The 144179-nt window shown below is 37.9% G+C and overlaps 1 protein-coding gene across 1 annotated transcript; it reads right to left on the reverse strand.

The window, feature by feature from the left end:
• Positions 1-3399: 3399 nt before the first annotated feature.
• LOC132140674 (reticulon-4 receptor-like) lies at positions 3400-110216 on the reverse strand. Its single transcript, XM_059549551.1, has 2 exons — positions 109742-110216; positions 3400-5523 (listed from the first exon to the last, which is right to left on the reverse strand). The coding sequence occupies exons 1-2, from the start codon at positions 109761-109763 to the stop codon at positions 4106-4108; spliced, it is 1440 nt and encodes a 479-aa protein (XP_059405534.1). The 5' UTR covers positions 109764-110216; the 3' UTR covers positions 3400-4105.
• Positions 110217-144179: the final 33963 nt, after the last annotated feature.

The raw sequence follows: 144179 nt of genomic DNA on the forward strand, positions 1-144179 counted from the left end.
ACGCCCACGTGGGCAACGACAGTGACACCTGGAGGGGCGTGATTGGGAGGAACGGCCCCCCTGATCTGAACCCGAGCGGTGTTCAGTTATTGGACTTCTGTGCTAGTTACAGCTTGTCCATAACGAACACCATGTTCAAGCATAAGGGTGTCCATCAGTACACGTGGCACCAGGACACCCTAGGCCGTAGGACGATGATCAACTTTGTGGTCGTTTCATCCGACCTCTGGCCGTATGTCTTGGACACTCAGGTGAAGAGAGGGGCGGAGCTGTCAACTGATCACCACCTGATGGTGAGTTGGATCCGATGGCGGGGGAGGAAACTGGACAGACTCGGCAAAACCCAAACGTACTGTGAGGGTCTGCTGGGAACGTTTGGCCGAGTCTCCTGTCAGAGAGATCTTCAACTCCCACCTCCGGCAGAGCTTCGACCGGATCCCGAGGGAGGCTGGAGATATTGAGTCCGAGTGGACCATGTTCTCCACCTCCATTGTCGAAGCGGCCGCTCGGAGCTGTGGCCGTAAGGTCTCCGGTGCCTGTCGAGGCGGCAATCCCCGAACCCGGTGGTGGACACCGGAAGTAAGGGATGCCGTCAAGCTGAAAAAGGAGTCCTATCGGGCCTGGTTGGCTTGTGGGACTCCTGAGGCAGCTGACAGGTATCGGCAGGCCAAGCGGACTGCAGCCCGGGTGGTTGGGGAGGCAAAAACTCGGGCCTGGGAGGAGTTCGGTGAGGCCATGGAGAAGGACTATCGGTCCGCCTCGAAGAGATTCTGGCAAACCGTCCGGCGCCTCAGGAGAGGGAAGCAGTGCCCTACCAACGCTGTTTACAGTAGAGGTGGGGAGCTGTTGACCTCAACTGGGGATGTCGTTGGACGGTGGAAGGAATACTTCGAGGATCTCCTCAATCCCGCTGTCACGTCTTCCATTGAGGAAGCAGAGGCTGAGGGCTCAGATGTGGACTCGTTCATCACCCAAGCTGAAGTCACCGAGGAAGTCAAGAAACTCCTTGGTGGCAAGGCACCGGGGGTGGATGAGATCCGCCCTGAGTACCTCAAGTCTCTGGATGTTGTGGGGCTGTCTTGGCTGACACGCCTCTGCAGCATCGCGTGGCAGTCGGGGACGGTGCCTCTGGGATGGCAGACCGGGGTGGCGGTCCCTTTTTTTTTAAGAAGGGGGACCGGAGGGTGTGTTCCAACTACAGGGGGATCACACTTCTCAGCCTCCCTGGGAAAGTCTATGCCAGGGTACTGGAGAGGGGAATCCGGCCAATAGTAGAACCTCGGATTCAGGAGGAACCGTGTGGTTTTCGTCCAGGCCGTGGAACACTGGACCAGCTCTATACCCTCTACAGGGTGCTGGAGGGTTCATGGGAGTTTGCCCAACCAGTCCACATGTGCTTTGTGGATTTGGAGAAGGCATTCGACTGTGTCCCTCGCGGCGGCCTGTGGAGGGTGCTCCGGGAGTATGGGGTCCGGGGCCCTTTGCTAAGGGCTATCCGGTCCCTGTACGAACGGAGCAGGAGCTTGGTTCGTATTGCCAGCAGTAAGTCAGACTTGTTCCCTTAGCGTGTTGGACTCCGGCAGGGCTGCCCTTTGTCGCCGGTTCTGTTCATGATTTTTATGGACAGAATTTCTAGGCGCAGCCAGGGGCCGGAGGGGGTCAGGTTTGGTGACAACACGATTTCGTCTCTGCTCTTTGCGGATGATGTTGTCGTGTTGGCCTCATCAAGCCAGGACCTTCAGCATGCACTGGGACGGTTTGCAGCCGAGTGTGAAGCGGCTGGGATGAGAATCAGCACCTCCAAATCCGAGGCCATGGTCCTCAGTCGGAAAAGGGTGGCTTGCCCACTTAAGGTTGGTGGAGAGTTCCTGCCTCAAGTGGAGGAGTTTAAGTATCTTGGGGTCTTGTTCACGAGTGAGGGAAGGATGGAACGGGAGATTGACAGACGGATCGGTGCAGCTTCTGCAGTAATGCGGTCGATGTACCGGTCTGTCGTGGTGAAGAAAGAGCTGAGCCGCAAGGCGAAGCTCTCGATTTACCGGTCAATCTACGTTCCTACTCTCACCTATGGTCATGAGCTGTGGGTCATGACCGAAAGGACAAGATCCCGGATACAGGCGGCCGAAATGAGCTTTCTCCGCAGGGTGGTTGGGCGATCCCTTAGAGATAGGGTGAGAAGCTCAGTCACCCGGGAGGAGCTCAGAGTAGAGCCGCTGCTCCTCCACATAGAGAGGGGTCAGTTGAGGTGGCTCGGGCATCTGTTCCGGATGCCTCCTGGACGCCTTCCCGGGAAGGTGTTCCAGGCGCGTCCCACTGGGAGGAGATGCCGGGGAAGACCTAGGATACGCTGGAGAGACTATGTCTCCCGGCTGGCCTGGGAACGCCTCGGTGTCCCCCCAGAAGAGCTGGAGGAAGTGTCTAGGGAGAGGGAAGTCTGGGGTTCTCTGCTTAGACTGCTGCCCCCGCGACCCGGCCCCGGATAAGCGGAAGAAGATGGATGGATGGATGGATGGAATGCAAAACCACATACTGCAGCTATAACAACAGCATGGCTTCGTCGTAGAAGAGTCCGGGTGCTAACCTGGCCTGTCTGCAGTCCAGATCTTTCACCGATAGAGAACATTTGGCGCATCATTAAACGAAAAATACGTCAAAGACGACCACGAACTCTTCAGCAGCTGGAAATCTATATAAGGCAAGAATGGGACCAAATTCCAACAGCAAAACTCCAGCAACTCATAGCCTCAATGCCCAGACGTCTTCAAACTGTTTTGAAAAGAAAAGGAGATGCTACACCATGGTAAACATGCCCCGTCCCAACTATTTTGAGACCTGTAGCAGAAATCAAAATTGAAATGAGCTCATTTTGTGCATAAAATTGTAAACTTTCTCAGTTTAAACATTTGCTATGTTATCTATGTTCTTTTGTGAATAAAATATTGGCTCATGTGATTTGAAAGTCTTAGTTTTCATTTTATTAAAATTTAAAAAACGTCCCAACTTTTCCGGAATTCGGGTTGTAGAAAAAAACTGTACTATGAGGAGTACTCTCAATTTCAGTCAGTGTCACATTCATTACTGTGGTTATGAAATATGTCTGGTTGTTTTGGCAAGCTTCAAGTTGTGAATTTCTGAGCTTCACACATGGATGAATCATTAGTGATTATGTTAAAGTTCATTAATGAGCAGAAATGTGAGTCTTTGAAGTTTAAGTCTTAATGGAATATACACAAAATAGACATTCACTTTCTTTGGGTTTCATTTGGTCTTTGAATATTTTTTTTTCTTTTTTTTATGGATAATTACCTTTTGTTTGCAATATAACTACAATATTCTATGAAATATATGCTATATAGTACAGTGTATGCTATATTCTCCAGTCACATGAGAAGCCAACTGTAAAAAATGAGATATTTTATTTGTCATATATTTATGCTTGTACACCAGCAAAATAAAATGCAAATCTATGATTCCATCGCAATTTCAGTGAACAAATAGACAGCAATCCTTCCCAAGATGCCACCTGCAGTGTGTGTCATGATGCAAACAGAACATAGCACATATTTGGGGAGAGTCTTTACAGAAATACTTAGAAACATAAAAAAACAAAATCAAACAAACAAAAAAACGCATAGAACAAATGTATTACTTTTAAAATAAAAAAAATATATATATTGTGGAAAAAAAATAATGTCACTCCCCTTCGTTTTCTCATCGGCAACATTCCTGGGTGCTTTCGGCGCTCTGGTATAGTTTAGTCATGGTTTAAGGATTTTTTTTTTCTCTCTTTTTTGTGGTTCATCTACAATAGTCACTTTCAGATCAACTTTTTTTATTTTTTTGGAGATGATGTGGGAATAGGGAACTCTCCGCAGTGTTGCTTAAACACAGCACATTAAAAGTACATAGAACAAACATTTGGGCACCGAGTTTTATATACATTAGATCTCATGTATTCTGTAAAGGCATCCATTTCTTTTAATGCGTTTTTAGCATTACATCTTATTCTCAACCATGTTTTTTCATCATCTTTTGCCTGTCCACATAGGCTACTGCAGGTATTTTGTGTCATTGTCAAGAGCAAACTGATGGACAAGAGTATGAACTAGGACAAAGCCAGAGACAACAAGAACAAAGGGGGAAAGAGAACAGCCAATACTTGAATGGTGGATGCGTGAGCCTTTAGACAATACTGGTCTGATTTGGGCTTTTTGGAGCACTTTTTTTTCTTTCTGGTTGGCGCTGTAGAAGGTTCCAGATTGTCCAGAAGATCCGGGTTGATTTTGTCCATGGTCTGGTCAAGGTTGTTGGACACGGTTCCCAAAGGTCCGTCGTTGAGACTCTGCTTATTGCGAGTGTCGTTTTTCGTTCGCTCCACCTCCCGAAACTTGGTTTTGGAGATGTTCTCCTTCTCTTTCAGGGGATTGTTGGTGATCTGCCGGCTGTTGTAGGATGAAGGATCTGGGATGGACTTACTGGAGATAATGGAGGATTTGTCATTATCCGAAAGACAGCACCTGGGAATGCTTTCGACGAGAGGATCATCGAGTGAGTGGAACTTTCCAGCACGTGCCTTGGAGTTGAAGATACTGGTTTGAACCTGTGATGGAGAGTCCACGCAACCCTCCAAATCGTCGCTCTTCAGTCGCTTAAGGTCCTTCCCGGTTAGAGAGGTTGGAAGGTGGCACTCCAATTCGGAGCTAGACCCTTTGAAGCGTTTGAACCAGTCCCACAATGGCCTAGCTCGACAGTCACAAATCCATTGGTTTCCGTTGAGCCTCAGGTACTGAAGGGACACCAGTGGGTTCATGGCCTCTCCTGTCAACATCGTGAGGTTGTTGAAAAAGAGAAACAAGGTGGTCAGTTTGCCCAGGTCATTGAAAGCCCGCTGTTGCACGTGTATGATGCGGTTCTGGTGCAGGAGCAAACGGTCAAGGTTGATGAGACCACGCAGCATGTGGTCGGTCACCACCTTGATCTTGTTGTTATGTAAGAATAGTTGGGTGAGGTTGGCCAGGTCCAGGAAAGTATCTTCGTGCAGTGCCAGAAGGTTATTATCCTGCAGGTAGAGATACTGAAGTGAGAAGAGTCCTCGGAAAACTCCCACCGGGAGCTCGGACAGCCCGCACCTGTGCAGGTGAAGGGTGTGTAGCTTGGTCAGACCCCGAAATGCGGTGGGACTGATTATGCGAAGGTTGCTGTTGTCACCGATGTCTAATTCTTCCAGTCTCTCCAGCCCATAAAAGGCCCCCGCCTCAATATGGCTGATGTTATTCGAGTACATCCACAGGACGGTGAGGTTATGTACTGAACTGAAGCTGGTCGATCGGACCACTGTCAGTTTGTTGCTCTGAAGGAATATTCGCTGGCTATGGATGGGGATCTCAGTGGGAATGGAGAACAGACCCTGCTGTTGACAGGCCACGGTTGGCTTCGGCTCGCTGTAGCACACACACTTCACCGGGCAGCCGTTCATCAATGGCACCAGGTTAAGCCACAACACCAGGCAGAGGAGGCGACCACCTGTTGAGAAGAGACAAAAAGCCAAAGGGTCAGCTCAAGGTCAAGACAGCAGCTACTTAATTTGGCAGGAAAGACATGATTTCATGTTTGCAATTTTAAATAAGCAGGAAAATGGGAATGTGTAACTGTGATAATGTAACAACCCCCCACCCCTTGATACGTTTAATCAGCCAGGATTCATAAAATTGATTAAAAGCAACAGTAATGTATCGAAAGATTATATTTTAAAGGGAGAGTTTAACAGTCTAACTTTCTATTTATTAAAGACAAAGAATACTGCTAAAACGCATCAGTTTCACAAAAATATCAAGCAGCACAACTGTTTTCAGCACTGAAAACAAGAGCTTATCAGAACATATGTATATATATTTGATTTCTGTATTGTATTTTCTTTATATGTATATACACAGACATTTTTGAAGGATCTTGTGACGATATAACACTGAAGACTGAATTAATGGCTGATAAATACTCGCAGCCTTGATAAGCACAAGAGACTTCTTTCAAAAACATAAAAAAATAACTCCAGACTTTTGAATAGTAGTGAAACATTGTAAGTGTTTGTAAAAGTTGCTTTGAAATTATACTTATTACGAAAAATTACAATTATAATAATGTGAGTCTAGCATTGATATGGGTTAAAATGGAACAGAATAGAATGGAATAATAGAAATGAAATATTTCCATATATTTTCATAATTTGCTTTGCCTTTTGTGACAATATAAAATGCATTTTTTTCTTTGAATTATAAAATGCATTTTATTACTGAATATGAATTATGTTAACTACAGTACATTTAATATATGTTTAATAATTGACATGTTATCTTTATAATAATCACACTTCTATTACAATACTTTCAATACCTATCTGGGGGGAAAAAAGAAGCACATTGTAAAGGAAGGAAAATGTGCAGTAAATCTCTCCAGAAAATTACTTCGTCTTTAAAAAAAAATAATAATAATAAATACAAATGTAAATCTTATATAAGCCATTTCAAATGAGTTAACTAAAAACAGCATGTATTTAATTCAGACACAGCAACCAAATGTGCTCTTCTATATATTAAACAGCTCTAAAATGGCTGCCTGACTGTGAGTGCATGACCTGTCTGTACTTGTGCCTGCATGTGTGAATGCTACCGGCAAAAATTTGTGTCAAGGGATCCATTCCCATCCATCAACCAATGCAAGCAAGAAAATCCAGCCAATTGCGAGACATGATAAATACAACACTGGAGGGAGCATTGAACGAAATTAGCTAGTGCTAATAGCAATGATAGAGCTAATCGCATTCCAGCATGGTTTAAGGGTTGACATTTAGTCTGTCCAGAGGAAGATAAGTGTGCTGTGGGTGTTCAATGCGTGGTTGGGTGAGATGGGGCCAGGGGAAGGACTCAGAATGTTGGATCTGAGCCTCATGGGAGTGTAGCGAGTGTGTACATGCTTGAAGTGGTTCTGGAGTGTCAGAGATAAGATGGCCTCCTCTCATCTCTGATCTGAAGACCAGTGGTCTGTGTGTGTGGATGTGGCACAGATGTGTCTGAGGGTGGGTTTATCTGCAGGAGGCGTTCTGATAAGGAATGCTGTTTTCATTCAGCCATTCTTGACGCCAGCCATTATTTAGGAGATCAGACGATAAAGCACGACCCTATATATCACTAAAAGACTGATGCAGAGAGATATTCATCTCTGGACAATTTGGGCTTCACATGTCAACTATCCTCAACATCTCTTCTGGTCTAGAAGCAGTCTGAGAATATCAATGGTTATTCATCCAATCATCTTTTGAAATCTATCTATCTAGATGATGGACCAACTATTGAGATTAGATAGACAGATGGACGATTGGACTGACAGTAGCTCAATATCTTGTGACCATTCACCAGCTGTTTCATCAAGCATCACATTTACATAATCAGACTAATGTGAGAGATTTCCACATGCATGCACAGGAGGCAGAGGAGCCTGTGGACGCCCCTGCGCAGCTCCCTGGAATTCTTCTCTGTCCCTCAATCTTGCAGCTTGTTAAATGGAGCTTGCTTGAGGCTTGACAGCATCCCTGTGTTACACTTTCCCTCAAATATCCTCCCTCTCCCTCTGCCGCTCCTGTCATCTTCCACCAGTGAGCTGTCAGCCTTCCTCTCCATCTTTCTGCTTCACAGCGCTTCTCTTTCGCCCTCTCTGCCGACAAAAATATTCACGTTGAAACGTTAGGCTTCATGAATCTAACAGACCTCCTATTTTATCTTCTAGTCATTAGTGGACTATCCCCACCCACACAATGCACGCGGAGCCCCGCTTTCAAAGCTCCCTTTTTTTTCCATCCGTAGCCGCCCGTGCTAACCTTGTGGTTCCTCTGTGTGAGTAAAGCTACTCAAAATGTCATATGCCATCCTCCAATTATTTTGGCGCACTGTCTCGTCCCCTGGACAGTCACATAGCCGTGTCCTTTATTTCTGGGCACCCTTCACTGTAAAGGCCATTTGGCAGACACCGACTACATACGAGCACTCAATGTTTTCTACCTCGTCTCCATCAGTATGCCGGTCATGCCTCTCCTTTCTCTAATCCCAGTAAGGAGCCTAGCTTTGCCTTTTTATATTTCTCTTTTTCTCCTTTTCTGTCAAGGGGATGTCCGTATCCCGTCGTGCCATCGAAACAACAGCCCGTTTCATAAAAGGTTATTGCATTGCTGCCCACAATCTATACAGCGGCATTCTCAAACTGTTTACCTACCTATTAGTTTTGCATTACCTCTTGTATTTTTCTAAACTCAAGAGGAACCTTCATAATTGCGGCCATGCTCCAGTCGACCGCTTACTCATTTTGCAAAGAAGCCAAGCTGCATTCTCAGATGACGAGCTTATTAGCAGCACACAGTCGACGTGCTGAGGACCACCTGACAAGCCAAACAGTGTTTTCAGCTTTGCATAAAATGCACTGATTGCTGCTTGTCTCTTCACTTGTGTGAAAAGCTCTCATCCTGTTATAAAAGACGCCAAGGGAGAGCAAATAAACCATTGATAAACAGGGAGGCGAAATCAAGGATACTTCTCTGCTGTCTAATTTAATTATTTGTATGGAAAACAAAAGGAGACAGAATACTGAACAAGGACTTGAGATAATTGTGTGCACAGAGAGAGAGAGAGAGAGAGAGAGAGAGAGAGACAGAGGGGACAAGTGGCAATCCCTGACTTAGCACATTTGCATATGTCTCCGGCATATGGAGAGCATGTAACGACATTTACACCATTTTTATCTCAACCGTACAAGTGCGTTTGACAAGTGATAGCAGCCACTGTTCTGAGACAAACAGGGGTGTTTTGGACATTGAGTGGATGGATTTAAACAAACTCCTAACTGCAAATCGTACACTTTAACAGAATGTAAATTATGTTTTGAAGAATGCTGGTAACTAAGTAATTGATGGTAGCCATTATCTCCCATAGTATGGAGAAAAAAAGATAGTATGGAAATCAGCTGTTTTGCTGAGTTCTGCTTTTGTGTTCAGCAGAAGAAAGAAACTCAACTTAAAGATAAAATTAGTAGATGATGACATCATTTTCATTTCTGGGTGAACTGTTCTTTTAAATAACATTGGCTGCATTATTTGTACTACAGACATGAAAGATGCCTCAAATAATGCGACTTCAAAGTAATCATACTTTTTTTTTGGGGGGGGGGCAATGAAAATGGGTGGAAGCTGTCATGGACACATATATAGGAAACCAATTATTTTCTTAATCAGTTTTCATTAAAACAATACTTAAAACAAGACTTCAGAACTGTAAATACTAATTATAAATACTAGTAAATACTAATTATGTAAATACTAATTATAAATACTAGCTGTAATTTAGATTATTTCAATATTTGTGAGATTTTTCTTCAACAAATTTTTATATTTTAAGCTAGTTTTGTTATGATTTACACAATTTTGTTCATAAAAACACCAATGATAAAAAAAAAAACTGATTTCAAGACATATTCTCTGAAAATAAGTTTTATATCCTTTACATTTTTGCTTCTAATGCATCTTTATGGATGCTTTAATACATTTAAATGTAAAACAAGGAATAAAATACTGCGGCACAAAAGATTTATGGGTGGGTAAGTATTCACCCAAAACACCGTAGTAATGTCATGAAAAACACCCTGAACACATTAGCAACTGCATAAAAATGCTTTGGAAACCAGCGGCCCTAGGACCGCATTGAAGGGTTCTTCGGGCATTTGAGTTGCCGCCAATTCATTCCCCGTCAGCATCATTTTCTGTATTAAATGAATATACAGCATTACTCATTTCCATATAGTTGACATTAATTAGACTCATTACCTCTGAATAAACAAATGAGCGACAGTGCCAACATCTAAATATAAAAATAAATTCAGCACATTTCAAGCCTATTTTGCACCCACTGGTTCTGCTTCATTGTGAGCTTTCTGAAGGTAAATTAACCAAAGAATTAAAGCACCAGTTAATATTGAGTGCCAAGTTTAGATGTAAAGAGAGAGAAAAAGTGATTAAAATTTCATCTATTTTTGTAAACCGTTGACATGCAGTGCTAGACACTACATTTAAAGCTGCAGTCGGTAACTTTTGACGCTCTAGCGGTTAATAAACAGAACTGCTTGCGTGTTGCGGACATTGTAGCCGGAGCTACTTCTCTCTGTTTATGTCTATGAAGAATCACAAAGGTACTGGGTTACTCCGCCGCGGTACCCCTGAAGAAATCTAAAACAGTCTGAATATAAACATTTATTATAGGTGTACCCTAGTGATTCAGGACAGGCTAAAAACACGGTTTGGAAAATGGATTCATGGTGTACTCGCTTATTATATACACTTTGAACACAAAAAAAAGTTACGGACCGCAGCTCTGATTGGTTGTTTCTTACCGCTCCCGGTAAAGAAACAACCAATCAGAGCTGCGGTCTGTAACTTTTTTTTGTGTTCAAAGTATACAAAATGTATATAATAAGTGAGTACACCATGAATCCATTTTCCAAACCGTGTTTTTAGCCTGTCCTGAATCACTAGGGTACACCTATAATAAATGTTTATATTCAGACTGTTTTAGATTTCTTCAGGGGTACCGCGGCGGAGTAACCCAGTACCTTTGTGATTCTTCATAGACATAAACAGAGAGAAATAGCTCCAGCTACAATGTCCTTCCGCAACACACAAGCAGTTCTGTTTATTAACCGCTAGAGCGTCAAAAGTTACCGACTGCAGCTTTAAGTGAAATTTAGATTTTACGACTTTTATAAATTAAAAAAAAAAAAAAAACTTCTCAGTGAAGTAGTTCAAACTATTAATTTGCTAAATTGCTGCTACTTTAATTTATAACGTTGGAAAAAAATAAATACATAAATAAATAAAATAACAATCCAGGCTAATTTTTTTTCCCTGATATATATAAAGTATTGTGTAAAGTGAGGTTTACATGTTAAAACATGCACAAAATAGGAAAAATTATATTATATTATATTATATTATATTATATTATATTATATTATATTATATTATATTATTAAATAAAGACTATGAAAGTTGTCAGAAACTTGACAATTTAAGTCATGATTATGGTGTATTTTGTTTATAACTTTGGCTTTTTCGGTATACCAAATGTATTTAGGCTTCAAAAAACACCACATATCCAACTTTTGTTGGTGACAGAGCTCATTTTCTACAATAATCCAAAAGCCAATGGGTTTTTGTCCTGGGAACCACGGTGATGCTAACTTCACAGTTGGCCTAAAAAATACATCATCACTGCAGCACTCTATTAAATGTGACACGATGGGCAAAACAAACTGTTCAGATCATTTACAGAGCTTTAAGCAACACACACAGCCAGAAACAGCACTGGTCTGATGAAGTGTTCAGGAATAATAGCACATGTCCAGCTTTCTCCTCACTGTGACTGGATGGACCGGTTTCTGAACACCCGGTAGGCATTATTGACCTGTAAATACGAATGGATCCTCTACATCTGATGGAGAGCAACAGCAGTAGCAGTGTTGGTGTGGATATAGGTGTTGTAGCTGATGGCAGGCTCTTTCTCTCTTTTAGGTCCTCTAAATGTCTTTGATAATGTCACGGTTGGTAAACCGTGATCTCTGGGTTTTGCACTTTGTGGTGAAGTCTGTGTGTTTCACGTCTGCACTGATTAGTTTGTGTGCTTTCTTCTTTTTTTATTTGTTTGGCTGGATTAGTTTGTCTGCTTTCCTCTTTTCTTATTTGACTTTATTTTGTCTTTCCATTTGCACTCTTTTCTGTTCCGGTTGTGACCTCCCTGAGTGACTATTGCATGGGTCATAGCACTCATAAGTCTGGTGTAATAAAGTCACAGGGGTTAAGAATGAGCATTTTTGCATCCAGTTTTATTGCTTTTTGTTTTTGTTGTTTTTGAGTAATATAAAGAAAAGCCTAAAAAGCAGATGCTTTAACTCATATGACTACTTTGATGTAAAATGCATGATAACTGGTTCTCAAGTTAAAATTTACTTAGTTAAAAACAAAAACTACACATGAGGTTGGGATTTGAGCATAGATCCCCTTTCACACACAAAAAAAAGTTAATTCAAAAGTTTGGGGTCAGTAATGTTTCTGAAATATTTTTAAAGTCTCTTATATGTTAACAAAGGCTGCAATTCTTTGATGAGAAATACAGTAAAAACAGTAATATTGTGAAATATTAGTAAAATATCTTATAACTGCTTTCTATTTTCATATATATTAAAATTTCATTAGTATTTGTTGATGAATAGAATGTGCAAAAGAACAGCATTTATAAAAAATATATATATAAAACACGACTTTCTTTATGGAAAAAAAAAAAAAAATTAGTGAATTAAAAATAAATAAATAATCTTGAAAAAAAATCTTGGGGCACCAAGAAAGCCAAGACAGAAAAAAAATAAAATAAAATAATAATTCTATATATATATAATTCTAGATAAATATTTAGTGTCCCTAAACATCTAGACATACTGTCTTGAAGACATACATTATTTACCACACATCCTCTGGACATAAAAGATAAGGACACCAGAAAAAGATAAAGGGCAGAGGAACGAAACATTTGGAAGAGATATTGGCTGAGAGTGAAGAGGCAACAGGAAAGGTGACAGAGATGAAAGGTGTTGGGTGAAGATGGATGCTCAAGGAGAACAGATGCCAGAGCTTTCTGCAGTAACATTGAGCATGAGCTGTGGAATGCAGATGATTTTATTGAGACTGGAGCAAAGCGAAGCAGATCAGGACTTATTTGTGTCTGCCGTCTGTACCACATGCTCTAAGTTTGCCAGATGGTTCATGAATAACAGAGAATCGAGCAGGTTGCGGAAAAATAAATAAACGCACACAGACACTTTGGTTTACTACTGAAGCCAGAAAAATACTTTATGCAAGTTCACAAATGCAAACATAAATGCTTGGCCAACACATTCCCATTATACAAAAGTAGAAATATGTTTCTAAAAGCAGCTTAGACAACTACATATAAGCCATTTTAGGTTGATTTCTTTCATTTCCTGATTGAATATACAAATGTTTCTGACCAGTGGAAGCCCATAATTATTTTTGCTATTAAGTTTCATGTTTTTGTAATAAATCTCTTATATTCACCAAGGCTGCATTATATGATTAAAAGCTGCAGGAAAAACAGCTTATATTTTGTGGAACCTTGATTTTTCTATAATTCTTAGATGGATAGAAAGTTTAAGAGAACAGCATTTATTTGAAATACAAATCTTCTGTAACATTATAAATCTCTGCCATCACTTTAGAGCAATTCCATGGGTCCTTGCTGAATAAAAGTATTAATTCTATAGAATTCTGGCACATTTAAAAACCAGCTGTCATGGAATTGAGCTTAGAAGCTAGAAACATCTGCTCTCGTGCCATTGTAAGACTGTACTTTGTGTTTTAGAGCTGAGAATGCTGTATTTAAATGATGGATTTTCAATGAAGGCACTGTAAACACTGCTCAAAGTGAGTGAGTGAGGTTTCAGGTCCAAAACACTTGACCCAATCTGATTACTATATCAATTATATTAATAGTCTGAATATATATGATAACACCTTCCAACTCTCTCTCTCTCCCTTCCTCCTCCTCCCACCCCTGCAATGTACTTCTCTTGCAAGCTATTATTATTTCCCTGCCCATTTCTCACAAGCCCACATGCTCCACCTGGATTATGAGCAAAAATAAACAAAAACACAACACAAGTATAATTATATTATATTCATAACTGTTCCCAAAGCTTCATCTACAGTCAGCATAGTCATACCTAATAGTTTTAGTGCTCAGGGTCTAGTATTGCACCTAAGAGAGTCAATATTATAGGCCTATGCAATCTGCATCTCTACAGAATCAGAGCCATTAACCATTAATAGAATCCCATTACTGCTAGCAGTGTTATTATGGTATTTTTTTTATGCATGATTATAGTTTTTAGTAATATTGTGAATTAGCTTTTGTTTATACTTTTACGTTTCATTTTAATTTTAGTTAAGTTTTAATACTTAAGAAAACAAACAAACATATTATTACTTTATTTACTTAACTTTTAGTTTGAGTGTTTATTTATTCTATTTATTCTATAAAAAAGTACCTCAAAATGTTGCTTTGGCAACTAACAGAAACAAGTTTTTAATCTCTTATTTATACTTTGTTTTATTTCAGCTTTATTACAATTAACAACACTTTTTCATTGTTTTAGTTTCAGTTAACGATAATAACCCGACTAAGAAAAGGCTAAACATTTTTTAATGTTTTGTTACCTTTTATGTACACTAACATAGTGCTATTTTAGTATTATTTCTATACGATTATACTATTTATTAATATTTTGAATTAAAAATTTTCAGCTTTCATATTCATTTTAGGATGACTATGGCCCTCGCGGCATCCTATGGGGTGTGCTCCGGGAGTATGGGATCCGGGGCCCTCTGTTAAGAGCTGTCCTGTCCCTGTATGACCGAAGCAGGAGCTTGGTTCGCTTTGCCGGCAGTAAGTCAGACTTGTTCCCAGTGCATGTTGGATTCTGGCAGGGCTGCCCTTTATCAATGGTGCTATTCATTATTTTTATGGACAGGATGTCTAGGCACAGCAGGGGCTGGAGGGTGTCTGGTTTGGGGACCACATGATTTCGTCTCTGCTTTTTGCAGATGATGTTGTCATGTTGGCTTCAGGAGGCCAGGACCTTCAACGTGCACTGGGACGGTTTGCAGCCGAGTGTGAAGCAGCTGGGATGAGAATCAGCACCTCCAAGGTTCTCAGGCGGAAAAGGGTGGTTCGTCCCCTTCAAGTTGGTGGAGAGTTCCTGCCTCAAGTGGAGGAGTTCAAGTATCTTGGAGTCTTGTTCACGAGTGAGGGAAGGATGGAGCGGGAGATTGATAAGCAGATAGGTGCAGCTTCTGCAGTGATGCGGTCAATGTACCAGTCTGTCGTGGTAAAGAAGGAGCTGAGCTGCAAGGCGAAGCTCTCAATTTACTGGTCGATCTACATACCTACTCTCCATGAGCTGTGGGTCATGACCGAAAGGACAACATCCCAGATACAGGTGGCCAAAATTAGCTTTCTCTGTAGGGTGGCTGGGCGCTCCCTTAGAGATAGGGTGAGGAGCTGGCCACTCGGGAAGAGCTCAGAGTAGAGCCACTGCTCCTCCACATCGAGAGGAGCCAGCTGAGGTGTCTGGGGCATCTGTTCCGGATGCCTACTGGAAGCCATCCTGAGGAGGTTTATCCCACCGGGAGTAGGCCCTGGTGAAGACCTGGGACATGCTGCTGGGTCTATTTCTCCCGGCTGGCCTGGGAACGCCTCAGCAGCGCCGGCGCTGTGGTGGGGCATTAGAGGGCCGTGCCCCCCCCTAGCGGTCAATGATGCCCTTCGTACAGGCCATGGCGTGGCCACCAAAAAATATCCCTTTTAGTTATTATTTTAATATTAAATGTTCAAACTGTAACTTAAATTAAATAAAAGAATGGGGAAAATGCATAATTTTGGTTGTTCATGGCACGTTACTAGGCTTTGTCATGTTGAATGCTTATTGGTCGCCGAGTAAACTTGTTACATTTGATTTGCAGCGCAGGCGCAAAATACATTTCAAGTTGAAGAACAGTTTGTCCATCTATAGACAGTTGTTAGCAGCTAATTAAAAAAAAATGGATTTACGAAAATGGTTTAGATCTCCGCAGGCTCGTCAATCAGCAGACTTAGATACTCCGGCCACGACCACCAGTACCACGGTCTATGAGAGCCAAGCTGGCCCTTCTTCTGTGAAGGCTAGCTCCGGACAACTGCCAATGTCCAACTCGTTTTATGAAGAAAAAAGCCTTAAGTTTTCAAAAACATCTTTACGAAAAATCTTTGTCTGATGGGGACACTTTTTTGCCGGTTTTCAAAGCTTCAAAATGATTCAGTGTTTTATTTTTGTCGTCATAATTTGTTAATTAAGTATAAAAAATATATAGCTATTTATTGTAGGCCTATTTTATGTTTTTTTATTTAGCCTATATTATATTTATATTATTATTTTCTGTCCTGTTCTGTTGCTTAGGCTATCTATTCTGGGCCGGGTTTCCCGATAACGATGTAGCCTAGCCTATCTTAGCTCTTAAAAGCGCTCTCTACGTGCAAGGTTATGAACGTTAGCAGCAATTCCTCGCGCGTTTTCCAAAAATGTAGGCTACTGAACTCGTAAAACGTGAGAATAGGCTACTACGTGCTACTTGAGTCGCTGTTCATTCGCAAAGTGCTGAACTAGGCTATACTAACCTTATATGGAATCGTATTCTGAATGTTTAACCTAACAATCGTCATATGTTGTGTATTAGGAAACAAGACAGGTAAAAAAATAAATAAAAAATACATTATATATAGATAGATCATTGGAGCTAACATTCTAGGGTAGAATGTCATTCTATATAGATCTTTGGAGCTAACTGACTCTTGCTGTATCCGGTCGGCAAAACAGCAAATTTCAGTGCTGTCTTCTGTTCCTCTTTTAGATAAAAACCCAAGTCTAAATTGTTCATTGTCATTCTATATAGATCTTTCAGATTTAGGTCTGGATTTCCATGCTACTATGATGTTGCCAATACGTCAAAAAATATTTATCAAACGACAGTGCCCCCTCGCCAATGATCCAATGCCCCTCCAGTAGATCTGCTCTGACGCTGACTCTACGCCTCGGTATCCCCCCGGAAGAGCTGGATGAAGTTTCTAGGGAAAGGGAAGTCTGGGCGTCTCTACTTAGACTGCTGCCCACACGACCCGGCCTTGGATAAGCGGAAGAAGATGGATGACATATTCATTTTAGTTTACATAATATATTGTCATTTTTTGTTTTGTTTTTGTGTGTTCTATTTAATTATTGTTTGTTTGTTTTAGTAATTTATTACTTTAACTTATTTTACTGCAGTTAGTTGCAACATATAGGCAACATTTACATTTTTTTTTCTGTTTCCATTTATTTGATTTAATTTGTTGAACTAATATTTGAATTTTATTCATATATTTAATATTTATTTATTTTAATATTTGTTATTAACTGATAAGAAAAGACTATTTTTTATGTTTTGTTAACTTTCATATAACACTAGCACAATGTTATTTTAGTATTATTTCTACACCATTATACTAATTATTAATATTTTGAAATCACTTTTTTATGTGCTTTGTATTTTTTAGTTTTTGTTTTCTCTTTTCCTATTTATTCATTTGTTGTTTTATGTACTTTATTTAACTTTTTTTTTTTTTTACAACATTTACATTTTTTTATGCTTTCATTTATGTTTATTATTTATTTATTTATTTTAAGTACACCCGATATTTATATTTTATCAATATACAATTTTAGCCTTATTCCAAGTAATGGAAACAATTGTGAATATTCTTGTCTTGTTTTAGTTAACAATAACAACACGGCACTAGCATATCACAGCTAACATATATGGATTTTATACAGGGAATTTTTTTTTTTTTTATTAACATATTAATACATTTGTTTACTCTTTCATATATTGGTAATCTAGCACTCTTAACTCTTTTAAAACTGATTTTATCATGTCTAAATACATTATGCAGAATATATTCCTGCTCAAATCAGTAGCAGATTCTGTCTGGACCCACTCAAGTGTTTATTCTAAAGCAAAAAAGTGGGTTTTTGTGGCATATGAGGGGTTTTGATTTTAGGATTCAAATAAAATTTATTCATTTAAAACATCACGCTACATTAGTACATAAACCATAGCAGGGTGGTGAGCCATACCTTTCAGATACCTCAGATCCAGCATATTTACTTCACTACAAAGACACATTTAGTTTCAGTTTGCTAACCCTTGGACAGATCTGTCAAAATAAAAACGCTCCTCTATGCCTGCGTTTCCATGAAAAATACATTCAGCGGCGTGCCAGACGCGCAGGTTTCATCACAATGTAAACAATTTATTTTCTGTGAGTCAAGACGGTATAAATCCACCAACTTCAGCGGGACTGACAGTGGCATCTTTTAGGTGCCTAACTAATGAGATCCTGGACTGGTGGATAAACATGCTAATTCAGTTTGGGGTGGCAAAATGATTCGAAATGCAGTCGAGAGTAAAAACATCTGCAAGTTTAAATAGTTGCATGTTAGAAGCAAATTGAAAATTGGCTCGGCCCACAAAGCGCTGTCATTCATTCAGGCTTTTCTCACCCAATATATAAACACTCATATGTTCATTCTGGAACTGTATTTGCATGCCATTCATTACAATAGAAATAAATTTCAATGCAAAAGATGTCGACGCTCCTTGAAGGCAGCTTGAATCTCTGACTATTTAATCATGATTACAGATAAGTGAGGACAGGCTGTCATCTAAAGAGAGACATCAACTGGCCATTATCTTGAGTACACAAACAATACTTTCATCCAAATAAACAGCTGAAGATTGGCTCGAGCTGCAACTGGAGGACAGGACAGAGAAATTAAAATAAAGCGTTTGCTTGCTAGACTTATTTTAATAAATATATATGTAGATTTTATTCTGTAGTCAGCAATAATTCCTGTCCTCATCTCTCACATTGATGTAATTGCAGAGTATTGCTTGTTAGTGCATTTATTATGTAAGATCATAACCCACAGATCATATAGTTACAGGCACTTTGGTGTAGCTTCTACCTAGAGACCACTAAAACCTATTAAACAGGCCCTTTTCTACACTCCTATTTAATCTCCTAAATTCAATTTTTAATGAGGCAAGGTTTCTTGCAGCAAAAACAGGCATTTTTTGTGTTTTATTTATTTTTATTTTTTTTGCAAGCATTTTAACTCTTGGAATTGAACATGCCTATGGTAACATCTAAGCCTCATTATGTAAATTACAATATATCTTATTGGCTAACATTTTGCGTTCCCTCCCTTCTAACCACCTGCCATACAGATATATTATTCTCACTCCAATCAATTCCCAATTACATTTTTATTCCTCTTTGAATATCATATATATATAATTGCCGGTTTATATAAAGAGTTTGTTTCTGCTAATTGTAAGTTTGTATTAGGAATGTAAGTTATTCTGAAGTTTTCTCTGATTTTTGAGAATTTCGTGCCATTCTGACTTTTTCCCCCCCTCATACTTCTGCATGTGCATGATCAAAAATTCAGGAGAAGACGAGAGGTCAACTTAAAATTCTAAGGGAAATGTCAGAATATAGAGATATAAATGGAATTCTGAGGAAAAGAAAAGTCAGAAATGCAAGACAGAAACTCAAAATTCTGAGATAAAAGTTTGAATTGTAAGTTATTAACTCACAATTATGAAAAAAAAATCAGAAATATGAGATATACTGTAAACTCACATGAGATATAAACATTTTTTGTGAGATAAAAATTTTGCAAGATATAAAAAGTAGCAATTGTGAAAAATAAACTCGCATTTCACTTGTAAATTTGTCACTTTATGCATATAAAATGGTACAGACATTTAATTTAATATGATATCACTATCATGACAACTTCTGAACTATTGCCTACACAGTACATCAAACCCCATTAAAATTGTCCAAGCCATTACTTGGCTATATAAATATATAAAACATATTTATATAAAACATATTTCACATACTTAGCTTTTTAACCTTCTTTTCATGATGTTCTACACCATTGATGGCAGTGATACGATTTCACTCACTGCATCCACCTGTAGCAGTCAGACAAATACAAGACTCAAGGACCTCTCAAATTTCGATGAACTCTGGATTAAAATAGCTGAATGGCACCGTGGAGCTGTCAACTGTCAATATTGAGCTCCTGTGATTAAGTGTTTGAATGGGAGCGTCTCGCTGTCTCGCTCTGTGGTCAGCTGTAGGTCAGACGATACAGCTCAGATTCTTCACAGACACAACATCGAATAGATATGCAATACAAGCTAGCTTTTCTACAGTTTAGTGAAAAGCATCAGTTCTGGAGATAAACTGGAAAACACTTCTGAAATATTGTTCTTTTGTGTCTGCTTTAAAACCTGACAGTTTATTTTGTGTCCTTGGGATAAAACAATGGACTTGTCCCTTGTTCTACATACTCAAAATCAACCACGCCGTGTAAACGTGTGACCAAAGCAGTTCTATATTTCTCAGGCATTTTAAAAATAGCTTGCCTCACAGTCGCACTAAAATACACAGACAACAAAGGCTTTTCTTAAAAGCATGCTGGCATTTTATCATTCTGTCAGTTTTTAAAATGGTGCATATATTATGTAACTCATGTGAGTGGGTAATCCATATTCTGCCAGCGGAGACCCAGTTTCTCTGCTCTCTGTAGGAGGAGGTGGGGTGCATGACTTTTGCATGACTTTGCTCAGAATGACACGTCAAGTGTCACAGCTCAGCCTGTATTTCAGCTGGAAATAAAAGATAAACACTGGGAATCCAGAATGACACCTACTAGCTGATAGAAAATGATAAAGGGAGAAAATGTGGTCTTAAATGGTCTCAATGGTTTGCATTGACATCCGTTCGGAAACCATTTATACAGTATATGTGCCAATGATTTCAATGATCATAACACCTTTCATTGTATTAATGTGTACTGAAGGAACACACCTTTAACTATTCAACAGGCATTAGCTATTGACATAAAATATCCAGTAAGTCACAAGAGTGTACAGTAAGTAGAGAACATTCATCACATATCCAGTGGAATTAAGAATTAAGCGTGTATAAAAGCACATTCATTGCATATGTTCATCATTATTAAACAGCAGAAGAGTGTGTTCATCGTGTGTCTCTCAAAAGGAGATTTCAGGATTGCTTAAGACCTGCGGTTGCACACACCTGCTAAATATTTCATAGTCAGACATTGACTTGTCAGGAACTGTCTCATCAGTTTAACATTTTGCTCCCTCGTGTTGACACGCTCTGAGGATTGTAGGTGCCTTGAACTCCACATTTGCCAGCATTAAGAGTTTTTCATTCAAGATTAAAAGTACTTTGTTAATTTAAATTCTTTGTTTGGAGGTCTGTAAATGTAATGACGAGTTTGCATTGTTTTCATGCTCTATTAATAGCCTGCCTCCATAAATTATTTGCTTGTTCTGCACTATATTGCACATATCTACTGTGCCCAGTATGCATGCATTGCCCACATGACCTTCTACATTTACTAAAGTGTGCATTGTACAACACAGCATACAATGGAATGCACACAACCTGACCTTCCACTTTCAGTGTAACAAATGATCTGGAAGTAATACCATTTATTATTTTTAACTCTAGTAGGGCTCAAGCCTTGTTAGCGTCAACAATGCGCCCCTGCTGTTAGATGCTGTAACTAAAACATTACATGGGCTTAAAATCAGTTTCTTTATTTAAAAGTAAAAAAATAAAAAATAAAGAAAATGTAATGCTAGCTATATAATGCACAAACATACCAGTGCATAATACAGGTGCTGGTCATATAATTAGAATATCATCAAAAAGTTGATTTATTTCACTAATTCCATTCACCATTCAAAAAGTGAAACTTGTATATTATATTCATTCATTACACACATACTGATATATTTCAAATGTTTATTTCTTTTAATTTTGATGATAATAACTGACAACTAAGGAAAATCCCAAATTCAGTATCTCAGAAAATTAGAATATTATGAAAAGGTTCAATATTGAAGACACCTGGTGCCACACTCAAATCAGCTAATTAACTCAAAACACCTGCAAAGGCCTTTAAATGGTCTCTCAGTCTAGATCTGTAGGCTACACAATCATGGGGAAGATGTCCAAAAGTTGTCCAAAAGATGACCATTGACACCTTACACTAGGAGGGCAAGACACAAAAGCTCATGGCAAAAGAAGCTGGCTTTTCACAGAGCTCTGTGTCCAAGCACATTAACCCTCTGGAGTCTAAGGGTATTTTTGGGGCCTGGAGAAGTTTTGTCATGCCCTGACACTTGTGCTTTTTTCAGTTTCTTATAAACATCTAAATGGGTAAAGTCTAATCTCACTGTAATCAGCACAAACTGGGCTATAATAATATAAGAAATGCATGTATGTACATGATTGTGTTTTTGAGAAAAAAAATATTATGCGTGGTTAGTGAAAAACTAAAAATGTTAAAACACTTGAATAAGGCAAAAAAACACATAAAGAACAATGGTTCCCGGGATTTTTGAGAACTGGAGCTTGTAGCCTAGAATTTTTCTTTCTAAATGATGTGAAAATCATCTTGTTTACTCACTCACAGAGAACAATATATTGATTTAAATTTTCTAAGACACTTTTTGTTGGTAAAAGTCATATGCGAGTAGGCGTCAACTACCATGAATATCATTGTGATTTACACCTGAGAAGACAAAGGCCTGCATAATGAGCTGCATAATGAGCCATTCAGTCATCTGTGCCACTGAGAGGAAGGAGTTACAAGAAAGAATGCAAGAACAAAATAAATCTATATAATTTTATGTTTGTAGTTTATTTAGAATATATTTAATTATCCCACAACATAATTTAATATCCACTTGGGGGTGCAGTTAAACAGTTTATTAGAAACAATCAAAGCTGACTTTCAAACAAATTGTTTGGCATCCTTACTCCAGTCACACAATCCTTCAGAATCCTTTTAACAATCTTATTTTCTACAAAAAAAACATTTATTGTTATTATTATTAATAATAATAATAATAAATTTTATTTGTAAAGCACTTTACATTTGACACCAAATCTCAAAGTGCTACAGTAGAACATAATTAAAAACAATACAGTATCACAATAAAAACACAACATGTTAAAAGACGGGACTAAAAACAAGCTTTAGCTGTTAAAATAAGCCTGTGTAAAAAGGTGGGTTTTTAGTCCTTTTTTGAATGTGTCCACTGTCTGCGGGGCCCTGAGGTGGTCTGGGAGGGCGTTCCACAGGCAGGGAGCAGCGACTTGAAAGGCCCTGTCGCCCATTTTTTTGAGCCGTGTCCTGGGCATGACCAAACGGTGTTGTTGGCCTGACCGGGTTCTGGTTGATGAATTTGGCGTGAGCAACTCAGTGAGGTAAGTGGGGGCCGCACCGTGCAGACAGTGATGGGTATGAAGGAGGACCTTATATTCTATGCGGGACTGAATGGGGAGCCAGTGCAGCGAACGAAGGATGGGGGTGATGTGCTCATGTTTTCGCACCCTCATCAGGACCCTGGCAGCGCTGTTCTGAACATACTGGAGCTTTTGAAGGCTCCTGCCAGGAATCCCAATGAGGAGTGCATTACAGTAGTCCAGCCTGGAGGAGACAAAAGCATGGACGAGCTTCTCTGCAGCAGAAATGGAGAGGGAGGGGCGCAGTTTGGAAATATTGCGGAGGTGAAAGAATGCAGTTTTGCAGATGGAGGTGACATGACTGTCGAAGGAAAGGTGGGGGTCAAATTTTACCCCTAGGTTAGTAACAGAGGAAGAAAGGGGAGTGGTGTGTCCAAAGAGTGAAACAGTGGTGATTGGAGAGGAGCGGAGTTGATGAACAGTTCCAGTTTGAATGACCTCTGTTTTGGAGCCATTCAGCTGCAGGAAGTTTTGACTCATCCACGCCTCTATCTCCTCCAGGCAGGAGCTGAGGCGGGCAGTCGTGGTAGAGGGGGAGCTAGAGGGAGTGACTTGAAGGTAGAGTTGTGTGTCGTCAGCATAGCAATGGAAATTAACTCCATGCCTGCTGACGACACGACCCAAGGGGAGCATGTAAATGGTGAAGAGGGTTGGACCGAGTACGGAGCCCTGGGGGACCCCACAGGTGACAGTGTGGGGTCTGGATTTTACATCACCCAGAGCTACATACTCGGTTCTATCAGTGAGATAGGAGTGAAACCATTTCAGGGCAGTACCAGAAAGACCTGTGTAGTGCTGAAGTCGGTGCAGGAGAATGTGATGGTCTACAGTGTCAAACGCAGCAGAGAGGTCGAGAAAAATGAGGAGGGATGTGGAACCGGAATCAGAAGCCATCAGCAAATCGCTGGTGACTCTGATAAGAGCTCTGATATTATCATTATTATTAATGTTGAAAAGAGCTGAGAATATTATGGGTTTTTAGGGGGAATAAATTGAAAGAAAAGCATGTTTTTACATTTGTGACAGTTATCTATTTGTTACATTTATATTATTTACATCAAGCTTTTGAATGGTATAGTATTGTATATTGTTATTGAAACTTCATAATGTTTCACTTGATTACTATACATTTAGTCAGGAATTATAGTTTGGAAAAAGTATTTGGAAAAAGTCTAACTAGTAAAATGTTTACACGTTATGTGAAAACTAGTACAAGTATATAAATAAATAAAAAGAGACTTACTCATGTTTATGATCTCTGCTGAATAAAGTGCTGCATTCTTTTTTTTCTGAGGAAATCCATTTCTCAAATCCTCAACCACATGACATCTTTTTGGGGTGAATTATGTCTTATTCCTCTCATCGCGAAGCAAACAGTAAAATAAACACTTGAAGAACAGGCTCGCTGCTTTTTTTTGTTATGGGCGTATTCAAGCCGCGCGCTTCAGTTTGAATCTGAATAGCGCGTTCAGCGCGGGGGCGTGGTCACATTAGATATAATGAAGGGAGACTTGAAAAACAGACATCGCGTTGTTTTCATATGGATTACTTTATCACAGAATATCTGTTTTCGGCGGCACTTGTTTAGTTTAAAAATAGACATGTCAAGCTTTCTATAGATATCTCCCCCATGTATTTTCGTTGAGTATTCACGGAGTTACAGTTCATTTTAATGACTTGTTTGTAGAGAGGCGAAGGGAAAGAAAAGATGCGGTAGAAAAAAAGTGTAAAAGCAATAGGGATAACCACACCCTGGAGAGGATTGTGAAACAAACCCATTCAAAAATGTGGTTGAGATTCACAAAGAGTGGACTGCAAGACATGGGTTTCAGCTGTCACATTCCTTGTGTTATGCCACTCTTGAACAACAGACAGCGTCAGAAGCGTCTCGCCTGGGCTAAAGACAAAAAGGACTGGACTGCTGCTGAGTGGTCCAAAGTTATGTTCTCTGATGAAAGTATATTTTGCATTTCTTTTGGAAATCAGGGTCACAGAGTCTGGAGGAAGAGAGGAGAGGCACACGATCCACGTTGCTCGAGGTCCAGTGTAAGGTTTCCACAGTCAGCATGGCTGGACTGGCCATTGGGCATACCGGGCATTTGCCCGGTGGGCCGACGTGCTTTTTGGGCCGATATCTCATACTCATACTTTTTTTTTTTTTTTTTTAAACGGCCCATAAAATTTGTAGGCGGCCCATTCGTTTTGTTTTGTTTTGCTTAATTGGCGGCGCTGGGTTTGTGCCGGTGTAATGCATTGGTCAAAGTCAGTGTTAGTTTTTTTTTCTGACAGACCAGCCCATGAAACTTGTAGATCAGCGGCCCATTGGCTCTTTTCTTGATTGACACTGGGCTGGCCCAATCACAACTTTAAACGAGTGAACGAGCGGCAGCAGTGTCAGTGTGTATCTGTAAAAAAAGATGGAGAAGAAACGCAAGGAATGTGCAGATAAATAGCGTGAAAAAATAGAACCAGGCCCTTAAAGCAGACACTGTAAACTGTGTCAAAATATATGTTTTCTGACCTTCATCAGCTCCTGTGGCAGATGATGATAGTGAGGACGGAGGATCAGGAGAGAGATGAGAAAGTGTAGAGCCTGCGGTAAGCATAACTACTTTCAAAACACTTAGGCCATGTCATGAGTGTAGATTATTTCCACATCTGCATAGTTGACGATTACCGCAATTCACTAGAAATTTAATAAGAGGCGTTTGTAAACCATGTTTTCCGCCAAAATAAAAGCTTGATGCAGTTTGCGTCAAAATAAAAGATCATGTGCTCATCTCTTTCAAGTATAGAAATTGGTACAATTAATTAAGAAAGTTTCCTTTATTTTTTTGTGAATTTGTTTTTACAAAATATGGCTATTACTGTCATTGGATTAATATTATAACTATTATTATGTATAGGTGTAATGTAAATAGACACTGTAGCTAAAAGAGGTTTGAATTTTTCTTTGTTTAATTTGCACACTGAATATGGGTTGGAGCTTTTAATTTTGAACTCTCAAAGTGCACCAGATTAATGAATTTAACAATAAAATGCACAAAATTTTCTCACGGGTGGGGGCATGCCCCAGAACCCCCCTAGAAGGACCGAGGACACACCACCATAGTTTTAACAAAAATCCTGTAAGAAACACTGGTATTGCTATGCCAGAGCCGCTTATAGCTTGTTTTAGGATTCACCGCTGTGGAGTATAGTTCAAATGTATTAATAAATATAAAATTTTGACTTATTTCATCTGTTAACTCTCACTCGTTCCTATACTCACTCATTACATGGCATTAGTGGTTTTAATGAATAGAAGTTGGTATGCATATAATTAAGGGCGTGCAAAGATGGGTGGTGTTTATGATCATATAGTGGGCCGGTATGGGCAAAAATGCCCCGGCCGATTTTTTGTCCCAGTCCAGCCCTGACAGTCAGTGATGGTTTGGGGTGCCATGCCATCTGCTGGGGTTGGTCCACTGTGTTTTCTGAGGTCCAAGATCAACTCAGCCATATAACAGGAAGTTTTAGAGCACTTCATGCTTCCTGCTGCTGACCAACTTTATGGAGATTCAGATTTCATTTTCCAACAGGACTTGGCACCTGCACACAGTGCCAAAGCTACCAGTACCTGGTTTAAGGACCATGGTATCCCTGTTCTTAACTGGCCAGAAAACTCGCCTGACCTTGACAGGCAAAAGGAGCCCCAACTAAGTATTGAGTGCTGTACATGTTCATACTTTTCATGTTCATACTTTTCAGTTGGCCAAGATTTCTTAAAATCCTTTCTTTGTATTGGTTTTAAGTAATATTATAATTTTATGAGATACTGAATTTGGGATTTTCCTTAGTTGTCAGTTATAATCATCAAAATGTAAATAAATAAACATTTGAAATATATAAATCTGTGTGTAATGAATGAATATAACATACAAGTTCCACTTTTTAAATGCAATGAGTAAAATCAATTTTTTGACCAGCTCCTGTATATTTAGCTTTTTTTTTTACTCTTAAAACGGTATCGTATTTAGTCAGAGGAAATATTTTTTTCTATATATATTTTTATTCAGAAAAGATGCATTTGATTTAACAAAAGTGTCAGTAAAGACATTTAAAATGTTACAGAAGATTTGTACTTTAAGTAATTGCTGTTATTTTGAACTTTCTATTCATCAAAGGATCCTGAGATTTAAGACTAGAGTAATGATGCTGAAAATTCAGCTTTTAAAATTACATTTGAAAAAAAATATATATTCATATAGATTTTATTATTATTATTATTTTTTTTTTTAATTTTTTTTTACAAAATTACTGTTTCTATTGCTTTTTTAATTAAATAAATACAGTTTTGGTGAACTTAAGAGACATAAAAAGATCATGACCCCAAACATTTGAACATATAATAATTCCTCTAATGAATAACCCCTCTTCGCACAGTGCTTAGAATAAACAAAGCTGCACAAAATTATGTAAATATATAAAGAACAGTGTTTGGAATAACGCCGTTTAAAAGAACGGCGTTAGGTAACGACGTTATTTTTTCAGTAACGGGGTAATCTAACTAATTACTTTTCCCGTCGTTACAACGCCGTTAACGTTACTGAACGTTAAATGCGGTGCGTTACTATGCATTGATTTAATATGCAATCCGAACGCACCCCTGGCTCACACAGCGAGTGAGCAGGTGGGTTAATAACGAGATAAGCGATTATGATTGGCTAAGGCAGAGTCATGTGTTTCATGGTAGCCAATCAGAGCCAGTGTTTTACACACACGCGCCAGCGGCGCCAAACACACACATGCAACAGCTACACAGAGATTCGCAGCAGCAGGAGAAATGGCGAGTCAGGAGCAATCCGATGAAAAGTTGGCATTTTCAAGGTGGAGATATAAGCACTACTTTAAATTCATTGTAGTCAAAGGCAAGAACGTGCATGTAATGTGTGACACACGCATCTACAAAGCTAGTGGCCAAAAACACTTTTCTTACAAAGAGTGCAGGATAAAACTCTTGCTGTCTGTTGACGTGCAATAAATATCGAAAACAAATTATTTGACAAATAGCAACTTTTTTTTTTTTTTTTACAGTAACGCAAATAGTTACTTTCCCTGGTAACGAGTTACTTTTATTATAGAGTAATTCAGTTACTAACTCAGTTACTTTTTGGAACAAGTAGTAAGTAACTATAACTAATTACTTTTTTAAAGTAACGTTCCCAACAGTGATAAAGAATGTATATATATATTAGGGCTGTGCGATTAATTTAAATCGTAATAAAATCACAATTTGAGCGTGCACGATTTCTAAATCACTTTATAGCACGATTTTCCACGGCCCCAACCTCCCGCAGTATGTTATCCGAACAATCAGAATGCAGCGTGCCTAAGTGGAGCGTGAGAACAAAACGTATTTTTTCCGAGCCCATGTTAATGGATCAGAACGTTCACACTGCACACGGTAAAAGATGTGAACAGAAAAGGTGAGAAATAGAAAGGTGCAAAAAGATTTAATATCTAGAGCATGAGCATAGAGAGAGTTGTGAGTGCACAGGACACAGTTTGAGCGAAAAGAGACACGTTTTAAGTGCACGCACTCTCTCCCGGGCGAGAGCAGCGTGTATCTGAGCAGGCGAGTCTGGTTTTGTAACAGAGCAAAGGAAATCTGCGCGCGAGCAGAGAGATGCGCGCGCGCATTATTTTAATGTGCTTTCGTGTTACAATAATGCGCTCTAGCTGCTGCTTCTGAACCACGTACATACTGTATACACACTGCAGATGGAGTATGTGTGAACCTTGGGCAATAAATATATTTCAACACCTGAGGCACCACTACATGAGCTCTATGATCAATGCATGGCAAAAAAAGAAAAAAAAAATCCCTGGAACACAGGTTTTATTTTATTTATTATTATTATTATTTTATTTTTTATTTTTTTGCCATATGTCTAGACATTTTGTTTGAGATCTTTACTTAGTGATTATTTTGACTTAATGTCTGTTCTAGAGAAACGTTACAACTTTTTGATAAAGCTCTCATTGGTTGTCTTTTGGAAATATTTTTCAAATTTATACTGAATGCATTTATGACTGTAAAGCATGTCTGTGTGTGTCAAAATCATGATTAAAATCGAAATTGGAAGATTGGTCAAAAAAATCGTGATAGGTTTTTTTTTGTCCATATCGCACAGCCCTAATATATATAGTATTAAATATTTTACAGATTCAGGGTGCATAAAACAACAGATTTTTTAAATAAAAAAAGGGTTACCTCAGGGTTATATTGTAAACAGCCAAATTAGATCCTGGAAGTGCCCACTCTATGTCTGGAACCAGCCTACAAGTAGCGTCCCCTTTCCACAGTGCCCTTCAAATTCACAAAAATGCCAACCGCGTTCACCCAAAGCCTTTCCTTTGTGTATTCAATCTGATGGAAGGCTCTCTAAAAGATCTTCCCTTAATTGTATGGCAAACAAGCCATCACAACGCCATTAAAATTATGTTCTTTTTTCTCTAGCATTGACTAACTGTCTTCCCCCTTTTTCCCAGAGCTTTTATTAGCAATAAAATTCAATTTTGCATTTCCAGGTTGCCAGCCTAAGGGGGTAAAAATGCATTACTCCAGACTGAGGGAAAGTGGAAGCTAATGATTCAGCTGCATACAATCCAAGAGGCTTTCCATCATCGTTGCTGAGTTATTGGCCTGATGCTACATTATCATCCTGTCTTTGGAAGTGCGTGAATGCACGGATATCTGTGAAATGAGAGCACAGATGACTGAGCAGATCGAGTTCGAGTATGTGTGTCTGTGCTGTTTTCAATAAGATTAATTGGTTACCAAACAAAGTATATACAGCACAAGAGATCAACTCAAAAGCGTGTTTTTTTCTTTCTCTTGTAACATTTATTATGAATAGCAAGTTTAAGATAGTTCTTCCAATCTGAGCAGTTGAAACGTTGCCAAAACACCTCTAAGATAAGCTAAATATGCTTGGTCAGGCTGAGAAAACTTAACTAGCTAAATCAGCTAATTAACCTTAGGCTGCTTTGAGCCACTCTAATGTGCATTTGGGATCATACTGTGTGCAAATCATTTGTCCACTTGTCAACAAAAGAGAATCTTTAAGAGCTTCCTGCAATTTTTTTTTTCTGTCAAAATGTTTGCAAAGGATTTGAAAAATTAAGCAGTTAAGACAGTCATAAATATTAGTACTGTAAATTAAAAAGTTAAATTTAAAAAAACAGTTATTATTATTATATTTATTTTCTTAGATTTTTTTAGAGTGAAATATTACAAAAGTAATGTTTTATACAATTTGTTTAGTTAGCCTTTTATATTTTAATAATAATAATTATTAATAAATAAATTATTTTTATTACATTTTTTGTAATATTTTATTTATAATTTTATTATTATTGTTACAGTAAGGGTGTATGCTAACCTAGGAATAAAGCGCTCGAGGAGGGTCTTAATCAAAAAGAGGAGTTTACTGAACATCGAAGGAGATAACAGACAATATACAACACATTAACATCATTACATCACAATACCTTAACTTAATCACGGACGAAGAAGAACTAAACAGACAGGGTATTTAAGCACACAGGAGTTAATGAGGGAACTGGAGACAGGTGGGGATCAATCAATTAACAAAACAAGAAAAGGAAGATGACCAAATAAGGGAACAGAAAGTCCATGAACGTAACAGTTCGCCCCCTGCCGGAACGGTGCGTCCTCGCACCACAAGAGGAATACCAGCGGAGGGAGGGTGGGGGTTCTGGAGGCAGGCGTGGGGCGGGCAAGGGGCAGGCAAAGAGGGAGCAAGGAGCTGGGAACCAGGGTGGAGTGGATGGAGGGAGGAGCCAGGGAGGAACCCGGAGCAGGAGGAGCCAGATGGTCCTCCAGAGACCAGCCAGGATGGAGATCCATGGTGGAGTCGACGGCGGGAGGAGCCATGGTGGAGAAGGGGCCGACGACACCAGGGGGCCAACAGATGGAGACAGCACCGGTGGGTGAGGAGCCCAAGATGGAGCAGCGCAGCCGCAGAGCCAGGGTGAAGCCGAGGATCCGGAGGGCCTAGGTGGAGCAGAAGGCTCAGGCGACCAAGGCGGAGGCGGGGCCCTGGAAGACCGCTGCAGAGCCAGAGTGACTGAGGATGGAGGTGGAACCAGAGGGAAGAAGGAGCCTGACAGAGCCGGAGGGATGGAGTGACGAGGTGAAGCCAGAGGAATGGAGTCCCGAGGCGGCGGATGGTCGACGACTGACCAAGGTGGAGCCGGAGGGACGAGGGAGGCTGGTGGAGAAGATGGGATGCTAGGCCACGGTGGAGACGAGGGAGCTAAGAGCCAAGGCGGAGCCGCTGGGTCGAAGGACCGAGGAGGAGTCCAGGGCTCGGAGGCTGGAGGCGGAGACAGGGAATTCACACGCCGAGGAGGAGCTGGAGACTGGCAGTCCAGCGACGAACCATCGCGCCCAGATGGCGCGGACTGAGGGTGAGCTGCGGGACAGACTGGCACCAGCAGAGATGAGCTCAAAGAACTGGCTGGTCTAGGAGGAGATGAGAAAGGAAGGATGGGAGGAAACACAGGTGGATCAGGGCTGGACAGAGCCAGCAGAGAGAAAGGAGATACGGAGCTGGATTGAACCAGCGGAAGTGGAGCAGGGGAACTGGCAGGTCTAGGAGGAGGTGGGAGAGGGAGGCTGGGAGGGAATACAGGAGACACAGAAAACTCAGGGCTGGGCGGAACCAGCGAAGAAACAGAAAATTCAGGGCTGGGTGGAACCAGCGGAAATGGAGGAAATGACTGGAGGAAATGACTGGAGGAGGTGGGAGTGGGAGACTGAGAGGGTATACAGGGGGGATCAGGGCTGGACGGAACCAGCGGAGAAACAGGGGATTCAGGAATTACCTCCATAGACCAGTCCATAAGGTCCATAAATTGCTCCATATCATTTCCAGAAGCCGAAAACAGCTCACCCTCAGTCACAGAAGTGTGGACAGGGCTTTCCTCCGCACCCTCGATCTCCACTAAAACTCCCACGATGCACGGTGTTGCCGGCTCACACACCTGGTCAGTCGCGCTCTCGAGGTCCTGCTCCCTGTCGGTGGAAGGCTCGGGCACTGCGGCTGCGGTGGGTTCTGGCTCCGTGCGGCGTGATGGCGGCTGGCTGGTCTCTGGGTCGGGAGTGGGGCTGGAGATCCAGATGGTCCATGAAGATCCATTTTTCTCCAGCACCCACTCCACGAAAGCAGCGAAATTCCACAGAAAGTCCATGAATGTAACAATTATTATTATTATTATTATTATTATTATTATTGCATGTTTCTCTTTCATATGCTATTTTATTATAGACAGTATTACCCGGTACATTTCTTGGTTTTAAAAATACTCTACAAGAGAATATAAAAGTGAATTATCACGTCTTTATCCTTCTTTAAGAGGTTTTTACACTTCTGGCAATGCTCCGTATTGATGCAGCGAGCAGATGTTAATGGTTTGAGCATGAATAAAGTTAGGACACAAAAGGGTAAAGGAGCTGACACAATTACTCCAAATGCTTACTTGAAGGCCTATGTGGCAACGGTATTGAAAATCTATTGTCTTGATTTAGTTAGCAAACATAAACCACATTACAGACATTGTGGATTCAGCACAAACGTGTCCCCACATTTCTGAGCTTTTAATACAGGTCTCCCACACTTAACCAATGATTTCCATGATTTCTCTATGATCTTTCCAGACAAAGGTTTTTTATAAGTCTTGTTAAAGATACTGCTGGCCATTTATAGCCTACACCAGTAACAGTCGTTTGAGTAGATTTAGACGACTACACTGATTACACTTGTTAGTATACAAACATATCACTCTCTATAGCCCCTTAATGGAAAGGCCGCTATTATTACCCTCCCTGCTCTCACACAGACCAATATTTAGCCAAGTAAAAGTTTACTGTTCAAAAGTTTGGGGTTTGTAAGATTTTTATTGTTTTTGAATGAAGTCTCGTATGCTCAGGAACGTTTATTTAATACAAAATACAGTAAAATTACAGTAATATTGTGAAATATTATTAGAATTTTAAATAACTGATTTCAATTGTAATATATTTTAAAGTATAATTATTCCTGTGACACAAAGCTACATTTTCAGTATTATTACTCCGGCCTTCAGTGTCACATGATCCTACAAAATCATTCAAACATTATTATTATTAATGTCGAAAACATATTGTTGTGTAAACCATGTTACATTTTTCCAGGATTCTTTGTTGAATGTTATCACCACTTTTGAAAAAAAAAAGAAATTATAAATATATATGCATCCTTGCTGAATAAAAGTATTAATTTTGTAAAAAATAAATAACAAAATCACAATCACCCCAAACTTTTGAACAAGTCATGCACCATTCAAAGATCTAGTTTCTATTCACATACACTGTATTGTGTTGATGTTGGAGAAAGCTGTATTTATCTCTACAGGAGTTCTCTACAATGCAGTGTGCTGAGGAAGCAGACCATGCAGCAAATGTGTGTCATCTACAAACAGCTGAGTAATGCTGGCCCCTGCCCTAAAACACTCTAATGAGACGCTCTGAGTGAGAGTCTGTTGGTGTAATGAAGTGAGATCTCAGTAATAAGACAAAGGTATGTGTACGGAGGGATGGAGTGTATGTGTGTGTGTGTGTTTGTCCAGGGAAAAGCATGCATAGCCAAGTTCATGTTGGCACTATGTGACTAAACTAAATTACAGTGAAGACTGCATGGGTGTGGAAAAAAAATATTAATCAATAGTGATGTCAAAAGTAATTTAATGTTGTCAAAAGTAATTTAGTACTATTTTAGTTCCTAAATAAAACAAACAAACAAAGATAGAACTGTGATGATGCTTGTCTTTCTACATGTTTGGTAATAATGATTCATTTGAGTAACAGTCATGGTGGTCAAGTCATCTGTGATGAAAATACCTCACAGTGTGCCTATTAGGAAAATTAGAGCTCTTCATGAAGTGCATAAAAATGGCACTTAACTTTTTTTGAGTTTCCAGCAGCATACTGGAATATATATATATTTTTTGTTTGCATTTACTGTCATTTATTAGCAGCATGCAACCATAATAATCACAGGTGATTTATGTAACCTGTACCTACTTTTTTTACTTAATATGTAAAAAAAAACAAAAAAAAAACCTTCAAGCACTATTTCACTATTTACAGCGTCCTTGCTGTATAAATATATTGAACAAACAAACAAAAAAACAATTGCTGAAACCAGAGTTTTGGCACCTTTTTTGTGTGATTGGGCTAAACCAGCTAAACACCAGTTTGCCTAGGATTGGCCAGAAAAAAATGGTTTAATCTTAGATTGCTTAAATCCATTTCCAATTCAAAAACAATTTTATTTAATTCAGACGCATTATACTACATTGCAAGGAAACATGTTAAGGTTTTTTTTTTTTTTTTTTTTTTTTATTGAATACTATTTGCATTATTTTTAATTGGTATTGGGAGTTTAAGTGGGATACATTTATTAATGTTTTTATATATATATATATATTAATTTTATGTTGGTTTTTATATACAGTACAGACCAAAAGTTTGGAAACATTACTATTTTTAATGTTTTTGAAAGAAGTTTCTTCTGCTCGTCAAGCCTGCATTTATTTGATCAAAAATACAGAAAAACAGTAATATTGTGAAATATTATTACAACTTAAAGTTATAGTTTTCTATTTGAATATACTTTAAAAAAAAAAGCCTTCAGTGTCACATGTAACATCCAGTCTATCACATGATCATTTAGAAATCATTCTAATATTCTGATTCATTATGAGTGTTGGAAACAGTTCTGTTGTCTAATATATTTGATGAATAAAAGGTTAAAAAGAACTGCATTTATTCAAAATAAAAAAAAAATTATAATAATATAATTTCTTTACTATCACTTTTTTTTCAATGTAACACATCCTTGCTGAATAAAAGTATTGATTTTATTTAAAAAAAGGAAAGAAAAAAAAATCACTGACTCCAAATTACTGACCAGTAGTGTATATTGTTATTACAAAATATTTATATTTTAAAAACATAGCTTCTTCTTTTTTTTTTTTTTTTACTTTTTATTCATCAAAGTATCCTAAAAAAGTATCACATGTTGTGAAAAAATATTAAGCAGCAGAACTGTTTCCAACTTTGATAATGAATCATCATATTAGAATGATTTCTAAAGGATCATGTGATAATGATCCTAAAAATTCAGCTTTGCATCACAGAAATAAATGATAATTTAAAGTATAATACATTTAAAAACAATTATTTGAAATTTTAATAATATATCAAAATATAACATTTCTTTCTGTATTTTTGATCAAATAAATGCAGGCTTGATGAGCAGAAGAAGCTTCTTTCAAAAACATTAAAAATAGTAATGTTTCCAAACTTTTGGTCTGTACTGTGTATATATATATATATATATATATATATAAGACATGGATTCATCTGTACTGAAAAAATTCTGTGTCCAAAATATCCAAGTCCGATTCCATCCAAGTCCAAGCTCATTCACAATTGCAGTCAGAGTCCTAATACCCCAACTTTGTTAAATACTAACTTATCCTTACATAATTTCATGCAAATTAAGAAAAATATTGCACATTACAAAGGTTTAATGTATTAATGGTGCCGATCTAAAAACAGCCAATGGCCTGATCAAACCAGCGTAAACCATCTAAGCTTGGTTAAATGTGTTACTACTGCTGATTCCTGTTGCCTTTTAAATGTCCTCCACATGAGAATCCAAACTGTAGGTGGTTGACCACAAAATAAAAAAATAAAAATAGCTAAAACCCTTCTAAAACCAGCAAAATCCTGGTCTAAACATTTACAGCATCATCTCAGGTTGTGTTACCAATGCTGTTTTCTGGTGTCTTTTAAATGTTCTCTATGTTAGAATCCAAACAGTAGGTGGTTGATTCTTTCTAAAAAGCATCCATTAATAACTCTGGTTCAAATATAAACAAGCCCACACTCAAAAACAACATTCAGTCCATATGCTTCCCTTGCAATCTCCCCCTCCAGAAATAGTTCTGTTCACTTTAATTTTGAACCAGTCTTACTTTGAGGTTTTACACATCGATATGTTTGTTTGGACCAGAAGAAAAGGTCTCATATCTCAGTTATATTAGACAGACACACCAAGAAATTGACCTACATTGATAAGCCTCACTGGAAACAAGTCAGGTGGAAAAAGTAAAATCCTTAGACTTTCTGATGGTTGACTTTGTACATATGAGAAAGTCTGTTTCTAAAAGGGGTTTACAATGTTGGATCACCCAAACAAACAGCTCTGTTCTTGAATTCAAATGAAAAACATGATCTGGCATTGCTCATACTGAAATATGGTCCAGAGCAGAACTGCACACACGGCACACGACTGATTCAGATGCCCTTGAGCGGAGCATGTGTTAAGAGCCGTGTTCTCCGTAAACACATCTGGTATGAAATACAAATTTTTGCCTAAAATCTAGATTAAGTTTCCTCCTTCCAATTTGTACACATAATTATGATGAGAGGAAACATGAGCAATGCCAGAACCGCGTGACACATGGCCTCCAGTAACACCTAGACATGGTGTCAACTTTCCTATAAATCAAGCCAGAGACTCCTAATTATCATACAGGGAATTCTGGTTAGGGTTTCATTTCACAGTTATGTTTTAAGTTTCAACAACGTCTCAGATGTTTCTCCTAAAAGGCCTTTGGAGGACTAAAAATAGACACAAAACAGTTAAGTGCTAAGAAATGTATGTCGATATAGCCAAGATTAATTGATTTGGGAAGAAACTGGTGAGAAAAGCTTGATTTCATATTAAAACATCTTGGAATTGTCATGTCTGAGACATTCTGAGATCTTCTCTAAAAGGAGACACATTAGACTTCTTCAGAGGGGAAAAATCTAAAAAGATTTAAGTAAAAGTCTCCACTTGTTCTCCATTTAAGCTGACTGCCATGGGAGAAACAACTACTGTAAGAGAGAAATCATTTGAGATTTTTCTAACCAGAAGGCCCTTCAAATGTATCAAAAACCAAGATTTTCCTGTTCTTCTGTTCTTTACCCAGTGGTTTTAAAAGATAAACATCTCCAACTTGTTAAAACTGTTCAGTGGAATAATAACTATTATCTCAAATTTCGTAATTGGCATCTGTGGTTCCATGAAGAACCTTTACCATCCATGGAACATTTCCATTAGATAAAATGTTCTTTATAGAGTTATATCTTTAGATTATTATAATGTTCTTCAAACTAAGATAAAAAACTTATTTTTAAAATGTTTACTTAAAGGTTCTTTGGAGAACCCATAAGGGTTCTTCCTTGCCATCGCTGTGAAAACTTTTGGAACCATGATATCCATGTAACCAAGTAATCCACATTTGAAAATAAAGGCACACAGCATTTTTACAGAATACAGAGATAGAGTTTTGATTGATATCTTATTTCTCAGACTATATCACGCCTTATGACAGATGGGTTTGGCTAAAAAATGCTCTGATTCAGAGAAAACTGATATAAAATCAATCTAAATTCAACAAAATAGCTATTTCCCCCCTTTTATGTTGGGTTTTAACTAATTCAGGTTTGTTCAAGTCTAATCAAATAATCAAAGGCAAATCCAAAAAAAAAAAAAAAGTGAAAAGCTGCAGTGAACCAACAAAATCAAAGCTAATCAGAACAAATGTAATGTTTAAAATAAAACTGGTTGATTTTGAACCAATGACATTTCAAAGTGGGCGGGGCTCTTCCACACAGCGCAACAAAAATAGAAACAAAGTGGCCTATAAAATGTCTGAGCAAAAACTACATCAGCATGCAAGAGATTTATCACTTGTCACTTTACAGCATCACACCAGGTTAGAACAAGATGTAAGACTGCTCAAAAAAGACTTTTCTGAAACAAAAGTGCACAACTAGCAAACAAAGCGACAGTTGTGAAGCACAGCTACTCATAGAGATCTGTGTTAGTAGTCGAGATAGTGATCCCATTGTTGTGTTGTGAGGATGTTGCAATGCTGACACCAATGGACAGATAATCCAAACATTGTTATCATCCCTAGCTTCTAGCTCAGCCCTCGCTGATCTATTTCACTTTACCAGGCATAAACACCCTGGAGGCAAATTGACCTGAAAAAAAAGCAAACTCCTTTCATCTCTCTTCAGTTTTCTGCACAGGCTGCAGGGTGCATTAAGTCTAGGCTGTGCTTTTCTGCTCTATTTTGCTGCAGTTGCAGCACCCCAAGTTTGAATTGTTACGATTGGAGCCTTATTGGGTGATATTTCAAATGAATTTGTTTCCTTGCTGGGATCATTATGGTGTTTGCTAAGTCAAGACTTTGAGCCCTCAACCTTTAAACTTTGGCAAACTATTTGTGCAACAGACATGAATGACACCACAGCAGGGTTCTGAACTGGTTCAAGGAATGAAAACCAGAATTGTTTTTTTTTTTTTTTTTTTTTTTTTGACAGGAACACATTATGTTTTGCTTCTATCTGTATAACCAATGTTGCTATGGCCATATCACCCTGGCATCTCACTCGCACAGATACAACATATTTTGCGACATTGCAGCCTGTTCATTAACAAAATAAAATACAGTTAAAGAAACATAAAAAGTTGCACTGCTTTGTTGTACTATTGCGTTCAGCTTGACCAACGCCTCACTGTGCTGATATTGCAGAAGTACAAAGCCTATTACATAATAAATAATATCTTTGCATCCAGATATGTCACAAATATGGAAACGTTTGGATTCGAGGTAGGCATTGACATTTTTATAGCCTAAATGCATAGCCTTAACTTTAGAGTATTTGTTGTGGAGAGAAGGAATCTAATAACTGTGTTTATCATAACTAGTCTATATATATATACTGAACAAAAGTATAAACGCAACACTTTTGTTTTTGCCACCATTTTTCCTTAGCTGAACTCAAAGGTCTAAGACTTTTCTATGTACACAAAAGGCCTTTTTCTGTCAAATATTGTTCACAAATCTGTTTAAATCTGTGTTAGTGAGCACTTTTCCTTTGCCAAGATAATCCATCCACCTCACAGGTGTGGCATATCAAGATGCTGATTGGACAGCATGATTATTGCACAGGTGTGTCTTAGACTGGCCACAATAAAAGGCCACTCTGAAAATTGCAGTTTTATCACAAAGCACAATGCCACATATGTCGCAAGTTTTAAGGAAGCGTGCAATTGGCATGCTGACTACAGGAATGTTCATTTCTCTACAATAAGCCATCTCCAATGGCCTTTAAGAGAATTTGGCAGTACATCCAACTGGCCTCACAACAAGACCACGTGTAACCACACCAGCCCAGGACCTCTACATCCAGCATCTTCACCTCCAAGATCGTCCAAGACCAGCCACCTGGACAGCTGCTGCAACAATTAGTTTGCATAAATGCCTCAAGGTTACGTATGTAACCCTAGTTCCTTGAAGGAACGAGACGCTGAGTCTAGCGCTTTGGGGAACGTCCCTGACGAGACCGACTCTGAATATCGTGTGCAATCCGTCCATCGGAAAGGCGTGACGTCATGGGCGGGGTGACGTAGCGACCAGGAAGCTATAAAAGCACGTGCCGTGCAGCTGGCCTCAGCTTCGAGTAGGGAAGCAAGCGCCGCCAGGGGTGCCGGGAGTATGGCTTTGCGACGCAGTGTCTCGTTCCTTCAAGGAACTAGGGTAACATGCGTAACCTTGAGGCGTTCCTTTTCAGGAACTCGAGCTGCGTCTAGCGCTTTGGGGAACGATGTGCCCACGCTGCCAGACTTCCAAATCCCTGCCTAGTGTGTATCCGAAGAGCACAGCTAAGGCGAGAGAACAGAAGAGCCCGGAGTGGCTCGCATATCAAGATTGTAGAATCTGACAAATGTAGAGGGCGTGGACCACCCCGCAACGTTGCAGATGTCCAAGAGGGACACACCTGCTGAGAAGGCCTTAGAGGCCGCCATACCCCGAGTAGAGTGAGCCTTGGCCCCCAAAGGAGGGGGAAGACCAGAGGACTCATAGGAGACGTTGATAGCCTCGACTATCCAACGACTAAGGGTCTGCTTGGTGGCAGGAGAACCCTTGTTAGAGGGACCGTAGCAAACAAGTAATTGGTCGGATTTTCTCCACAGGGCAGCTCTGTGGACGTATGCGTCCAGTGCTCGCACTGGACACATACAGTTTAGCTTCTCTTGGTCTGGCTCCCAAAAGGGAGGAAGACAGAAGGCCTGCAGTACGATAGGTTGTGGTGTAACAGAGGGAACTTTGGGAACATAACCCGCTGGAGGGTGTAAGAATGCTTTGGCCATACCAGGGGCAAAGTCTAGGTAGGTAGGGGCCACCGAAAGGGCCTGGAGATCTCCAACTCTCTTTAGAGAGGTGATTGCCAGTAACAGGGCAGTTTTAATCGTCAGATGTCTGTCTGGGATGTCTTGAATTGGCTTGAATGGAGCTTTGCAAAGAGCCTCTAGAACCACAACCAAATCCCAGGGGGGAACACGGGACCGTACTGGAGGTCTTAGCCTCAGCGCACCTCGGAGGAAACGTGTAACTAGGGGGTGTCTACCCACTGACTGATCATTGAAAGGGACATGGAAAGCAGCTATGGCCGCCACGTACAGCTTTAAGGTGGAGTGGGATAACCCCGCAGAGAGCCTGGCTTGTAAAAACTCCAGAACTGTACCAACTGGGCAGTTTGCTGGGTCAAGCTGGCGGTCTCTGCACCATGAAGTGAAGAGTTTCCACTTCAGGGCGTACAGTTTCCTCGTAGAGGGAGCTCTGGATTGGAGTAGGGTCTCAACAACCTCGGTTGAGAGACCAGCTGCTAACAGTTGTGCCCCCTCAGGGGCCACACCCACAGCTTCCACAACTCCGGGCGAGGGTTAATTATCGTGCCCTGCGCCTGTGAGAGTAGGTCTGTCCTGATCGGTATCTCCCACGGAGAGCCGTCGAGGAGCGAGACTAGATCTGAGAACCATACTCGGCCCGGCCAGAACGGGGCTACTAATAAGAGATGGACCCTGTCCTGGCGTACTCTCGCCAGAACTCCCGGGAGCAGAGCGATAGGGGGAAAAGCGTACAGACGAAGCCTCGGCCAGGTCTGTACCATAGCGTCCAGTCCCAGAAGAGCTGGATGAACTAGAGAGAACCAGAGGGGACATTGCGATGTCTCCTGAGTTGCAAAGAGGTCCACCTGGGCTGTGCCAAATACTCTCCATATCTGCTTCACCACCTCGGGGTGAGGCATCCATTCCCCGGGCCTCGGCCCCTGCCTCGACAGTATGTCTGCTCCCACATTCAATCTCCCAGGAATATACACTGCTCTGATCAAGAGGAGTTTGCCCTGGGACCACAGAAGGATCTGGTGTGCCAGCTTGTACAAGGGGCGTGAACGCAGACCCCCCTGGTGATTGATATAAGAGATCAGTGATGTGTTGTCGGTGCGCACCAACACATGGTGACCTCTCAGGTCTGGGAGGAAATATTTCAATGCTCGATAGACTGCTAGCATCTCTAGGCAATTGATGTGCCATGTCAGATGGCGACCGCTCCACAGACCGCAGGCAGGGTGGCCACTCATGACCGCACCCCAACCGGTGAGGGACGCGTCTGTCGCTAGCGTTACACGGCGACAAGGAGCTCCCAGCACCGTGCCCTGATTCAAGAACCAAGGTTTCTTCCACATGTCTAAGGCACCGCCGCGTGACCTTGATAACTCGAAGTGGATTTCCCCTCGGGGAAAAGCCCTTGGACTTGAGCCACCACTGCAGGGGTCTCATGTACAGCAAGCCAAAAGGTATCACGTTGGACGCAGCTGCCATCAGCCCTAACAATCTCTGGAATTGTTTGACAGTGAGTGACTGGCCTTCTTTGACTCTCTCGACTGATGTGAGGATCGACTCGATCCGAGCAGGAGACAAACGTGCCTGCATCGTGGTCGAATTCCACACTACGCCTAGATAGGTGGTTCTCTAACTGGAGAAAGTACACTCTTCTTGGCGTTTAGTCTCAAACCCAGCTCCCCCATGTGTGCGAGAGCGACATCTCGATGTTGAACCGCCATCTGCTCTGATTAAGCTAGGATCAACCAATCGTCGATATAATTTAGAATGCGGATGCCCTGCATACGGAGGGATACCAGAGCCGCATCTACACATTTCGTGAACGTGCGGGGTGAGAGTGCGAGGCCAAAGGGAAGTACTCGATATTGATAAGCTTTGCCCCCGAAAGCGAACCTCAGAAACCTCCTGTGTTGTGGAAGGATGGATATGTGGAAGTATGCGTCTTTGAGATCTATTGTGACAAACCAGTCCTCGGATCTGATTTGAGCTACAACCTGGTTGACAGTGAGCATTTTGAACTTCAGTGGCATAACTGAGCGGTTCAAGTGACGTAAGTCTAAGATCGGACGCAACCCCCCATCCTTCTTTGGAACTATGAAATACCGGCTGTAAAATACGGATTCCCTGTCTAGAGGAGGGACCACCTCGATGGCCTCCTTCCTTAATAGGGTATTCACTTCTTGTTCCATAACCAGAGCCTGCTGGGGGCCGACCACAGTCGGTGTAACCCCGTTGAACTTCGGTGGTGGATGACCGAACTGAATGCAATAGCCTCTTTCTATTGTACGCAGGACCCACTGAGATACATTTGGCAGTAGCTTCCACGCTGCTAAATAATCTACTAAGGGAATCAGTCTCTCGAGACTTACTTCTGGTGTAAGAGGCCCCCGAAGGGGCGGCGAGCATCCCAGCTCCGCTGCGCTCACGGGCGGAAATAACTGGGAGTAGCGCTCGCTGGAGGCCGCTGCGCCCTGAAACTCTGGCAGGGTTGGCAGACCGACCTCCTGAGGGCACTGAGGTGAGGCGGGCACCGTATAATGAGGTGGACCGCGCAATACCCCAGCAGGGGCTACCCTCTGGATCCTGGCGTCGGGATCTTTTCGTCGAGGACTTCCGGGCTTCAATGACAGATCCTAAATTGGTTTTAGCCCTAGAAGCCCCCAACTCAGAGCGTCGCTGGGGCCCTCGGTCCCGTCGTGGGGGAGCACGAGCGGCGACACTCTGTTTCTGCACTTCCCGGTATGAGGAGCCGGTATGTGGCGTGGTCATCTCCCGCCCAGATGCACCACGAGAGCGACGAGGGAGGATACTCTGGAACGCCGCCGCCCGTTTGCGTGCCTCCTGGAACCTGTCGACGACAGTGTTGACTGTGTCGCCAAACAGGCCCGAGGCTTGAAGCGGGGCGTTCAGGAGGCAGACCCTGTCTCTTTCTTTTATCTCTGACAGGGTCAGCCACAAATGCCTCTCCGCGGCCACTAAGGCTGCCACACTAAGGCTGCCCAATTGCACGAGCGGTCTCTTTAGTGGCGCGGAGGGAGAGATCAGCGGTCTTTCTAAGTTCTTCTACATCTTCAGACTTAATCCCCTCCCCCTCATCGATATCTCTCAGCAGGTCAGCCTGATAAGCTTGAAGGACTGCCATAGTATGAAGGCAAGCCCCAGCCTGACCTGCTGCCACATAACCTTTGCCCATTAGCGATGATGTAACTCGAAGATGCTTAGTGGGCAATGTCGGAGCCTTTAGAGATGATGCCGAGCTGGGCGACAGATAGCCCGCGAGCGTCCGTTCGACCCGTGGCATCGCTCTATAACCCCGCTCTCCCAGCCCCATCACGTTGCCTTAATATAGTGAATCGGGGCCGAAGAGGCGGGTTGAATAAGGATGGTTCCACGATCTCGATAACTCATCGTGGAGATCGGGAAAATATGGAAGGCTCCGACGTGGAGGTGGTTGCCTCGGCCGCAGAAAGCGTTCGTCTAGTTTGCTTCTCTGCGGCTCAGTTTGTTTTTCAGCAGGCCATTCGATTTTTAATTTATCTACTGCTTGCGTAACCACCTCCAAAAGCTCCTCATACTGGGGCGACAGGGGTGGCGAATCCCCAGCAACAGTCTCCACATCGACCTCCTCGGAGGAAGAGAGGTGAAGAGTTGATTCCTCACCCTGGGGGGAAGAAACCGACGAGCGTGCTTCCGAACCCAGGGTTTGGGTGCCGGATCTGGCAGATGAGGAAGGAGATAAGGACTGGCCTGTCTCCATTCCCTCTGACAGATCCACCTGCGATCCCCACGAGTGCAGCAGCCGCTCTGCCTCGGCAGAAGCGGGGCCAGCACCGCGAGGTAACGCTGGTGAAGGCTCCCTCCTCGAAGAGAGCCCTCCGGGATCGAAGCGTCCGCATTGGCAATCGCTCGCAATGCGGACAGTCGGCCCCTCGAGAGCCGACTCAGCGTGCTTCGATCCTATGCAAGCCACGCACAGACTGTGTGTATCCCCACTCGTAATGTAGCGAGGGCAGGGAGGAATACACAATCTATAACGTGGCTTGGAATCGCCCTTTATATGTTTGGTTTTTTGCTTCACTTTTGGCATATTGAGCTGTTTTAGCGATCTTTTAATGGCTAAGGGACAGACAACAATAAATAGGACCAACGGGACAGACTTTTGACATGCACACACAGAGCGCTTGCTGACAGACGTGAAGCTGAGGCCAACTGCACGGCACATGCTTTAATAGCTTCCTGGTCGCTACGTCACCCCGCCTGTGACGTCACGCCTTTCCGATGGACGGATTGCACACGATATTCAGAGTCGGTCTCGTCAGGGACGTTCCCCAAAGCGCTAGACGCAGCTCGAGTTCCTGAAAAAAGGAACAAAGAATTTCTGCATAAACTGTCAAAACCGTCTCAGGGAAGCTCATCTGCATGCTCGTCGTCCTCATCAGGGTCTAGATCTGACTGCAGTTCGTCGTCGTAACCGACTTGAGTTGGCAAATGCTCACATTCGATGATGTCTGGCCCTTTGGAAGGCTGTCCTTTTTACGGATGAATCCCAGTTTTCACTGTACAGGGCAACTGGCAGCGTGTATGGTGGGTGAGCGGTTTGCTGATGTCAACGTTGTGGATCGAGTGGCCCAAGGTGGTGGTGGGATTATGGTATGGGCAGGCGAATGTTATGGACAATGAACTCATTTTAATTATGACATTTTAATGATGGCATTTTACTTCACATCTTCTGAACAGCTGACTAAAAACACCCACTTACCCCCATTGAAAGGCTTGAAAAAGCAAGGACAATTTTTTATGTACAGTAACTTCGATTGGATTATTCTGAAATAGGAAAGTCCCATACACCTAGGATGCGTCGAGTAGAAGATGGTCGAATTTTCATTGTCGGGTGAACTAACCTTTTAAATATATAACATATTACTGACACCTAAAGGAAGCACAGCGGGAATCATTTGTCGAATGACTCTCACTATGATCAATGATAGTATAAAATGATAGGACAGAATGAGTGTAGAGAGGACAGAAAGGATAGAAATGAGGATAAAGAGATAAATGAGCACAAAAGCCATATGATGGACAGGGAGACGGTGAGGGAGAACGAGGGGAACAGTGAGAGGAAGGGAGAAACAAATAGCCGTGTGAAAATACCCTCCTTCCTCTGTTGGAATATGGCATGGAGGCAGCAGGCAGGCTTAGAGTTCCAACACTTGAATTCAATCAGCCTGGGCCGAATCCCTTCCAAAGAGGGATGTGAGAGGCACAACCATCTGTCTCTGCTCTGATGTTTCTGCCGTCCACGCTGTAAGCCAGCAATTACAAGGCAAATCGGCAAGCTGGCCTGGGCCGACATAGGAACATGGATGAGCCGCCCCCACCCTCCTTCTCTTATCCCTTTAACAGGTCTCTCAACCATTCCATAAAGCACACTCGGAGTTAAGAAATGATGGGAAGAAAACTTTTCTCTCTGACTCAGTCTGGCATCTCTATTATTCCAATTGTGTATGCCAAGCTTAAAAAATGCAAACTATAGTTATACACTGCTGTTCAAAAGTTTGCTGTCAAAATTTTAAAAAGGTTTTTGAAAGACATCTCTTATGCTCACCAAAGCTGAATTTATTCAATCATAAAAACACTAAAAACAGTAACATTTTGAAATATATTTGTTTTCTATTTGAATGTATTATATAATATATTTGAATTTAATTTATTCCTGAGATGCAAAGCTGAATTTTCAGCATCATTACTCCAGTCTTCAGTATCACACACACACACACACACACACACAAAGAAAACCAGCATTTATTTGAAACAGAAATCGTTCATAGAAATGTTTTACTTTTTATTCTTTAATGTAACTTAACTTTTGGTGAATTTAATGATCCTTGCTTATTAAAATATGAATTTATTACAATAAATAATAAAAAAAGAATCTTTCCAATGCCAAACTTTTGAATGGTAATGTAAAAGAATATACCATTTTCACCTGGATCATTTCAGGATGTAATCAGTATTTGGGTTTGTTTTCATGAGTTTTTCAAAAGCAACCATTAAGCATTATTGGTTGTTTAAGGGACAAATCAAAGAAAAAGTTAGCGAGGTTTACACTTGAAACAAGAAAGCAATTTGTTAAATAGGTATGAAAAATGAAAGCTTTAGCCTAAGTTCTGCCAGGAAGACTCAATTACTTCGTCACTTATTACCTTCATCATTATCCAATCACGTCTTTATACTTCGGTATAAAAGATCGTACTCACACATGTTAGAGTTCGCAGATGCCGACGTGATAACAACCTCCACCCTCCCCACCACCACCAGGATGGTCCTGTCCTTACCTTCCAAGGGGGTCGGCTGCGCCCCTGCCTTCGTCTTCAGGCAGGAAATGCAGGTCCGCTACCCTCAGATTACGAACCATGGACGAGCCTTCCTCCAAAGAAATTTATAATTATGCTTGCTGAGTTGTCAATAAATGTATGCTTCGTACATCATTTTATCTCCCGAGTCTTTCTGGTAGAACTAATAGGCTACTGTAACGCAGTACAAACTTCATAATTACGGGAAGAAGGAGACGGGAACCGGCGGACAATCAAATGACACTTTAATAATAAAATAAACACAAAACAGCGCGGACGACTGCCGCGCGCAAACAAATGCAAAACACAAAATAAAGCCCAGGCCTGATCCTCTCTCATCCTTCACTTCTCTTTTATATCCTTCCGATCTCCTCCGTGGGACTTGAGACCGGTGGGTCGAGCAGGTGTCGCTCATTTCCAATCACTCCAATGGCCTCGCTCCGTTCCCACGGCTCTTGGACCCGCCCCACTCGTCACAGCTACTAACTTAATTCAAGATGCATTCTTTGAAAACAAGTCCTTACAAAATTGCATGATTTGCATCTTATGTAAATGTGTAATGTTTAAGAATTGTCAGACTGGAAAACAAGACAAAGTAAGTGATTAAGAAAATGCCAAACACTGCTGCAGATTGAAGTATGAAAGCAATCTGGCTGACCTCATGGAAGTGAACTGCTGCTACATATTTTGCATCTTATATACAATTTGCATCTTTGCTAGCTCCCAGTTAAACGTATTATAAAATAATGTATTTCTCATAGCTCTTCGTCTTCAAATAAATTACCTTCTGGGAGCAGCTCATATTCTTCAAATCTCATGCAATGTGTCTGCAAATGTTGTTCTGTGCAAACTTCTGGTTGCAAATCCACAGGGACAAATACTTGAATAACGGAGTGAAAATGGTGTCTTCTCCTCCCGAGTTGTGACCTAGCTACTTTAGTAAATAGCTGTCACTAGTCACATTGATGATGCAAAGTACCGTGGTTTGCATGCAAAAGTACAATGTGAATAGAGTCCTGTGGGGCCAAAGAGAGGAACAGAGCTCTGTTTCAGAACCAAAACAAGTGCAAAAAACAGCAAGTTGAGTAGCTGTGTTGCTTTTCTTTCTCCTCGTTTACAGCACAGCCTCATCTCATGGGATCATTTTCGTCTTTGAGATTGGACGTGTTTCTGACTGCCCAAGAAAACAAGGATGTAAATTCTCACTTTTTTAACAGGGGCACTTCAGAGAGGCTGTGTCGAGGGTGAGCACGCCTCTGCACCAAAAAAAAAATAAAATAAAAAAAGGCATATGCATTATTTACTATCTGCCTGTGTTCTTCTGCTCTTTACTTCTCAGACAAAGCTCAAAGGCCTATGTTAGAGAATTGAGTTTGATGAGATAGAGATGAGGCTTGAGCCAGGCCTCTTCTGAGCACCTGTTTCTTCCTAAAATAATTTTTGAATGGAAGTCCACTCCGCCACCATCTTGCTAGTGCCATTGCAGCTATTTTGAGTCATGCAAGTAAAGTTCCTATGCTTTTGCACAGTAGTATACATGGATATAATAAAATGATGCATAGAAAAGAAACTCATCCGAGTGAGTTTGATTCATACTATACATGGACAGGTCTTGTTGACGATGCAATGAATGACGCAGTTCATGTAAAAACAGTTTCCTCTGCATAATGCTTATTATCACAGACAAGAAAACTGATTATTTGTCAAATTCAAATGACATTTTGATATTTTTTTTTTCGGCAGCATGAGTTAGTTTATATTGAATTTTGATAGATTGCTTATCTGGTTAATGATTTAATGCACTAGCACTGCTGTAGTTCATATAAGAACACTCTTCAAAAGCAGAATGTTATTTTTTAGTGACAAGAAAACTAATCCCTATCCAAATTAAGTGGCATCTCACTTTTACAAGCATGATATAAAGCACAGAGAGTAGAGATATGCGGTGGCAAAGTCACTTGTTGTGTAAATGGGATGATAACTTTTTTAGCTGCAGTTTGTGACCAGTCTGCGTTTAGCAATTAAGCCTCGTTCAGTGAAACAGTGACTGGATGTATTTCATTTTCAATGAGAGCTATAGGGAGTTGGCGATGTGGCACTGTTTAAAGTTTAACTTTTTGCAGATGGGAGCAGCTTGTCTCAGATGATTCGTCTCCTGTGAGTCAAAGTGCAGGGAAGATGTTAATGCTACTGTTATCAACTTTACTGTTTTATTTGATTTGTCTCTGCCCAATCATCATCATTCTGGACTGACTGCATTTATAATCATTAATCTTATTCATGGTAAGATTATGAAATCTGTCTGAAATCCTGTGCTGACCAGCTAGCCCCCATCTTCACAAAGATCTTCAACAGATCGCTGGAGCTGTGCGAAGTCCCTTCATGCTTCAAACGCTCCACCATCATCCCCATCCCAAAGAAATCCAAAATTACAGGCTAAATGACTACAGGCCTGTGGCTCTAACGTCTGTGGTCATGAAGTCATTTGAAAAACTGGTGCTAGCCCACCTGAAGGACATCAATGGACCCTTGCTGGATCCTCTTCAGTTTGCCCACAGAGCAAACAGGTCTGTGGACGGTGCAGTAAACATTGGACTGGATTATGTTCTGCAACACCTAGACAGACCGGGGACTTATGTGAGGATCCTGTTTGTGGACTTCAGCTCTGCCTTTAACAAGATCATCCCAAACCTCCTCCTGCCCAAAATAACTCAGCACTCCATACCCATCTCCATCTGTCAGTGGATCAACAGCTTCCTGACAGACAGGCAGCAGCTAGTGAGGCTGGGAAAATACACATCCAGCACCCGTACAATCAGCACCGGAGCTCCCCAGGGCTGTGTTCTCTCCCCACTGCTCTTCTCCCTGCACACCAACGATTGCACATCTAAGGACCCCTCTGTCAAGCTCCTGAAGTTTGCAGATGACACCACACTCATCGGCCTCATTCAGGACGATGACGAGTCTGCTTACAGACAGGAGGTTAAAGAGCTGGCTGTCTGGTGCACTCTGAACAACCTGGAGCTTAACACACTCAAAACAGTGGAGATGATCGTGGACTTCAGGAGAAACCCCCCTGCACTCCCCCCACTCACCATCATGAACAGCACTGTGACTGCAGTGGAGTCATTCAGGTTCCTGGGCACCACTATCTATCAGGACCTGAAGTGGGACATTCACATTGACTCCATTGTGAAAAAGGCCCAGCAGAGGTTGTACTTCCTTCGCCAGCTGAGGAAGTTTAACCTGCCACAGGAGCTGCTGAAACAGTTCTACTCCACCATCATCGAATCCAGCCTCTGCACTTCAGTAACTGTCTGGTTCAGCTCAGCTTCTAAATCTGACCTCAGAAGACCACAGAGGGTAGTCCGGACTGCTGAGCGAATCATCGGTTCAACCCTACAGTCTATTCAAGAACTGTACTTATCGAGGGCTGGCAAAATCACTCTGGACCCCTTACATCCAGCATACTCCCTCTTTGAACTGTTGCCATCTGGTCGACGCTACAGAGCACTGAGCACCAGAACGACCAGACACAGGAAAAGTTTCTTCCCTCAGGCAATCCATCTAATGAACAATTGAAAAAAAACTGTGGAACACACTACACTATTTATATTTATATTTATATATACATGCACTTATTTATCTAACACACATACTTAGTGTACACTTACATTTATTGCATATAATATACCTGTACATACATAATGCTCATTGTAATATACCTGCCATACATTGTCAATTTGTATATTTTCGTTCCTTGTCTACCTATTTGTATTTTTTTACATTTTTTATTCCATTTTGTGTTTTTTGTTCTGTCACTGTCATTATGTTGCACTGCGGAGCTTCTGTCACGAAAACAAATTCCTCGTATGTGTGAACATACCTGGCAATAAAGCTCATTCTGATATGATACATTGCCTAGCTTTACAATACACACTGCTGCAATTTAACTACAAGCACTTTCCTCTGTGGAATGTTAAAGAGATTTCAATTCAAGTTCAGCTTAAATAAACAGCATGTGTTGTGTAGCATAATGCATTTGTGGCATTCAAAATTATATATATTTAGATTTTTAGGTAACACTTGAGAATAGGGAACACTTATTCATTATAAACTTCTGTCACAATTCCCTCAATAAATTGCAAATTTTCTGTTTATTAATAGTTAGTAATTTAGTTGTTGAGTTTAGGTTTTGGTTAAGATTAGGGATGTAGAATAAGGTCATGTAGAACAAGGCATTAATATGTGCTTAATTAGTACTAATAAATGGCTAGTAATATGCATGCTAATAAGCAACTAAATAAAAGGGTCATAATGCAATTAAAATTTTTCACAAAAAATGTGTAACAAGCTCTTGGTGCATAAAGAAGATATGTAAAGTTGCAAAGACTAAAGTCTCAAATCAACAGAGATATTCTTTATAAAAGTTAAGTCTCGTCCACACCACCCTAAAATGCCTCGTTCAAACACGCCCCCACTTCTCTGCATTACTATGTGGGAAGATTTGCATAACGCCGGCCTAATGTTCATGCAAAGAAAGAAGGCGTAACTTTTATTATCTCTGTTGCCGCCGCTGCCATGTCGTGGAGTCACTGTGCGTTCCGTTGTGAAAGCGAAACTACTTGTTTGGCCTTCCAAAAGAAAACATGACTATAAATATATTTCAACACTGTTCAAGAACAGTCCGACCCAAATATATTAAGATGTGTGCTGTGCATTTTATGGAGGATGAGGAATTTTTCATGAACCAGTAGTCTGCAATGTATTTGTGGCACAACGGCTGTTTCTATAAATTTGGGCAGTTTAAACGTTGCAAGGACTTGCGCTTCTGACTCACAGCCTGTAAGTACATTTTTATATTTAAATAATTTTCCACTGATGATTCAAACGCAAGTTCTGAGCAGTGTAGAGTAGGCTTGTTTGTTGTTTCTCAGATCTCAAATGCAGACATGCTTTTATGTTTAAGCAGCACGATACACCATGCAACTCATAAAAAGACCGTATAAACATTATAATCAGTAATGATTTAATCACTTTAATCTGTGTAAAACACTTAACTTTATATATTTTTCTCTATTGCTTAATTGTATTTAAATGTTCAGTTATTTTTGTTAAAAGAAAAAGTAATTTAACCTGTTATACTGTATTATGATCACTTTTTAAAACTAAATTCCAATACCGTGATAATACCGTATACCGTAATAAAAGCATTAGCAATTAATCACAACTGGAAAATTTGATACCGGCATATCCCTAGTATGCACTAATCCACAAATTACCGCTACTGACCTCACACTATGAACGACGAAGGTCACTGTGCGGTCTCTGGGCTGTGCAATGTCCCCTATGGTGGTCCAGGAGCACCAAAAGTGACTGTGTCTGGTCGATATGAGGGACGCAGACAAAGTTCGGTTTCTTAATGCCCCTGTGTCCCAGACCTGCCTCTTCGGTGACGAGGTCAAGAGCCATGCTATGTAGACCGGACACAAAGCTTCAGGACCTCAGATTAACTCAGGGGGAATGCCGTCTCTAAGCAGAAGATGGCCCATTGGATTGTGGATGCCATCACCCTGGCTTATCAGGCACACCAACACCATGGTTATTTAATCAACTTTTGGTGCTTTTGGCAGTGTGGGCAGGTGCCAAATCCTGCTGAAAAATCAAATCATCTTCAAAAAGCCAGCCATCTTCTTTTGCAATCAACGTTTGTGGCTTACCCTCCTTGCGAAGGGTGTCAATGATTGTCTTCTGGACAACTGTCAGATCAGCAGTCTTCCCCATGATTGTGTAGCCTAGTGAACCAAACTGAGAGACCATTTTGAAGGCTCAGGAAACCTTTGCAGGTGTGTTGAGTTGATTAGCTGAGTGGCATGTCACCATATTCTAATTTGTTGAGATTGTTGAGTGAATTGGTGGGTTTTTGTTAAATGTGAGTAAAATTCATCACAATTAAAAGAACCAGAGACTTAAACTACTTCAGTATGTTTGCACTGAATTTATTTAATACATGAGTTTCACAATTTGAGTTGTTCCACGACATTCTAATTAATTATGTTGCATCTGTATATTTAGTATAGTTTTAACATCTTGTGGTTAGTCTTTTCAATGTTTAAGAATTGGCTCCATATTCACTTTCATTTTAAATGCTTTATATCTCAGATTTTTGCTTTTTATGATAACAAAGAATGAAATGAAGGGATTTTTTTTGTGATAATCAACATTATGCTACAAGTGCTGTAGACTGAGCTTAACTTGTCCTATTATTTTTAGTGTTAAGAGAACAGATTCCTTGCCAAATAACTTCGAAATATTTCTATTGCTGATGCATCTCATCACTGCAGTTGCATTGCAACTGCATTGCTCCCCCCATTAATTTCTCTACCAGTGGTCAGTCTCCTCCTTGAAGTGTTGCTGATCTCTCTCCACTCTCCTCCACATGTCTATTGAATCTCCAGCTCCCTCTCAAAACAATCTCAGCTTGCACTTGTTTTTCAATCTAGTGCCCTTCTCCCAAGCATATTTCCTCCTCCCCTTCTCCTCTATCTGTCGTCCTCTATCAGTCCTCTCAATGTATCACTCACCCTTTTCTCTTAAAGGTCATATCTGTGGCACGGAAAGCTGATAAGCTGTGTGTTTATCTCAGCTGTGACAGTGAAACAGAGGTGGACGCAGATGTGCTCTCTGATAGGACCATGCGGTGAGGGATGAGTATGATCGGCTGGGGACTATGTTACGGGGGTGGCCATCAGATAAAAGTGCCACGATATGCTGGCAAGACAGATCGGTTAGGGATATAAGCATTTGGGAACCATACCGACATGCTTGACTATTTGCACAGTGTCTGTAGCATTTCCAAAGCAAGCTGTGGTAAAAAAGAAAGCCAGCCGGAAATGTGGTGCAATGGTTGGCACATGAGCTGTGGTGTTTATGCAGATACTGCAGATTCAAATTTGAACCTGATTCCATTGCTCATTCAGCATGCACTGATGTTCAAATTAGCAGGCAGATTTTCTTTTTTTAAATACTTTTATTCAGCAAGGATGCATTAAATTGTTTAAAATTAGATGTTTCCATTCACTTTTATGTGCATTTTGGAATATTGGATGGATTGAAGTTGTGCATAAATAAAAAAAAACTAAAAAAAAAACTAATGCACACATTGAGTAGGATAAACTTTTTATCCAATACGAAAAAAAAAAATTGCATAAACTATGATGGAAAAATCCAAAATATTGCAATTGTTTCATGTAATTCTCCAGTTTTGCGGTAAATTCACATATTTTGATGGGAACATGGCTATTGACAATGAATTTTCTATTCATCAAAGAATTCAGAAAAAAAAATGTATATATAATGTGGTTTAAAAAAACAACAACAAAACAGCTTGTTGTCAGGCAGCAGCAGCAATTTCATTTCATCTGAGAGCAGTGAAAACAAAGCTGAACGTGTCAATGTCTTATTAATATGCATTGCTAATTGAGTATTTATGGAACAAAGCAAGTAAACTAGACTGCTAGCGCTTCCACAGCTTTCTCACCTCTGAATTTTGTATTATTCACTTGGCAAAGTACTTGCCAGCAAAACAATATTTCACAAGGTTAAATTGCTCTATAAAAATGTACCAGGATAACTAGTTTCTGCCAAACTGAAATACATTTAAACAGTTATTATTACTTTGATAAAACTTTAACAAATAATAACAGAAGTCCAGTCTCGCAAAAACATAAATTACATGAAACACCAAAAGAATATAAGGAATATGTTTTTCAGAATAATGAAATCATTTTTTAGTGGAAAGATCTTATTGTACTGTTTATCTTTACACCACAATAAATAAAAAAACAACAATAATAATCTATGCAACAACAATAACAACAACAACAAAAATAATAATAATAATAATAATTATTATTATTATTATTATTATTATTATTATTATTATATACAATGTATTTTTATCTTTTACAGTTATGGCAAGGCATTTGCTTAATTGTCATAATGTCACCAGTGAAAGAAAGAAAGAATAAATCTTTAAATTTAATACATTTTTTAGAAGTACGTTCTTTCAATTAAAGTTCCATTAAATTAATTTAGTTGTCTACCCTTTCATTTCCTTTGTATTACAAAAAAGTCTAGTAACAATGGCTTTTTCTGTCGAAAGTATGGTTGTCATGATCATCATCCAAATACAACAAGCAACTGTTTACCTGCAAATTGTTAATAAGACTGAGGGCATGTAGACAGGACGTACTCTCACTCTGTCAGGAAAGGTTTGTTCCTTTTCTCACCTTGTCATCCTTCCATGTGTTTATACAGTACCTGTTTTGGTAATGACCCACATGACTGATGCTTTCTGCCCTAATGTCTTGCTAACGAGTAGCTCAGCCCATAAGAACAACAATCTGCCATGTTTTATCCAGCATCTCCAAGTTGTTTCCTCTCTTGGGAAAGGTGTGAGCTCTAATGTAAGGTAGGTACAGTGCTGTACATTAAAACTTCTTTTCACTAGCTAATTCTAATGAGCCTGCTGCATCATGGAATTAAACCGACATGCAAATTAGCACTAAAAAGACAGGCGTGGCCCACTTTTGCAGTTCACATTAGCATGTGCTGCTCCGTGGAGTGCTGTTAGGTGTAGTAGTGTAGCTACTAATAGCAATGAGCATCAGTGGAAAGTGCAGGCTTGGTTTGATTTATGCTAACTAATATGGATGGTTGGTCATCCCTGAATTTAATAGTGGAAAGCCAATTTGCTGCACACTCCTGACTTACACAACATATATGTTCTGTATTACAGCTCAATGACAAAGATAAATCTGTGTACTGGGGCTTTAGAGGAATCTACAGAGCAATATTCTGATATGAAGAACTCATAATATTACATTTGATCTCCAAAGAAACATAAAAACAAGACAAAAACTGCTGGAAAATCTAGTTTGATGGTCAACCAGCTACTATGCTGCAAAATGTTGCATGTAAAAAGTAGCTTAACCACTTTAAAATGATAGGACAAGTTTTTTGCCAGTCTAAGATGGATTAGCAGCTTTCACCAGAAATCTGCTTTCTTCTCAATCATCTATTTATTGCATTGCATTGCTTTTTTTATTAGCTCCACAAACAATTTGTATTTGTGTGTCTGTATATACATATACATATGTGTGTGTGTGTGTGTGTGTGTGTGTGTGTGGCTTTTCAGTGTTAAGCTACAGTATATTTATTAGTAGGGAGAAAGAGAAAAAAATGTCTCATGCTAAAGTTCATTGGTCTTTTGGTAAGACAGATTTTATAAGCTTTATTGAACTAGAATAAAAGTCTTTGGTTGAACATACCACAGACATAAATAATTTATAAACACAAAACATGTTTATATTTAATGTCAGTCTATAGTATTGTTAAAGGGATGGTTCATCAAAAAAAATAAACTTATCCTTATGTTGTTCCAAACCATTTCTTTCATTCATTACACACAATATGTGACTTTTTGAAGAATATCCTGTCTGCTCCCATCAATTAAATGATTAAAAAAATATATAAAATAAGATAAAAAAAATAATAATAATAATAAAAAAAAAACACTTACCACTTTAAAATGTATTTAGTTTTCTGCCTGTCATTCAGACCAGCTACAGTGAAAGAAACCAAGCCACAGACAAAGAGAAGGACTCCAGTTTAAATATTGGATATTATTCATAGGCAATTGAATTCAGTGATTAGTGGAAAGGTTAGGTATTTTTTATTTTTATTTTTGTATTAGGAGCAGTTCCCCAAGTCTTCTGAGCCATTAAAATGTAGTCAAGCTTCACCCTGCCTCTAATATGGGCAACTCCTGTGATTCAGTTTAATGAACCTGCGTTCAATGCTGCAGAACACTCTGTGTGATTTAATTAGGTATATTTGCTTCAAAGCTTACATTTCTTTGCACTTAAATTTTGCAATCACATCCTGCCAGGCCAGACTAACCATCTTTGCCAGAACATCCCAATCACAAAACATTTAATTATGCAGCAATTTCCAAAAAAAAAAAGGCAGCCTACTCTTGTAAGGTGAAAAATAAAATATCTAATATGCTGATTTGCTGCTGAAAAAAAAAATATTTTATTTAAAGGTTTACTTAAAGGTTTCATATGATGCGATCCAAAATGGCTCGTTCTAACACGCCCCCACATCTCAACATCACTATGTGGGAAGATTTGCATAAAGCCACCCAAATGTTCTCGCAAAGAAAGAAGGCGTACCTTTTATTCTCGCTGTTGCCACAGGCGCCATGTCGTGGAGTCGCTGTGTGTTTCCTTGTGAAAGCGAAAAACTACTTTGTTTGGTCTTCCAAAAGAAGACAAGTCGTCTAGAAAGACTAGAAATCAGTTGAGTTGAATTTCAACACGGTTCCAGAACAGTCCAACCCAAATATCCAGATGTATGAAGGCAGTGCGTCTGTGGCACAAAGGCTGTTTCTATAATGTTGGTCAGTTCAAACTTTGCAAGGACCGTCCGGCACTTCTGACTCCATAGCCTGTAAGTACATGTTTTATATTTCAATAATTTGCCAATGATTATTCAAACGCCAGTTTTGAGCAGTAGAGTAGGCTTGTTGTTTCTCAGATCACGAATGCATGCACTTGACATGGTTTTATGTTTAAGCAGCGCGATATACAACACAACGCTTAAAAAGACAGTATAAGTCATTATAATCAGTAATTATGTCCCCACTGGATGCAACAAATGCTTTGTTTGTAATGGGTTTTATTGGTTTTGTCTCGTCTGATGTCTGGATCGTGAACAAATCTTTCTATTTAACTGTATCTTCTTAGTGAACTGCTAAAAGAGAACCGATGATGGGATGTGCATGAGCAGAGCAGCTGGACTGAGTCTCGTGCTGCTGGCCTGAGAGACGGCATAGTATGTTGTGGGGCGTAACATTTCTGTCACACGCTTGAGGCAATAAGCAATTACAATGCACTGGATAGCTGGCCAATCAGAGCACACCTAGCTTTTTCAGAACGATGAGCCTTGTAAAATCAATGCATTTCAGAAGGCGGGACATAGTGGAAAAACAATAATGTACATTAAATGGAAAATAAATTTTAACCTTAAACCGCATAAACACATTGCATTAAACCAAATGCACAAAATAATGTTCTTTTTAGCAGCATCCTATGACCCCTTTAATAATCTTTGCAGAAAGGTTTTTTTTTTATTATTATTTGATGAATAAACAATTGAAAAGAATAGTATTTATTTGATCATTGCTTTATTGTCACTTTGGTCAACAATGTGTTCTTTCATGCACACACACACACACACACACACATATCTGTACAAAATGGCAATATAATATCCTTAATATTTTAATACGAGATAATGGTTGTATGAAATCAATAAGGTACAGTAGGCCATGTTATATTGTGAAAATATTTTTGAAAGGTTACATACACTTGACTGCATGTGCACAATAGCATCTTTTAAATTTATATACAGCACAAGCTTTCATACCATTGTTTATTTGCATTCCCAAAGCCCTAAGTCACAATTTGCTAACAAGCAGAGCAGTAACAAATGAGAAAAGAAATTGACTGTGACCTTTTGACCAACTATGTTCTCTATCCTCACACCTGAGCACCCCTGTGATACAAATACACTTGAATGCCTCAAACGCAAAGAATCATGGGTCATAGGTAAGATGCACAGGTGCAAGAGGAGTTCACCGGTGATGTGTGTATTTTAGTGGGCATCTTTTGCAAGTTTAATGAGTCAACTATAAGTAAGTAATTAATAGGTGTCTCAACTAGCAAAACTGCAACACTGACTAAACCAAAGAGTTTTGGATGGGAACTATTTATCCCGCCTACAGCAAAAGTGCTTGAGAAACCTGTTTAAAAACAATTGTTTTGACAAATGGCATAGAAATGACACGCTTCACCTTTAAACAGAAAGTAGAGTAGAAAAGGTCTGCTGAAGTTTTGATCAGAGCCCTGAGCTGACGTGACACATCCAAGATGAATGCAAATGAAATCAGGCAGTGCAAACACAAACCTCTCAATCAGGCTTCAACTGTCATGCATCTATAATGCAGCCAGAGGGAAATCCAAGTGACTTCTCTTGGAGCACTAGAGTTACAAACAAACTACAGAGAAAGACCCTACTGAGAACATAAGGAGCAGAGGAAGCAGAATGCAGAAAGAAGTTATGAATGTGAATCTATCACAGGTAGAGCCACAAATTAAACATGGCGCGAGGCAGAGGGCAGGACAGCCGGCGTGTGAGAGATGTTCTGTAAGTGTCTTCTCCATTTCTTTCTGCTGCTGCTCTAATGGTAAGCATTAAGCTCAAGTTTGCCCCCTAGTGTTCATGATATTCCCCAAAGGACTGCAGTTCAAATACAACTGAACCCCTTCCCCCGCAATGTAATATCCTGCAGATAACTTTCCCACCACTCAACACACCTGATCATATGATTTTGTGCCTATGAATTATGTAACACCTTTGAGTTGGTGAGTTAGTGGTTTAATATGCAGTCACTCTTTCCCTTAACACGAGCCCTTTGCTGAATCTAAGGCACTTAATGCAAAACATTGCTTGAGGAAAACTGGCTTTTATGTGTCATGACACATGGCCGAGAGTTAATATGCAAAGAATGACAAATTCAAACCAGTTCTGCTTATGTATGATTCTTACAATGTTTGACTTAATATCTCTTCCTACTTTTAACGTTTATCACACCTTAAGCACTCTGAGCCTTATAATACCATGAATAAATAAATAAGAAATACTTAAAATATTAAAAAGTTAGAACATTGAACAGTCTTTTATGGAATGTATTTAAAATGTTCATCTATAATATGACTTTGTTCATTGTTAATTAATGGCTATTAATAATAAATTAATTTACACTTAAAGGGTAAGTTCACCCAAAAATGAAAATTCTGTCATTAATCGGGTTGGGTATCGATTGTTTTTACCATACCAGTGCCATACTGATACTTTTAAAATGGTACCAGTGCCTAAACGGTGCCTGAACAGATACTAAAAAAAAAAAAGCGCCACAAAAAACTATGGGTAACATTAAAGAACATTCAAAATATTTAAAATAATTCCATAGCTTTCACACGCTCCTTGGATGCTTTCATTTCCCAGTTGTGCTTCCCTTAAGGCTAATATATGTATTCCATGATCTGGGTCACTGTTTAATACAAAACCACACATAATGTTTCTACTGTATCTCTGCCAATCACTTTGATATTTAGTTAAAATAAGTGCTGTATATCACTGTTTTTAATCAGTTCTGTGAATGACTGTATGGTCATTCTTTATAAAGTAGCAACAATGTCGTTTGTAAAGTACAGTACTGTGCAAAAGCACATTACACTTGTACATTTTTTTTTTTCAAGTAGCTTTGCAGGAAGGTTTCCTCAAACATCTTGGTGATACGACCACAGTTCTTCTGGATTTAGTTTGTCTCAGTTTCATCTGTTTCTTCGTGTAATGACATACAGATTCGATGATGGTGAGATCAGATCTCCATGTGGAGCACCGGCTGTTGTCAGACTGCTTGTGTATTCAAAAATCTCAATAGATTATTATTCAAATTAATGGTAAAATGAACGTTTGGAAATGTAAACTGATATTTTCTACTGACACACTAGCAAAAGATATAACTGGCCGAACACCATTTTGTGGGTGAAAATACTAACGTGCCTAAGGCTTTTGCACAGTAGTGTATGTATAAAGTAAGTATAATTCAATTCAGTAAATTTAAATAAGTATAATTAAAGTATGCGTTCATATGTGTTAAGGGCTAGATTTTCGCTGGAGGAAACCGCTGTGATGTGATGAGCATTGAACGGAGCGAAAACTTCACAGTAGATGGGAAACCGATTTATGACAAAGAGCTGCACAGATAATCCAACAATATGTCGATAAACACAACTTGTGTCCTCTGTTTGTGTTTGAGTCTGCTCACGCTGCTCCACCATGGTCTGCGGATTGAAGAGCGCACTGAAAGAGGAGACATAATTTTCAGTTTTGGTTGAACTATTCTTTTAATGTTAATCAACAAAACACAAAGAGAAAAATCACTCCCTGCTCTTGACTGAAGAACTTTAATACAGTTGCTTTAATAAGAAGCATTGTACAATTGATGTATAAAGTGTATAAGTATATTGTGTGTCACTTTTTATATTTGTTAATTCAATTTATTGAATATTACTGCTAAATACACTTATTGTAGCTGAAAAATAAATATTTTTTTTGTTTTATTTGTATTATGTTTATTTGCAATGTGTATCTTTGTTCTTATTTTTAATAACAAAGATAAAATAATGACAAAGACTTTTGTCTTCACCCACTTTGGCCTAAATATCTGCCATTCTTTTTTTTATTTTATACTCTGTTACCTTGAAATACTTTATTTATTTATTTATTTATTAAGGAAATGTGTTTGGCTGTACTGCTCTGACAACTTGCAAAATACTAAAACCAGCATGACAAAGAATAGGGATAAAATCATGATTCACGATAATTGTGATATTTTTGTCATATCGGCCACCCCAATGTCACATGGATTATTTTAATGATCTTCTTGCTACGTTTCTGAGCCTTGATCATGTAAAGATCCTTGATGTCTATGGGAGGGTCAAGAGCTCTTGGAATGCATAAAAAATATCTTTATTTGTGTTCTGAAGAAGGTCTTACAGGATAGGAAAGACGTGAGGGTGAGTAATTAAATGACATATTTAAAATTTTTCAGTGAACTATCCCTTTAAGCTTAATAATATATACGTATATGTAAAAATTAACATTAAGAACGATTAATAAATGTTGTCAAAGTATTGCTAATTTTTAGTTCGTTTTAAGATATTGCATAAACTATTGCTCACATTTCAAATCTTTTTGTTAAATATTAACAAAAATCTATATCGCTTAAACAAACAGAATCAAACGTCGTTGTTGCACACTTCCATGTTAAAAGTTCAGTGTGGGTAGTGTGGGTAATTTTTCTCTTGAGTTGTAGAAGTACTGCTGTGTTGAGCAGCAGGAGTTGGAAGTGGTTAGGAACTCCAGTGGATCTGTAACAAGATGGACTAGAGCTCATTAGCAGGCCCAGATGGAATCTACCACCAAAGAACTTCAAATTTTGATCAGTTATATATATAATATGTCTAAATACTTGATTCCGATTAGCTGGAATGTGTGCATTAAAACCGTATAATGCACAGGTAGTTCCAGTCAGTGTAATAACTGTTTTATACTGATGGACTTCCTTCAATTAAGAATAAACTCATATTCACACACAAACCACAAACACACAGAGAGAGAGAGAGAGAGAGAGAGAGAGAGAGAGAGAGAGAGAGACTCTCTTCAGAAGCACAGAAACATTTTCTTTCATAATACGTACATAATATTTCTCTCCAACGAGGGGGTAAAATCACTGTTTTTGAAGTAATTACTCTTGCAGCTTTATTATTAATCGAGATGCTGAACAAATGCAGATACCTTCTAAAATGCTAATTATGGCTTTTAAAAATGCTTTTCATAAATTTTAGGACTGTAACTGATGAAAACAATGGGTCAAATATTACATTGCAAACATCAGTGACAGCTGTAACTTTTCAAAGCCAACCAAATGGCCATAATATTTGAGGGATAGGGCCTAAAATGAACAGTCACCAAGCCCCAAATGTGTGTAAAAATCATCTGAAATAATCTGCCTGTCTATCTAGTATTTTTCCATGAACCGTGACTCCCCATTTATATTCAACAACAGAAGATAACCGACAGCACATCCCTCTGCAGACCTTACGTTCATATATTTAAAATGTGCTCTGTACATTTCTTGATGCAATTAGATGCAGTGTGAAAATCACACCCATCACACTTCTGACACATTATGCAGTATGAGCTGAAGCTTATGGATTTTATCTACACTTCCTCTGCTTTTCTATCGTCAAGATGGTGTCAAGGGAAGCAACATGGCCTGCAGTGGATGATGGACCCATTTTTGGTTCATCCGTCCAGCTTAATAATGACTTTTTCAGCCTGTTGCAAACCAGGAAATTTTTTACATACATATTCTCAATGCTTTGAGTGTCAGGCTCAGAGTCTAACCGGGGTATTCTAAGCTCTCAGTCCGTTTGACTGTCTGATGCATTTTGCACATAGAAATGGCAAGAACTGGACAAAAATCAATAGTTTCTATCTAACTGGCTGGTGCGATACAATGTCTGGGAGTCTGGGTGAACCAATCCACTTAGAGAAATGAAGTAATTCTAACAGTACTGTGCTGGAAGAAGATCTAATCACTGGATTTTCTCAAAGTTTACCAGGTTAGTGGCATCAAGTATTAGAAAAAAAGTTTTGTTGAGGCACTTAGTAGCAAGTAACTAGATATCCATGTGCAAAGCTATATATGAGTTGTGTCTGTGAAATATACCAATCAAAAGTTTGGAGTCTGTAAGATTTTTTTTTTAAAAAGTATCTTATGCTCACCAAGGCTGCATTTATGTGATCAAAAATACAATAAAAACCATAACAATACTATTGTGAAATATTATTGCAATTTAAAATAGCTATTTTCTATTAAATGTATGGTAACACATTACTTTATATGCACTTGCATGCATATTACTATCATTTTGGCTGTTTATTAGTACTTATGATGCACATATTAATGCCATATACTACATGATATCTTAATCCTATCCCATACCTAAACTAAACTACCAATACCTTACTAACTATTAATAAGCAGCAATTAGGAGTTTTTTTATGCAAAAGTCATAGTTAATGGTTAGTTAATAATGACAATTGAACCTTTTAATAAAGTGCCCGAATATATTTAAAATGCAATTTATTCATGTGATGTCAAAGCTGAATTTTCAGCATCATAACTCCAGTCTTCAGTGTCACATGATCCTTCAGAGATCATTCTAATATGTTGATCAAAAAACTTCTGTTAATTTTATAAATGGTAAAAACATGATTTATATTTTATTAGGATTCAAGTTCAAAAGAACAATATATATTTCAATTAGTTTTTTGCATGATACATATCTTTACTGTCAGTTTTAATCAGTTAAATGCATTATTTTGTAAATCAAAGCACAAAGTAAATAAAAAAAAAAAATTTGTTAAAAAACAAACAAACACTGAACCCAAAATTGTGAACTATAGTGAAATAATTAATATTACTTACAGACAAAATTTGTGATTATTAACATACATTTCCACCAATTTCTTTAAGGTTTTCATGTACATTTGATTGCAGACTAACCTTGCTGTCCAGTTTTGAATGAGATTACAGCCTATTAGTGTGACATTATTTCAGATGACCCCACTCCTAAATGCCTTGTAAAACCATTCTATAATTGGTTGCAATGTAAGTCAGGCAGTCTTTTCATGTCAAAACCTATGTTTCCGTGTCAACCAATAGGCTATGAGCATCTTGAATAGTCTAAAAAATATGTCTATGTGGGACTCAACTAGCGGTTGCTCGTCAAAAGAGTAATACAGCAATCCTTATGCGTAACGTGGAAGCTGCAGTCTCATTCCAGTTATGCTAATTAAACTGATGAATCCTTATCTATCACGGAGGCTTAACTGAGTCATGCCCTGTGTTATGGTTAAAAAAAAGCTTCAAAGCCCACTAATGCCCATCTCACATGCTTTAGGACCAATCTCTGTGCTGGAGGCATCTAACTAATGACTGGTGTCGTTTTTAGCAAGGAGGGCCACAGCAAGCACATCCACTCCGACCAGGGCTGACTTCCCTGGCACATTCATCATTATACCCTGCCTCTGGCTTTGATCTAGAGCTAATAAACACCTTGCTTTATGGTTTATTCATTGGAGTGAGGCCTCATGTTCCAGGACAACTTATGGGTCAGTGGTTCGGTCGGTCAGAAAGAGGTGCGTGTGCTGGAGAAAGGGTCTGGTGTTCCATGTCAGTTGTTTAGTCTGTGCTTAAAGACCTGTAACAACCTTAATCTCACCTGCCAATAAACAAACATGTAAACCAGACTCGTCTACATCAAAAGTGCCTATCTTGACCTGACAAAGTGGAGAAACAACAAAATCAATATGTCAGTAAACAAAATACGATGTGATTAATAATCACATTTCCTGAATGAATTCGGCCATGAGCAACACAATGGCTTCTTTCTGCAAACTTACATGGATTTACAATTAACTTTACACCTAATATGAAGTACCTTTCACTAAAACGAATCAAAAAATGGCTGCATTGAGTTTTACCAGGCAATTTCACTCTTCAAGCTATCAGACGTCTTGGTGATAGGGAGATGAATGTGGCTAGCTAGCTCTTGATTTACTTTGTGAATGCTTGTATCCTAATATAATAAAGGAATCCAAAAGATATGCCTCAAATGCAAATTAAATTAGTTTTATTATAAACTGTTATACATTTCTGAAGAGATATATTGGGAGTATGAGCACTTGTTTTTAATAATGTGGTTCTGAGCACTTCAGTGGAGTCGTATATCACCAGTCAATAATTCATAATTTTTTTGTGAATCAGTCCTGAAAAGCTCAATCCATACTATGAATATGAATGTCCCTGGAAAATTCTGCCCTGTAATTGTGCTTTGAACAGAGGGATGCTGTTGCTTTATCACTGACAGCTTCATCTGTTCCACTGTTGTTTTTCATAAGTGGAGAAACAGATCTGCTGTCCCTACAGAAATACACCCAGAATCCCACAAACAGGGTGGGAAAAACTCATAACACGTAATTGTCTCTAAAGTCCTTTCTGAAGAATTACAAACATATATCACATATAGTAACATTGTCATTGCACTTACACAGAAAAAGACCACCTGACCAACAAGTAAGAAAACAATTAGATTTGCTTGTATGTGTCATTTGGGTTTCCAAATCTGAAATAGATTACACTATAATGGACTGAAATAATTTTTTTTTTTTTTATATGGAAGAAAAAAAATATAGACTGTGATCAGAATTTTTGCCACTGAAAAATAATATTACTAATAATGATACAAATATATTTATAAAAATATATGTAAATGAATAAATACATGCAAAGAATGAAACTGATTACACAAGCAAAAACAATAATAAACTTTTTTTTTTACATGAAATAAAATATAGATAAATCTTATTAAATTTTTTGTCTTTCCAATAATAATAATAATAAATAAATAAAAAATAATTGATTACACAATGGGGGAAAAGGTATTATAGTAGAATTTCTGTCTCTCCATAATAATAATAATAATGATAATAATAATAATAATAATATGTGAAATACATGTAAATAAATAATGTAAAAGAATATATAAAGAAAAAAATAATAATTCAAATAAATAGTATGTTATTTCATAGAAATATCTTAGAAAACTGAACTATAGAGGTATACTCATGTATATCTTGTTTACTTGTAAACTACTGCTACAACAATAAAAAAGAAAAAAAAGTTTTCACCTATACACCTGGCACCCTTCAAATGTTCACTGTGCACTTTCTAAAACAATCAAATTGTCCAAGATGGTCTATTTATGTACTGTAGGAGATTCCAATTCACATTCTCTCTGATCATATTGTACAAAGCAAAAATTGAGGCCTTTTTCAGGTTTGAGACGCTCTCTCAGATAGCATTAGGGTTAGGTTTTTTAATTAGGCATCTTGGGAAATGCTTGCCAAACTTTGTTGTTTTTCAAACTCCTCCAGTGATTTTTGATCAGCGGTTATTAATGGGCGCTCAGCCATTGTTCTCCTTCTCTAGCCCTCGTCGTCTTCTTCTCATTATGATTCGATAAAGCATGGCAAACAAAGGCTGAGATTCTCTTCATGATACCTAAACCTATTATCTAAGCATCTCTGCCGTGACAAATTGGTTCAGCTGAAACAGGAAGGGAAAATTTTCCAGAACGGCTAAAGTGTAGGAATGAGCATCAAACAAAGCTCATCTGGTCAACAAAGCTTTAGCAAATTGGTTTACAATAATTGTTTAATTCAAAGGTTCTTAAATCTGGCGAGATCATGCAAATCACCATCAATCCGATTTGATGAACTTGAATGGCAAAATCATAGACTATTGAAAGTCACACTATAGACTTTTTTTTTTCTTTGAAGCTAAATGAATGCCATGCTACTTCGGAACACTGCCATTGATCTGAAAAAGTCTATCCTGAAAGAAGCTCTTTATTTATTTTCATACATGAAGGCTCAAGCTGCTTTCACACTAGACTTGCCATCTGTTTGTAGGGAACTAAATCCAGTTCACAGAATTAACGTGATTACCTGCTCTTTCACAGATTTCAGAAGGCCATTTAGGCTATTAGGTCAAGTAACGATTCACGTCTGAGCACAGCTAATCTGCCACAGCGCACATCAGAAATGAGAGGAGCCAACTTGATAATCCACAAAACAATTGCATGATTTGTGAAAGTGCAGCCGGGAGATAAACAGACCTATTTGTTTGCTCTGCTGCAGGTGCACGCCTGTGTGCGACAAGGGATTTGCATCATTCTGGTAGATATTGCTTGCAAACACACCGATGGACCAGAGATAGATTGAAAATACATAGAGTGATGGTTAGGGTTGCAAAATATCTCAAATTGCTCACAATATGTTCATAATGATTTGGCTAGCAAAGATAAAAATTAATCAGCATCAGCACATAAATATTGTGATGATGATCATGGAAAATTAAACCCAACTATTTATTTTATATATATATATATATATATATATATATATATATATATATATATATATATATATATATGTTTTTATTATATACCTAATTGTTGGTAATGGTTCAAATAGCAGATTATCCAATTGGGGAAAAAAGTAAAATAAATATTAAGCATTTAAATATTAAGCTATTTACTTGATATTGACAAAAGGCTAAACATACTGAGATATAATACTTTTACCTTTTATGCCCAGCCCTACTTACGTACACTCTTAGATTCGTTTTATTTTCCTCTCCCTATTTCTGTGTATTTTATGACTGTTTTAGCTGTTTGTTGGGTAACATCAGAGCTTTGGGCCAGAACAAACCCTCTTTAAATGGCTGAGATGCTATCAGAAGCTAAACCTTCCTTATCGTTGCCACCTTAAGTGTACAAATCAGCCTCTGAAGATCACAGAGAAGGAGGTGTGTGTCCAGCCTCCTCTCTGCATACCTGACAGAAAAACTACATAATAGAGAGTTCACACTGACAATGACTTGTAGCAACAAAGCAACTGGCTGTCATTCATTTTCAATGAGTGTTGAAGGAGATTCAGTGTGACATGAGCAACAATAACTGCTGGTGATGTGAAAAAATGAGCGGTACCAGTTAACTAACCATGTATTAAATTAGGAATACTTACAGTACCAGCAGCAGTACCAAGCGTGAAAATTACTAATTTCACCACACAGACTAATAGGGACAGCAAAGGGAAAATAAAACAATGTCAAATTGTACACTACAGTTTATTTATTTTTTATTTTTTTTATTTTACATAAATCAATAATTTTATTCAGCAAGGATGCATTAAATTGATTCCAAATTTGACAGTAAATATTTTTACACCGTTAACAATAAAATAAAATAAAAATTCTGATATTTCAGTTATTTCAAAAGGTGTTCATTTGGAATTTCTATACATCAAAAGTTAGAAAAGTTTAAACAGCAAATCAGCATATTTCTGAAAGATCACTGAAGACCGCAAAGAAAAAAAACAGGAATATTACAGGAATAACTTACGTTTTAAGTATTCAGTGCAGTTCTGTTACTGTATATTTTAACAAATGCAGCCTTGATGAATCACTTTTATACCTTTATATGAGAAAAAAAATGAATAAATGAATGAATTACAAAAAAATAAAAAAAACCCAGCAACAACAACAAAACATAAGTAAGTAGATAAGTAGATATTTAAGAATTTTCTTTTGCTTTTATTTATTTATTTGTTTATTTTAGAATGTTTTGTCTAATAGTAAATATCTGATTTTGAAGGAAATTTTGGTAACACTTTAGTATAGGGACCAATTCTTTCTATTAACTAGTTGCTTACTCATTATTTACAAATTGGCTGTTTATTAGTACTTATTAAGCATTTATTCTACATGACCATATTCTACATTTTTAATCCAACCCAATACCTAAACATAACAACTACCTCACTAATTATCAATAAGCAGCACATTAGGAGTTTATTGAGGCAGAAGTAGCAGTTAATGGTGTGTTAATAGCGAGAATTGAATCTTAAAATAAAGTTAAGTATACATATTTGTTTCATTTTATACAATAAATAGTTGTGCTACTATCTTAAAGCAGAATCGTATGAGACAAAATCATCTCAGCTTCTTAAAAGCAATGAAATATCCACATAGCTTGCTGTTGTTTAGTCGTCTATAGAGGAAACAGCAAAACAGACTCTGCTTCCCGGGAAGACTCGGGTCATTGCAGCCGCCTGTTAGAGATGGTATATTGGTTTGCAATAGCCGGCGTACTTTACACTTGTATAGTGCAGAGGGAGCAACACTAGTTCATTCGATTCCGAGAATCTGAACAAAGTGATAAAGGAGACCAGTTGTGTTATCAGACGTCACCTGGGCTCTCCTGAAGCAGCGGCACAGAAGATGATGCTGGTGAAATCGGAGTCCATCCTGAAAATACTCTCACCGTCTAACCCACAACGCTCATCCTGGAGGATCTTTAGCCACTGGCTTGTTCGACAACGGTGTTATAGAGAAGCACTACTGGGGAAGTTTTCTGCCGGTTGCCATCAGACGATACAGCACTTACTTATCTCCCAGTTGTGCCCGCCCTCACATTACTTTGAGCTGTCAACCAGGTCTGGGGTAACATCGCACGTGTCTCATTTATCACGCTCTGTGATGTCTTTGCGCAAGAAGGAAGACTGAGCTGTGTGTTTTGCATTTGATGTTTCTGCTATTTTGCTCTGAATTTCCCATCAGGAATCAATAATGCACATCTATTTCTTGCTGACTTTTCACACTTTCACAGAAAAAGAAGACCATTTGGCAAGGGAGGGCGCAGGGTGGCAAGATAAGACCATCCTAAGATGTGGCAAAGTCAGGGAGAGTGCAGTATGTGCCCAAAAGCTTTGATAGCGATGGATAGAGAGCAGCGCAGGGAAAGTTAGTTAGCAATTAAGGATCTCTAATTGAAGAATTATAGAAACAGCAGAGCAGCGGTTCTCCATAGGCATAAGAATATATATATATATATATATATATATATATATATATAAATTAATTTTGGTACTGGAGGGATAGTTTAAATACATTTCATATGTTAAAGCTGTCTGTAATACTTTACAGCTTCTCATTATTTCTTGTAGCTCAACTGTTAAAGCATGATGTTAGCAACACTAAAGAACATAGAAAATTATGAAATGGCTCAATTTGGAGCCACTGACATATATTAAAACATTTATCATGGCCATGAATTAAGAATTTACTCCCATGACATGCTTATTTGTGGCCATGAATTACTAATCTGTTTACTTTTTGTAGTAAATTGTGGCCATGATTTAAATATAATGAGGGAATATAAAGTAAGAAAGGCATATTCAGCTGTAGAATAAACATATACCAACAATAACATATTTGAAAGGTTAAAATTACTGCTATCAATCGATTAAAAAAAAAAATGTAATTAATTATGATCAACTGCATATTAATATATTTATGTTATCATAATTCACATTGAACCTTCAAATGAATGAAGAAATAACAAAGATGGTGTATTTTAAATATTGTTAAATGGCTTTTTTTTTTTTTACTAAGTAGCCTACTGAAGGCCAGTATCATTTATACCAGTAGTGTAACTGATATCTCTATCAAATTCATTTCCCCTCAATTTTAGCCAATAATTATAGCCTTTCAAAATTACAAAATAATTGAAAGCCATTATTTTTAACACTTAATAGACTCTGAAAAATTACAACTTTAAATTTAAGTGAACTCAAAACAGTATTTACCTATATTTATAGTATAGTAATTAACTATGAGTTGTATATTTATAAACTATAAAAGTAATATTAATTAATCTTTAATCATGCTACAAAAGTTGATTAGCTACTAGAGCAGTGGAGGGATTTCTCTTTTTTCTTTTATTCTTTGATTTACATCAATGACAAACTTCATCATCTTACACTTATGGTCATTTAGGACTCATTTAAGTGTTTACGAGGTAACGCACCATTACCGCACATTTTCACATAATTGTGTGCATCAGTGACCCTATGGGCCACCAACTGAATAGCCCTGGTATAGGGACTGATTTTCACTATTAACTATTTAATATATTTTCTGTGTATTAGTAGATAGTTATAAAGCACATATTGTGCATGACCATACTCCACATCCTTAATCCTTCCCAATACCTAAACTTAAAAACTACCTTACTAACTATCACTAAAACAGCAAAGTAGGAGTTTAGTGAGGCAAAAGTTGAAGTTAATGATTTGTTAAGAGTGAGAACTGGACCATAAAATGAGTAAACAAAGACTGTATGAAATTTAATGGATATAAACTAGCAGATATTGTGAGAATCCCATTTTTATACATAAAAAAAGTACAATCTGTTACATACACCCCCCCCCCCCCACACCAAAAAAACACAAAATGGGATGTATTTAAACAGGACATTTTAACAGTAGGCCTTATATGTGTTCTTTTGGACTCAAAATCACAACTTTGGCATTGCTAGCATCTGAGCCACTTCACATCTTACGTGAAATAAACAATACTGACACACTGTGATCCCAGGCTAGGGAATCTGTTCCTAATCATCAAGCTCCATTTACCACCAGATCATTACCTTCACATTAAACCAGCTCACCAAAGAAAGACCAGTCCACAACATCAAATCCTCACAACTCAATTAAAAACACTCAGAATTCAATCCGGTGAATTTTATGTAACAATGGAACCCATTATGACGGCGTCAGTGAAGTGCATCAGCCCAAACAGTGAGGAGATGTGCAGTCTCTGCTAATGGTAAATATCCTGAACCTTCCAGTATAGATACTATATAGATACAGAGATCTCTGACTCCTGACTTTTATGTAATGTACGGAAGCATTTTATTGTAGTAAGCTAAAACTTCAACTTTGCACTCTTTATTAAGCAAAACTGCTGCCTCTGAATTATTTCATCTTCTACAAGTATGTTTTCCCCTTTAATAATTCCGCTGCTTGATAGATAAACAATGTGTTCTGTGCTCATGCATTCAAAACATTCATTATGCAAGGACACTCTCAAGGAATTTCGTATTAATCCGGAGCTGATTACAGTTTTAACCGGGATTGTTGCATCAAGGAACAACAAATAAACTCTTTAAGCCCTGATAAAAGACTTGACTACGTGTGAATGTGTGCATGCCTCTGATAAAAGTTAATGCTGTGTTTTCAGTTGCACTTTCTCTGCATTAATGGTCCCCTTTAGTGTTACAGGCTAAATAGATCAGTAATTATCCGGAGAGCAGCTTTCTCTATATGTTTGCCGCAGTGGTGCATGATGAATGTGAGCTGTAATGGTGGTTTAGACTGCATGGTATCAATAGATGGATAAGACTTTTAAAGGTGCTGTACAGAGAGAGAGGGAGAGATAAAAGCTGAGTGTTGCATGAAGAAGTGGAACATCAATATTCAATGGGCTCTGGAGAATTCTCTTTTGAGAGTTTCTCCTCTGGACCTGAGCACACACATGTAACAAAAACATACTTACATACACACACACACACACACACACACACACACACACACATCTGCTCGTTCTCTCTCTTTCTCTGTTCCGGTCTCTCAACCATTGCAGCGTTCCTCACATAATATTTACATCTCACAAGCACTGCAAAAAGTATATGTAATGTTTTCTGTCCATTCACAAGAATAATAACAAGTTTTTCTTTGAAGTATCTTGAAATAACAAAGCTATTTTGTCAGTTGGCATGGTAAAGATCACTATATTAAATGAAAAAAAAAACTGTTTTTTTTTCTAAATCATTTACTATAGTAATAACACAGTATTATTTGTAGCAGACATGGGGACTTGTGACTTGGTGACTTGGACTCGAGTCGACTCGAGTCGCTATTTTTATGACTTGTGACTTGACTTGTCAAAAAATAAAATTCTTGAGACTTGACTCTGACTTGGAAGTTAAAGACTCGGGACGTGACTTGACTTGAGACACGATGACTTGAATGACTTGAGTGTTAATCACATCATGGTTTCAGTTTGAATATAAAATATATAAATTATTTTTAAAAATAAAGTTTATTACTCAGCTGGAGCGCAGGCTGAAAATAGCGTTGTCATGACTGGATCACGACCAAAGACAGTAAAAGAAAATCACGACACTATCATCATTCATGCCCTCTCGTACCTTACACACACCACGCCCACTTAGATCAGATATCACATCAACATGTCAGCCGGAGGGGTACCGAGGGTCATCGCTTTTTTCTTCAATAATTTTTTGCAAAATGGCAAAAGAACAGCAAGATACATACAGCGCGCTGCGCTAAACGCCTCATTCGCATCGCGAGACCTCCAGACGCGCGTAAACGCGCCTTTGCATTGACTTAACATTGAAATCATTCGCGCCAGACGCTCTATTCGCGTTTGGTGTGAACACAGCATAAACGGTCCGCTAGCAGGCCGTCAAAAAACGCGTTTCTTGCAGGGGCGGCACTACGGCTAAGCCACGAATGTTTATAGTAAAGCCCCAAATATTTTGTTACCTCGTCTTTCTCATAGAGCAAAAAAATTAATCAGAAAAACAAATGTGAATAAGCCTACAGCTGCCGCGATTACCTAATCATGAAAATGTATATTACAGTTATGATTTATGGATATACTCTCTGTGTGTGTGTGTGTGTGTGTGTGTGAGAGAGAGAGAGTGAGTGAGTGTGTGTGTGTGTGTGAGAGAGAGAGAGAGAGAGAGAGAGAGAGAGAGAGCAAGAGTGTGTGAGAGAGAGCGAGAGTGTGTGTGGGTGTGTGAGAGAGAGAGAGCGAGAGAGAGCGAGAAAGAGCGAGAGAGTGATTGTGTGTGTGAGAGAGTGAGTGTGAGAGAGAGAGAGAGAGAGTGTGTGTGTGTGTGTGTGTGTGTGTGTGAGAGAGAGAGAGAGAGAGAGAGAGAGAGCAAGAGTGTGTGAGAGAGAGCGAGAGTGTGTGTGGGTGTGTGAGAGAGAGAGAGCGAGAGAGAGCGAGAGAGTGATTGTGTGTGTGAGAGAGTGAGTGTGAGAGAGAGAGAGTGTGTGTGTGTGTGTGTGTGTGAGAGAGAGAGAGAGAGAGAGAGAGAGAGGAGAAATGTAACAAAGTTTAATGTTGTATGTAAACTGTGTTTGAGAGAGAGAGAGGGAGGTGTTCAGCGGAGTCTGTTGGATGTAAATCTGTTATTTGTTTTATGGACTCAATGTTGAAAATTTAAAACATTTCAAACACTGTTGGCAGAAGTGAAAAATAAATAATTTTATGAAGTTACAATTTTGTTTGATTCCATGATGTATTTTACTAAACATGAGTATTTACAATGCAAATCCAAATTATTTTAATTTACTGACAGTTACTTCCTGTTTTTTCATCAGATTCTGCAGGCAAAATTATAATAATAAGGTGACTTGACTTGGGCTTGACTTGCCCAATAAAAAAATACTTGGGACTTACTTGAAGGTTAAGACTTGAGACTTACTTGAGACTTGCACATGTGTGACTTGGTCCCATCTCTGATTTGTAGTACCTTGAACAACCATGTTTTTGGACCACTGAGGTATCTTGGAATAAGAAGGGTTGGTTATCTTGATAAGATCAAGATATTATTAAAAAAAATCTAAAAACAAGGTTATTTTGAACATTTAATAGCAATACAATTATTTGAAGGACCTTGAAGAACAATGTTTGCTCATCGTCCTCATCGGGGTCTTGACCTGACTACAGTTCATCACCATAACCGACTTGAGTGGGCAAATGCTCACATTCAATGGCATCTGGCACATTGGAGAGGTGTTCTCTTCATGGATGAATCCCGGTTTTTACTGTACAAGGAAGATGGCAGACAGCATGTATGGCATCTTGTGGGTGAGCAGTTTGCTGATGTCAACGTTGTGGATCGAGTGGCCCATGGTGGCAATGGGGTTATGGTATGGGCAGGCATATGTTATGGACAACGAACATAGGTGCATTTTATTGATGGCTCTTTGAATGCACAGAGATACCGTGACGAGATCCCGAGGCCCATTGTTGTGCCATTCATCCCCGACCATCACCTCATGTTGCAGCATGATAATGCACGGGCCCATGTTACAAGGATCTGACACAATTCCTGGAAGCTGAAAACATCCCAGTTCTTGCATGGCCAGCATACTCACTGGACATGTCACCCATGGAGCATGTTTGGGATGCTCTGGATCGACTTATATGACAGCATGTTTCAGTTCCTGCCAATATCCAGCAACTCTGCACCCACATTGAAAAGGAGTGGACCAACATTCCACAGGCCACAATCAACAACCTGATCAACTCTATGCGAAGGAGATGTGTTGCACTGAGTGAGGCAAATGGTGGTAACACAAGATACTGTCTGTTTCCCCCGGACCCCCCAATACAGTAAAACTGCACATTTTAGAGTGGCCTTTTCTTGTGGCCAGTCTAAGGCACACCTGTGGAATAATCATTCTGTCTAATCAGCATACTGACATGCCACACCTGTGAGGTGGATGGATTATCTCTGCAAAGGAGAAGACTAACACAGATTAAAACAGATTTATGAAAAATATTTGAGACAAATAGGCCTTTTGTATACACAGAAAAAGTCTCTGATCTTTCAGTTCAGAATATGTAAAATGGGGGCAAAAAGTGTTGCATTTATAATTTTGTTCAGTATATATATATATATCTACCGGAGGGAACCCTCTCCTGAGTACTAGCGTTCTTGGACTTCACTTCCTATAATCCCCGTTCCTGGGACTGATTGCTAGCACAGGTGTTTCCTCTTAGCTCCCCCTATTTAAACTGCTTTCAGACTCTTAACCATTGATAAGTCTTGTTTTGCCCCGTCTACATTTCTGAGCATTTCTTACTATTAGTTTGATCTCTTGTGTATGACCCTGGACAGTTTGACATCGTGTGATTTTCTGCTGCCTGCCCTTGTGACCATACTTTTGGATTCTATTCACCATTCCCTGTCTGCCGCCTGCTACAACCCTCGCTCTGTTACAGTTTGCTCTTCTGGATTGTCTCTGTTGTTAGTGACGCTAGTGATTGATTACTGCCTGTTTGATTCTGTCATAACTTTTTTAAAGCTGCAAATAGTTCTGCACGCCTCTAACCCTTCATTACAGAAGACTTTGCCATACACTGATCCAGCAGCTCTTTACCACCTCACCACTGAGGTTTCTGCCCAAGCCTCCATGTTGGCGTCTCACCAACAACAGCTGCAATGGCTCACCTCACTCACGGAGGAAATGGTGAGGATGCTACAGGCCATTTGTGTCACAATACCTGAGCCTAACATTCCACTAGCTGGGCCGTTTCAAACAATTCCAAGTCCCATAGTCACGTCTGCCAGCCCTCATCTAGCATTTCCCGGGAAATTTGACGGCTTACCAGAGAAATGTAAGGGCTTTATGTTACAATGTTCCATGTTTGTTAATAAACAATTATACCTTACAAAACATAGTCGGGTTTAATTTGTTTGCTAACTCTTGACTGGACGAGCAGGTGGAGAGGATCCTGGAGAGCAATTACTCCATCCACGACAGGGACATAGCACAGCTGCGGATTTCTACACTTTCATTCCGCATCCTCGCAGCACAATCAGGATGGGAGGATGAACCACCCAAATGACTTTACTGCAAGAGACTCACAGCCAAATTGCAGTCTGAGCTCACCTGTCGTGACGAGGTGCGAACCCTTGAACAGTTTATTGATCTCTCCATTCGCATTGACAATCTGATGCGAGCCCAACGTGCCCCTCACAACCTTCCAGTGCACCCTCGAACAACCACAATTTCCGCCGAGTCAGAACCCATGCAGATTGGTTTCACTCACCTCACTGATGAAGAAAAAAAAGAGGATGATTTGCAATCATCTTTGTATCTACTGTGGCTAGTCCGGCCATCTGAGAGCTTCCTGCCCTACTCGTTCTACCTCCCGAGTTCCAATCTCAAATCTACAAACTGCCTAGAAGTTCCAGTAACCCTTAAATGTAATGAAATATGTACTAATACTGTAGCACTGATAGATTCAGGGACTGTGGGAAATTTCATCGACATAAAAGTTGCCAATACTCATAATCTTCCTTTTCCATGTGAATCACGGGTGGCAGCCTTAGATGGATGTCCTTGAGAAGATTGAGAAATGTGAGTTCCACAAGACAGTAACATCCTTCCTTGATCATCAGTGTAGAGGGGGTAACAATGGATGATAAAAAGGTACAGTCTGTGCTCAACTGGCCTTAACCCACTACCGTAAAGGAACTACGCTTCTTGGGCTTCGCAAATTTCAACAGATGATTCATTTGTGACTTTAGCACCATCGCAGCACCTCTCAACTCCATGATAAAAGGAAACAGACATTGTCTGCTCTGGTCTTCTTCTGCTACTATGACATTCCAACAGTTGAAGGAACGTTTCATCACTGCACCACTGCATTCTTCATCATACTGACCCAGAATTAGAGTTCACTGTGGAGGTGGATGCATCCAACACCGGGATTGGTGCCATACTCTCTGAGACAAGGTAATACTCTCAAACTCTTTGTGCCTTTATTCTCGTAAACTCAATTCTGCAGAGCAAAATTATGATGTGGGAGATCGGGAACTTCTAATCATGAAGACAGCCTTAGAAGAATAGGGTCACTGGTAGGAGAGGTCCAAACTTCCCTTTGTTGTTCTCATTAGTGTTGTCACGTACCAAAATTTCAGTATTCGGTACCAGTTAAAATCCACGGTTCTCGGTACCAATTTCGGTTCCAAAGCAAAACACAAATATATGCTAATGAAAAAAAAAAAACACACTTTTTATCACTAATGAAACCAATGCTATTCTTTATACTTATTAACAACTGTGTTTTAAAGTTTTTCTACATGTAATAAAATTATGAAAGGTAAATAAAGGGGATTTGCTATTAAAATTAAAACTATATAAATATTGTGTTAGTTATTTATTTAAAAAGTTTTATAATTTTTTTCAACAGTAGTAGCAGTATCACATACATTCTACTAAATAATAATAATATTTCTAGCCTTTATAAAAAAAAATTAACTTATTTTGATTGGTTGCCATGAATACCTTTAAATTTACACTGGTTTTACTCAAATGAAATGGTAAAATGCTTGTGAAGTGACTCAGAACAGTTCTGCTGATGTTGTTTATGTATTTATGTCCTCATTGAGATGGCAGATGCTGAAATTACAGCAAGTGTCACGCACTTCATTCTATGTAGTAAACAGACCCGCACCTCTCTGCCATTCGTTCATTCACACAGACACGCGCAGAACATGCAGGATTCATATTTCAACCAACTTTTGCAGCTTAACATTTACAGATACTGGTCCATATGGAGATTTGATTTGATTAATTTATGACTGTCCATATTAAAATTTAAGTTTCATTTTCATGACTGGATTTTGAGATTACGTACGTGTTTTCTGCTTCACGGAAATCATAGCGCTGTATGCGTCAAGAACCAGTTTGACCGGGTACTCGGTACCACCGGTACTTAAAGATACCTGGTACCGTGACATTTCCATTTTTTTAAGTTCCGGGTCTTTTGACAACCCTAGTTCTAATGGATCACCGCAACCTTGAGTACCTTAGATCAGCCAAACAACCCACGACAGACAAGATGGTCTCTGTTTTTCACTTGTTTCAATTTCAAACTAATCTACCGTCCAGGCTCAATGAATGTCAAGGCAGACGCTCTCTCTAGGCAGTTCAAATCTTCTCTGATTCCTCCATCCAGTAATTCCCTCTAACCTCATTCTTGCTCCTTTCCAGTGGGATATCATGACTGAAATTGCAGAGGCTCAGATCAGAGAGAACTCTCCGCAAGAATGTCCTCCTGAATGCACCTATGTTCCGCTCAGTATCTGTTAATGTGTGATGCAATGGGTCCATAACTCTCCCAATGCCAGGCATCCAGGTATAACAGCCACCATTCAGCTCCTTTCCAACAAATTATGGTGGTCCAATCTCCAATCAGATACCATTGCCTTCTTTCGTCATCTCACCAGTGCCCAGCAGGCCTATTTCAACCACTTCCAGTTGGTCTGCAGTGATCTTCATGTAGAAACATGTCATTAAAATGAACCGTAACTCAGCAAATACTCAACGCAGAGACATGATTGATATATATATATGTTCCATCTTTCACGTCTCCCTTCATTATATCTAATGCGACCATGCCCACACCTTGAACGTGCTATAGATATTATAATGTTCCACGTGAAGCTTGCAGCTTGTAAATGCCCATACCACAGAAAACAAAACAGCGAGACTGTTATTCAGTTTTTTCATTATTATTATTATTTTGCTGTTCGCTTTGCGCTGAGAGGAATAAGACATAATTCACCCCAAGAAGATGCGCTGAGGATTACTTCAGGATTTGAGTTTTGGATGTCCTCAGAAAAAAAGAATGAAGTGCTTTATCCAGCAGAGATCATAAACATGAGTAAGTCTTTTTGTTTACTCACTGTGAGTGATTAAACAAGATGATTTTCACATAATTTTGAAGCAAATATTCTAGGCTACAAGCTCCAGGTTTTAGTTTTTCTCTAACTATGCATAAACATTGTTTTCTCAAAAACACAATCATGTACATACATGCTATTTACATATTATTGTAGCCCAGTTTGTACTGAATACAGTGTTTTCAGACTTTAGCCATGTATATGTTTATAAGCAACTGAAAAAAGCAGGGCATGTCAAGTCAAGTCAGGGCATGTCTTTTCCAGGCCCCCAAAACCCCCTTAGACCTCAGAGGTTTAAGTAGAGGAACAGGTCTTCCACTTTTATGGACTTCCTGAGGACATTGTCTCAGATCGTGGTCCTCAGTTCACTTCCTAGGTGTGGTCTACATTCTGTAGAAACCTCAATATCAATGTCACTCTTACATCAGGATATCACCCACAGTCGAATGGACAGATTGTGTTCCTACTGCCATCACAATCAGAACGACTGGAGTCATTTTCTTTTATGGGCTAAATACACACAGAATTCTCTCTGCAAACCATCCACCAGCCTTACACCATTTCAATGTGTATTTGGATTCCAACCACCCATGTTTCCCAGGTCCAGGGAACACTCAGAACTGCCATTAACGACTGGTTTCAGAGAAGTGAGGAAACTTGGAATACTGCTCGTGTGCATCTTTAATGCGCCATCTGCAGAGTAAAGGAACAAGCTGATCGTCACAGAAGTCTAAGCCCTGCTTACACCCCTGGCCAATGGGTCTGGCTCTCCACCAAGGATCTTCGCCTTCGACTCCCATGCCGGAAACTAAGTTACAGGTACGTGGGTCCATTCAAAATCATTGGAAAGATTACACCAGTATCTTACCGTTTGACTCTGCCCCACCAATTATCGTATTTCACCCACTTTTCATGTTTCTCTGCTTAAGCCCACTGCTGGTCCCAGAGGAGAGAGGGACCAGGAGGAGGCCGTGAACAAGAGTCCCTCTCCCATCACAGTGGATGGCGAGGAAGCGTACAAGGTGCAGGAATTCCTGGATTCCCGACGCCGGGGCAGGTTACTACAATACCTCATTGACTGGGAGGGGTATGGCCCCTAGGATCTTGGGTCAATGCTCAGGATTTTGGATGCTTTACTCACAGCTGAATTCCATAGAGCTCACCCTCACAAACCAGCTCCCTGCTCCCGTGGAAGACCTTGGCCTCGAATACCTCCTTGCTTCAGGAGCCGCACGCAGGCTTCTGATTACTGCCTGTTTGATTCTGTTATAACTTTATTAAAGCTGCAAATTGATCTGCATGCCTCTGACCCTTCATTACAGCTAGTCTGTAAGTTACCTATTTAAAGTCATGATATTATTTTAAAATCCTTAAAATTATGACATTTTGAACATTTACTATAGTAATACCACATTATTTGAATTACCTTGAAGAACTATGTTTTTTAAACATTAAACACAGTAACAGTATGATGTCACTTGGAGTACCTTGTTGAACATTGTTTTTGGACATTTACTATATCATGGTCTTTAAATATACTTCAAATAATACCATACTTTATTAAGTTTACCATGATAATACTATGGTGTTTCCAGGCTTCTACATCCTGGCTGTCAATGTGAACTCTACTATATATAAAATCTGAAACATCCTTTTACCATAATTACACCACTGTATTTTTGTAAGGTATTTTGAATGATAATTAGTTCTCTATTCTCTTCTATTGTGTTATTGTGTATTGTGTTATTGCTCTATTATTTATTTAATGATTTAATTATTATAATTTAAACAACTGCGATTTTTAAGATTTGGAATGGTCTTTGATATAAAAATAAATAGGCCAATTATCTCAATTAAAATCTAAATGCCAGGCCAAATGCTATACAATAGAAGTATGCTACAAGTGTACAAGACTGACGAACACAGAACACATGTACATGCACGCTAAGTCAAAGAAAGAATGAGTCAAAGGTCAAAAATAGTCTACCACAACAGCCTAACTTAAAAGAAAAGCTGTTATAAAATATAAATGTCTGTTTGAAAATGCAGGCTGTCTCTGAGTGCAGATGGTATTTGGGTTATGATGTGGCTGTTACACAACCATGTGCGGCATACACAGACTTCACTAAAATAGAATATTACTCTTCTCTAAAACACAGTCTACACTGAAAGTGAACAACATGATGAAACTAGAACACTCTCGTTATAATCAATAAACATGTCTACTTAGTATCTCTTAGTTTCAAGTAGAAATCCAGTAGTACAACGGTGTATGCTGCATACATATGCAAACTAATCATACTAAAAGAATTTCTACAAACAGTTCTGCATCTACCCCATCTACTGCAAACAAACCTCTTTTTAAAAGTGTCTTTGAAAAGATTTGACAGCACCAAATTCAGTAACTAGACAGGTCTCTCGTGCTCAAAAGCTTGAGTGAAGCTGGCAATTTTAGATTGTGCTTTCCAGTTTTTGGGCAATAGATGGCCCACTTTTGTAGCAGTCTTTTTTTTTCTTTTCTTTTCTTTTCTTTTCTTTTCTTTTCTTTTCTTAATTTTCTTCATGGTTTTATAATAATAATAATAATAATTATTATTATTATAAATACATTATTTGGAAGAATAAATTAATTCTAAATTATTGCAATGAGTCAAATCAAACAATTCTGAGATGAACCACAACAGTTATAAATTCTTTTTTGAAGCAAAAAAAGTATAAATGTTAATAAAAGTACACAATATTTCACAGAGTTAATTAATAATTTTAAAAATAAAAAGCAATACAAATCTGTCAGGCAAGAGTCATTCTATATCTTGTGTGTGTGTGTGTGTGTGTGTGTGTGTGTGTGTGTGTGTACACATACATTCCATTGATGTATGGTTTGTTAGGATAGGACAATATTTGGCTGAGATACAACTATTTGAAAATAATCTAAGGGTGCAAAAATAATAATAATAATGAGAAAATCACTTTTAAAGTTGACCAAAGGAAGAACTTAGCAATGCAAGAAAATTAACAAAATATCTGAATGGAACATTATCTTTACCTAATTTCATAAAGATTTTTGGCATAAAAGGAAAATCGATAATTTTGACCCATACAATGTATATTTAGCTATTGCTACAAATATACCCATGCTACTTATGACTGGTTTTGTGCTCCAGGGTCACATATATACTCTTGAGCTGTTTCATCTGTTGGCTACAGTTTTCTGGTTTGTGATCTTTCTCTTCAGGAATCATGGGTAGTATAATTTATCACCTGCAATTTGGCTATTTTTAAAAAAGATTTACAAAGGTTTTTTAGTGATATACCATCAACTAACATAAGAGTTCATTATAAAGAATTGCTAGTGGTTTCTACAGAATTGTTAAACACCATGGGGCCCTATCATAGTGTGTTTGCTAGTTTCAGTCCGGCGGCATTCGCATTTTCCGTCCAGAGCCACGTCGTTTAATTAGCAAATGCATTTAGCACCCATTTGTGTGCCCATGGGCATGCTGGTCTAAAAAAAAAGGTGTGTTCAGGCGTATTGCTGGCGCATTGCTATTTTAAGGAGCTGAACATAGACTGTGCTATAGACCAAATCAAACCCGGTCTAAAGTCTAAAGTCAATGGCGCAATATTTTTTGTTATTTAAAGAGCGCGTTGGTAGAAAATGCACCTCTGGGCGGGTTCACAGTGTGCATTGACTTTGCTTATTACACACAGGGCTGTGCATCACACAAACATGCCAAATATTAAAAACAAAAGGGTTACAATGTAAAAGTATATTATTGTGTAGGATACATAAATATAAAAATGTAATGATGGATAGTCATCGCGTGTATTAGAATTAGGCTACCTATTTGCAATTCAGCCTATTACTACTTATAATGATGAATGAAACTCTACTTCATCCCCTGCCTTCTTCACCTCAGGAAGCTTTGGTGGATTCCTGCTTGTCCTGTAGATGATCTGCTCGCGTCCTTTAACTTTGCGCACGAGCAGATCGGTTTCTTAACTTGAGTGTTCAGATTTTCTCTGTAAATATATGTGAAAAGGAATGAAAGGTGTATGAGTTTTACTCTAGTGTTCCCTCTAATGTTCATTTCTTTTGGAAACTGCAGTGATATGTACTTATTTGTACGTATTCCCCATCTCGCGAAAAAGTGCCCCCAGGTACGTTTTTGCCACGAGACCAGGTAAACTTTAACACTAAGTAACTCATGTGCTTTGAACTCTTAATGAACATAATCCACCCTGATCTCCATCCGGCACGGACTGCGTTCCCGCTAATACCAAATCCCACCTGCTGCTTCCACTCTGACTGTGGCGGTGTAAAAAAGCAGACCTCATTAAGAGCACGTTTGCTTCCTGTGCACCAAGGGCTGCCAACCCTCGACCTGTTTTCCTTCTCTCTCTCTCCATATAATTTTTGTCTTGTTTCACTTTCGCTGTGTTTTAATTTCAGCTGGCATCCTTGAAATAAGAGGAGAGATAAAAGGGATCCAGCGCTGTGTATATATCTCTTTGAAGATGAGTTGAGTTGGCGGTAGAATCCCTGGCTTTTCTCTTCCTGAGTGGAATATCGAATGAGGCGATCCTGCCTCGTCAGCTCCGTCAAGACGTGATCATGAATACAGTCACTCTCTCGCTCTATCCATCATGTGGGTATTCTCCTCCTTTATTTATTTACCATTGCGCTTGACTTTTTCTCTTTCTGCCTGCCTGTCTGCTTTGATTCGTCCATCTTCCCTGTCCTTGCGTGTCACTCGAGTTGGTGTGCCATGTGATGGTTTACCGTCTTAAGCCCCATTACTTCTTAATGACCATGAGATATACCCCGGAGCTAGATCTCTGCACTTCCCTGGCAAATAGGCCAACACGTACTGGACTTTAACAAGACATGCATGAATATTCAGACTGCTATGGTCTTTGATCAGCTTCCTGACATCCCGTTCTCCTCCAACCTTTCTTTCTACCCGTGTCGTTTCAAACACACAATTGCTCATTTATTCTCTTTCTGACACTCTTGATCCGTTCCAAAATTTGTGAGCTGCCTCGCTATCTGTATCCTAACTGAAAAGAAACTTCATAAGCGGTTGCTTTGGATAGCTCTAGGCATTGAATCAGCATGCCACATATATACTCCCCTCATGCAATGCCCACAAGAGACTCCACTCACATTTGAAGTTTGAAGTTGACATGCCACTAAATATCCAATGCAATTGTCTACTAAGCATTATATTAGTGTTGTCAAATTATTAATCGCGATTTATCGCATCCAAAATAAAAGTTTTTTTCTATGTAATATGTGTGTGTACTGTATATATTTATATATTTATTATGTACATATAAATAAACACACACACAATAAACCCGAAGCCATAAGTAAGAAGGATAAACAACACCAGCAACAAATGAAATGTCAGTGTGGAGCAAACAAACAGTGTCAGCGTTCAGACCTGCCGTTCACCTGTTTGGTGTGGCTTCTTCTGCTGCTAATACTTGGATCACTTGTCCTAAGGATTCCACAAAACGAGCCTGACAGTCAGCTGTGCCACACGCAGTGTTGGGGAAAGTTAATTTTAAAAGTAATGCATTACAATATTGCGTTACTCCCTAAAAAAGTAACTAATTACACTACTTAGTTACTTTTTATGGACAGTAATGCATTACAGTATGTTACTTTCGCCTTACTTTTTAAATATGAGCAGGGCTTGATTGTTTTTAATGTAATACGTTTTATTCATAGCAAATGTAAAAGCCCTTTCATACCAAAAAGCGTGATGAATAAACCTCAGGCTGAAGGAAAAGTAAATTCATGTCTGTGCAGTAGAACACAAGAGAAGAAGGTTCAACACTCTAGCAATAATATTTTTTTTTTTTTTTTCTAAAAACACTGATTTTTTTTTTTTTTAAACACTGAACCACAATTGTTAGTTTGGGATTAGATACATTTGTGTTGTAACATATTTAAATATTGCAGGTTTGCGTCATATTCTGAGTTTGTATTTCACTGTTTTAATTAATTTTGATGAATACTAAATCAGTTTTTTTGCTAGTGGAATGAATTAATTCACATTCACATTTAGTCTAGAACTACATCTTGTTCACACAGCGCACACAACGCCTCTGCACTTCCGATTTCTCCCAATATGGGGACAGGAGACTTGTCAGTCAACAAATGGGAAAACAAAGTAACTGGCATTACTTTTTTGAAAAAATAACTCAGATATTTTCTTGTAAATTAAAAAGTAATGCATTACTTTATTAGTTACTTTTAAAAAGTAATCTGATTACGTAACTCACGTTACTTGTAATGCGTTACCCCCAACACTGGCCACACTCCATACCTGAAAAACGTTGGATATGGCCATTTCACTACTATTCCCTCCTGAAGTTTGGAAACGTACGCGTAATAGGCTTGCGCACCAAAGTGGAGCTGGGTGGCAGGAAGAAAGATAATGGGCGCGCTATAATGTATCACTCCTTTCTGGTCCTGTTGGCAGGAGACATCCAGCTTAATCCCGGCCCAGACGCTGACTGTGCGATTGGCTAGCAGGCGGGAGCCTCCGCGGCGGAGCTAGTGCGTCATCTGCGACGGCCGGTGGACCCGGAGGTGGTTGGAGGATTTCCAGCGGGAGACAGCTGTGGGTGTTCTGTGCGGACTTTGCAATCACAAGCAATAATAAAGCAGAGACAATATTTATTTTTCCAGACAGTAAATCATGCGAAAATAACCTGGGATCCTACAGTTAAGCCTAAGGGTATTTTGGGAGGGCATTTAAATATTAGAAGCCTGCATCCAAAATGTGATGAAATTAGAATTTTGCTAATTGGTTCCAATCTTGATTATTTGTGCATAGGTTAAACATGGTTGCATGATAAAATTCCCACCTCAATGATAGATGTGCCTGGATATAAGTGCTATAGAAAGGACAGGGTTACTGGTAGAGGAGGACGTGTTCTGATTTACATTAAAGACTCCTTTAAGACCAAAGAAGTCCAACTAGATGAATCTCTATCAATTAAAAGTCTAAGTGTAAATGTGGCTCTATCCTCACGCATGATGTTTAACATCCTTGTAGTGTATAACCCACCATCTAGCTGCCTACAAATTTTTTATCAAAATTTGGAAGAAATTCTTAAATCTTTTAAATCGAACAGTGAGGTGCTTATTTATGGCGATACTAATGTTAATTGGTTAAATCAAAACATCAAAATATGACTTTCATCAATTTGTAAATGGACCCACTCGCTTGACAAAAACATCACAGACAGCAATAGATTTAGCTTTCTCAAATAAGCCGGAAAGAGTCTTAAAAACATACAACTGGTGTGTGGCTTATCAGATCATAACATGATATTAATTTCCAGAAAACTCTCCAAAAAACATCTAAATGAATATAAATATGACCGAAAGGCAACCAAGTTAATAATCCCCCGCAAGGATCTTATTAAATTTGAGAATGAGTTAGCAAACACTAATTGGGATGAAGTCTCACAACATAGTCAAGTGAACGAGTGTTGTGATATATTTACTTCTACAATGAGTAACATTTTAAATAAGTCCTTAAAACAATGTAAAAGGCCACAAAGAAAAGTACAGCTTCCATGGGTAAGTGATGCAGTACGACGGTTAATAAAAAAAGAGATTTTGCTTTAAAAACCTATCTTAAAACCAGATATGACACAGATCTAAAAGCAAACTATTATATGAAAATTCTAACTGAAGCTAAAGGAAATTGTAAAGTAATGTGGAAACAAATTAACAGTCTAATTAAACCTAATGCAAATACAAATAACTCATATGAACTAAAATGTGAAGAAAAAAACATATCAGACCCTGTCCAAGTTGCTAATGCTTTTAATCAATTTTTTATTAAATCACTACAAGATCTTGTTTCTAATTTTTTAGATGACGAGCCCAATAGTGTCAACTTAAACATATTGCCATCAGCAAATGAGAATTCCTTTAAAATTAGAGAAGTGGATCAGGCAGTGGTACTGAAAGCTATTTCAGACCTGAATACTAATTTATCCAAAGACAACTCTAACATAGACACAACTTTCCTCAAAAAATATTCTCAAATTATCATTCAACCTTTGACCCACATTATAAATGTCTCGATTAAAACTGGAATATTTCCAGACGCATGGAAAAAGGCACTGGTTAAACCCATCTTTAAGTCCAGGAATACCACAGACTAGTAACTATCGACAAATAAGTCTAGTTCCGGTAATGTCAAAAATACTAGAAAAAATTGTTTCAGAACAGCTAACACAATATTTAGAAATACATCAGTATATACACGCTCAACAGTATGGTTTCAGACAGAACCATTCCACTGAATCAGCCATCTGCGCATTATTGGAAAATATTGTGCAGCCGCTTTTATTTTGCCCCATGTAAATGGAATCCCTCAGGGAACCATACTGGGGCCTGTTCTCTTCAGCCTGAATGTGAACAAGCTGCCTGAAGTGTGTCCTGAAGTTGGCCTTCAGATGTATGCCGATGACACTGTGGTTTATGTGTCTGGCAAAAGCCCTGTTGTTGACCAAAAGTCTTGAGAAAGTGTCTAATTGGCTAAATAAATCATGTTTAACATGAATCTGAGGAAAACTAAATCAATGTGTTTCTCTATAAAAAGAGGATAATAAATGACCTTAACGTTAAAATGAATGGTGAACTCATCGATCAGGTAGAACAAGAAAAATATTTAGGAGTGATTTTAGATTCTCAGTTAAATTTTAAAAGTCATATTAAAAATATCTCAAGAAAAATGAAGGCCAGTATGAACTGTTTCAGAATGATCAGGAACAGTCTAACATTTGCATTTGAATGTGCTCATGTCTTTCTGAACACTATGATCATGTCCCACTTGTCGTACTGCACCACTGTTTGGTCCCATACTAGCCAAACTACTCTAAAGCCTATTGAGAGGCTTTATAACCGCGCCTTAAATATTTTAGATAAAAAGCCCATTTGATTCCATCACTGTTACATTTTAAGTAAGCATACAATCTTAAATTTTGTTAATTTTGTTAATCTTAGACACATAAAGTTGTTTTTTAAATGTTTGACTGGACTTGCACCTGAGCCACTTTGTAAATTTGTGAACAGACTGGATACCTCCAGATCAACAAGAGCAGCTACATGTGGAGACTGTAAAGTCCCGTTTTGTAAAACATCTTTTGCCCAAAATGTTTATTCTGTGAAAGGAGCCAATTTGTGGAACTGCCTTCCTACAAATATAAAGACTTTAACTAAACTGTCCACCTTTAAAAAACTAACAAAAGCCTGGTTCATAGCGCAGCAGCAGTGTGATCATGCCATATGAGATGTGTAGCTGGGTGTATGTGAGGTGTGCATCTGTGTGAGTTCGAGTGAATGTGTTTATTTATTATACTTATCTTTATTGGTGCTAACTGGTTTCTGGACATTTCATTGTATTCACTGTAATTTTTTTATTTTAATTTTTTTCCCTCATTATCTTGACTGTTAAAAGCTCTTCTAGGGACAGGTGTTGCGAATTATCCATGGCTATAAACACTGATACATGCATCAGATTGTTCTTTATGTAATAATCTATGTTTATTTTGTCTGTCCCTATTCAAATAAACAACAAATCAAAAATAAACACAGTATATATTTAGAAAATATTTACATGTATTTGCATGTTTATATTTATAGAATTTATATTATATATAAATATATTTAATATACAAATGTAACATATTTTTTTCTTAATTATATAAATTATTTGTGATTAATCGTTTGACAGAACTACATAATATTGTAAAATATTCATTTATTATTTTTATTTAATAATTAAATTAAAAAGCTATTTTATTTTTTTATTGTATTTCTTTTTTTCTTTTATTTTATTATTTAATTAATTATGAGCTTTTGTAACACTTTAGTAGTGGCCAATTTTCATTATTAACTTGTTGCTCATTAGCATGCATATTACTAGCATATTGGCTGTTTATTAGTACTTATTAAGGAACATTTTAATGCCTTATTTTGCGTGACCGTATTTAGATTCCTTCATCCTACCACATACATAAACTCAATGACTATTAATAAGCAGCAAATTAGGAGTTTACAGAGGCATAAGTCGTAGTTAACAGTTAGTGAATAGTGAGAATTTGCCCCAAACTAAGTGTGAATATTTGCATTTTGATGCAATAAGTAGAATTTGAAAAGAATAAACTGAAATTTACCTACAGGAGCAAATTCTTCAAATCTGAATATTGCACAAACCCGGAATCTGTCATTTGGAGCAGTCTTCATGTCAGCAGAATGCCTAAAAATGCAATCTAGATAAGCAGACAAGTACTTGGAAAAGAGCTTCTGTGTGCATTTACTAATCCTTTCTTATCAGATCCGCTTGTTTATCGCTGTGCCTCTGTATCTCTCCCTCCTGATGAACAGTTTGACACGAAGAGATCAGCATGAGATGAGAAACCCCAGTAGAAAACCTCAACGTGTAGGGGCACAGCATCTCAACATTCAAGAATGTGCGCCATCAATATCTAACAGTCTATTTCTAAGACATGAGATAAATCCAGCACTCCCTGGGGTTCACACATTCAATTTTACTTCTCATCACAGTGTCTTTATTTAGACTTGTTGATCACCCTGAGCGAGTGGTAATTACCATGATCACAGTATGCGTAACATTTGTGTTATAGATCGATAGAGAGAAAAAAAAAAAAAAAAAAAAACATACTAGTTGAGAGAGTAAAGTTTAGGTTGAGTAAATGATGACAAATTTTTTTTTTTTTTTTTTTTTAGGGAATAATCCCTACAAAATTCTAACTCAATTTTAGAGCTGTTTACAATGCTATGATAGCAAGACATTGCCATAAAATGTCTCCGTAATATCAAGGAAAACTGAAAAAAGTACAATTTCTCACTTGAGGGGTCAAGATTGAATCACGCACCCTATATGCCCGAAACACAAATCCAACATGCCACCAGCATGCATGTTGGTCTCAACACACACACCACACACACACCACACACACTCTCCCTGCTGGTTTCCTCTGAAGCACACTAGGCTGAGGGTGTAATAGCCAGTTAATTACTCTGCTCTTGACCTGTGAGCGAAATGAGTCGCTTTGGTGCTGCTATCTGTATAAAATGCATTAGCTTTCTTTAATGGCTTTAATTAGTCATGAAGGAAGGCCTGATCTGCTGCTAATTGATAATGATTTAAATAGAACAGCAAATGGCTGAAAAGGAATGAGATTTCCTGACACACTGGGTGAAAAACTGCAAATGACTATCTATCTATCTATCTATCTATCTATCTATCTATCTATCTATCTATCTATCTATCTATCTATAACTGTGATTTGGTTATACACTGCTTGAGAAAATGGTCACCATTTTTTTTAAACACACCTCATATGAAGATGAACAGCCAAAAAAATAAACTTCAGAGAACAGAGGGAGCCTGGAAAATAGGAAATGTTTGATGACTAAGAACATCTGAGCTTCCCAGTCGTAGGTGTTCTTGTTTGCATATACAATATCTCTCATCTCATTTTCCACTTGCATCTCTCCCTTTTTCTCTGAAGCAAGGTCTCCAGGGACAGGGAGGTGTTTGTGTGTGTGGTGTTTGTGTGTGTTAAGTGCGGCTGTGTTTAAGGTGGCCAGGTGTTCAAGGCCTCGTGTCTGTAGCCCTCAGTCTTTTAAAAATGCAGTGGGATGCGGCACTGCTCTGCTGCACCGAGCCGTTTAAACCTTGCCAAAAACACAAACCTGTCAATTAAACATCGCACTGCTATAATTAAATATTAACTTTTATTGGCAGAACCCATTTAGATAATGCTTATGAGTAAACAACGGAAAGACAGTATTTATACAATGCTACAGACGTCTGTATCTTGCTTGTTTTAACCAACAAAAACTTGTAACTTCTGTTTGTTTCTGTGTTGTATCTATTGCTGTTTGCTAGTGTTTATGGAATGCTATTTAGTTGATCTAATAACTATAATTTATTAAAATTATTAATTCATTCAAATATTAAATTTCAGCTATTTGCTAAGGCAACATTTATCATGTAATTAGGTTTAACTAAAGCTAAAAAGAAAAGTATTAAAAACTATGTCAAATGACTAATTGCGATTAATCGCATCCAACTTAAGTTTTTGTTTACATAATATATGTGTACTGTGTTTATTTATGATGTATATATAAATACAAATGCATACAGTATATATTAAAAATATTTACATGTATATAAATGTATATATTTATATTATATTTTATAATATTTATAAATATATTTAATATATAAACATCATATTGTTCTTAAATATACACATGCATGTGTTGTATTTATATATGCATAATAAATATACACAGTACACACTCATATATTATGTAAACCATCTTATTTTATTTTGGATGCGATTAATCATGATTTATCGTTTGACAGCACTAATTTAAACTGAAACTAATAAAAATAACAAAAACACAACAAAACTACAGACAATGTATAATTAATGTGAAAACAAAAAAAAAAACATAAAAATCTTATTATATTTACAAATAATATAATAGCATATCAATTACACTAATAACACTAATGCTTAAAGCAAGAAACAAAATGTTCAAATGAAGGTCACACAAAAAGTAAAAAAAAAAAAAAAAGACTGAAAAATATATATATTACCTACTTATTAAAATGTCAAATGTAATGCCATCCAAGATCCAGTCAAGACACACAGCAATCTGGCTAATGTGGCCAAGTCTAAATTAAATATACAAATCTAATCAGATAGAAATGTGATTGATCAAGATGCATGAAATGACTAAAGTGTAAACATCTCAGAAGTGACTGAAATGTTTTTCCTCATCACCACAGTTCAAAAGAAAACTCTCTTGGCCACTTATAATGCAATGTACATTCTTTAATAAACAAAAAACTTGGACATAAAGTTGTGATATTTATGATAAAGGTTTAGACTTCCAAAATGTAGCAGGTATTACAACTGGTACAACGATAAAACGATTGACTCATCTTCCTCTGGAAGGTGGCACTTTATTTGTTAGCCCAGGCTGAAGTTGTTGAATAATAATAAAAGCTGCTTGAGAAATTATACTGCTATTTAAAAAAAATATATATATATATATATATATATAAATTTATTCGACAAAGCTGTTTAGACATGACAAGAATTAAAGGGATTCCTTGTAAAATTATTTCTACTTTGATTAACAATGGCAGATTGTTTGCACACAGAAAATTAGGTGCTTGCAGTGGACATGTCTCTCGTTCTCTATTGTTGATTATTGAAATAATTATTTTTCCTTGAGACCTGAACTGACAATTAAAGAGAAAATGAAATGACAGCAGCATACCCTTCCTTTTGTTAGTACATTTAGAAGAACAGATGACCTTCAAGCTCAACAAACACACACTGAATAAACAAACATAAGCACATTGTAAAGCTCAAATCATTGGACCAACTTCTTTTTGTGATGTGTGGACAAACAATGTCATTTACTGTTGGAAAATCCATAATACTGTACCTATGCCAAGTTTTCAGAGACAGATCCATATCCTGTCCTGCTGCCACCCCTCGCCTGCCTTTCTGAGATGTGAGCGATTGGAGAAAACATTATCATTGACATTCCACCTCACATTTAATTTGCCATGTTCTGGAATATATACAACAATAATCTGCACTGGCCACACCCAAACCTGCCGATTACTGTCTTGGATATGGCCACATAAACAAACACCAGAGACCTTCAAGAATAATCTGCAACCCATACTTTTATAATGTGATGAGTGAAACAGGATATTCAATAAAATATGCAGGGCAGGAATTGATTTTTTAGAAAAGAATGGCACACAGCAGAACATTTAATATATAAATTATTTAATATTATAAGCATGCTAATAAATTAAGCAAAATATTGTTATTATTATTAAATATATATTATAAAATAGCAATATGCAATATTAAACCGCATATAAATTTTTTTACTAATACTAACAAATATGTAATTTAAGAACATTTAAGACATATATACACACATATCAAAATATGAATAGTAATATTAAAATATTTGTTTTTATATATTTCTATTTACTTGTCAAACTTTTAAGACACTAACATTTATGAGAATTATACACACACACACACACACACACACACACACTGTCACACACCTGGACTCATTTTGTGTGTTTTTGCCCCTGTGACCCAGTTTCTGTCTCTATGTGGTTTGATTAGTTCCCAGGTGTGTCTAGTCATTTCCGCATGTGTTCCATGTCCCTGTTAATTTAGTCATTCCATCCACCTGTGTTTTCCCTATTATCCCTTGTATAACAGCCTTGTCCTTTCAGTTCTGTTTGGTCGGGTCTACTCGTCTACTTGTTACTTGTCAACTTGTCAACTCGTCTACTTGTTACTTGTCAACTTGTCTACTTGTCCACTTGTTACCTGTTACTTGCCACTTGCCACTTGCCACCTGTTATTTGCTACTTACTTTGCCTATGTTTGATTTAATAAATCCTTGTTTCGTTTATCCCTCGGCTCCGTGTTCCTTCCAGCAGCGTAAGCCGTGACAGAAGACCCGACCGAAAAGTTAAAAACTGCGTGTTTTCTCTCCGTTTTGTTTTCCGTTTTTTCACAGTCTTTTTCTTTCCGTAGTGTGTCATGGATCCCCTCTATCGCCCCGAATACCTCCTCCTCCTGCTGGAGCAGGAGGGACTTTCTCTCGAGGACCATACTAGACGGTTTCTCTGGCTAGCTAATGCCACCAGCTACCCAGACCACGCGCTCTGCACCTTTTATCACGCCAGCCTGAACTCCAGGTGCAGAGCGTTGTCGCCCGAAGATGGTCCTCGGGAGGATTTCGCCGCATTCATAGAGTGGAATCTGGTGAGAAATGGGTCACCTCTCACGGTCGGCCCAATGGAGGATCTCGCCAGGTCCACTCTGGACCCAGAGCCCAGCCTACAATCTCCCCACGGTACGGGGCATAAGCCTGAGCCCACCGACGACGGAGAGCCAGAGAGCAACCCGTCAGACCAGGTGCGAGAGTCGGCGACACTGCCCACCACGAGGGAGCAAAGTGTGGAGCGCCAAATGGGTCAAAATGAGGGGGTTTCCAATTCACCTGTGCCAGTTTCTCAGTTAAGCCCAGGACGGGCTCCTGATCCTCTGTTAAGCCCAGGAAGGGCTCCTGATCTTCCGTTAAGCCCAGGACGGGCTCCTGATCCTCCGTTAAGCCCAGGACGGGCTCCTGATCCTCCGTTAAGCCCAGGACGGGCTCCTGATCTTCCGTTAAGCCCAGGACGGGCTCCTGATCCTCCTTTAAGCCCAGGACGGGCTCCTGATCCCCCGTTAAGCCGAGGACGGGCTCCTGAACCCCCGTTAAGCCCAGGACGGGCTCCTGAACCCCCGTTAAGCCCAGGACGGGCTCCTGAACCCCCGTTAAGCCCAGGACGGGCTCCTGATCCTCCGTTAAGCCCAGGACGGGCTCCTGATCCTCCGTTAAGCCCAGGAAGGGCTCCAGCCCCAGAGCTTACTCCAATGCCTGCTCCTCCAAAATTCCCACCCTCCCACCCACTCCTGCCTCCTCCTCCGCTGTCGTCTGGCTGCCCCTCTGCTCGCCCTCAGCCTACCATCATTGTGGTGCGAGCTCAGCGGGACCGCCATCCTCCAGCGACGCCTTGGTCGGCGTCTCCCTCACCTCCGCCTCCAGCCTCTGAGGCCTGGACTCCGCCTCGGCCCGTTGACCCGTCGGCTCCACCATGGCTCCTAGCTTCTTCCTCTCCGCCGTGGCCCGGCAGTCCACATGCTCTGCCTGGCTCCCTCGTCCCTCCGGCTCCGCCTTGGTCTGGCGTCGTCCATCCTATGCTTTGGGACTCCACTCCTCCGGCTTCGCCTCATCCCTCCGTCCCTCCGGCTCCGTCAGGCTCCTTCATCCCCTCGGCTACACCTCAATCCTCGGTCACTCTGGCCTCACCGCGGCCTTCCGGATCCACATCGCCGCGTCAGTCACCAGAGCCATCAGTTCCGCCTAGGACCTCCGGCTCCTCCCCGTCACCCTGGCTCTTCGGCTCTCCGCCTCGGGCTCCTCCTCCACTTGCTCCGTTGCCGTGGGTCGAGTCCCTGGAGTCGGTGACCATTCCTCCTCCATGGCTCCTTCCACCGTCGGCCCCACCTTGGGCCGTTATGGCTGTGGCCTGGGTCCTGCTGGGTACCTCCTGCTTCAGATCCTTCCTGTCTCCTCCCTGGCTCCTCCCTCCGTCATCTCCTCCCTGGCTCCTTCCTCTGTAGTCCCTGTCTGCTGGCCTACCTTTGTTATTTCTACGGTGCGAGGACGCACCTACCGGGAGGGGGGAGTACTGTCACACACCTGGACTCATTTTGTGTGTTTTTGCCCCTGTGACCCAGTTTCTGTCTCTATGTGGTTTGATTAGTTCCCAGGTGTGTCTAGTCATTTCCGCATGTGTTCCATGTCCCTGTTAATTTAGTCATTCCATCCACCTGTGTTTTCCCTATTATCCCTTGTATAACAGCCTTGTCCTTTCAGTTCTGTTTGGTCGGGTCTACTCGTCTACTTGTTACTTGTCAACTTATCAACTCGTCTACTTGTAACTTGTCAACTTGTCTACTTGTCCACTTGTTACCTGTTACTTGCCACTTGCCACTTGCCACCTGTTATTTGCTACTTACTTTGCCTATGTTTGATTTAATAAATCCTTGTTTCGTTTATCCCTCGGCTCCGTGTTCCTTCCAGCAGCGTAAGCCGTGACACACACACACACACACACATATATATATATATATATATATATATAATTTTAATAATCATAGTTTATATGTAATGTGCCTTTGGTGAACAGTTATACACAATAAAGTGCTTTATAAATCTCTCCTCTCATTTATTCATCAAAAAATAAAGACAGACAGACAAACAGATAGATAGATTAGATATAGATAGAAAATATATGCACACATTCATTGAAAAAACATGCCCTGATCAAACATTGAAAATACCAGCAGGAACATGTAATAAGAAAGTCAATGTGGTCAATTTTGATTTCATGTTGACTTTAACATCCGTACCCTTATCGAGCACCTCACCTGCCCCTTTCACCCACCTCACAGTGGATTTGAAAGCCAAGCGCTGGATTTATCGAGCTGTTTTTGACCCCATTAGAGGTCTGAGAAGAGCCGAGCGATTTCACCTCCCCTCACTGGCTATGTGGATATAATCTCCTAATTACTGGAAGCCTACGTGATGTTTTTCAACGCCACAATTATCTGGCTTTTCTGAGTCTGTGAGTCCGTGCATATGTATGTACATGTGTGCGTTTCATTAAAAAGGATTTATGAAGTCGCATCTAATGGTGTGTTCAGAGAGTTTGTTAATGGAATAAAAAATGCCAGTGCTTCATTAATCAGATGTTTGTCATGTTTATATTTGGCTTAATGGTACTTTTGTAAATTAGCTCTGTTTGGTCTCTTCAGTCAAATGTGTCTGTCTTGCCCATTTTCTCTTTCACTCTCTTAAGATTTGAGGGATGTTTTTTTTTCTGGAATAGAAAACAGGGACTTATACTGTATTAATAAACTGCTTAGGTCTGTAAGCAAAGCTTGACATCTCAGTATGAACTCAAATGTTTCTCATTCAATACTTTAAAGGCCAAATTTTCTGAGCTACACTGTCCAAATTAATTTTATAGCTCCACACTTTTACAGTATGAAAATTGACTAATTTGCATTTATTTTAAGGTATTTTAGCAGACAAAGTTGATACTTGAACTCCATTAAGTCTCACAAATGAAAGAGCAACTTCATGACCATTTATTATAGTGAGTTTATTCATTTAATTTTAAAACCAGGTCAGAACTATGAATCAAATTGTAATTTATCAAATATGCAGTTCACTTTCACAATGTTATTTGTGTTCCGCTGGTCATAAGGTCCTTAAGTTTTTTTTTTTCTTTTCTTTCTTTTTTTTTGGGTGGGGGGGGGGGGGGTGTCTAGAAAGCAACCACTCAAAACATCGAAGCAACAGCACAGCAGCCACTTAGAATTGCCTAACCACCACCTCAAAACCACATCAACCTCCCAAAACACACATTTAGTAACCAGGTCAGTTACGGTGATTTTGCCAAGTAAGACATGTTCCTGGATCAACATCTTTTGATGATCCTGGATCAGCATTATTTCCCTAAAATCAGTGGGAAATGATAGCTGATTTTGTGTGAAGAACCTAACCCTGATTGTAAGCCTACAACAGATATTTCCTGAAAAGTTGTATCTCAATTCTGATTGATTGATTTGAATGTTGGGTCCCACTTTATATTGTGTCCCAAATACCTGTGTACTTACATAGTAACTAAATGTGTATGTAGTATGTAACCTCAGTGTAAGTAGACATTGATACATAGTATCTACAGGTTTAATATTTCTGTAACTACACACATGTAACAACCCTCAGAATGGTTTGTAAAGTACAAATGTGTAACAGGACATTGGTAACAATACTTTTTTACACTTCACTAAGTACTCGTGTAAAAGGAATTACATAACTACATTTTGTAACAACAATATGTATAAGAGTAATTGGAACAATTTGATCCAGGGGGTGGAGATGGGTAGGTTTAAGGATGGAAATGGCATCCAGTGGGTGGAAATGGATAGGATTAGGGATATGTAAAGTTGGAGGAGTTGGATCTCAAGTTGGAGTTGGTGCACCACTGTAAAAACAGTGTACTTACATGGTTACTCCTCAGGAACTGTCCACTTAATATAAAGTGTAACATTCTGGTCACCAACCACATTTTATATGTAAAGCCTAACTTACTGGCCGCTGTTGTGTAATGTAACATCAGAGTAATTACATGATAAATCTAATATAAAGTGTAACACTTTATTTACCAATAAGTGCTGTTAGTCCTATTACACATTTGTACTTTCATTATCAAAAAGTCTTGTTACCAATGTCCTGTTATACATTTGTACTTATATATACCATTCAGTGGGTTGTTACTTATGTGTGGTTACACAAACATTGGAGCTGTAGATACTATGTACCAATGTGTACTTACACTGTGGCTACATACTACGTACACATCTAGTTACTATGTAAGTATAGAGGTTTATATTATACTTAATATAAAGTGGGACCGAATGTTGTTCCAGGATCAACAAGGATGTTGATCCAGGAACATGTCGTACTTGGTGAAATCACGTTCACCTTAGTAACCACCACCAACAACAACCTAGCAAAAACATACCAACATTAACAACCACCCAGAAAATAGCAGCATCTACATAGGGAGCACCCAGAGCACCCTAGCAACAGCATACCAACACTAACAATCACCCAGAATACCCTAACCACCACAAAACCTTAGAAACAGCACAACATCTCTATCATCTACACAAAAGTCCATAACAACAACCCCTAAGCAACCACCAAAAACACCCTAACAATTACCTTGCAGCCCCCCAACCCCAGAGCACCCTAGCAACAGTATAGCAAGACTAACAACCAGCAAGAATAACCTAACAACAACACAACATTGTCTATCATCTACAAAAAACTCCATAACAATCCCCTAGCAATCACCCAAACACCTTAACAACCAATTAGCAGCTGCAAACAACATCCTAGAAACTGCATACCACCACTAACAATCACCATGAATATAGCAACATATACCCAGAATCCACCCAGAGAATCTTTATAACAGCATAGCAGCTCAACCATCCAAACAACCACTTAGCGACTCCTAGCAACCACACAATAGCGCTATCAAGCACACAAAACTCGACAACAACCCCTTAGCAACCTCCCAAAGCACCCTAACAAGAACCTAACAACCACCCAGAACACCTTAACAAAAGTATAGCAAGACTAACAACAAGCAAGGATACACTAACAACTACATAGCAACCACACATTACATCTTTGCAACAACATAGCAGAACTAACAATCACCCAAAATACCCTAAACACCACTTAGTAACCACACAGAACACCCTAACATCAACACAAACAATCACAATTAATAACCTAACAACTAGAGATGCACCGAGTGCAATTTTCTTGGTTGAATCTTATTTACATTTTTCTTTTTTTTTTGTAAGTGGACCTGCTGATACAGATTTTTGTTGATTCTGATTTTCTTTCTAAAAACTATCATTGACAGCATAAACAAACAAAAATATTTACATTAGAAAAAAAATGTAAATACTGCAATTTCCCCAATCTGGACAAATTTACAGATATTCCCTCACTTAAGGGCAAAATAAGCAAGAGTTTCTTAAATTAAAATATCCAAAAAACACTAGAGCAGTGTTATATATATTTGCTGACTTGTGTACTTACATTATCCCAAATGTTTCGAAGAATGTTTAAATCAAGAGAAATTATAAATGTTAACTTGTGTTATTGTGTTTTTTTATTTTTTTATTTGATTTTTTTGCACAATAACATGACCGGAAGGAGTGGGAGCGTTTCGACTGTGTCATAATAAAAGCTCCGCTGCTTTCGAGCCATTCAGCGGCCTCGTTTCGCTTCAACAGCTTACAGCCTCACCCTGCTTCCTTCTACTGTGTTAATAAATCATTAGATAATCCAGTCCCATTGGATTGCATCGGCTGTGGGGATGAAGACAACAACTCCCATGATTCCACACTCAGTCACAGAATCATCAAACTACACTATCTGGTCTTTGTTTATTTTGAATACGTGCACTCCAGCTGCGAAAATTAATTAGTTTTTTTCTTACAGCCACTTTGTATTTTGTGAAGCTCAACAATCTTGTTCTGCACATCAGAACTATATTCTTTGGTTTTACTCCTTGTGATGGATGATTAAGGGAATTTGGGTTCTTTGAGTTCCTCATAATAATAATCTTGTGGAACAGGAAGTCATGGCTGGACAATTTCATGCTCCTAGTCACTCTGGTTAAATATGAATGGGAATATACTTCAAAGATACTTTACTGATAAGAATGTCTAGGGCCAACATGCACTGGAGAAAAATATTTATTTCACAATGAGACACCCCCCCAGACCCCAGAGCCCCCTGCCCCGCAACACACACACACACACACACACTTTAAATTGTTTTACTTTAATGATACGTTAGAATTTAGTGATTTTTTTTTAAAATGAAAGATCAAAAGGATAAACAATGCAGATTTATTTTCACAACCACCTTTGCTCATATTTACAAAGGGTGCCAGTAATAGTGGAGGGCACTGTAACTGAAAAAGGAGTTACTGTATATAACAAAACAGATGTCATTAATTCCCACTGTTTTTAAAATTGTCTTTTTTTTCACTAACCTTATTAAATGTGTAATAGTGAGAAACTGTAAAGCTGTTACCATTCAAATTAATTCAGTATCAATAAATTCCATCTTCCACTATAGAAAACAGAAGCTGCATCTGAAGTGGCATTAGATGTATTTACACAGACTGATGAAGCTAAGGTGCAATAAATGCATTATTGTTGCACACTGCAACATTTCAAATGCATAAAGAATTTTATAAGGTTAATGTTTTAAATATTTTTCAAACATACAGATAAGAAATGTTGGGAAAAACGCAATGATATATTTACAGTATATAAAACATTTCTGCTGTGGCTTTGATTGGGATTAGAGTCGTCAGCGAAATAAAGCAAAAACAATCAACATTGTGTCTGAAATGTACAGTAAGACAATTAGTTTTAACTTTAATCGGTGCATCGCTACTAGCAACAGCATAGTAACACTAATAACCACTCACAATACCCTGACAACTACACAGAATAATACTGTAATAACACATAGCGCTGCTAACAACAAAACAGCATCTCTATTATCTACACAAACCTCCATAACAACACCTTAGCAACCGCCCAAAACACCCTAACATCTACTTGGCAACCACCCAGAACACCCTACACAAATAATCACCTTGAATACCCTAACAACAGCATAGCAGCACTAATAACCACCTACAATACTCTAACAACTACACAGCAATCCAAAATATATCAATCCACAACATATCAGTAATGTTGACCTTCCAAAACACAATGACAAGCACATAGCAACCACCCATAATACCCTAGCAACCATCCGGCTGCAAAAACAATCAAAACAACATGGAATTGCGGCAATGAGTTTTGCAAGTACTGTGGTTTTCTTTATACATTTTAGAACTGTCGTAACTTTATCTCATAGTTTGTTATGGCATATGATTGATTTTTCATTCTGCTTATGTCTAGACTGATAAATCTGGAATGACCCACAAAACTCATTATCATGCACCAGAACATCTGCATCGAGCTCACCTCATTCTCTCTCATAATCACCCATCACAATGTGCACACAGTGTGGGAAAAATCACCCATAGCCATAATGCCATTTGTTCTACCAAGTTGGAGATCCCTGTAATTCTGTGAAAGTCCTTTGCACAGATGCAGTGAAACATCCATGTAGTTTCTCACTTTTAGACTTTGCTTTTTCTTCTGCCACACTTCGGGCCTTTCCAACCAGACAAATGATGGTCTAAATATATTTTTTTCCGCCAAGGCCTGACTCCTAATGTAGATACATTGCTTCTTTCAAACTATACTTATGATGAAAAACACAATCTTTTGTCTTCCATTCTGTTTCACACTTTGTTGTTTCATTTTCCTACAGTGCTATTTTTTTTTCTCAGGTGATTTTTTCCCCATTCACTTTGTGCCTTTGTTTCTCTGTCTAGCCATCCGTCTGTCTCTCTCTCTCTCTCTCTCTCTCTCTCTCTCTCTCTCTCTCTCTCTCTCTGTTGATCTGTCTGATTCTTACTCATTGATTTTCCTTTTATCAAAGGGGGAAAAAATTCTAAGATTAATTTCTGAATTTTATTAAGAAGCTGTGTTAAAGGGAATAAGTATTTTGTTGTTTATAAGGCCTATTTCTCCAAAGAAGGTTCTGGAGAATGTTTTGTCCCCCACCTATAGATACTCATTAAAGCCAGAAAGATAGAAGCAAAAAGATAAACACAGTTCTTACATGCACCCTTTGTCCAAATTTGATTAAATCCTCAGGCTTATTCAACAGTATCAGTTAACAGCGAAACAATCAATATCAGTGTGATGCACTATGGTTTTGTGTGATATCTCAAGTGTGCTTGTTTACCTATAAATTTGAAACATATTCCAGTCTCAGAACCAAACAAGAGTCAGTTCTTTAGCAAGGATAGCCTAATGTAAAATTATACTGTGTTTGACGGTACCTTATCTCCCTCCACCCTTGAGGTCCAGATTAATTAATCGCACTGTATCTTATGAAAACATGTCCAGGTCATATTTCACCCCCCAAACAATTAATTATATATATATATATATATATATATTATAATTAAGCATGACTTTCCCCACAAACTCTGACAATTGTAATACATTCAAATAACAGGCGAACAGGTTGATGCTGTATACGACCCAGTCATGTTCTTTTGAGGTTTGTAAAACATATTTAAACACTGTTGTAAAAACTCCATTGGTTCCAAAAATCAGTTTTGCTTTGACCAGAAAAATATAAATGTGCAAGCACTGCTTTCCTCTAATTTAATTTGCTTTAACAGCAATGCTTAATACTGGAAGAATAAATCTTTATCATAAAGACCCTCTCTCAGAGTTTAAATCCAAAGCCCTGTGGCATTCACACTCCATTTGTTCTAGTTTCTAAAAGAGATGCTAAAAGATTGTCATTAATGGATCTGTGGTGTTAAAGGTCTGAAGAATCACGGTTGCCCGATTGTGATACCGGAAGTGAAAAAGTGACAGCGAGCAGAGAAAAACAGAATGTAAAGGTGGCTTGAGAGGACCAAACAAAGACACGCAAAGAGAAAAATGGTGAGACGAATGAGAAAAGGAGGGACGACACTGACTTATGGTCCAGACAAAGGCTCTAGTCATGCACCTAATTTAAGGTCGTCCTGTGCTCCGTCTAATTAACTATTTACCAGCTCATCCATCACAAGCTCTATTCAGCTACTCACAGAGCCCTCTCCTCTCCAGATAAAAGGATAAATGTTTCATTACCATGGGCGTGTCTTCGGCTAAAAATGGTTTCTAGATGTAGCATTCATATTCGAGTATTGTATGAGAAAAAAAGAAAGCTGAATCACCATTAATTAATCTGCGCCTCAGAAAAGAGAATGGCCAGCGCAGCTTGAAAGGGAAGCACAGGCTCACTTGTTAGCTTAAAGCTTTTGTGTTTGCTTTGAAAGGGAGAAAGTGGTGTTTGTCTGGAGATAGAGTCAGAGCTAATCCTCAGAGGGACGCTTTACTGCATGTCCACCTCTTGTCAATTACGCTGCCATTTCCAAGGCACCGTGTTCGGTGCAATTAGATCCTCCTCCCAGACACTGAAATACATTTACATATGATCGTTTATGCAGAATTTAATGCAGACAAAGTTTTTGATCAAATGGACCTTCCCGGAAGTAGGGCTAATTAGCACAGAAGTATTATGTTGTGTAGAACAGACCTGAAAAGTATGTTGTATACAGTGTGCAACAGAAGAAACGTGCCAGTTTTGCCTTTTATCCTGTGGGTGATATATTTTTGTGTTTATATATACAGTATATATATATATATATATATATATATATATATTACAAAGAATAATAACATTTGGAACTCTGGTATTAAAAATTGCAGAATGCATTTATATAAAAAGTACAGTAACATAACAGCCCAACATCATCATGCCAGTTCTCAAAGATTACATTTGTCCCCAATTTTAAATTGAAAGTTGCCCTAGTTTCATTCCATAGCTCAAAGCATTTTAATAGTCAAACGCTGCCACGAGTAAGAAGTTATATCAGCCGTTAACACCATTTCATACATTTAAGCATGACTTTTTAAGCTTATTTTGTCAAGAATATCTTCAAATTCAACAATATCTTCATTCTGTCATACACAACACATCCCATGTCGCCAAAGGATTGCGAAGCATCATTAAACCGCATCTGTAAAGGTCACTCGATTGATGTGGTTTGGTCATTCTGCTGAGCACAGAGCTTGTCTGATGCAATAGTATGTGAGATTACCTGAATAAATGAAGCTATTGCAGTGGACTCAGTTCATTTAGTGGGATTTGATGAGCATCTATTGAGTCTCTCGCCTGCAATACTTTTCAAACTATACGCAATGGAATTATTTATACATTTTTTAAGGCCAAACTGAATCCGCAAATGTTGCATAACACCACATTAGCCACATACAGCTTTGACAGTTTGAAGCCTACAAGATACAGGAAGCTGGTTTTTTCAGTATTCTTCTGGTTCTTCTTTTTTTTCTCAATGTGTTTCCATCATTCTGGAAGTGATACAATTACATAATGTGTCAAGGACCAACCCACACAAAAATTGCTCTAGTGTTTCTCTTTCATAGCTCATGAGACTTAAGTAACATATTTAGAAAATGACATTTTCAGGAATGTCCCTTCCAGTTGAAACCTCGTATAAATCGGATCTCATTTTGAGAAACTTGCACATTTGAGATTACTGGGATCTTTTTCTTTAAAATCTCAGACAGATCAAAAATCATACTCATCTACAATAATCATCTTACTAATTTCATTTTACTAATGAAAGACTTGTGAGAGAAGGTATTTTCTTTCCCTCAGGAAAGAAAAGTGAAATGAAAATAGGCTATACATCTGGGTTTTATGTTTGTTGATATTAGTATATTATTATTCCTTCTAATAGTTATTATTGTTCTACATGAATGCAATCAGTTTACTCTCCATCCTTTAAATCCTCAATGACTCATTCAGGCTTCCCATCTATTCAATAAGGTGCAGCTTTTCCTGCTTCTCCTATTGTTGATTGTTGATAATGCAGCCATCTCAACAACTGACTCTGAGCAAACGTGGTTCATACTTACAGGAGCGATAATAATTAGACATGATCTCTCTAATAATGGCCTCCTTTATATTGCTGTCAAAAGCCAAGAGGCTGATTTGATTTTGTTTTCATACAGCAATTCAATGTAAACTGAATAATGCCATTGTGAATTATTCTTGACTCTACCTGGATACATCTTGCTTCAGTTGTTTCTACACGTTAAATGCAATATTTAGCAGTCAGTTTGAGGTCAGCCGTCACTCAGAATGCTATTTGGAAAGAAAACATGGAAAAACCACTGACCTTGATAACTTCACAAAATACACAGCAGGAAAATTCAGCTGCTTTCTGTATAAGAACAAATGTGTTACCTTGCAAGCTTTTTTCTGCCCTTCTTTTTAATAATGATTATTTTATTGTATTACATGGAGAGATAACATAAAAACATTAAATATACAAACAAATAATTAAATGAAATATATTTAATACAAATAATATATTAACTGATTTACATATTTATACACACATACATATAGTAGCGACTGATTATTTTCCTATTTAACATTTAGTTATTAGATTTTAATCGATTTTAAAATGCTAATTTTATTTAAATTCGGTTAAATTAAATAAATAAATAAAAAAATAAAAAAATATATTTGGAATTAAATTAAAAATTATTTCAAGTGAATGAAAAACAAGACATAATAAAAAAAATTACTCAGATTCAAACTACAATAGAGGAAAAAATAACACTTGAATATCCAGTGCAATATCAGGCTGACTTGATTTGTTGACAGTGACGCTCTCAACATTAAACCACTCATCAAAAAGACTGCAAACGTCATTGCACACAACTGGAAAATTTCACTAAGTCCTACCATGATCTTTGAAATCCCAGCACTATCTAGACCACAGCTAGTCTGATTCATCCTAAGTCAACCCATGTGACTTAATAACAGCTGATACCCTTTTTTCCACACCTGCGAGTAGCAGATGAAGCTCTGTATCAGAGAGTCCTCTCAGCAGAATGAGCTCCCTCCAACAGAGCCACTCTGTGAGTATGCTGCTCTCTGCCATGTATTCTGATCATCCACATCATTTGGTTAATAATAGGACACTGGAGTGGAAATGGCTTGTTTGCTGTCTGTGTAAATATGGATGGTTCTGAAGAGGGTCTTGTTGAGAGTGACAGTCTGAGGGAAAGTAATAAGACAAAGCTCTATACTAAAACTTCACCACAATGAATTAGCTCTCCGTGTTGGAGAGCTGCAGGCTGGAATATCTTCAGCACTTTTAATGCATTTTTCGACTGACTGGAAGGAAATGGAATCTTCGCAGCTGCCTTTCTAAAACCTCTTGAAGAAAAACTCTCTTCAGACATTGACTCAAGACACAAACCAATAGCTACAAGCTTAAAACACACACACACATCTCTCTATTAACAATGCCTTCTAACAGAAATGCTTCGGAACTCACTTTCTATAGACAACCAGGTTCACCAGGTTTCTGTTTTTGTGTTAGGTGTTGTATTATATTAGCTGCTACTGACAGTGTATAGTAAGATTACAACATAATAGATGCACATTCCTCAAACTTGCACCAATAATGGTGTCAAACCTGGTTGGTTACACCTAAAGGCAACATAATTGAATGTGAAAGCAAGTGCAAATGAAAAGAGTTTTAGCAGATGGGAAGATTTTCCAGTGGATAAATATATCATTCTGTTTATGACTCCAGACTTCTTAGTGCATGAGTCAGATGGTTTCTGCAGCTTTTGTCTTTATTTCAGAGCTTGACAGAAATGTCACTATAAACTTGATGCAGCTAATGACTACTTTGATAACTGATTAATTGATTAATATTTCTTTGAATAATCAGGGTTTTTTTTGTATTTTAATTGAAATTTTAGTATTTTAATTTATTTTAATGAAATATATAAATTCATCAGCCTAATGTACAATATAATATCTAGCAACAATATAAAAACAAACAATAAATATATATTTTTGTCCAGCTTTAAGGCAGAACCATTTAAATCACTAAATTATAAGCTTTTTAAAAATATAGTAACATTCAAAAAAGCACAAACATTTCTTCTTTTTGTGCTACTGAAAAAAATAGTGTAGAAACAATTCTCTAGTAGAAAGCCATAGTAATTTTCATAGTTAATTACAAAGAAACAGCAAGTAACATAGAATTAAACTTGAAATTTTGAAGTACAAAAACTGAAATAGTATTTTCTTGTAAGACAGACTTTAATAAACTTTTTTTTTTTTTACAGTGTGAGTAAAAAGTAATGACAGGGTTTATTCCCATTTAAGCAAGATAGATGCAATGTAAACTCCATGCTATTGTTCACTCATTCTGAAATGAATTAGATCACTGTACGGTTGACTAATGTTTAAAAGGGGCAAAAGTGAGAAGAAAATGACAGAGGAAAAGCTTTCTGAGTGGACTGTCTGTCGCCTCTCAACACAGTCTTGCTCTAGCTTTAATTACAGGATCCACAGCAAAAACAAAAACACACGTCATTTATCATCTAAATATCAATGCCTCCACATAACATAGTACGGAAAAGAAGATGCCTTATTCATTTTCTTTTCCTCTCCTTCCCTCTCTCAACCCCCAGCAAATCCATCTGCACGACTAGACTACCCCTCTTTCTCATCTTTAATGCTCTCCGTCTCACTATGATGGAATATTTAATGTGTTTTCACTTCAATCAGGTTAGCAGAGTGAGGCGGGAGGGACCACGGATACCCAATTGGTCCAAACAGTGAGAAGGACAAGTCCATCTGGCATCTTAAACAACATCACAACTCCTTTGAGAAAGCACACTGTGAGGAGAGGCACAAGATAGCCATCCGTGAAACACTGCATAACCTTTCTTTCCACTTGAATTCCTGCAATACCTTTTGCATTGTGGCAAAGAAAGCATCTCTAGAGTGCCTTGCGCTTGCTGAATGAGAGTTGTGCAATAAGCTGCTTCCATCCTTAGAGTATTACGAATTTAGTCGCTGCTGTACAGGGTGGAGCTCTGCTGCTTTTCAGCACCTCCCAAAGCTTCTTGTGATCTTGGGATGTGATCTTTAGTTAGAGCTGCTCACAAGCTCACAGGTGCAAGCAAAACAAACATTGTCAATGCTTTGTTAAATCCTAATTAGACCAGGGATAATGCTGAACAAATGTGTTTCAACCATTTTCTACGGTGCCCTAATAAAGCTCTGCTGTCCTCTTTGGGTTGAAAACAGCAAAACAGGAAGCTGAACTCGGCTCTCAGTCTTCATGTTGTTGATTTCAGCACCATGGACTGCGTGTTTCTCAATTAACATGATGCAGAAAGCTAAGCAACTGTGAGACTGAATTATTATGATAAAATTTGATAGAATAAAGTTCCTTGACTTCCTTGATTTATTTATCAATAAATACCAGGGAAACCTACAGAATATAACACAGAAAAGGGATTTTTTTTTTGATATTTTAAGCTGAACATAATCCTTTTTAGTTGCATATGATAAATTCTAATGATTAAAAGTCAGCATATTCGTCAATATTGCCAACACTGAGCGCAAAACAGCATAAACAGAAATGTATGCGCAACTATCAATAACCAACATCAACTATGAACTGCCATTCATTGTCCAGGCCTTCGTAATTAAATATTTAGGCGTAAAAGCCAATGGCCACTCCCCCAAACACCAAATGCAAATAAGTAGACAGGACCGCAGATGATACAACTCAGATCGACTTCAACTACTTGACAAAACACAGGGTATATTTGAAACCTCCCTATGATTAGTGTCTAAAATGAGACGCATGTTTATAATTGACGAGAAAGGATGAAATGTAAAACAATTACATTTTTCAATTTTCTCACTGCATCAACAACGGGAAGAGTCTCGTCTCCGGTACGAAACTACTAACCAACCTCGACCGTGAGCAAACTACCCTGCGTAAACCTACACAGATAATAAAGCTCGCGCAACCCTTTAGGGACGAGCATCAACGAGTTGAGAAACGCGTTTAAGCTCGCGAAAAAGCCAAGGCAATTGTGATTCTTCCTAACAGACTGTTTTCAGCGGGACAGACAGCCTCAAACTAGAGCGCATTAGAAACAAAGCTTCGCGTCGCGTAGTGTACAGCAGTATGAAATAATCGTTTTTAGGGATAGTTCTGTAAATATTACCAAACTGATTCAACATTTGCAATATGAATCGGGAATCAAGCATCATAACACCTTTCACGTCCGTGACAGACATTTGTGGATGCGCGTTGTGGATAGATGCGGCAGTTAGACTATGTATAATAAATAAACAACAACCAATTCAACAAATATAACTCTTTAAAATAATTCCCGTGACTTACCCTCAACAATTAAAGTCGTCATGTTTTACGAATAAATCCACTAAATGAGTAATCCCAGAAAGATGTCGCCTTTGGTCTGGAGAAGATGGTGTTTTCCTCGCTGTGGTAAATTGTAAGAATCTGCAAACCTCACGGAAGATGAACCACCATCATCCCTGCCGCTCAAACTTTACCCGACGGTCGCCGTACAGGCGCGGGACGGAGAGCAGCGTCTCCCGGTGGTTCCTCTCTCAGTCATTTGGGCAGAGACACAATCAGAGTAACATCCAAACTCAAAGACTGCCGAGAGCGGGCGAAAGTCACACTGGGAGGGGGGATAAACTACCGGCGGGATGAATCCAAATCGGCTTTATCCCACATTCCCGGTTAAAGCAGAAGTATTCCAACGATCCGAGTCAGTGTCCGTGCTGCCGCGCGAGAGGAACGGAAAGAGGCTGTGGCGCCGCGCTTGTGTGAGAGAGAGAGAAAGAGAGTGGGGTGTGTGTGTGTGTGTGTGTGTGTGCAGAGAGAGGGGGGGGGGGGATTTAGAGATAATATACGGGTGCTTTTTTTTTTTTTTTTTTACACATCAACACAAATGATGTAAGATTTTAATGAAAACAATTACATGGAAAAGTCTTCAGTTTGTGTCAACCGTTAAATAAATAAATAAAATCAAGAGAACTTCATCAAGGATAGGGTGATCCTTGACTGCAATTTTCTTTTTTCTTTTTTTTTCTGTGGAACAAAAGATAAATGTGTTTATAATAACTTTATAATAGTTATTATAGCTTTAGTGACAATGACATAAGTTATAAACCAAATATGAAAAACGAGTTTTCATGTTATTAGATTTTTAACCAAAATTTTATTTGTGCCACCTATGGGGCAAAACCCAGTCTGACAAATCACTTTGCTGTAAACACTTACAGCAAAATTAGAGTATATGCAGTTTTAGCTTAAAATTAAAAATAATGTAATCAATAATTATGAATTATAAAATTATAGTAGCCTATTTGAAAAACTTTGTTAGCCGATGCTAACTAGCTACCTGATGCTAAATTGAGATATTTTTTTATATTATAAAGTTTGATAATTTTATTCAAATAATTATAAAATACAGTTGATGGAAAAACAAAGTATTTAATGTTCTGAACAGAATAGCTAAAGTAATTGACCATTGCCCCCTGGGAGCATTTTACCCCACTATCTATGTTTGAGAAAAAAAATAATAATAATACATAAATATGTCATTCTGACAATATATTTCAGCATCAAATATATACATGAAATAAAGCTTAATTAAACTGAATATAAACAAACAAACAAATTACAGAAAGAGAAGGGGTATTGTGAGGTTGCTTATAGAGAAAGATAGAGAGAGACAGAGAGAGATGAATGTTTTATAGCACAGGAGCAGGAATAGAGCACTAATGAATCTTTTATATATTTCAGAATCTTTGACGTGCAGATAATCCGTTTGTATAAAACTAAGGCATTCCTGCACATAAATAAACACAGAATTATAAACACAGAAGCCTGAGGACATATAAACTTCCAGAAATTGGCGCTGCATTCATTTGACCTACACATCTTTGACCGTCTCCATATAATCTCCATAATATAACACATATCGAAGCAAAAAACAAATATCAACAAATTCCCTTGCTTTCAATTAACACACTGCTGCATGAATCAACTGTCTCTGTTTGGAAAATGTAGAGCTAGGATAATCGTTTCTGTGATACATGAGATGTTCAAATGAGAAAGATGACATTCGGGTTTGATGACTTTGAAGGCTTCTCATATTGCAATTACAAAAATATTCATCCATATCCATCTGTTTTCTCACCTCACAGACTAATGATGTGAATTATCCACCGATTAAACATGAAATAATACAGTTCAGTATGTTAGAAGTGCAAAAGAATGAATTTTACTGCAAAGCACTGTAAACGTGCCGTATATAAAGCATTGTTTAATTATTTATAACAACAATACAACATTTAAAAAAGAAAAAACTGTATGATAATAAGCATTGGGATCTTAATAATTAAAAGAGGTGCTCAGACTCCCGAAAACATCCAACTACTTTTTTCTATATTTATTACCTTGAGGATTCTTCCAAGGTGTTAGTACTGCATTTTAGATAGTGCTTTAATACTGAGCAATAATTGAGCCTGTGGCTACCAACCACAATTAATGCTAGAGTGTAATATAGAGTCAAAGATCGTGGATGCAATACATTATGCAAACTTGAACAGTAGATGAAATTAGCATGTTAATTCACACACAAAAAGTTATAAGGGATATTTTTTTTACGCAGAATACGCCCCCCAGTGACCACAACAGATGGAAAAGTCAGTTTTGGATGCCGATTCTGTGTGGTGATATGTCATATAGTGGGGCATGTTGTCACATTATATAAAATAGTGGGAACCTGCTGTTAAATGACACAGATGTGAAAGAGATGCCTTTGATATATTACATACTGCCTCAGAATATAACCTTTCAACATATCTGCATATAACATTATGGGTGACTTAACTGATTATTATTTTTTGTTTGGGAAACATTTTCACTTAGAAATTGATAGTAGACATCACTAGCAATTACAAAGAATTAGAAAGTAGAAAGACTAATATATATTTATATATATATATATATATATATATATATATATATATATATATATATATATATATATATATATATATATATATATATAGTACAGACCAAAAGTTTGGACACACCTTCTCATTCAAAGAGTTTTCTTTATTTTCATGACTATGAAAATTGTAGATTCACACTGAAGGCATCAAAACTATGTATTAACACATGTGGAATTATATATGGAATTATATACATAAAAAAAAGTGTGAAACAACTGAAAATATGTCATATTGTAGGTTCTTCAAAGTAGCCACCTTTTGCTTTGATTACTGCTTTGCACACTCTTGGCATTCTCTTGATGAGCTTCAAGAGGTAGTCACCTGAAATGGTCTTCCAACAGTCTTGAAGGAGTTCCCCGAGAGATGCTTAGCACTTGTTGGCCCTTTTGCCCTCTGTCTGCGGTCCAGCTCACCCCTAAACCATCTCGATTGGGTTCAGGTCCGGTGACTGTGGAGGCCAGGTCATCTGGCGCAGCATCCCATCACTCTCCTTCTTGGTCAAATAGCCCTTGATGCCTTCAGTGTGACTCTACAATTTTCATAGTCATGAAAATAAAGAAAACTCTTTGAATGAGAAGGTGTGTCCAAACTTTTGGTCTGTACTGTATGTATATATATATATATATATATATATATATATATATATATATATATATATATATATATATATATATATACTAATACTAATAATAACACACAGTCTTGTAAAACTTACTCCAATAGTCTTCTAACACCCCCCCCCCCCCAAAAAAAAAACACTATTAAAAAAACACTGACAAAGTAACATACAACAATATAAAACTACTTTTTAAAAAAATCATATACAATTGCAACATTGTAAATACTGTAAATATATGTAAATACTGTATTTACTGTATATACCTTGTCCTGAGAACGTTGAGAACAAAGAACATAGTTTAAACTCCTCTACAGTCATTCTTCATTATTTATTGACTCTACCTGAATGTATGTGATTATGGCTTTGTTGTATTCACTAATTTACTCACTAGAAAATTATCATAATCTTGAAATTTTAAATTGATTTTGAAAATGTAAATATAATTTATTTTTTTATTTTTTTAATTAAGTGATGATTATAATTATGCAAACTTCCTATTGCGACAGCTAGCCAGGTCTCCCCTTTAGAATAACTGAACCCTCATACTATAGAAAGGAATCAGAAAAGAGCATCAAATATGCACTTCTTGCTAAATGACTTCTTATAGATTGTTTTAAATGCAAACATAAATTATTTATGATCTCCACGATTTCAAACGAATCCCTTCTCAAGTTTTAAAGAGTTGAAGTGATAGAGCGGTTTTAAGAGGACATAGAGAAAGCTTTCACGCTGGGAACTGCTTTTAACCATTTCCATCACCCACGTCCAGAGCTTCCTGCAGGCTGTTAGTTTTATGTCAAATAACGAATCAAACTGTGTTAGTTAGAGATCCGCCTGCATGCTGGGTTCATCAGGGTTGGACAATATTTGCTCTGTGAATCATGCGGTTTGAGTGAGTCTGAAGCTCTCGTGCTGCTTTTGTGAAAAATTGTAATAAATAATAATAATAATAATAATAATTATATATATATATATATATATATATATATATATATATATATATATATATATATATATAACATATATCATATATCATATATCAATTATTCTGCCATTTTAAATCATATCACACGACATAATATAAACAATTCTGATAAATTACACTAAAATGGCAAGCAGACAAGACAGATGATAGAACAAAAGAAGGACATACAGACAGAGACAGAATGACAGAACGACTGAAAGAATGATAGAATAACAGCGCAACAAACAGACAGACAGAACAAAAGAATGATAGAAAAACACACAGTCTGGCAGAAAGAGAGACGGAAAGAATAACAAAATGATAGAAAGACGACAAAATGATAGAATAACATACAGCATTAATGACAGAACAGCCAGAGAAGATAGAATGATAGAAGGACAGACAGAATGACAGAACCACAGGCAAAGAGATTTATAAAATGAAAGACAAACAGGCAGAATGATAGAACGACAGATAGAAAGACAGAATGATAGACTAATAGAACAACAGACAGAAGGACAGACAGAAAGAATAACAGAACAACAGACAGACAGAAGGATAGAATAGAACAACATACAGAAAAATAAAACAACAGACAGAAAGAATGCCAGAACAACAGACAGTGAAGACAATGATAGAATGATACAACTACAGACGGACAGAATGCTAAAATGACAGACAGATAGACAGAAAAAAAGAACAACAGACAGAATTATTCAACAACAGACAGAAAGAATCATAGAAAGACTGAACGAGAGACAGACAGAAGGATGAATGAAAGAATGATTGGTTGAACAAAAGACAGACAGAATAACAAACAGAAAGAATAACAGAACAGCAGACAGACAGATAAGACAGATTAATAGAACGACAGAGAATAATAATAGAACAACAAACAGACAGAATGATAGAATGACAGAAATAACGACAGAATAACAGACAGAGAAGGGAAAATGACAGACAGAAAAAATGACAGAGCAACAATCAGAACAACAGAGAGTGAAGACATAATGATAAAATGATAAAACAAACAGACAGAATTCTAAAATGACAGACAAATAAGCAAACAGAGAGACAGACATATGGACAGACAGAATTACCAAAATGACAGAATGACAAAAAAAACAACAGACAGAATGTTTGAACAACAGACAGAAAGAATGACAGACAGACAGATAAAATGACAGAAAGACTGTACGAGAGACAAACAGAAGGTTGATTGAAAGATTGATTGATTGAACAAAAGTCAGAATGACAGACAGAAAGGATAACAGAAGAGCAGACAGAGACAGAAGATAGAATGATAGAACAACAGAGAATAATAGAACAACATACAGACAGACAGAATGACAGAATAATAGAACATACAGACAGAAAGAATGACAGAATGACAAAACAACAGACAGTGAAGACAAAGATAGAATGACAGAACAACAGGCAGACAGAATGATAAAATGACAGCTAGACAAACAGAAAGACAGATGGACAGAAGGACAGAATGATAGATTAATAGAATAATAGACAGATGGACAGAATGACAGAAAGAGCAACAAACAGACAGAATGACTGAACAACAGACAGACCTAATGACAGACAGATAAAGACCGAATGAGAGACAGCCAGATAGATTAATGAAAGAATGATAGAACACAAGACAGAATGATAAATGACAGACAGACAGTTGGAATGACAGACAGGCAGATGGACTGATAGTATAGGCAGATTGTGTTTTATTGTTCATTTTTTTGGCCATGCAGGCAGCTGTCAATAATGCCTCTGATTCTATCATGCTGACTCTGATATATTTTAAGAGGGCCGTCCTTTAAAAAGCTCTTACAGCAACACACACTCATGCGACAGGAAACACCAGATCAATCCTGAGTGTTTCTGCAATAATTACAAGCTTTGTTCCTCCACTGCAATCCCATTCATTTAACAAGCATTTCCACCCAATCAGACGAGACAATCCCTTCCCCCATCATTTGTCTACATGCCACAGATCCGCTGCTGTCATGGCTTACTGTGCACTGTGACCCTTGCTCTAAGTACCATGCCCAGATATACATCCTATTTTACGTTGATGCTGTTACTGTTAAAAGCCTCTGACAGCTCATTCGCTTCAGCGGCCTAGAAAGACAATATCCATGATGGAACTGCCCTGTGTCGCTGTCCAAAACTCATTAACACTTTGGAATAAAGTCAATGTAGACTTTTAAGTTGAAATTACACCGCCCCTGTCTTCCACTCTCTCCTTTTTTGTCTTTTTAATTAGATTTTCAATTGCTGCTGTATAAATTAGCTTACCTTGAGAAAAATGGCCTGCCTTCGTCTGCTGCATGCTTCAAACGTTCTTTATAATGAACTAAGTATCAAACAGATTGGACACTTTGTGTTCTTCATAAATGCACTATATACTCCAGAGGTGGACTGCACCAACTGCGAGTAAATTAAAACTTAACTTAGTTGTGACACAAACTTGCACTACTAAATAAACTTTGTTAAACTACAGTATGTTAAGTAATAGCTAAATATTTATGTAGGCCTCTGACCAGGCGTAATGGTTAGAATAAAACAGCAGATTGATTGATCTCCATCAATAAGCTCATGTTATACCTGATGGACTTCAAACCTTCAGACATATACGATGATATTGATTTACACTCATTTGCATTTTAAGAGAGATAACATTATGGGAATAAATGAGTTGTTAGGGGCTTTTCAGAACAAAACTGATCTAAACAGCACCCTCTGTGTCCGTTGCTCCATGTTTATCCATTTATTTATTTTACTTTTCTATTTGATGACAGAGAAATCAATCCAAGAAATGGTTGCCTCACTGTAATAGTATGACATACAGCTTTACATACTAGAATTAGTGCATAAATCTTCTTGCTGAGAAAATGATCTTTTTAAAGGTAAAATAAGATCTCTATGCACTCTAAAATCTCTAAGCACAAAATTAGATTCATTTAAATTTTTACTATGGCTGTCACTTTAATGCATTAATTCAGTTTGATTAATTATACAAAATAATAATAATAATAATCATGGCCCCTGACCCATACATGAATTATGTAATAAGGGATTTTCTAACCACAGAAACAATTCAAGCTTGAATGCTTGATGCAATGGCCAAAGTCCAACACGACTACACTGACTAAAAATGATGAAAAACAAGAATCCCTAATTTTCACTGCTGTGCTGCCTCCTGTGTTTGCAAACAGAAAACGTGGAGACACTGAAGTGGATGTTGGTGTATAATTTCGGAGCTTTAACGGCAACCAGCAAAGCTACAAAATAATGACTGTCTCCAAACAGGTCCCACTGAGATGAATTAAATGCTAAGTAAGTGCTGAGATAGTTTTCTCCAGGTAATATACACCTCTTTGACTAAACCACTCAAACAAACAAAGCAATAATAAAAACACTACAAAGTCAATTTTTTTCTCTTTTCCAGGAAAATTGTCTGTGTGCATTAAGCAAAGAGGCAGGTAAAAAAAAAAAAAATAATAATAATAAAAAAAATACTCTGATCGCAGTTTTAAAACCTGGAACAATTTTTATATTATGTGATCTAAGCTGTACCAATATCTCTTAATTTATACTGTTTTTTCCTGTGGATAGAACTTCAAGGAATCGCTGTTGGTCTAGATAAAGGACAAGATGAATGAAACAATGATGTACACACATTGATTTATGTCTTTCTGCAGTTTTTTGGCACCATCTATGAATATGGTACATATTTGTTTCTCATTGCTTATTTTTAAGCAGTAGCTGTATAAATCCTATTGTTTTGCTTACACACAAAATCTTTATTTGTCACACAGTTTCTGAAACATGACACCCAAACACTAGAATCACACACCAAATCTGCAAAACACAAATCTTCGGCCTTTAGACTCAGTTTTCAATTTCATAATTTAAACACTTCTTCTAAAACTCAACACACAGTTCTATATGTAACACAAAAAATCTAACAGGAATTAATATTATGGCAAAGGTATATGCAAATGCGTGTGCGATTCTTGGATTTATGTGTAAAGTTTTGGAAAAAAAAGAAAATGTAAGCAGTTGAAAAAAAAAAAACAGTAAATGGCTTAGAAAGGTAAAAGTTTAACTAAAATATTAATAAATAGTACATAAAAATACTAAAATAATACTCAATAATAATATTAATCATTGCAGTTATTCTTATTTGATGCACTGCTAACCGAAGATATCTTAACCTAACAGACATTGAGAGATTTCAGTTTAATTTCTCAAAATATTTGTACAAATACAGGAATATTTAAAAATAACAATAAAATAGATTAATATATATATATATATATATATATATATATATATATATATATATATATAAATTTATAGAATATATATATTTAGCTCTTTTTATTCTCTGCAATTTAACTGTCCAAATCATGACAATCCTATTGGCAGTCAATCATCTTTCAGTAAGAGGCTCTGTTTATCCTTACATACCAAATGTCAGTTGGCTTTTCAAGAACATAATGTCCTGCAGCAAAAATCATATTTACACATGCACTGTACTTCTGACATGTGCGGTGCTGTTACTGATTGTTATATATTTATTTTGTTTTCCAGAACTAAAGCCTAAAGCTTCTTAGCATGTAATACAAAGCATGTATGAGTATATACTGTACAGTACCTGTGGAAAGCGGATGTTTAGATTACAACAGGACGCTTACAAGTGAAATTCTTACATGCAAGTCCTGTATTGTGCCAACAGTGAAGCTTCCTGAGACCATACATGTGTGGGGTTGCTTTTCAACCAAGAGAGTGGGCTCTCTAAAAATTCTGTCCCAAAACACTGCCATGAATAAAGAATGGTATCAAAACGTCCTGCAAGAGTGACTTCCTCCAACGATCTACAGTATGAGCAATTTGGTGATTATCCATGCATTTTCAAGCATGATGGAGCATCATGTCACAAAGCAAGAGTGATAAAGAAGTGGCTCGAAGTGTATTAGATTGAAATTTTGGATCCGTGGCCAGGAAACTCCTCGGATCTCAATCCCATAGAGAACCTGTTGTCAGTCCTTAAAAGGTGAGTGGACAAGCAGAAGCCAACAAATTGGGATCAACTCCGAGAACTAATAAGGCAAGATTGGATCACCATCAATCAGGAATTGGTCCAGAAGTTAATAACCAGCATGCCAGAGCAAATTGCAGAGGTTATGAAGAACAAGGGTCAACCCTGTAAATATTGACCCATTTTATATATATATATATATATATATATATAATATATAATGTTTTTTCAGGATACCATATAAACGTGGAAAAATTATCTACAATACTAAAATATACAAAAGTACAAAGAAAAGATTTCCAAAGTTCACACTGACCAACATAAATGTATTTTGAAAATATGAACACATTTTGATTTTGACAGCTGCAACACAATCCAAAAAAGTTGGGACAGAGGTTGTGTCACATCAAGTGAAATCTTAAACTCAAAACTTAAATCCTTTTAATTACAATGTTTCACTGTATGGGGATTGAGGATAATAATTGTTATAATTTTGCAAGCAAAATTTTTGTCCCGAGTCACTTGATACAAGGCTTCAGAAGCTCAGCAGTCTGTGTTCATCATGGTCTCATTTTCCTTTTAATGACTGGTCATACATTTTCAATAGGAGTCAGATCTGGACTACAGGCAGTCACATTCACAACACATTCACTCTGCCTCTACGAAACCACGCTGTTTTAGCACATGAAGAATGTGAGCTGGCATTGTCTTGATCTAATAACCATGGACTTCCCATGAAAGACATCCTTTTGATGGCAGTATATATCTCAATCCCAATCCCAATATATGCCTCCATGTCAATAGTATCTTCGCACATAAACCAGTCACCCAAGCTGTTTGCTCTGCTGCACCCCATACCATGACAGACATTTGCTTTTGCTTCTGTCGCTGATAAAAAAAGTCTGGAGTCTCATCTGAGAACAGCAGACATTTTCTTGATCTTTTCTTAATCTTTTTGACTATCTGAGATGAACTCTGGCCCAGCGAACCCGGCGGCATCACTGCATGGAATTGATGTATAGCTTTCTAATATTCAAGTTGCATTTCTTAATGCAGAAGCAGACTGTGGTAAATGAAAGTGGTTTTCTGAAGTACTTCTGAGCCCATGTGGCTATATTTAACATCGTAGCATGATGGTTTCTTATGCAATGTCATCTAAGGGAATATTTTCCCAATATCATCTATGGTCCTTGGTGAAAGACCTAAACTCTTTGCAAAATTTGCATTGCGTTATGTCATTTTTTATTTGTTTGACACTTCTCTCGTGAAATTTGGCACAAAGTGATGAGCCATGATCCAGCTTTGCTTGCTAGTCTGGGATGCTCCTTTTCTACCCAAACATAATACCTTGACCCATTACCATTTCACCTGTTTACTGTGAACTGTTTCAAAAGAAAAAAAAAGTGAAAGTCATTACATTTGCCAAGTATGGTAGCCCATACTCAGAATTGGTGCTCTGCATTTAACCCATCCAAGTGCACACACACACAGCAGTGAGAAATTAACACACACCCAGAGCACTGGGCAGCTATAGATCCAGCGCCCAGGGAGCAACTGGGGGTTCAGTGCCTTGCTCAAGGGCACTTCAGTCATGGGTATTTTGGGTGGAAGAGAGCACTGTTCATTCACGTCTCACCTACAACTCCTGCCAGCACTGAGATTCGAACCAGCAACCTTCTGGTAACTAGTCTGGCTCTCTAACCATTAGGCTACAGCTGCCTTTGCAAAAACAAAATGTGTTTATATTAACAAAATCAGGCACATAAAAAAGTTAACAGCTTAAGTCATTTGTGGATTAATGCTTATTGGAGATGTGAACCATTTAAAACGATTCAGTTCGATTTGGTGAACTGGTTCAAAAAGATCCGGTTACATCGAGTGATTTGTTCGCGAACCAGATATCACAAACTGCTGTGTTTTGAACTCTCTCACAACAGACACGGAAGAGAAGACAATGCTGAATAAAGTCGTAGTTTTTGCTATTTTTGGACCAAAATGTATTTTTGATGCTTCTGAAAATTCTAACTGACCCTCTGATGTCACATGGACTACTTTGATGATGTTTTTCTTACCTTTCTGGACATGGACAGTATACCGTGCACACAGTTTCAATGGAGGGACTGAGAGCTCTCGGACTAAATCTAAAATATCTTAAACTGTGTTCCAAAGATAAACGGAGGTCTCACGGGTTTGGAACGACATGAGGGTGAGTTATTAATATTTGACATAATTTAGATTTTCCGATGAACTAACCCTTTAATACACAGAGCCGTAGATCAATGACAAGCTGCACTATATTGCGTTCATTAGATGAATCGCATTCGATTATGAACATGATATTGTTTAGCTTGTCAGTGTAGTGTTTTTATTAATGCCATTTATGTTTTTGTTAATACAGCAGCACATACTGTACAGTAGTACTAGTCAACTAAATTAATGTAATATGGCAAAGATGAATGCACTCTGATGAACGTAAGAGAAATGTCATTTTGGAATTTATGTGGTCTGATGTAAAATTGTTGTTCATGTTCATGATTTTTTAATTAATTTATAGCATTAACAAGATGACCCACTGAAAACATCTTGGAAGTGATGACTGATGGATGTATTTTTTAGTCCAGTGCCTGTATAGAAGATTAGTATTGACTAAGATCAGAGGTTGTCATATATGGATCAACTTACTACTTTGTGTATTTTCATCAGTTTCAATATGAAAAATAATGTTCATATTGATTAAATAGATTTATTGCATTTTGAGAAAAAATAAAAGCATCATAGATTTATAAATAATAATACAATTTACGATACAAAATAAAATATAAAATTTTATAATAAATATTTGAAACACTTTCTTGGTAAAGAAAACACAATTTTAACTCAAATTTATGTGAAATATAAGTTTAATTATCATAATTAAAATCCAAATGAGTGATACATTTAAAGTAAATTAATGACAGCAATTTAAAAATTTATGTAATTTTTGATGAAATCATCAATCACCACAAACCAGCATTTACTCCCAAACTAGTTTTTCCCTATTAGTTGATAGCTTAATTTAGACTAACATAGTTATAATTTAAATTTGCAATATTATATATATATATATATATATATATATATATATATATATATATATATATATATATATATATATATATTAAGTAGACTACCAAAGTAATTTAGCCATGTCTTGAATACACGTTGTGTTTTTTAAACTTCTTTGATGCCACTGTCCTGCTGGGTGACCCATGACAAACCTAATGCTTTAAATTGGCTTTGTATACATCTGATTTCACGATGCAATGCACACATTCATGTCATCCAACGCCAGAGGCAGCACAAGAATCCAAAGACATCACTGAACTTTCCTTCTCATTGTCACTCGGGAAAGAGTTCTATTCTAGCTTTCCTTTGGCTTCAATCTTGTGTCTAACTCTCTCAGATAATTCAGTTTTCTGCTCTCTTCTCCACTGTTTACTGCTGGACACACAGTGACACATGAAAATAAAATGACTTTTCTTTGGACAGGACTGAATGAGTGAAGGGGCGTTACAGCGACTAAAGACGGGTTCAGCTCTAAAATTAGCTCAATCACTCATTTGAAATCAACACTTCTGTCTGCCTCTTTAAAGAAGCCAATGATATTGTTCTGGTCATTTGAAAATGTATTTGTGGAACAATGTTGTTATTGAATTAGAAATGTTGCATTGGCAACTAATCGATTTAAACTTATTTTAAGTCAAAGTACTAACCAAAAATAAATAAATAAATAAGCAAGCTAAAATGAAAATGGAAACTGTGAACAAAAATAAGTTACACTGAAATATTAATACATAGTACAGAAATAATACAAATATTTGTAATAATTGCAGTTATTCTCATTTTATGCCCTGCAAACCAAAGATATCTAAACCTCATCTAAACAGATATTGAGAGATTTCTATTTTATTTGTAAAATTATTTGTACAAATACACGGATATTTAAAAATAATGCAATAAAATAGTTTAATTTATAAAAACTATTTGTTTTTAGAAATAAATTTTTTTTTAAAAATAATTAAAAATAAAACTCTTAAATACAGTTATATTTAGTTATAGTTATAATAATTATATTTAGCATCCGATTAGCAACACTGAAAAAAAAAACACAAAAAAAAGTAATTGGGATAGTCTGGTAAATACATACGACCATACATACATGCATACATAAAAATAGCAAAGACAACCATTGTTGTGAGTTTAAGCTATTTTTATTCTACATGATTGGATTTTAACTCTCCAAATCATGACAATCCTATTGGCAGTCAATCAACTTTCAGTAAGAGGCTCTGTTTATCCTTACATACCAAATGTCAGTTGGCTTTCAAAGAATATAATGTACTGCAAGCTAAAATCATACTTACACACGCACTGTACTTCCGATATGTGTTGTGCTATTACTGATTGTTATATAACTCTTTTGTTTTCCGGCTCCATCTTCCAGCACTAAAGCCTAAAGCTTCTTAGCATGTAATACAAAGCATGTATGTGTATATACAGTAATTGGGGTGCTAAGCGGATGACACTTACAAGTGAAATTCTTACATGCTAAAACCCATCTAATTCTATGAAAATGGTGTTGTGTCAGAAAAGCTCTTGCCTTTCTTTAGATAAGACATTGATGTGAGGTCACCGAAGATTGCTTAAGGATTTTATGATTGCATCTGAGAACAACAGGCAGAGAGCTGCAGAACACAGCATGTGTGTTTACATGAAGACATTGCAATCTGTACTAAGCCTCTTATAACAGGCAAAAGGTTGAGTGAAAATGTGAGTGTATTGTCAAGTGTCAAATCGAAATAATATCTGAATATCCTTCTCAGCAGCAGCTCAACAATGCAAATTCAATAAAATATAATGTCCAGAGAGAAACACCAATTGTGCCTGTACCAGAAGTAATTGAAGTCTTCAAGACAATATACTCATTTCATGATTCAGTCATATAAAGAAGACAGAGGGTGTACTGAGTGTGTAAATGCAGTGAACTGATTAAATTGGATGAATGGAACATTATAAAATACAGCCATATAGCCTCTATTAAGCAGGTTTTCTCGTATTTTAATGATGCAATATCACAGGGCAAAATAAATAAATACAAAGATAAAGTATTCAGAATGAAAACTTTCATTTTTCTGTAGCATCAGGCTGAGTAGCACGGCTCACTGTGAAATATCACAGCTCCAACATCTTTTTGAGTCTTTTAAGTAACTGAACTAAATTATTAAATTACTTAATCTAACTAACCTATTGAGATCACATTCAATTAATATTTCACCCCAAAAGCAATAAATAGAAGATTATATTGTTATATATAAGGAAAAGCCTATTTTGGGACTATCAAAATGTGATGTTTTGCCATGAAAAAGGATGTTGCTGTAACTCAGGCAAGCAATGTGTCCCAAACTTCACACATCTGATAGGTGTTCAGTCCTAAACACGTCCATGCCCATATTCAGTTATAGTCATGCTGGCAATAGGAAGTGTCATGGTTAACACTGTTATGGACTAAAAGGAAAATATTAAAAAGCGTCAGCAAGTGTTAAATAGCCTGGCAACATGCTGGAAACATGATAAAACATGGTAGCAACACTTAGCTAAGCGCTTAAGCATGCTATTAATGCAGTGAAACAGGAAGTTGATGTAACTCAGGCATCCAGTGTCCAATCTAGTCCTGTCCTGAACACATCTATATGCCAAGATTCAGTTATAGTCATAGCGCCACCTACTTTCAATAGAAAGTGACATGTTTAACACTGTGATGCACTATTAGCAACACAGTAAAATATGCCATTGTGTGCAGAAACATGCTCAAACATGCTAGCAATACTTGCTTAGGTGTTAAACCATGCTATTAATGCTAAAGAACAGGAAGTTGTTGTAACTTATGCATACAATGTCCAATCTGCACCAAACTGCACACGTTGTATGAGAGTCCTGGCCTGAACTCATCTACATGCCAAGATTCATTTATAGTAACAGGACAACAGGATATGACTTGTTTAATAGTAACTTAAACATGGAATGTCTGATATGCCCCAAATTTCACATGTTTGATAGGATTCCTGGTATGTAAATATTTGCATGCCAATATTCAGTTATAATTTATTGTGCCACCTAACGGCAACAGCACATATCACATTTTACAATAGCTGAAACATACCATGTTCAGTCTGCAACAAATTTCATAGATTTGATAAAAGTCCTGGTCTGAAGTCATGTACATGCCAGAAAATTGCTGGATTGCCATCTGTGTGAACACAAACACCTCCTGGGATTGATTCCGGGACCGATCCCAGGTTGGGGACCTAGTTACATTGCCGGGTTCAGTCCTGGAGCGAGTTCTGTGTGAACAAAAGTCAGAAACAAAGCCATAAAGGTTGTGTCGTAGATTTTACCAGGCATTGTGAAGGCAGATCAACGTTGGCAATGGAAAAATATGTGCAAACCGTGATTAAGCAGACATCAGGTTCCTCACTATCAGTGTTGGGGTAGTTACTCAAAAAATTTAATTAGTTACTAGTTACTAGTTACTTTTGTAAATTGTGATGAGATTACTAGTTACTGCATTTGAAAAGTAACTTCACTACTTATTAGTTTACTTTTTATTATTCTCAACTCCTTTTTAATGGTTACATTTAATTGTATTCATCAAAAAGCATGTTTAATTCATTTAATTCATAACACATACATTTTCACAGCAATTTATTAAAAGTTTAACAAAAATTAAATGTTCAAGGCCCTATGAAATGTTTTATTTCTTCACCATATGTTTTATTTTTTTTAGCATGTGTAATTATTTAAATGCATAAAAACAACTTCATTTCTTATTTATTTCTTAAAATAGCCTTATGAAATGTTTTTTTCCCCTCAGAAATTCTGTTGTGTATTTACATTTTTCTGGTTATCAAATGATGGCATAAAACAAAACAAATTTAGATTTTATTTTAAATGTAAATTGCATTTCTTTTTTCTTCTTCTGAGAAATATATTTTCAATCTGAGTATGAACAATAAACACAAACTATGCAGCATATAGTAAAAACAACTGCACAAATTGTCTTCAACAATACAGTGCAATAACAGTGCAAATGATTCACAAACTACACACAAAATGAGTGAGAAATATTCAGAGTGCAACAGAAAAAAAGAGTGCAACTATCTTTATGAACTGTATAATTATATAATGATTTACTTAGTATACATAATATACATATTACAAATGATCGATTCGTTGGTTGTAATCTGTGCCTGAATCGATTTTACTGGGACATCGCCTAACGACCCAAGACATAAATCCCAGTGCTTTATCAGATGTGTTTCATCCTTGTTTTTGATTTGTTTCATGTCAAAGTACTCTGTCGAGTGTTTTTTGTGCTTTTTCTGAGAGTTTTCACATGCAAATGTGTTATTGTGTGTTTGTATTCATGCACTCACGACAGACTTTCACTTTGTTTTCGTTCATTTTCTAAAGCAACATGTTAAGTAAGGATGGCTGAAGCGAAACAGTCGTTCCGAAGCTTTGCGAGATCCCGAAGCGCAGATGTGTCGAAACACTGATCCGAAGCGTGATTCGAAACACCCATGTCACGTGACTATGACCAAACGAAGCCTCGAAGTGTTTCACTAATTGTTTCATCAGGTGTGGTCCGCCGAATCAGCGTTTGATTGGAACGGTCGGGAAGAGACCACACAATCGCACATCTGTATAAAAGTGAAATAAACGCATTTTGACCTCGTGGGTTTTTGTGAGAGGAGTTTGACTTTGAGATAGCGGAGTTTTGGTGATATAGTGACATAGTGCGATTTGATTAGTTATAGGCAATTTAGACTTACATTTAAATTTACACAACACATTGACTGAGAGGCTAGAGACAGATAGAGTATACATATAGTGACACATTAATAGATACATAGATATAAATATATATAGACAGCTAGATTAATAGATAGATACATATATAGATAGATTACAGATACATATATAAATATATATATTATAGATAGATACATATATAGATAGATTATAGATACATATATAAATACATATATTATAGATAGATACATATATAGATACATAGATTATAGATACATATCTAAATACATAGATCGATTCATATATAGATAGATAGATTTGGATAGATAGATAAAATGGAAGCTCCCCAGAAGAGATGCCGTACATCTGTGGTGTGGGAGCATTTCCATTTAGAAACCCCAAACTGACTTCTCTTTTAAAAGTCAGACAGAGGGAATTGGATGAGGCTCTTATAAACATGGTGGTGAAGGATCTGCAGCCCTTCACCATTGTGGACGATGAGGGATTCAGGGCATTTGTGAACAAGCTTGATCCAAGCTATGTCCTCCCATCCCGGAAGGTGCTTAAAATAATGGTCAGCGAAAAGTACAACAAAGCCAAGGAGAAGACAATGGAGGACCTACAAAAGGCCGAATTTGTTAGCCTTACAGCTGACATGTGGTCCTCCATTAATATGGATGGATATCTTGGTGTGACTTGCCATTACATAACACCAGAGGCAAAAATGGCAACTGTTGTACTGGGTGTAAGGAGGTTTTACCAAACCCACACAGCCCAGCATCTCATGGAGGCTAAAGCCTTGCTAATGGCTGAGTGGGGAATAACCTCCAAAGTTCAGTGCATGGTGACTGACAATGCATCTAACATGATCCTAAGTGCCCAGCTACTCCACCTTCGCCATGTCCCATGTTTTGCTCATACTTTAAATTTGATTGTGAAAAAGGCACTAGATCAAACCCCAGTCATCAATGAAATACGCCAGAAGGCCAGAAAGATAGTGGGGTTGTTCAGATCCAGCTGCAAAGCAAAGGACAAGCTTGTGGAGATGCAGAGCTTGATGGGAAGACCAACTCTGAAACTGATACAGGAGGTTGACACGAGATGGAACAGCACATTTGACATGCTACAGCGCTTGTATGACCAACGTGAACCAGTGGCTGCTGCACTTTCCAACTTAAACAATGATACTGCTCCCCTGACAAGTATTGATTATGACATTATTGAACAATCATTGTCAATACTGCAACCATTCAAACTCGCAACAACAGAGATGTCAGAGGAAAAGAGAGTGTCTGCTTCAAAGCTTATACCACTGTACAGGATGTTGCAGCACAAGCTTGCACAGAAAAAAGGAAATGCAACGCAGGAATCAACTGTTCAATTAGGTAGGCCACAATGAGCATACTACCCATGTGATTGGCCATAACTGACATATTATTGTCATTATTATAAATATGTGTTTCTCCTGTTTTGGCTCATAGGCTCACATCTGCAAGAAGGTCTGCACTCCAGATGTGGAGGTTATGAGAGTTTTAGAGCCTTGGCACTGGCTACACTGCTGGACCCAAGGTTCAAAAATGTGGCATTTGGAAATGCTGCCAAAGCCCAGGAAGCTGAAAAGCATATCACACTGGAGTGTGCTTCACTGATGCGTTCAAACACAAATCCTGGTGAGCAGTTTCAGTCTGTGTTATGTTATGTAATCTGAATCATATAATATAATATATCCTTCATATATGCCGTCAGTTTAGGATTTGTTACTAATTGCTGTTTTCATTTTTATTCAGACCCAGAAAATCTGACCAATTGCTTGTATGCTACGGTCTTCCTAAAAAGGGTTTTCCTGCCTCTAAGCAGACCCTTAGTCGTTGGATAGTCGAGGCTATCAACGTATCCTATGAGTCCTCTGGTCTTCCCCTTCCTTTGGGAGCCAAGGCTCACTCCACTCGGGGTATGGCTGCCTCTAAGGCCTCTCTAGCAGGTGTGTCCCTCTTGGACATCTGCAACGCTGTGGGATGATCCACGCCCTCTACATTTGCCAGATTTTATGACCTTGATATGCGAGGCACTCCGGGCTCTTCTGTTCTCTCGTCTTAGCTGTGCTCTTCGGATACACACTAGGCAGGGATTTGGAAGTCTGGCAGCATGGGCACATCGTTCCCCAAAGTGCTTGACGCAGCTCTAGTTTCTGAAAAGGAACGTCTCAAGGTTACGAATGTAACCCTGGTTCCTTGAAGGAACGAGACGCTGTGTCGCAGAGCCATACTCCCGGCATCCCTGCCAGTGCTTGCTTCCCTACTTGAAGCTGAAGCCAGCTGCGTGGCAGGTGCCTTTATAGCTTCCTGGTTGCTACATCACCCCGCCCGTGATGTCACGCCCTTCCATTGGAAAGATTGCTCACGATATTCAGAGTCAGTCTCGTCAGGGGCGTTCCCCAAAGCGCTTGACGCAGCGTCTCATTCCTTCAAGGAACCAGGGTTACATTCGTAACCTTGAGACGTTCTACTGTATTGGGGGGTATTGCTGGATATTGGCCATCTGCCCTGTACAGTGAAAACCGGGATTCATCCGTGAAGAGAACACTTATCTTAAATGCCAGACGCCACTGAATGTGAGCATTGGTCCATGAATTGAAGTCATGTCGAGAGACCGATGAGGACGACGAGCATGCAGATGAGCTTCCCTGAGATGGTTTCTGACAGTTTGTGCAGAAATTCTTTGGTTATGCAAACCGATTGTTGCCGCAGCTGTCCAGGTGGCTGGTCTTGGACGATCTTGGAGGTGAAGATGCTGGATGTGGAGGTCCTGGGCTGGTGGGGTTACATGTGGTCTGCGGTTGTGAGGCCGGTCGGATGTACTGCCAAATTCTCTGAAACACCTTTGCAGACAGCTTATGGTAGAGAAATGAACATTTAATTCACGGGCAACAGCTCTGGTGGCATTCATGCAGTCAGCATGCCAATTGCACGCTCCCTCTAAACTTGCAACATCTGTGGCATTGTGCTGTGTGATAAAACTGCACATTTTAGAGTGGCCTTTTATTGTGGTCAGCCTTAGGCAGCACACTTGTGCAATAATCATGCTGTTCAATCAGCATCTTGATATGCCACACCTGTGAGGTGGATGGATTATCTCGGCAAAGGAGAAGTGCTCACTAACACAGATTTAGACGGATCTGCGAACAATATTTTAGAGAAATAGGCCTTTTGTGTACATAGATAAATGCCAAACCTCAGAAAAAAATGGTTCATATGGTTATTTCCCAGCATACTAAAACAGTTACCTTTAACTTTTATTAATTTGCTTAAATAAAGAAGACAATTTACAAAAAGCTCCCCTTTATAATGTCTGTACACATACTACTTGAATTTATTGGCTGGTTGGTTGTTTGTATTTTATTATTTGTATTATTGGAAAAATCACATTTAAGAGACCAAAAAAAAAAGAGAAGATATTCAGAAGATGAGTCTATTATAATATAACAGAATATGTGCAGATGTTGTGCTGCATTTCAATATTTTTTTTTTTTTCAATTTTTTTGTATTATTATATCTTCTTATTGTAAAGCACTTTATTTTGAAGGTGACTATAATTAAATTCAATAAAAATGAATGCATTTTGAGAGAACTGGTGGCTACTATTGAAGGGTCATGAATGGAAAAGACGCTTTGAACTCTTGGCTACACCACATGTATGTCAAATGCACTATATCAGCCGATCATAAAATAAAATAAAAAAATTCTTACAGCTTCATTAGACGAGAGCCTATTTAATTCTCAGGGTCAGAAACAGTTTGAACAATGGTCATGTAGAACTAATTATGACCAATTTTGCTGTAAGAAACCTTGACCTGGACTTTGGGGAACTGAATTAAGTGGAGAATAGATTATGTTCTCTTTAATTGTGGGTGGTGATTGGATGAACAAAACAAATGAAGATCCTGACAACTGAACGGCGAGAATAAGTAATACTGAATGTTAAGTATAAAAGCATGTCTGGACACAATATGGCAGCCTATGAGTCAAATATTGAACGTGTTTACTGACCAACAGTGTAGAATACTGACTGGCCCCCTTGAAGACTCCCCATCAAACCCTCTTCCCGCTTAATTGCCTGGGGTGTGTTTCTCAGCGAGCTCCATGGGACTGATCCGTACGGATTCCTCCAAAGGTCATCCCAAGCCCCACAGACTTGTAAGAGAAGTCCAATTAATACTAGCTCAGTGGAGCTACATTATTTATTTAGCACTGAAGAGGAGGAGGAGGAGAGAGAGAGAAGAAGATCAATGAAGGTTTGGAACTTAATTACCGCTTTCACTCGACAGGCCTCTTTCAAAGTGGCATAATCCCTCTCCTGTCTGCAGTGGTTCTGAACAAGCTTAAACCACTATGAGGAAGAATTATTGAGATCACGCTCAAGAGTGTGTTTGGCATATTTAATTAACATGGATGCTACTTAGTCAGATTACAAAGTAACATTATACAGCTTGTCTTAAAGCCTTTAGGTCTTGATACAGCTTAAATATTCTTGTTTTCCAGTAAAATTGGGGAAGTCGTGGCCTGGTGGTTAGAGAATCAGACTCCCAATCGAAGGGTTGTGGGTTCGAGTCCCGGGCCGGCAGGAATTGTGGGTGGGGGGAGTGCATGTACAGTTCTCTCACCACCCTCAATACCACGACTTAGGTGCCCTTGAGCAAGGCACCGAACCCCCAACTGCTCCCCGGGCGCCGCAGCATAAAAAATGGCTGCCCACTGCTCCGGGTGTGTGTTCACAGTGTGTGTGTGTGTGTTCACTGCTCTGTGTGTGTGCACTTCGGATGGGTTAAATGCAGAGCACAAATTCTGAGTATGGGTCACCATACTTGGTCGAATGTCACTTCACTTCACTTCACCATGCTGCTTTAGGGAAGTCGTGGCCTAATGGTTAGAGAGTCGGACTCCCAATCGAAAGGTTGTGAGTTCGAGTCCCGGGCCGGCAGGAATACCACGACTTAGGTGCCCTTGAGCAAGGCATCGAACCCCCAACTGCTCCCCGGGCGCCGCAGCATAAATGGCTGCCCACTGCTCCGGGTGTGTGCTCACAGTGTGTGTGTGTGTGTTCACTGCTCTGTGTGTGTGCATTTCGGATGGGTTAAATGCAGAGCACAAATTCTGAGTATGGGTCACCATACTTGGCTGAATGTCACTTCACTCACTCACTTTAAAAATATCTGAATAGCTAAGAAAATATCAGTAAATATGTAGAATTATGTTTATTTTTCTTTCCTAGATGACAAATATTTTTTCCTTGATTTAAAATTTTGAAAATTCTTAAAACAATACATATTTCCAAAAAGGGCTAAGCACAAACTTAATTCAAGGTGTTTTAAAGTTATTCTCATTCAAGGCTTGAATTCTTCAAAAATGGTCTTATCTTACATAATTTATTAAGAAAATTAATCTTGTTTAGATATTTTAATTGGAAAACATTAATGAAAAGCAAAGGTTTTAATGCAAAGCAAATAACAATAAAATAAAAAAATAAAAAAATAATAAAATAAAAAATTATATATATTTATGTGGTGTCATTTTCACTCCGCGATCGCCTAATTCGTAGATTCATAAGACCGTCAATTAATTCGCAGTTGCATAACAGCCTATTGCTCGTCAGCCTGATCGACTGCACAGCGGCAGCCAGCAGGCCAGAATGACCGTCAGGCCACCGGGAAATGTCCCGGTGCTCCCGATGGCCAGTCCGCCACTGGGTGCGCTGCAAGACATTGTAATGCATTATGAATGGGTAGTTGTTATGAAATACTTTTGAAATATTCTGCAATGTGACACGCTGTACTTCATCTCAAAGTAATTGAAAGAAAATTAAGCTAATTCTTTTATAATTATCACATATATTAATTGAAACTCTATGGATTTTGGAATACTGGTGCTTAAAAAAAAATTGTCTCACAGTGGGACCATTTAAAATTATCTAGTAAAGGCAAAAAGGTAATTAAACTTAAAAGAAAAATCCACCATCAGTTACAGCACCCGAAATACACCATTTCCTTAAAAATGCATAGAAAAGGCGAAATAAATTCTTGATATTTATCAACATCAAGGACATGTCAGTTACCCGATTGTCCAGACCTGAATCTGAATCTTTTGAACTTTTTTCGGAATATTTCAGTTTGCAAATTCCTCTGAACATGTTTATGCAATATTTAACCTAATATTTTTATATCCTAACTGATATTTAAATTATTAGTTTCAGTGTTAAATTATTAACTCATTGCAGTGATTTAAACCCTTCTGATACATATAAGACCCCTCTGTACACATACTACTTATATTTAGATTCAGTTTTTATATTATACTTTTATAGCTTTCATTTCATTTTCATTTTCATTTTATTGTCCACAATGTGGAAATTTGCCTTCGGTCTCATAAAAACAACAATCAAACCAACAACAACAAAAACAACAAGAACAACAGGACTAACACACCGACATCTTCAGGGCAAAAGGCAGAACAGCAATAGCAATTACGTTACAATACATCAACGGGACGTGTTGTTCAGCATCCGAATTGCATTAGGAATAAAATAATTTTTAAAAATATTATGATTTGCCCTCGGTACTTTATAACGTCTGGCAGAGGGAAGAAGTTCAAACTCCCTATTGAGTGGATGAGTGGGATCGTTTGCTATTTTAAAAGCTTTTTTCCTGAGAACTTCCTCGTACGTGGAACTTAATTGTTTCTGACTTGTCCCTATGATTTTTGAGGCGAGGTTTACTATTCTCTGCAGCTTGCTTCTCCCTTTTACGTTTAAATTACCATACCACATCGCCATGTTAAAGGTTAGAATACTCTCTATCAGATTCTTATAGACTATTTCCATAATGTGCTTGCTCACTCTGAATGAGTTGAGCTTGCGCAGTAGATGGAGACGTTGGTTACAGGTTTTAAAAATGTAGTCTGTGTTTTCACCGAAATTTAGATTAAAATCAATATATGTACCGAGGTATTTGAACTTTTCTACTACCTCTACAATTTGTCCCCTAATTATAAGGGGCTGCACAGGGTCCTTTTCATGAAAGACAAGTTCCTTTGTTTTTGTTACATTTATCTCTAAGGAACTTTCATCACACCATTTCTGGAGAGATGACACATGTGCTCTATATACTTCCTCTCCAACTATGTCCCCCCTCTTTAATAAAGCAACCAGGGCCATATCATCTGCATACTTGAACAAACGAAAATTTTCCAGATCTAATTGGAATTCGTTTGTGTAAATGGAGAAGAGTAATGGGGATAGAATAGTCCCTTGCGGGGCTCCAGTATTAAGCACAAGGATGTCAGACAGAGTATTATTAACCAGAACCTGTTGAGGGCGGTCAGAGAGGAAGTCACTTACAAGGTGGATAATACCACCATTTACTCCTATATCGTTCATATTTACTCCTATATATTTCATATTATTCTGTAAATATTGCTATTCTTCCGTAATTCTCTGTCTGTTTGTGTTTCTGAAGTGTCTGTCAACTGAGCACTTGGCCCATAAACTCAACTGATTCTGATTCTGCAGATTTACACGGAATGGAGATTTGTTGTTGTTGTTGATATTGTTGTTGGTTAAAAATGAGAAAATCAGATCCTGATTCTGTTCAGATTTTGTGTGGGCCTGCAAAACATCGTATTATATATACAGACTTCATAGAAAAAGTAATATTTTTTATAAATAATTTTTATTTGATTTATTTATTTGTCACGTTTTTTAAAATTCCCTCATGCTGGCCAAGGCAATCATTTGATCAAAAATACAGAGAGAAAGACAGAAATATTGTATTGTGAAGTTATTATTTTCTATTTTAATATATTTAAAATATAATTTATTACTCCAGTCTTCAGTGTTACATGATTCTTTAGAAATTATTATAAAATGCTAATTTGCTGCTTAATTATTATCAATTATTAATGATGCTCAATTATTAATAATAGTTCTTGTTATTATCAATGTTGAAAGCGGATTTTGTGGAAACCATGAAACATAATGCGTTATTGCTAAATAAAAGTCTAATTTATTATAAAAATAAAAAACTTCCTTACCCCAAACTTCTGAAATGTAATGAAAAAAAAAAAAAAACCTTCCAGCAGCATTACTGTTTTTACCTTTAATAACAATAATAATAAATCTTGCTTGAGCAGAAATTAGAATGATTTCTGAAGAATCATGTGATACTGAAAACTGGAGTAATGATGTTGAAAATTCAGCTTTGATCACAGCAATCAATTACATTTTTAAAATAAATTCAAATAGTAAAGTTACTTTAAATTGTAATAATATTTTACAATATAATTTTTTTTTTCTGTATTGATCTTATGTATATAATTGATTCACCAAGCATTGATATCCTGTCTACTTTCACATCATGAATGAAAAGCAGTGAGGTTAAGAAGAGTGTTTGTTCAGGTTTCTGTTCTCTCCAGACTCTCTCATCCAGAACTGATCCCTCTCTGCTTACCAGAGGTTTAGATATGAGTGTGAGGAACATAAGGACCAACAATTAGTCTTCTGTTGCAAAGCATTACCACAGCACTCTGGAACTAAAACGCATTGAAGAGCTAACTGAAAAGCAATTCATTTTCCTCCTCTGGTGTATTTTAAAACAATTTGTGAAAGACCACAGCGATGAACAGAAATGTTATTTCAAGGATGAGACATACAAAGGTGTCATTTGAAAGTAATAGGACACATCTGCACTTTGGCTCTCTGTAACCTTACCTGTCAAAGTATGGCTGCCTGTAATTGGATGCACAGCTGAATAACCAGAGAAGCATAGTCGTTATGATATGACTCAGTATGTGTCACAGCAGTGGCTGTATTGAAATATTTACAGGTTAAACATTGTATCTGTCACATTGCAACACAGAAGCAAAACAGGAGTGATAGACCCAATATTTATTGAATGTTTTGAGGCTCTTCCTGTTTAAATATTTACAATAAACAGCAAGATAGCAATGCAAATTCCACTCAGATGCATATTAATCTATTTGTTTGTTTGTCGGTCTGTCTAACTGATTGTTTAATGAACACACATTTACTGTAGAACAATTATGCTGGAAATGATTTATGTGAATCATAATAAAAGTAGAGCTAATTACTTTTTGGGTTAATAAATATTTTTTAAGACCAATAGTTTTTTAATGCATGAAATGTCATACACAGGGTTATTTTACTATTTCAGTTTTTAGTTATATTTTGAATTAGTTTTAATTTTATTTAAAAACAAATCTGTTTTCAGGTTAATTTTAGTTAAAGCTTTTTTTTATTATTTTTTTTAATTGATTGTATGTAATATATCCGTAATAATATATCAAACTAAAATAACACTGTTATGAAATTCAACTGGCAAAGCTTTAATCACTTACAAGTTGTTACAAGGTGAAAAATGTGAGCTACATAATTAGTATGTGTAATATTAATTTTTATTTATTTTTATAATAAATCAAACTGAATGACAATTAATTTTCATAGTTTACAGGCCTGTTTGTAAGCGTTCTGTAAAGCTCAGCACTATCAGGCCGCATGTGAGCAGGTGTTCAAATATGATTCTAATACTCTGACCATCTGGGTGAGAGTTAAATGTCCTGAGCTGATCTATGATACTGTAGATGTCATCTACAGTTCACTATTATTAGATGAATTCTAGCAACAACAAAAAAAAATGCTATTGAGATTAAGAGCGATTGTCACATATGCAGGCAGATATCACAAACCATGCTTACACTGAGTGAGCAAGAGATTCAGAATAATAAAATCGTAATTCTGGTCTACAGTAAAAAAAAATAAAGCAATAAAATATTCAACAATGGATTGCTTACAGGTTCCTTATGAACATCCGATAAATATTCTAATCAAGGTGGATAGAGGCAGAGCATGCACATTTTGATGAACGATTATGAATACAGACTTTTTTCTTACTTTTCAAATGCCAAGTATTCAATACGTAGATAGGGCTCATTTTGAATTCATGCTAACTGATTAAATTAACTCACTCTATTACAAAAAGCTCATAATCTTCATGTCTTTTAATGTAACAAGAACCACAGGGTAACTTCATAAACGCCCTTGTACACAGAAGTGCATTTGTGTTTCAGTGTCATTCCCTGCTTATATACATTTTCACTGTAAGTGACGTACAGGACATTATAGCACACAGCTCAGCATGGGAACAAAATAAATATGTAAAATAATAGATGTTTTATAATAGTCTTATGGATGAATTGTGCCATGAAATTGTCTGGGACAAGCAAGCATGTTTTATGATCATCATATATCATTTTTAAATGATATGCAGAGGTTGCATGCAAAAATACAACCATATGTTGCCCTTCGAGGGTGCCTATAATAGTGCAGTAGTCAGGATAATAAAAGCTTTTTTCTACCTGTTTGGTCACCTCATTTATAATCTCCATTTCAGCTGTCACAAACTACACAATGAATTATAGATGTACACACAAAGCAAAGCATGTGTGTTGCTTCACTGATTTAGTGCATTCGACTAAAACATAGAAAAAAAGATGTTGATATATTAACTTAAAATTAGCAGCATCTCTGTTTCAGGTGCTATGGCAGATGGGGTGCAGAATGCAAAAGTTATTGTAAATGAAAATAGCCTTGACTCATTCTGTTATGTAGATACAACATAATGATCCCAGTGAAAGCTATTCCGCGATATGTGAAACAGACTGTACTAAGTGCTTCAGAATCTGTGGTAAGAGTGTCACATTGTGAACAGAAAGATACTGATTGAAATCCTACATTTGGCAATTTTGTTTCCACTATAAAGCAGAGGTAATGCAGGCCATTCACTATAACCTCACAAAAAGCTCTCACCTTCTCCATTCGTTTTCAAAAGGTCTTTTTTTATTTCCTAATAGTAATACACGTCACTGGCTTCTGCATTGTGCACATAAGTTAATAAACAAATAAGCAAACTTGTGCTCTCAATCAATTAAAAACAATTAGATTTTTTCACACTTTTTTTCCTCTGAAATTAATCTAAATAAACACAAATTTGTGTATATATATATATATATATATATATATATATATATATATATATATATATATATATATATATATATATAATTTATGAATATATTTTTTTATTGATTACAATTTAAATTTAAATTATTGTTATTATTTGTTGTTCTTTTTCTTTTTCTTTCTCTCTCTCTAAATATATATATATATATATATATATATATATATATATATATAATTCACTCACTCATTCATTCATCCGTTCAAAAACATACATAATTGCAATCTATTTATTTGGTACACCGCAAATGCCATGTAACTTTTCACTCTAGAAAAACATGAAATGTATTTTATATTATTTCAGATAAGATAGCAAAGGTAATTTTTTATGCCTACAGTGCATTTCTGGTGATGAACTGATGAGGTTGCAAACACAGCGCTAATAGATGTGCAACATAATTGGTTTACTATAAATAATGCAAGCATACAAATATTGATATTGATCTAAATTGATAGTTTGGAGAAGATAGCTTTTTGGAATGCATAAACACGGCTAATGAATTTCACTGGATCTGAGGTTTAATCATTTCTGATGGGTTTTGAAGACAATTTGATTACCCCCACAGACCATTTCCCCTGACAGCTTTCTCTGCCTTCATTTTAACATTTGCTTTGCTGCTCAATCTCAACCGTACAAAATAATCAAACCCATCATTTGGTTTTTGAAACCAAACAGTAATGAAAACACATAAACGATAGAAGTTTTCAGCTGTCAAGCTTTCTTTAAGCCTGGATTTGTCAAATCTTTGGCAAATAAAAAATGGCCTAAGCCGTGAATCTTGGTGTGGTTGGTCTGGAAATGTTCTGCTCAATAATCTGGTGGAAACATACGCCATTAGCCCCTCATTTCATTGAAATGCCTTTTAATGCACACACAAATCCAGCAGAGTGTTCCGAACAAGCGTCTCGAAAACTTTGTTGCAACTTCTCTTTAAAAAAAAAATTACATAATTTTTGTTATGATATCGTTATGCAACAAGTACACAGATTCAGAATTCCACGCATTGCACTTTGTACATTTCTCACTATTTTCACATCGGCTAGTCGTGCAGTCATTTCCTAAACATGTGTCTCTAATCTGTTACCCTCTTTTATTTATTTTGGAAAAGCTGCACCATAATATGATGCAATAAAAAAAAAAGGATGAGATTATTGGGGGCCGGGCAGATAGCAGACGGACTTTAATGTTTTCCCAAAGATTGCTGATAGTACATTTCAAATTCATTTCCATTTTATGAAAGGACACTTTGTTTCATCTTTACCCAAACAAACCTCTGTCATGAATATTAATGCTTTGTGTCTTTTGATGAAAAGTTAGACATTTAAAGCAGTTTACTTAGGCTGCGTTATTCCTCTGATGTGATTTATGACTCATAAATATGTGTTCTTTCGGCTTCAGCCGGATTGACTCATAGCCTGACTGTGATCTGAATCTAATTCAGGATGAGAGAGTTGGGTGAAATTCAGAATTTAAGAATTGGCCGCCTTTCCGTTGATGATTAATCCATAATCCTGATATGCACAAAACATGACAGAGAGACACATCTCTCTAAATGTTCAATAATGTCAAAACGATTAATAAAGAAATCAAAACAGATAGTGACGCAAAATAAGATCCATTTTATTTTAAGGTTACTTCTCAGAAATACAGTGGTGACCAAAATGATTAGAACACTAGTATTTTTTAACCTGCTAAAAATGGTTGATCAGTTATTTCTATCTTTTGCTGTGGTGTGTCAGGTGGAAATACCAGTTTACATTTCCAAACAATCTCAGATTGCAATAAATAAATAAAATTTAGAAGCAACTATTTCCAACATATATAATAAATCAGCATATTAGAATAATTTCTGAAGGATTGTGTGTCACTAAAGAATGCCGTAATGGATGATGAAAATTCAGCTTTGCATTACATAAATAAATTATATTTTATTTTAAAATTTATTATAAAATAAAGTTTTTTTTTCTTCTTTTATTTCCTTTTTTTTTTTTTGATCAAATAAATGCACCCACTATAATGAGCGTAGAGACTTCAACTTAGTTTCGGAATTATAACCATAAAATTGATTTGATTCGCACAGGACTGGAATTTAAAAGACACTGTCAATTCAGAACATCACACAACCATGTAGAACAATGACGAGTCTTCCGTAGACAGCTGAAGCAGCACTCCAATATCAGACACTCTCTGAGACATGACTCCTGTAGGTTACTGAGAATGATGGAGGAACGGAACAAAATGAACACAATCAGCAAATACAATGCAGTACATTCACCTAGCACAAATACTGTATTGGCCAAACACAAGCCTATTTTGCAAAGAAGAAGACAGACTGTTGCAAACAGCCCACACCAGATCCATCTAACTGGATAAGAGTACAAATTTACACATTAGACCAGATGAAGTATCCTCTATTATAGGTATCACTATCATGGCCAGACCTGCAATCATGCTGTGGAATTCTGTTGTACAAAAAATAAAATAAAAGAAATATCAACAAAACCAGTCACCTATTTGATGGTGACTTCAGTGAAGTCCCAGAGATTGAATACTGTGTTCTGTATGAAGGTGTGTTGGAGTTCAGGAATCTGTTTTGGATCATCTGTAGAGAACAAACACCTTTATCGGATGATTTTCTGCAATCATCACCATACAGTACACCACAAGTTATTCCCACATGCACACAAAAAAATAAAAAAATAAATTCCAACCAAGATCCAGTGAAAGAAAATGCTTAACCTTCAGATGTTGTTCATTCACATCAGGGGGTCAAACTAAATATTAAATGAACTGCTTTATTTTCTTAATCATTTTAGATGAGGAATGCAGTTCTGCAACCCTGTAACATTTGGGACATAAATACAGTTTGAAACTGATTTTTGATTGATCTGATTTTGTTGTGTTCTAGAAATAAATATGAAAAAAAAAACGGAATAGGTAAATTAGCTGCCAGACAGCTGCAAAACGTTTTAGACAAGTATTACTTAAAGTTGGTAAAAATGTCTGGTGAAATGTGAAAGTTTGACGAAATCATTAGAATTAAGCTAGAAAAGCCGCACGGACCATTTATCGGATCGGACAAGTGAAAGAAGCTGCTCGAGCGATTTGAGCTCACAGCCTCACACACATCAGTCATGCGACAGACAACAGACTATGGTAACTATGAGAATCGTTTGAATGAACCTGCAATTTTCTGTTATAAAAGTTCAAAACCCAGACGAAAGAAAAGCGCGCAGTCGTGAGGCAATCCGCTGCTTCAGCGAAAATTTATACCAGTGCCCTAAATTTACATAACGCCACACAGAGCCACACAGATGGGAAATCAAAAATTACCTGTATTACAGTGTATGATGTAGCTGTCCATCAGTGTAAACAATGTGCAAAGTAATTAAACCAAACAGTACACGATTTATAAAGTTATTGGCTTCTAAAGTAAGGAGTCGACTCTGAATCGCTGAAACGAGTCGTTATAGATTTCAAATCTTTTGCCCATATCTTTGTACGTAACGAGAACACTTTGCATAATAATCTCCGCCTACTGTCTTTGGAGAAATAAAACTCTGACCTGCCCCACCCCCCACACAGACGCTCTGGTTAGTAGTTGGTGTGATAGCATCATGTCGAGGAGACAGTGTATTTTTAATTGTAAAGGCAAGTTTGTTTTATTTTCACTGCCAAAGAATGAAGATCAGAAGAACCAATGGCTAAAATTAATTTTTACCACAATACCAGAGCAGTACAACAAATCCCTTTTGTTGTGTTCACAACATTTTACTGATGACTGCTTTTCTAATCTCGGTAAGTTCAAGGCGGGATTTTCAAAGCGTTTGGCCATAACAGAGGGTTCATTACCAACTTTATTTGGACCAACAAGCATCTCCGAATCACAACCTGTAAGTATGATTATGAAGTTATGTTTTTGTTTTCTCCCGAGCGTCTTATCAGTATGTCACGCTAGCACTATATGTTAATGCTAACGCATTGTTTACCGTGAAGTTGTGTGCTCAGTTTGGTTATGTACGTGCTTACATGAGTATGAAAATGTTAGTGTGTGTCATCGTTTTTATTACTTGGATGAATGATAAAAGACGTGTAGATATGTTTTAGATGCCATGGTATTTATGTACTGTAATAATACCCTATCTAAAAACATCCGAAGGTGAGCTATGGGCGTTTCGTTTTACAACACGTACATGCGGAACAACCAATCAAAACTGACAATGTCAGTTGACCAATCAGAACACAGTATGCTACCGAAAGGTGGGGTTTAAGGAAACTGAATCTTTTGAACAGCTTCGCGCGAACCATTTGGGGATCTCTGAGAATTGAGGTAATTTTAAAATGATATTTTGACAAAATGACAATGATGAAACATTTCAAGGTAAGTAACCTATTTAAATTAATGTACATAAGTTTTCACCTATGACTTCCAAAAATTATGAAAAAAGACAAATGAGGTGAAATAAGTGTATTGTTGCATTCCGTCCAACAAAGCTTCCTTTCATTTACAGTGTACTTTTGTTCCTCCCTACAAGTCCAAATCAGTCAAAGGGTAAAGGGTGGTACAATTTACTCACATTAGCTACAAATATTGCCACAAAGTTTCTGGAGGGAGTGAAAACTGGTTTAGTCTGTCTCTTAGTGCAAATGATAGTAGATCCCCACAAAGACTGTAAAAATTTAAACTGTAAGCTTAGTTTTTTTTTTTTTTTTTTTTTTACTTGTGCTTTCTCTGTACTTTTGTCATTTAAAGGCCTTTGCTGAAATTGTCTTTAAAACCCTTCCTGCTGTCTGAACCATACCACACAAATGGAAAATTGGTGTGCACATCATACACGGAAATGAAGCGGTCCTTCATTGACATTCAACCTGTAAGTAAAAGCAAAAATTAAAATTATAGTGCCCTGTGTAGTCAAGTCACCTTTATTTATTTTGTGTAAGACACACGTTGTACAATACAAATCGTTCCAAGAAGATATTTTGAAAAAAGAATTATGACATTTTATCACTTTAAATTATCACTATAGCTTTTAACTCATTTAAATTCACTCATTTGTAACTTGAGTGTATCAATGAAATATCATCACAATGCATGTTAACTGAACTTTTTTTTTTATTCTTTTAAGGTTGGCACTAATTAGGGCTGTACTTAAATCATGAGACAAGCCAGAGTCCACATGTTCTGGTGCTTGGTTACAAGGAAAACTCCCAAGATTTTATTATTTTAAACGGGGAGGTGATGGAACAGAAGATGATACTACAAGCAGTCGATCTGTGGTTCAAACTTTTCTGTGTATATGACATTTACTGTACTACCTAAAGCCCTCCGCTCATATTTGAGAGTTTTTGGAACACACAGTCTTTAATAGTTTCTTCTGCACACTGTCTCCTCCTTAAAAACTTTGTATTTTGTAATCAGTAAAAAACTTTTTTATTTTATTGATCATCAGTAGGCCCAGCAGCTGGTATATTCTTTATTATTATTACTTGATTTTATGATTATTTTTTGTTTTATTATTATATGCTAGGTTCATTTTATTTGAAAGTCGTAATATTTGCCAAGTATGGTAACCCATATTCAGAATTGGTGCTCTGCATTTAACCCATCCAAGTGCACACACACAGCAGTGAGAAGTGAACACACACCCGGAGCAGTGGACAGCTATAGATCCAGCGCCCAGGGAACAACTGGGGGTTCAGTGCCTTGCTCAAGGGCACTTCAGTCATGGGTATTGTGGGTGGAAGAGAGCACTGTTCATTCACTCCCTCCACCTATAACGCCTTCCAGCACAGAGACTCGAACGGCGACCTTCGGGTTACAGGTCCAACTCTCTAACCATTAGGCCACAGCTGTGAACTGTATTTGCACGTTTGTGTGTTTTGATATGAATTGACACATTTGTACATCTTGAAAATGTCAGTTGTATTTTTACACATTCTTGTCCATTTAAATAAAATATTTTAAAATATATTTGTAAATGTGTTATTTGCATATTAAAATAAAATCTGTAATTTACAACAAAGTAGTTTAAAAATATGGTTGTATTAAGTAATATTTAATAAAAAATACTGATGTTAATTAATATAAATAATTAACTCAACTGTTGGGTAACTTGTAACCCAACAGGATTTTAACCCAATGGGTTGGGTTGAAATAACCCATAGATGGGAAGGTGCTATACCAACCCATAGTTGGGTTACAGGTTGGGTTATTTTT

Source organism: Carassius carassius, chromosome 5, assembly GCF_963082965.1.
Source record: "Carassius carassius chromosome 5, fCarCar2.1, whole genome shotgun sequence".
NCBI lineage: Eukaryota > Metazoa > Chordata > Actinopteri > Cypriniformes > Cyprinidae > Carassius > Carassius carassius.

Coding starts and splice junctions, on each gene's coding strand:
- LOC132140674 (XM_059549551.1), bottom strand. CDS start 109,763: ATGACGACTTTAATTGTTGAGG. Junction 5,524..109,741: donor GACGACTTTAATTGTTGAGG/GTAAGTCACGGG, acceptor TCTTCTCAACAG/GTGGTCGCCTCCTCTGCCTG.